Raw genomic sequence first — 144,179 nt, 5'->3', positions numbered from 1 at the left:
TCTCATTGCACAGGACCAGATCTAGGATAGCTTGCTCCCTCATAGGTTCCATTACACATTGTTCAAGGAAGCTATCACAGATACATTCTATGAACTCATCCTCAAGGCTACCTTGACCGACCTGGTTTGACCAATTGACATGTAGATTAAAATCCCCCATGATAATTGCTGGACCAGTTTTACATGCATCAGTTATTTCTTTGTTTACTTCTCGCCCCACTGTGGTGTTATTATTTGGTGGTCTATAGACCACGCCTATCAGTGACATTTTCTCCTTACTATTTCTAATTTCCACCCAAATGGATTCAACCATTTTTTCCGTAGAACCTATATCATCTCTCACTACCGCCCTGGTGTCATCCTTAAATATCAGAGCTACACCACCTCCCTTACCTTCCTGTCGGTCGCTCCGAACATTTTGACACCCCTTGATATTTAACTCCCAGTCGTGACCATCCTGCAACCATGTCTCTGTAATGGCCACCAAATCATGCTCGTTCACAATGATTTGTGCCGTCAACTCGTTTACATTGTTTCGAATGCTACGAGCATTCAGATAAAGTGCCCTTATGCTCATTGTTGTACCTTTTTGAATTCTAATACCTCCATTAATTACATCTCCTGAGTTCTCCTTACTGAGCAGGTCAATAAGGTGATGGAAGGAATCATCAACAGTGCTATCAAGCAGCACCTGAGCAATAACCTGCTCAGTGACGCCCAGTTTGGGTTTCGCCAGGGTCACTCAGCTCCTGACCTCATTACAACCTTGGTTCAAACATGGACAAAAGAGCTGAATTGCAGAGGTGAGGTGAGAATAACAGCCCTTGACATCAAGGCCACATTCCACTGAGTGTGGCATCAAGGAACCTTGGCGAAACTGGAGTGAATGGGAATCAGGGGGCAACCTCTCCGCTGGTTGGAGTCATACCTGGTACATAGGATGATGGTTATAAAAGTATAAAAGCTGGAGTCTGATGATGCAGCTGTATAGAACGCTGGTTAGGCCACATTTGGAGTACTGCGTCCAGTTCTGGTCGCCGCACTACCAGAAGGACGTGGAGGCATTGGAGAGAGTGCAGAGAAGGTTTACCAGGATGTTGCCTGGTATGGAGGGTCTTAGCTATGAGGAGAGATTGGGTAGACTGGGGTTGTTCTCCTTGGAAAGACGGAGAATGAGGGGAGATCTAATAGAGGTATACAAGATTATGAAGGGTATAGATAGGGTGAACAGTGGGAAGCTTTTTCCCAGGTCGGAGGTGACGATCACGAGGGGTCACGGGCTCAAGCTGAGAGGGGCGAAGTATAACTCAGACATCAGAGGGACGTTTTATACACAGAGGGTGGTGGGGGCCTGGAATGCGCTGCCAAGTAGGGTGGTGGAGGCAGGCACGCTGACATCGTTTAAGACTTCCCTGGATAGTCACATGAGCAGTCTGGGAATGGAGGGATACAAACGATTGGTCTCGTTGGACCAAGGAGCGGCACAGGCTTAGAGGGCCGAAGGGCCTGTTTCCTGTGCTGTACTGTTCTTTGTTCTTTGTTCTTTGTTGTGGTTGTGCAGGGTCAGTCACCTCAACTCCAGGACATCTCTGCAGGAGTCCCACAGGGTAGTGTCCTAGGCCCAACAATCTTCAGCTGCTTCATCAATGACCTTCCCTCCATCCTAAGGTCAGAAGTGGGGATGTTCGCCGATGATTACGCAATGCTAAGCATCATTTGTCACTCCTGAGAAACTGAAGCAGTCCATGTTCAAATGCAATAAGATCTGGACAATATCCAGGCTTGGGCTGACAAGTGGCAAGTAACATTCCACACAAATGCCAGTCAATGACCATCACCAATGCCAGGCAATGACCATCACCAATACGAGACACTCTAACCACCGTCCTTTGACATTCAGTGGTGTTCACTGAATTCCCCATTGTCAACATCTTTGCCCAGAAACTCAACTGGACTCAGCACATAAACACAGTGGCTACAAGAGCAGGACAGAGGTGAGGAATACTGCAGTGAGGAACTCACCTCCTGACTCCCCAAAGCCTGTCCACCATCTACAAGGCACAAGCCAGGGGTTTGTGAGGGAATACTCCCCACTTGCTTGGATGGGTGCAGCTGCAATAACATTCAAGAAGTTTGACACCATCCAGGACAAAGCAACCCACTTGATTGGCACCACATCTACAAACATTCAATCCCTCCACACTGACACTCAGTAGCAGCAGTACGTACTGTCTACAAGACGCACTGCAGCAATTCACCAAAGATCCTTTGACAGCACCTTCCAAACTCACTACCACTTCCATCTAGATGAACAAAGCCAGCAGATAAATGAAAACACCACCAGATGCAAGTTCCCCTCCAAGCCACTCACCATCCTGACTTGGAAATATATCGCCTTTCCTTCACTGTTGCTGCATCAAAATCCTGGAATTCCCTCCCTCACAGCATTGTGGGTCAACCCACAGAATATGGACTGCAGCGATTCAAGAAGGCAGCTCATCACCACAGTCTCAAGGGCAACTCGGGATGGGCAGAAAATGCTGGCCAGCCAGCAATGACCATGTCCCACGAATGAATAAAGAAAAATGTTGAACTCTTTTCAACTGGGGAAGAGGGTGAGGGAAAGCGGGCAGGAGAGAAATGAAATAGTGAAGGTATAATTTAACAAAGACATAGGTGAAGGATTATCCAGCAGCGGGACTGGAGCAGAGGTGGTGATGTGTGTGTGTGATATGATGGAGGGCGCAGTAAACATGGTTGGGGATGGAGAGGATGTGGAGTGGGAAATCAAGTCAGGGTCAAAGGGAGGTTGGAGAGTGTGAAGAGTCCGGTTCAGCTTCAGACAATCACCAGGGTGGGGAATGGGGGGGATGGATAGGGAATGGAGTTTGTGACCACAATGGCATCATTTTTCCTAAATGTAAATGACAAAAAGAGTTAAAACATGCTTTGTAGGATTATTTGCTGGATGGAGACACTTACTCGGGACACCAACAAGAGCCAAGAGGGGATAGTAAATTCCTTGGATAATTAGAAGTATGTAATAGATGCGATCAGCAAGCGTCAATCTTATCGAATCTTGAAAAAGCCAGAAAATTGCCCCGGTTATACCCCTGTCCATTGTTGTAACATTCCAATCGATTGTTCTCAGATTCTGATCCATTGTTGTAACATTCCAATCCATTGTTCTCAGATTCTGATCCATTGTTATACCATTCCAAACGATTGACACATTGTTGGAACTTTCTAATCCATTGTTCTCAGATTCTGATCTCTCTTCCCCCTCTCTCTGGAGCTGCTGAACCCTGTTATTGTTGGAGGCGACGCTCCCGCTGCCATTATGGGATAATTCATTGAAAGGTGTTCCTTATTAATAGGAGAGGGAAACCCTCCAGTGGCACAATGAGGATCCGTGGAGACTGACATTAATTACAGTCACTAAACAAACAGGTTCGGTTAACCCCTTTCAATCCAACACTTTTTATATCACCATGTTACCACTGCAGATGACATTAATGCTGAACAAGTCGGAGCTCAGATTGAAATCTGTCTAATCTGCTGGTACCCTGTTTTCTTTGTATCAGAGAAACGAGGAGGTAAAGCTACTGAACATAAAAGCACAGAACGTCATTGGTAATTGTTCGCATTTTAAGAATTAAAAAGGTTATAAAAACAAAAGATGAAACTTAAACATGCAAAATAAAAGACACACAGAAAAAAATCCGACAAAACAACAGCTAAAATATTCTATCAAAGAAACACAATAAAACTGTTCGGAGCAGATGACTGGTTTGCCTCACTGACCTTCAGATAGGTGGAGGCCTGAAGCTTCAGCCTCAATTTATTCTGTCCCTCACCAAGTTGCCCCCACACAGGTCTGTCGCCTGTCCCACTCCCGGCTGCCATGGATTTATTAGTCCAATGATATTGCCACTGCACCATCACTACGGTCAGAGGAAGAAGGAGAGATTGAAAAAAGTTGCATTATAAAAGGGAATTGAAGAAATACTTTGAAGTGTGGCAATTTGTGGGATTATGGGCAATGGACAGTGAAAGTGACTATTTTACATTTCTCTGAGGTTTTAGACACCATACAGGCAGTGGCAGAGTTAACAGTACAGAGTTAGAGTAAGAATCCTCACAACACCTGGTTAAATTTCAACAGGTTTATTTGGAATCATGAACTTTTGGAGCGCTGCTCCTTCCTCAGGTAAATGAGTCGATATGCACGATCCTCTTGGAGATCCTCTCCACTTTGTGCTGGCGGCTTTTGGTGTCGATGGTAGCCATGATGTGGAGATGTCTGTGTTCGACTGGAGTGGGCACAGTAAAAGGTTCACAGAAACCAGGTTAAAGTCCAACAGGTTTATTTGGAATCACGGCCTTGACGAAGGAGCTGCGCTCCGAAAGCTCGTGATTCCAAATAAACCTGTTGGACTTTAACCTGGTGTTGTGAGACTCCTTACTGTGCCCACCCCAATCCAACACCGCATCTCCACCTCACAGTAAATAAATAAATGATAACTTACAGGCATGTAGATGCAGCAAGAGAATTAAACAAGTAACGATGATTTTAAGACATATAAGCCAATATTCTAAATGTATTTCAAGTATTTTACTGTGATTGTTGACTTTGGCCTTTGCAAGTTACTGAAAGGCATGTTGGGAAAGGTAAATTCTACAGCCGTTTTGAGCAAGAGATTCGCGAGAGCATGCCCTCCACCCTGGAAGCCCTGGATGAACCTATATCTGGGTTCTCCATTGCAGATGTCTGAGCAGCTTTCTTGAAGGTCAACCCTTGGAAAGCTACTGGGCCAGATGGGGTACCCAGACGTGCGCTCAGATGCTGTACGGATCAGCTGGCGGAGGTATTCACAGACATCTTCAACCTCTTTTTACAACAATCTGAGATCCTTCAAGAAGACGACCATCATCCCGGTACCTAAGAAAAACCAAGCAGCGTGCCTTAGTGACTATCGGCTTGTGGCTCTGACATCCATCATTATGAAGTGCTTTGAAAGGTTAGTCACGGCACGAATCAATTCCAGCCTCACGGACTGCCTGAATCCACTACAGTTTGCCTACTGCCACAACAAGTCCACAGCAGATGCCATTTCCCTGGCCCTGCACGCAACCCTGGAACACCTAGATAACAAGGACACCTATGTCAGACTCCTATTTATTGACTACAGCTCAGCCTTCAACATTCTTATTCCCATGAAACACATCTCCAAACTCCGTGGCCTGGGCCTCGGCACCTCCCTCTGCAACTGGATCCTGAACTTCCTAACTCACAGACCACAATCAGTAAGGATAGACAACACCTCCTCCACAATCATCCTCAACACCGGTGCCCCACAAGGCTATGTTCTCATCCCCCTACTATACTCCTTATACACCTATGACTGTGTGGCCAAATTCTCCTCCAATTTGATTTTCAAGTTTGCTGACAACACCACCGTAGTGGGTTGGATCTCAAACAATGATGAGACAGAGTGCAGGAATGAGATAGAGAATCTGGTGAACTGGTGCGGCAACAATAATCTCTCCCTCAATGTCAACAAAATGAAAGAAATTGTCATTGGCTTCAGGAAGCGTAAAGCAGAACATGTCCTTCTCTACATCAATGGTGATGAAGTAGAGAGGGTCGAGAGCTTCAAGTTTTTAGAAATCCAGATCACCAACAACCTTCCTGGTCCCGCCATGCCGACACTATAGTTAAAAAAGCCCACCAACGCCTCTACTTTCTCAGAAGACTAAGGAAATTTGGCATGTCAGCTGCAACCTTCACCAACTTTTACGGATGCACCATAGAAAGCATTCTTCCTGGTCGTATCACAGCTTGGTATGGCTCCTGCTCTGCTCAAGATGGCAAGGAACTACAAAAGGTGGTGGATATAGCCCAATCCATCACACAAACCAACCTCCCATCCATTGACTCTGTCTACACTTCCCACTGCTTTGGCAAAGCAGCCTGCATTATTAAGGACCCCACAAGCCCTGGACATTCTCTCTTCCACCTCCTTCCTTCGGGAAAAAGATACAAAAGTTTGAGGCCACGTACCAACTGACTCAAGAACAGCTTCTTCCCTGCTGCTGTGAGACTTTTGAATTGACATACCTCGCATTAACTTGATCTTTCTCTATACCCTAGCTATGACTGTAACACTACATTCTTCACTCTCTCCTTTCCTTCTCATTGTACGGTATGTTTTATCTGCCTAGCGCACAAGAAATAATACTTTTCACTGTATGTTAATACATGTGACAATAATAAATCAAATCAAATCAAATCAAAATCAAATTAACCTTTAGAGCCAAAGGCCTGGGAACCCATTAGCTGGCAGATCTCATATCTGGAAGATTCTTATGAGGGAACATGTTTCGCAACATAATGAATCAGTTCAGTCACTGCCCAGACACAGAATAGATATGTCCCTGGACACAGGAACGCATGTCTATTCAGCTTGGCAGTGAGCTGGTGGGAAGCTCCACTTTGACCCCCACGGCCGCATCTACAGTAACCAGGCAACAGGAAAGTAACTTTACCCAAGAAGGGAGTTAGCGTCTGAGTTTGATGGACGAATGAGAAATCATCATGCTGGAAAGTACAATGTAGCTGGCTGAGGAACTTGACAGAGATTTGTATTGACATGTGTATACTAAATGAAATTAGTTTTAAACTAATGAAGAGCGGGAAATCTGATAAAGAAAATGTGTCACCATTCTGTTCTTACTGATAACTTCAGAACTTGTCCGAGAGGTCTGGGTATTCTGTATCTGTGACCATCGAGATAACTGCTCCCATTAATCACTGGTTTTTACTCAATGTTTTACCTTTTGTACTGTGACATTGGCCTCCTGAGTCTAATTGCCACCTTGTTAAAAATCCCCGCAAACAGACAACCCTTGCCGATTCTGAAACTTGCAGTTCTACAAATATTACCAATAGTGAAAAATTGCTTTAGTTTTAAACAGAGGTATAATCCGCGCCTTCTCAGAATAAATCTGCGCTGGTGTCGTTTTTCTAAGCGAGATTCAAGACCAACTTTTTAACAAATTCCACCGAAAACCTGATAAATTGCTGGTTAGTCCTCAGCTGGGGTATTTGGTCTAATTCTGGACACCACATTCTGGGAGGATGTCAGAGCCTTGGAGGAGGTACAGAGGAGATTTATTAGAATGGGAACAGGGATGAGGGACTTCAATCAGGTGGAGAGACTGGAGAAGCTGGGATTGTTTCCCTGGGAGCAGAGCAGGTAAAGGGAAGACTTAACAGGGACAGTTAAAATTGAGGTTGGCTTTGATGGAGTAAACGAGGAGAAACAGGCTCCACTGGAACCCAGGTCAGTAACCAGTAGAAACAGCTTGAAGGGGATTGATAAAGAACCAGAGAGAAGTTGAAGAGATTGTTTGTTTACACAGCAAATTGTTAGAATCTGCAATGTTTTGTCCAAAAGACTGGTGCGCTGGATTTCTACTGCCTCTCCCACCATGGAATCGAAGTTGGCGGGGGGCGTAAAACAGAAATGCCCATTGACGTCGAGCAGGAATTTCTGGTCTTGCTTGAGCGAGGTCGGATTCAATAGTAGCTTTCAAAATTAATTGGATCAATACCGGCAGGGGGGGATTTACAGAGTTAATGGGAAGATTAGAGAGGAACTAATTCGTAAGATCCTTCCAGAGCCAAACCAGTTATGATGGGCCAAATGGCCTCCTTCTGCAATCCGAGTCTATGATTCTCTGATAACAGAAACCATTGAATCTGTATCTCATGTAGACAATTGACGTTCAGCAGGTTTTCCACCCAGAGGCTGATTTAATCGTTCTCTGATAAACGCGAGAGTGGAAAAGCAAACACAGGACACTGGTGAGACAAAGAGTGTCTTTATCAGTGCATTGGGCCTTGTTGTGATCACAAAGCAGACTTGGTTTGAATCAATGAATGATAATATTATGGATTATATTCCGATTTCACGCATTTTTGCTCTCGGAGATGTGGATAACACTGAGAAGGCTGGCGTGACTGGTTCATCCCTAGTTACCAAAAGAAAATGGTGGACAATACAGTTACAGCATTTTGACCCCATGATGATGAAGGAATGGCGAGATATGTCCAAGGCTGGATGGCGTGTGGCTTAGAAGAGGGGAACGTTGAGGTGATAATGTTTTGTACTGGAGACAAAGTTGAATTCTACTCCCTCTCCTGTGTCCCTGGACAACTTGGTGCCAATTGTAGGAATCCAACTGTCAATGTTGATGTGAAGAGCAATGATCGAAAACACAAACAAACTGAGGTTTGGCATTTTGAGGATGAGGTTTCTTTATTGGGCACCAGTGAATGAGTTGGGTCTGAATATGAGGAAGAGAGTTTTCAGGTTGAGGTGTTGCCACGGTGGGAGCCAACATTGGTGAGTGAGCACAGGGGCGATGGGTGGAGAGGACTTAGTGTGAGTTTGGACACAGGCAGCAGAGTTTTGGGTGATCACAAGGTTACAGATGGTGGAGGGTCACAGACATAGAAACATGGAAACTAGAAGCAGGAGGAGGCCATTCTACCTTTCGAGCTTGCCCCGCCATTCATAATGCTCATGGCTGATCATCCAACTCAATAATCTGATCGCACGTTTCCCCTATCCGTTTAGCTGCAAGAGCCAGATCGAACTCTTCTTGAAAACATTTTGCCCGCAACTGCTTTCTGTGGTAGGGAATTCCACAGCTCAACACTCTCTGGGAGAAGAACTTTCTCCTGATCTCAGTACTGTGTGATTTACCCTGAATCTTCAGAGTGTGGCCCCTGGTTCTGGACTCATCACCAATGGGAACATCATTCCTGCTCTACCCTCTCTAGTCCTGTTTGTCTTGATCTCATTCGTCTGAAATCCAGTGAAAGAGGTAGGAGAGCACAGTGGCAAAGTGGTTAGCACTGCTCCCTTACAGCGCCAGGGACCCGGGTTCGATTCCCAACTTGGGTCACTGTCTGTGTTCTCTACGTGTCTGCGTGGGTTTCCTCTGGGTTCTCTGGTTTCCTCCCACAGTCCAAAGGACGTGCTGGTTAGGTGCATTGGCCGTGCTAAATTCTCCCTCAATGTACCCGATCAGGCGCTGGAGTGCGGCAGCTAGTGCATTTTGACAGTAACTTGATTGCAGTGTTAATGTGACATTAATAAATAAACTAAACTAAAGCAGGTGATCCATCCCCATTGTACAATAATCACAAAAATGCTGAATTATACCTCAATTAGTTTTGAGAATCATTGAATCCCTACCCTGCAGAAGGAGGCCATTCAGCCCATCAAGTCAGCACTAATAACAATCCTACCCAGACCCTATCCATGTAATCCCACATATATACCCTGCTAATCCCCCTGACACTAAGTGACAATTACCAGGATGTTGCCTGGCATGGAGGGTATTATCTATGAGGAGAGATTGAATAAACTGGGATTGTTCTCCCTGGAAAGACGGTGGTTGAGGGTTGACTGGATAGAAGTTTATAAAATTACGATGGGCATAGATAAGGCAAACAGTTGGAGGCGCTTTCCCAGGGAAGAAATGAAAATCACAAGGGGGCAGACGTTCAAGGTAAGGGGGGAAAGGTTCGGTAGAAATGTGCAGGGAAATTCTTTACACAGAGGATGGTGGTGGCCTGGAATGCATTGCCAATTGAGGTGGTTGAGGCAGATACATGAACGACATTTAAGACTTATCTGGATAGGCACATAAATAAGCAGGGTATAGAGGGATAAAGGCAGTTGGTCTCAGGAGGACAATGTGACCAGCACTGGCTTTGAATGCTGAATGGTCTGTTCTTGTGCTGTAATCTTCTTTGTTCCTTGCAATTTAGCATTGCCAATCAAACTAACCCTTCACATCTTTGGACATCAGTTCCCTCATCTCAGAACCTGGCCTGGTGAACCTTCATTACACTCTCTCTAAATCATTTATATTAAAAGGAGACACAAACTATACATAATATACCCTGATCCACTATGCCTCTTGATGTTATCTCAACATGGCTCGACATAATTGCAATCAGACTTCTTTACTCTTGGATTCCAATCCCTTTGCTCTCTGCACTTAGTCTGGCTAATGGCGTAAATAGCAGTGTTTGTGAAGCAACTCAGGAGCTGCAGCATGAAGGACGTTTCTTGAACAATATCAAGAAAAACAGAATCATACCCGAACTCACACATCTGGCACCATTTAGAATACATAGTGAATGTTGACCATAATGGTATGAAATTCATTACCAAATAGAACAATTATGGATTTCTCGAGGCTCTCGATCTCTGGATCTCTCCCCACTGACGGTGAAAACATTGAGCAGCAGAATCAGGATGAATGGGGCACAGGGGGTCCGAATGTGAGGGATGAGCTTGATTGATATCCAGAGTGGAGATGGCCAAACATCGCGTATCAGAAAGTAAACCTTGGGGTCATAGGATGACGGGCATATAAAATACCAGATAATGTTCTTTCAACAAGCTCAGCGCAGTCACTGTTCCCAGAACCGCAGCCGCTGTTTTCTCGCTACAATATTTACTTTTCAGCCTCTGGCAACAAATGGCCACAAGTTGGTCAAAGGACTTGTGAACTGGACACAACAGTCAGTGGCTGTATAAAACAGGTCGGCCTGGAGATTACACACAAACATGTGTTTAAAATGTGTTTATTAGTGACAGACGTAGGCTCACATTTACACTGCAATGAAGTTACTGTGAAAATCCCCTCGTGACCTCACTTCGGCGCCTGTTCGGGTACACTGAGGGAGAATTTAGCACGGCCAATGTACCGAACCAGCGCATCTTTTTGACTATGGGAGGAAACTGGGGCACCTGGAGGAAACCCACACAGAAACAGGGAGAACATGCAGACTCCTCACGTTCAGTGACCCAACCTGGGAATCGATCCCAAGTTCCTGCTGCTGTGAGGCAGCAGTGCCAACCAATGAAGTTACTGTGAAGATCCTCTCACCGCTACACTCCGGCGCCTGTTTGAGCACACTGAGGGAGAATTTAGAATGGCCAATGCATCTAATCAGCACGTCTTTTGGACTGGAGGATGAAGCTGATGCACCAGGATAAAGCCAATGCAGACACGGCGGGGGTGCGGGGGGGGGGGGGGGGAAGGGGGAGGTGCAGCCTCCGCACAGACAGTGGCCCAAGCCTGGTAAGGAACCAGGTCCCTTGCACGTGAGGCAGCAGTGCTAACCACTGCATGTAATCCACAACATGAAACTTCTCCTGATAAACAATTGAATTGTGTATCAATATCTGGTCAAAGTTAACAACTAGTAGATCCTCCACTTTAAACCCCCCTCTGCATGATGTCTATTGACCCACAACTACTTAACCCCTGCATCCAAACAATGGGCGGGTGCTGAGGGACTCTACCTGCACTGTGACCTCACTCTCTCTCTCTGACCGCACCACATGTGCACTCTGGCAATTGTAGGCTGGGTTTACAGTGTGAGGAACAATGAAGGTGGACAGGTGAGCAAGCCATTCAGAGAGGAGAGATGTCAAATTAATTCTATCCCCTCAGTGACAAGCCCCTCCCGCCCACCAGAAATGTTCAATTCAATGAGAAAATTGTGGAAATTCTCAGTGATTCAGCTCTTCTCATCTTTTAATGAATTGAAGAATTGTAGTAAAGGGATATTTGAGCACCTTCCTGAGCTGCTCTCTGAACTTGGTCTGAGTAATGGCATAAATAGCAGTGTTTGTGCAGCAGCTCAGGGGTTGCAGCATGAAGGCAATTTCCTGAACAATGTCATCTAGAAATATAGATTCATACCCCAACTCATACATTCGTTTCCATATCGAAAACAGCATTAATAGTGACCACAACAGGATGAAATTGGCTGAGATAATAAACAGTAAAATGATGGATTTCTTTCGATTCTCCATCTCCGGGTCTTTGGGACTCTCCCCACTGCTGTTACCACGGAGTCGCCTGCGGGCCCTGCTGCTCACTAAAATGTGTTGAACGGTGATAGCATTGAGCAGCAGAATGAGGACAAATGGGACACATGGGGTTAGAATGTAATGGAGGAACTCGATCGATACCCAGACCAGTGATTGAAAAGCATAGTGGTCGAGAATGCAAAATGCAGGTTGGTTCATCATCCAGTAATCAGGTGTGAATATAAAATACCAGATAATGTTCTTTAAACAGCTGAGCGCAGTCACTGTTCCCAGAACCTCACGCGCGGTTTTCTCGGTGCAGTATTTGGTTTTCTGCTTTGCTCCACAAATGGCCACAAATCGATCAAAGGTGAAGGTGACAGTGAACCAGACGGAACAGTCAGTGGCTGCATAAAGCAGGATGGCGTGGATATTACACACGGGGATTGAGTACAGGAAATAAAACTGCTCCTGATAAACAATTGGAATGTGTCTCAATATCAGATCGAGGATAATGACGAGTAGATCTGCCGTTGCCATGGACACCAGGTAAGTTGTGACACATTTTGAGAGACCACATTGTCTGCGAGCCAGGATGACGATTGTGACCAAGTTCACTGTAAGGATAGGAATTAAACTATGAAAAGACACATCAGACTGACAGAAAAATACAGGTCTCACTCCTTGATTGAGAATGAGAAGCAGTTGCGATTTCTAGCATGTTGCAGTGTAGAGAGATGTATTCTAACAAATTCACCTGAAAGAACTGATGGGAAGGGCTATGAACAATTTTTAAAATTATTCAATCATGAGCCATGGGCGTCGCTGGCTGGCCACCATTTACTGGCCATCCCTCGTTACCGTTGGAGTGTTGAGAGTCCACCACGTGGATATTCAGAAGCTTTTTCCCAGGGTGGAAGAGTCAATTACTAGGGGGCATAGGTTGAAGGCACAAAGTGCAAGGTTTAAAGGAGATGTACGAGGCAAATGTTTTATGCAGTGGAAGCAGATATCACTGACTTTTCAGGGCGATCTGGACAAATATATTTAGAGAATGGGGATAGAGAGATATGGTCCCCAGAAGTGGATGGGATTTTAGTTTAGACAGGCAGCATGATCGGTGCATGCTTGGAGGGCCGAAGGGCCTATTCCTGTGCTGTGATTTTCTTTTATCTCTTTGTTCTTTGCTGTGGTTCTGGAGTCACATGTAGACCCGACCAGATGAGGACGGCAAATATCCTTCCCAAAAGTGCATCAGTGGACCAGATGGGTTTTTCTGATATTTGCCAATGGTTTCATAATCATCAGTAGATTCTTATTATCAGATATATTTTATTGAATTCAGATTCCACCAGCTGCTGTGGCGGGATTCGAACCTGTGTCCCCCAGAAGGTTAGCTGAGTTTCTGGATTAATCGTCTAGAGACAATACCACAAGGCCAATCGCCTCCCCTTATGGAGGGCAGGTTAGATTAAATAACAACTGAAGGCAAGAACATAAGAACATAAGAACATAAGAAATAGGAGCAGGAGTAGGCCATCTAGCCCCTCGAGCCTGCCCCGCCATTCAATAAGATCATGGCTGATCTGACGTGGATCAGTACCACTTACCCGCCTGATCCCCATAACCCTTAATTCCCTTACCGATCAGGAATCCATCCATCCGCGCTTTACACATATTCAGCGAGGTAGCCTCCACCACCTCAGTGGGCAGAGAATTCCAGAGATTCACCACCCTCTGGGAGAAGAAGTTCCTCCTCAACTCTGTCTTAAACCGACCCCCCTTTATTTTGAGGCTGTGTCCTCTAGTTTTAACTTCCTTACTAAGTGGAAAGAATCTCTCCGCCTCCACCCTATCCAGCCCCCGCATTATCTTATAAGTCTCCATAAGATCCCCCCTCATCCTTCTAAACTCCAACGAGTACAAACCCAATCTCCTCAGCCTCTCCTCATAATCCAAACCCCTCATCTCCGGTATCAACCTGGTGAACCTTCTCTGCACTCCCTCCAATGCCAATATATCCTTCCTCATATAAGGGGACCAATACTGCACACAGTATTCCAGCTGCGGCCTCACCAATGCCCTGTACAGGTGCATCAAGACATCCCTGCTTTTATATTCTATCCCCTTCGCAATATAGGCCAACATCCCATTTGCCTTCTTGATCACCTGTTGTACCTGCAGACTGGGCTTTTGCGTCTCATGCACAAGGACCCCCAGGTCCCTTTGCACGGTAGCATGTTTTAATTTGTTTCCATTGAGATAGTAATCCCATTTGTTATTATTTCCTCCAAAGTGTATAACCTCGCATTTATCAACGTTATACTCCATTTGCCATATCCTCGCCCACTCACTCAGCCTGTCCAAATCTCTCTGCAGATCTTCTCCGTCCTCCACACGATTCACTTTTCCACTTATCTTTGTGTCGTCTGCAAACTTCGTTACCCTACACTCCGTCCCCTCCTCCAGATCATCTATATAAATGGTAAATAGTTGCGGCCCGAGTACCGATCCCTGCGGCACGCCACTAGTTACCTTCCTCCAACCGGAAAAACACCCATTTATTCCGACTCTTTGCTTCCTGTCGGATAGCCAGTCCCCAATCCACTTTAACACACTACCCCCAACTCCGTTGCAAGGAGGGAATGGACACAGAGTTGACCGAGTGGATTCCAGAGATAAGATGAAGTGATGAATTTTGGTCACTCCAGAGATGAAGTGATGCATTTTGGTAGAAATAATGTAGGGAGGAGCTATACGATAAATGGCAGAACCATAAAGGGTGTAGATAAGCAGAGGGACCTGGGTGTACAAGTCCACAGATCCTTGAAGGTGACGTCACAGGTGGAGAAGGTGGTGAAGAAGGCATATGGCATGCTTGCCTTTATAGGACAGGGCATAGAGTATAAAAGTTGGGGTCTGATGTTGCAGATGTATAGAACGTTGGTTCGGCCGCATTTGGAATACTGCGTCCAGTTCTGGTCGCCACACTACCAGAAGGACGTGGAGGCTTTGGAGAGAGTACAGAGGAGTTTACCAGGTTGTTGCCTGGTATGGAGGGGCTTAGTTATGAGGAGAGATTGGGTAAACTGGGGTTGTTCTCCCTGGAAAGACGGAGGATGAGGGGAGACTTAATAGAGGTGTATAAAATTATGAAAGGCATAGATCGGGTGAACGGTGGGAAGCTTTTCCCCAGGTCGGTGGTGACGTTCACGAGGGGTCATAGGTTGAAGGTGAAGGGGGGGAGGTTTAACACAGATATCAGGAGGACATATTTTACACAGAGGGTGGTGGGGGCCTGGAATGCGCTGCCAGGCAAGGTGGTGGAGGCGGACACACTGGGAACGTTTAAAACTTATTTAGATAGCCATATGAACGGAGTGGGAATGGAGGGATACAAAAGAATGGTCGAGTTTGGACCAGGGAGCGGCACAGGCTTGGAGGGCAGAAGGGCCTGTAACTGTGCTGTACTGTTCTTTGTTCTTTTGTTTTGTTAATGAGAGTCTTATAGACAGGGGAGAGATTCTGAGATAGGTTTTCCTTTTCCCACTTCTCTCCTGACTTCAAGAATGCGTATTCTGGAGATGGAGTGTTTTAACCCCTCCACTGCTGTGAGTTGTATTGAAATGAAAGGATAAATATTTATTCATTCCAAAACCCATAATGTAAATCACAACAAACATTCACTCCTCGAATATACATATAAGAAAAGATGATTTCCAGACAATCGACTTGCACCTAGATTATTAGAGGTTAAAAGCTATAGAGGTCACTTCCTTACAGTCCATAGGATGGTGGCTGAAAACATTGGAAACCTGAAGGATTCTCCCCATGTTTCTTGCTGCGATGACAATAATGTCTCCCTTAATGTCAGTAAAATGAAGGAAATAGCCATGAACTTCAGGAAGCATAGTGGAGGACAAGCCCCGTCTACATCAACGGGGATGAAGTGGAAATTGTTGAAAGCTTCCAGTTTCCAGATGTCCAGATCACCAACAACCTGTCCTGGGTCCTCTATACCGATGTTATAGTTAAGAAAACCCACTAACACCTCTCCTTTCTCAGAAAGCTACAGAAATTCGGCATGTCCACTACAACTATGAGCCATGTTTACAGATGCACCACAGAAAGCATCCTTTCTGGATGCATTACAGCTTGGTATGACTCCTGCTCTATCCAAGCCCGCAAGAAACTACAATGGGCTGTGAATATAGTCCAGTTCATGATGCATATCAACCTTCCATCCATTGACTCTTTCTATGCATATTAGCATTTTGAACGAGGCCTCATTAATTTAATTAAGTTTTTTGAGGAGGTGACAAAAATGATTGATGAGGGAAGGACTGTGGATGTTGTCTACATGGACTTTAGTAAAACAATGGACAAGGCCCTTCATGGCTGGCTGGTGCAAAAGATCAAATCACACGGGATCAGGGGTGAAATAGCTGGATGGATTCAGAACTGGCTTAGCCATAGAATCCAGAGGATAGCGGTGGAAGGTTGCTTTTCTGAATGGAGGTCTGTAACTAGTGGTGTTCCGCAGGGATCATTGCTGGGACCTCTGCTGTTTGTAATATATATAAATGACTTCGAAGAAAATGTAGCTGGTCTGATTAGCAAGTTTGTGGATGATACTGAGATTACTGGTTTTGCGGATGGTGATGAAGATTGTCAGAGAATACAGCAGGATATCGATAGGCTGGAAAATTGGGTGGAGAAATAGCAGATGGAATTTAATCCGGACAAATTACCGTGCTGGGCGGCACAGTAGCACAGTGGTTAGCACTGCTGCTTCACAGCTCCAGGGACCTGGGTTCGATTCCCGGCTTGGGTCACTGTCTGTGTGGAGTTTGCACATTCTCCTCGTGTCTGCATGGGTTTCCTCCGGGTGCTCCGGTTTCCTCCCACAGTCCAAAGATGTGCGGGTTAGGTTGATTGGCCGTGCTAAAATTGCCCCTTAATGTCCTGAGATGTGTGGGTTAGCGGGTAGATATGGGGGTAGGACCTGGGTGGGATTGTGGTCGGTGCAGACTCGATGGGCCAAATGGCCTCTTTCTGCACTGTAGGGTTTCTATGATCTTCTATGATCTATGAAATGTGAGGTGATGCATTTTGGTCGGTCCAATTCAGGTGGGAGCTGTAAAATAAATGACAGAACCATCAGGAGCATAGACACACAGAGAGATCTGGGAGAACAGGTCTACAGACCCTTAAAGTGGCAGCATAGACGGAAAAGGTGGTGAAGAAAGTATATGGCATGCTTGTCTTCATCAGACGGGGCATCGAGTATAAAAATAGGCAAATTATATTAGTTATAAAAAACATTTGTTAGGCCACATTTGGAATACTGTGTACAGTTCTGGTCACCACACTACCAGAAGGACGTGGACGCTTTGGAGAGAGTGCAGAAACGGTTTACCAGGATGTTGCCTGATATGGAGGGTATTAGCCATGAGGAGAGATTGGATAAACTGGGATTGTTCTCCCTGGAAAGACAGAGGCTGAGTGCTGACCAGATAGATGTTTATAAAATTATGAGGGGTATTGATAGGGTGACCAGTTGGAAGATTCTTTGGCAGGGCAGCAATGACAATTACAAGGGAGAACAAGATCAAGATAAGAGGGGGGGGCGGTGGGGGGGGGGGGGGGGGGAGGTTCAGTGGAGATGTGCGGGGGAAGGTTTTTACACAGAGGGTAGTGGGGGCCTGGAATGCACTGCCAGAGTGAGGTGGATGAGGCAGACACGTTAGCATCATTTAAAACCTATCTGGAGAGACATATGAACAGGCAGAGCATGGAGGGATTGAGGCGGTTGGTCTCGATAGGACAACGTGATTGGCACAGGTTTGGAGGGCCGAAGGGCCTGTTCCAGTGCTGTACTGTTCTTTGTTCTTTGTACACTTCCCGTTTCCTTGGGAAAAGCAGCCAGCATTATCAAGGACCACACGCACCCCAGGCATTCTCTCTTCCACCTTTCTCTATCATGAAAAAGATACAAAATCTGGGGTCACGTACCAACCGACTCAAGAACAGCTTCTTCCCTGCTGCTATCAGACTTTTGAATGGTCTTACCATATGTTAAGCTAATCTTTCCCTTCAGGCTATCTGGAAACTGCAACACTGCATTCTGCACTCCCTCCTCTCCTTCTCCCCTCTGTACTCTATGAACGGTATGCTTTGTCTGTATAGCGCGCAAGAAACAATGCTTTTCACTGTATGCTAATACACGTGACAATAATAAATCAAATCAATGAAGACAAGTGAAAGTTGGAAATTTCTGGGTTTGAGTCTAAATCTGCTTCAACTGCTGCCATGAAGAAATATAATAGCTGACAAAATGTCTGAGCTTCTCTTCCTGCCTGAGATAACTTCTAAACAGGGTTCCTGCGTTAACTGTGACCCAGGAATTCTTCCCTCAGGGTCCTCTTCTTGTCTACATTTGATTGACTTCCATCATTTCAATGACAGTCAGTAAGAGAACGGTTCAAAACATGCCAGGGATAGTCAGTCAGTTCCACAGTATTTTTCATCATAAACTATCTCCCAGTCAGAATGAGACAAAGTCATGTTGAAAAAGGCAATCGAGTAAATAGCTGAAGGGATGCACTTTGTCGGGGTTTGGGAACAGGCTATGGGAGTGGGATGAATTGGGAGGGTGAAGCATTGGAGGGATCCATTCACAACAGCAAGAATCACCATGATAAGGTACAGCCAGACTGGGAATGACTGGACGTCAGTGTGCAGAGCGGAGATGTGTGAGCGGGAGTCGGTGGGAGTTAGGGTACGGGTACCAGAGTTGTGGATGGACAGTAGTTGCTGAAGGTTTTGTATCTGGGAGAAAATAAAAAATAAAAACAGAAAATGATAACCCCACTCAACACATCTGGCAGCATCTGTAGAGAGGGAAACAGAGTGAATGTTTCATGTTGAACTCTTTGCAACTGGGGAAGAGAGTGAGATGAGGGGGAAAAGAGAGAATTGAAATATAGTCGAGTTTGATTTTAACAACGACACAGATGAGGGTTATCTTGCAGTGGGGCTGAAGCAGGGGTGGTGATATGTGTGTGCGTGTGATATGATGGAGGGAGCAGTTGGCAGGGTAGGGGATGGAGAGGATGCGGAGTGGGAAATCAGCACAGGGTAAAAGTGAGCGTGGAGGGTGTGAACAGTCCGGTTCAGCTTCAGATATTCACCAGGGTGGGGAATGGGGTGGATGGATAGGGAATGGAGTTTGTGACTGGGAACTGAACACAATGGTTTCATTCTTCTTAAAACTTAAATGACAAAAGAGTAATGCAATTAAAACATGGTTTATTGGATTATTTGCTGGACAGAGCGACTTACCAGGGACATCAACGAGAGCCAAGAGGGGATAATAAACACCTTGGATTATTTGAAGTATGTAATAGATGCGATCCGCAAACGTCAATGTTATCGAATCTTGATCAAGCCAGTAAATTGCCCCGGTTATACCCCTGTCCATTGTTGTAACATTCCAATCCATTGTTCTCAGATTCTGATCCATTGTTGTGATATACCAATCTATTGACCCATTGTTGGAACTCTGTAATCCATTGTTCTCAGATTCTGATCTCTCCTCCCATTCTCTCTGGTTCCACTGATCCCTGTTAATGTTGGTGGTGATACTCCCACTGACATTATGGGTAACACATTGAAAGGAGTCCATTATTAATAGGAACGGGAAACCCACCAGTGGCACAATGAAGATCCGTAGAGACTGACATTAATTACAGTCACGAAACAAATAGGTTCAGTTAACTCCTTTCAATCCAACACTTTTTATATCACAATGTTATGCCCGCAGATGACATGAATGCTGAACAAGTCGAATGTCGGATTGAAATCTGTCTCATCCGCTGGTACCCTGTTTTCTTTGTATCAGAGAAACGAGGAGGTCAAGCTACTGAACATAAAAGCACAGAACACCATTGGTAATTGTTAACATTTTAAGAATTAAAAAGGTTATCAAAAGAAAAGGTGAAACTTAAACATGCAAAATAAAAGACACACAGTTAGAAAAATCCGGCAAAACAATCTGCTAAAATATTCTATCAAAGAAACACAATAAAACTGTTCGGAGCAGCTCACTGGTTTGCCTCTCTGGCTTTCAGATACGTGCAGGCCTCAAGCCTCAGCCTCAATTTATTCTGACCCTCACCAAGTTGCCCCCACACAGGTCTGTCACCTCCCCCACTCCCTGCTGCCATGGTAGGATTTGAACCGATATTTCCAGAGGATTATCCAGGGCCCATTGGATTTAGTAGTCCAGTGATATTGCCACTGCACCACCACTATTGTCAGGGGAGGAAGGAGAGATTGAAAAAAGTCACATTATGAAGACAATTGAAGAATTACTTTGAAGTGTGGCAATTTGTAGGATGATGGGAAATGGACAGTGAAAGTGATTATTTTGCATTTCTCTGAGGTTTTAGGCAGCATACAGGCAGTGGCAGAGCTAACAGTACAGAGTTAGAGTAAGAAGCCTCACAACACCATGTGAATGTCCAGTAGGTTTATTTAGAGTGATGAGCTTTCGGAACGCTGCTCCTCAGGGATCCGTGGCCTATCCTCCTGGGAGCAGGCAGATCAGAAGCAGCACTGTGAGTATACATCTAATTCCCCGGAAAAAAATCCTGAAAAAGGACGCTTTAACCTGGTTGGCTGTTGGGAAATCTGTGCTAAATTTCAAAAAGAACAATGCAAAACTAAAAGGAACAAAACGAATTAAATTAATTGACTAAGCAGAGATGGCTGAGCAGGTGATGTGCTGTACTGTATGATGTGGGAGCCGGCAGCTCGCATTGCAAACTGCAGTGCTCACCTCTGCAGCAAGTGTTGGTTGATCAAAGAACTTGGGCTCAGAATTGATGAGTTGGAGCCCGAACTTCAGATGCTGCGACACATCCAGGAGGGGAGAGAGTTACCTGGACACTTTCTTTGAGGAGGTGGTCACACCGGTAGATTAGGTACCTCTAATTTGGTCAGTGGTCAGGGAATGCAGGGTGTGACTGCAAGTGAGGCAGGTGGAGGGATCCTGAACTCAGGAATGGAGGAGCATCAGCTCTTGACTTTGTCCAACAGGTATGGGGTACTTACTCCCTTTGTGGATGAGGAAAAGGGCTTTAGGGAGGATGAGCTAGCCGACCACTGCACCGTGGTACAGGGGGCCCTTCAAGAGGGAGTAGCAAAAAGAAAGGTGGTAGTTGTAGGGGATTCTACAATTCGGAGAATTTATAGCCTCCTTTGTAAGTCAGATCATGAGCCCCTCATGATATGTTGGCTGCTCGAGGCTGGGGTGAAGGACACCTCTGACCGGCTTGAAAGGATATTGGAGTGGGAGGGAAAGGATCCAGTTGTTGTCGTCCAATTTGGGACAAACAACATTGACATGACTAGGGAAGAGGACCTGTTTGGGGACTACAAAGCACTAGGAACTAAATTAAAGAACAGGTCCTCAAGCGTTATAATCTCTGGATTACCGCCCGAGTCACATGCAAATTGGCATTGCGTTGAGAGAATTAGGGAAGTTAACACATGGCTAAAGGAATGGTGTGGGAAAGAGGGGTTTATTTCATGGGACATTGGCATCAGTATTGGAACAGGAGGGATCTGTACAGTTGGGACAGTCTTCACCTGAACCGATCTGGGGTCAGTGTTCGAGTGAAAAGGATAAATAGGGTGGTCACAAGGACTTTAAACTAGCAAGCTGGGGGAAAGGGAAGAGTAAAAGTATGGGAAGTATAACAGTTAATAGAAAGCAAAGAAGCAGGTTAGCATGTGGGGAGAAGGTTCCAACTGCATCAAAATTCAGGAAAAACGTTGAAAGGAAGAAGAACTCAGGAGATGTTATTAAGGGAGGTGTTAGAATTCAAAAAGAAGGTACAAAAACTAGCATAAGGGCATTTTATGTGAATGCTCGTAGCATTTGAAACAAGGTCAGCGAATTGACGGCACAGATCATTGTGAATGAGCATGATTTGGTGGCCATTACAGAGACATGGTTGCCGGATGGTCACGACTGGGAGTTAAATATCCAGGGATATCAGACTATTCGGAAGGGCAGACAGGAAGGTAAGGGAGGTGGTGTAGCTCTGTGTAATAACTCATGGAGGCGTAAGTCCCATCACCAAATTCCTTTATTTACACCATACATCTGTATACAGCCAGCTCTCCAGTTGCTCCCTGCTGAGTGCAGTCTGGGAGTCTGACACACCTGCTTTAAATAGGCAGTATGAGGCTCCCTGATTTAACTATTAATTTGGACTCATCAGATAGTTCACACTCTAGCAAACCAGTCTCATTAGCCTGGCTGAAGTCATCACACTCTGATATTTAAGGATGACATCAGGGTGGCAGTGAGAGATGATGTATGTCCTGTGGAAAAAAAGGTTGAATCTATTTGGATGGAAATTTGAAATAGTAAGGAGAAAATATCACTGATAGGTGTAGTCCACAGTCCACCAAATAATAACATCACAGTGGGGCGAGAAATAAACAAAGAAATAACTGATGCATGTAGAACTGGTACAGCAATTATCATGGGGAACTTTAATCTACATGTCAATTGGTCAAACCAGGTCGGTCAAGGCAGCCTTGAGAAGGGGTCTGTAGAATGTATCTGTGATAACTTCCTTGAGCAGTATGTAATGGAACCTACAAAGGAGCAAGCTATCCAAGATCTAGTCGTGTGTAATCAGACAGGAATAATTAATGATCTCACAGTTAGGTATCTCCTCAGAAGAAGCGATCACAGTATGGTTGAATTTAAAATACAGATGGAGCGTGAGGAGGTAAAATCCAATACCAGTGTCTTGTGCTTAAACAAAGGAGACTACAATGGGATGAGGGAGGTGTTGGCTAAGGTAGACTGGGAGCAAAAACGTTATGGTGGGACAATTGAACAGTGGAGGACTTTCAGAGCAATGTTTCACAGTGCTCAGCAAAGGTATATACCAGTGATAAGGAATGATTGTAGAAAAGGAGATAATCAGCCATGGATTTTGAAGGAAATAAATGAGGGTATCAAACTGAAAGAAAATGCATACAAAGTGGCAAAGATTAGTGGGAAACTAGAGGATTGGGAAATCTTTAAAGGTCAACAGAAAGCCACAAAAAAGCTATAAAGAAAAGTAAGATGGATTACGAGAGTAAATGATCTCAGAATATAAAAACGGATGGCAAAAGTTTCTACAAGAACATAAAACGAAAAAGAGTGGCTAAAGTAAACATTGTTCCTTTAGCAGATGAGAAGGGAGATGTAATAACTGGAAATGAAGCATTGAACAGGTATTTTGTGTCGGTCTTCACAGTGGAAGAGACAAATAACATGCCAAAAATTGATGACAGGAAGACTATGGCAGGTGATGACCTGGAAACTATCATTATCACGAAAGAGGTAGTGTTGGGCAATTTAATGGGGCTAAAGGTAGACAAGTCTCCTGGTCCTGATGGAATGCATCCCAGGGTGCTAAAAGAGAAGGCGGGGGAAATAGCAAATGCACCAGTGGTAATTTACCAAAATTTACTTGCCTCTAGGGTAGTTTCCACAAATTGGAAAACAGGAAATGTGACGCCACTGTTTAAAAAAGGAGATAGACAAAAAGTGGATAAGAGGCCGGTTAGCTTAACTTCTGTAATAGGGGAAATGCTTGAATCTATCATCAAGGAAGAAATAGCGAGACATCTGGATATAAATTGTCCCATTGGAAAGATGCAGCATGGGTTCATGAAGGGCACGTCATGTCTGACTAACTTGGTGGAATTCTTTGAGAACATTACATGTGCAGTGGACAATGGGGAATCTGTGGATGTGGTGTATCTGGATTTCCAGAAGGCATTTGACAAGGTGCCGCACCAAAGACTGCTACATAAGATAAAAGTGCATCGTGTTATGTGTAAAGTGTTAGTATGGATAGAGAATTGGTTAATTCACAGAAAGGAAAGAGTGGGGACAAACGGGTGTTTTTCTGATTGGCGATCAGTGACTAGTTGTGTGACTCAGGGATCAGTGTTGGCGTCGCGATTGTTTAAGATTTACACAGAGGATTCGGAGTTGGGGACCAAGTATAGTGTGTCAAAATTCGTAGATGACACTAAGATGAGTGGCAGAGCAAATTGTGCCGAGGATGCTGAAAGTTTGCAAAAGGAATATAGATAGTCTAAGTGAGTGGGTGAGGGTCTGGCAGATGGAGTACAATGTTGGTAAATGTGAGGTCATCCATTTTGGTAGGAATGACAGCAAAATGGACTATTAATTAAATGGTAAAAAATTGCAGCATGCTGCTGTGCAGAGGGACCTGGGTGTCCTTGTGCAGGAATCTCAAGGAGTTGGTTTGCAGGTGCCACACGTAATTAAGAAGGCAAATGGAATTTTGTCCTTCATTGCTAGAGGGATGGAGTTTAAAAACAGCGAGGTTATGTTGCAGCTGTATAAGGTGCTGGTGAGGCCACACCTAGAGTACTGTGTACAGTTTTGGTCTCCTTATTTGAGAAGGGATATACAGGCACTGGTTGGGGTACAGACGAGATTCACTAGGTTGATTCCAGAGTTGAGAGGTTTGGCTTGTGAGGAGAGACTGAGTAGACTGGGGCTATACTCATTGGAATTCAGAAGAATGAGGGGAGATCTTATAGAAACATATAAGATTATGAAGGGAATAGATAAGATAGAAGCAGGGAAGTTGTTTCCACTGGCGAGTGAAACTAGAAGTAGGGGGCACGGCCTCAAAATAAGGGGAAGCAGATTTAGGACTGAGTTGAGGAGGAACTTCTTCACACAAAGGGTTGTGAATCTGTGGAATTCCCTGCCCAGTGAAGCAGTTGAGGCTACCTCATTGAATGTCTTTAAAGCAAGGATAGATACATTTTTGAACAGTAAAGAAATTAAGGGTTATTGTGAGTGGGCGAGAAAGTGGAGCTGAGTCCACGAAACGATCAGCCATGGTCTTATTGAATGGTGGAGCAGGCTTGAGGGGCCAGATGGCCTACTCCTGCTCCTAGTTCTTATGTTCTTATGTTCATCAGGTGAGTGAGTCGATATGCGCGATCTTCTTGGTGGTCCTCTCCACTTTCAGCCGATGGATTGCAGTGTCGATGGTAGCCATGATGCGGAATCATGAGCTTGATGAAGGATCAGCGTTCCGAAAGGTCGTGATTCCAAATATACCTGTTGGACTTTAACCTGATGCTGTGAGACTTCTTTCTGTGCCTACCGCAGTCCAATGCCGACATCTTCACCTCACAGTAAAGAGTTAAATGATAACTTACACACATGTAGATGCAGCAAGAGAATTAAACAAGTAACTATGATTTTAAGACATATAAGCCAGTATTCTAAATGTATTTCAAGTATTTTGCTGTGATTGTTGACTTTTGCCAATGCAAGTTGCCGAAAGGCATGATGGGAAAGGTAATAAGTTTAGAGCCAAAGGCCTGGGAATCCATTGGCTGGCAGAACTCATATCTGGAAGATTCTTATGAGGGAACATATTTTGTAACATAATGAATAGATTCAGTCACTGCCCAGACACAGAATAGATGTGTCCCTGGATGCATGAACGCATGTATATTCAGCTTGGGAACTTCCGCTTTGATCCTTACAGTAGCGTCTACAGTAACCAGGCAACAGGAAAGTAACTTTAGCCAAGAAGGGAGTTAGTGTCTGAGTTTAATGGACAAATGAGAAGTCATCATGCTGGAATGTACAATGCAGTTGGCTGAGGAACTTGACAGAGATTTGTATTGACGCGTGTATACTAAATGAAATTAATTTTAAACTAACGAAGGATGGGAAATCTGATGAAGAAAATGTGTAACCATTCTGTTTTCACTGATAAATTCAGAACTTGTCCGAGAGGTCTGGGTATTCGGTATCTGTGACCATCGAGATAACTTCTCCCATTGATCACTGGTTTTTACCAAAAGTTTTACCTTTTGTACTGTGACATTGGCTTCCTGAGTCTAATTGTCTCCTTGTTGAAAAACCCTGCAAACAGACAGCCTTTATCGATCCTGAACCTTAAAATTCAGCGAACATTACCAATAGTGAAAAATTGCTTTTGTTTTAAACAGAGGTATAATCCACGCCTTCCCAGAATAAATCCGCACTGGTGTGATTTTCCTTAGCGAGACTCAAGACCAACTTTTAACAAATTCCAACTAAATTCTGATAAATTGCTGGTTAGTCCACAGCTGGGGTATTTGGTCTAATTCTGGACACAACATTCCCGGGAGGATGTCAGAGCCTGGGAGGAGATACAGAGGAGATTTATTAGAATGGGAACAGGGATGAGGGACTTCAATCAGGTGGAGAGACTGGAGAAGCTGGGATTGTTTTCCTTGGAGCAGATCAGGTAAAGGGAACACTTAACAAAGACAGTTAAAATTGAGGTTGGTTTTGATGAAGTAAATGAGGAGATACAGGCTCCACTGGAATCCAGGTCAGTAACCAGTAGAAACAGTTTGAAGGGGATTGACAAAGAACCAGAGAGAAGATGAGTTGATTGTTTGTTTACACAGCAAGTTGTTAGATTCTGCAATGCACTGCTCAAAAGGTTGGTGTGCTGGAATTCTACCGCCACGCCTACCAGTGCAGGCTAGGGATGGACAGCGTAAATCTCCATTGCCCTCATGTGGGAATTTCCAGTGTCGCTTGAGCAAAGTCGGATTCAATAGTGACTTTCATCATTGAATTGCAGCAATACCGGCAGGGGGTATTCGCTGAGTTAATAGGAAGAGGAGAGAGGGACTAATTGTAAAGCTCCTTCAAAGAGCCAACACAGTTACGAAGGGCCAAATGGCTTCTATTCTGCAACCTGATGCTCTGATTCTCTGATAACAGAAACTATTGAATCTGTATTTCATGTAGATAATTGACATTCAGCAGGTTTTCAATCAGAGACTGATTTAATCGTTCTCTGATAAAGGTGAGAGTGGAAAAGCAAACACAGGACACTGGTGAGACAATGAATGACTTTATCGGAGCATTAGGCATTGCTCCAATTACAGAGTGGACCTGGTTTCAATCAATGAATGATAAAACTATGGATTATATCCCTATTTCACATCAATTTGCCTTCGGGATATGGATAACACTGAGAAAGTTGATGTTACTGGTTCACCTCTAGTTACCAAGAGAAAATGGTGGACAAGACAGTTACAATCATTTGACCCCATGATGATGAAGGAATGTCGAGATATATCCAAATCTGGATGGCGTGTGGCTTAGTGGAGGGGAACATTGAGGTGATGATGTTTTGTACTGGAGTCAAAGTTGAATTCTACCCCCTGCCCTGTGTCCCGAGACAACTTGGTGCCAATTGTAGGTATCCAACTGTCGATGTCCACGTAAAGAGCAATGATCAAAAACACAAACAAACTAAGGTTTGGCAATTTGGGGATGAGGTTTCTTTATTGGACGCCAGTGAATGAGTTGGGTTTGAATATGAGGAAGAGAGTTTTCAGATTGAGCCGGTGGGGCCCAACGTTGGTGAGTGAGCACAGGAGCGATGGGTGGAGAGGACTTAGTGTGAGTTAGGACACAGGCAGCAGAGTTTTGGATGATCACAAGGTTACAGATGGTGGAAGAGAAGAGACATAGAGACATAGAAACTAGCAGCAGGAGGAGGCCATTCTGCCTTTCGAGCTTGCTCCGCCATTCATTGTAATCATGGCTGATTATTCAACTCAGCAGCCTAATCCGACCTTCCCCCTATACACTTTGATCCGTTTAGCTCCAAGAGTTACATCCGACTCCTTCTTGAAAATCTTTTGGCCTCAACTGCTTTCTGTGGTAGCGAATTCCACAGGCTCACCACTCTCTGGGAGAAGAAATTTCTCCTGATCTCAGTCCTAAATGATTTATCCTGAATCCTCAGAGTGTGGCCCCTGGTTCTGGACTCCGTCAGCATTGGGAACATCATTCTGCTCTACCCTGTCTAGTCCTGGGTTGTCTTGACCTAATTCGTCTGAAGTCCAGTGAAAGAGGTAGGGCAGCACAGTGGTTAGCACTGCTGCCTCACAGTGCCAGGGACCCGGGTTCGATCCCCAGCTTGGATCAATGTCTGTGCAGAGTTTGCACATTCTCTACATGTCTGTGTGGGTTTCTTCCGGGGATTCCGGTTTCATCCTACAGTTGAAAAGACATGCTGGCCACGCTAAATTCCCCCATGGTGTACCCGATCAGGCACCAGAGTGTGGTGACTAGCAGATTTTCACAGTAACTTCATTGCAGTGTTAATGTGACACAAATGAATCAAAAAGGTGACCCATCCCCAATGCACAATAATCACAAAAAGGCTGAATTACTCCTCAATTAGTTTTGAGAATCATGGAATCATAGAATCCCTACCCTGCAGAAGGAGGCCATTCGGCCTATCAATCCTATACTGACAACAATCCCACCCAGGCTCTAACCGTGTAATCCAACATATTTACCCTGCTAATCCCCCTGACACTAAGTGACAATTACCAGGATGTTGCCTGGTAACATCCTATGAGGAGAGATTGAATAAACTGGGATTGTTCTCCCCGGAAAGACGGAGGCTGAGGGGGCGACCTGTTAGAAGTTTATAAAATTATGTGGGGCATAGATAAGGTGACAGAGGGCACACATTCAAGGTAAGAGGGGAAAAGTTCAGTTGAGATGTGCAGGAAAGTTTTTTTACATGAGGATGGTGGGGGCCTAGAATGCATTGCCAAGTGAGGTGGTTGAGGCAGATACATTAACGACATTTAAGACTTATCTGGATCGGCACATGAACAAGCAGGGTATAGAGGGATAAAGGCAGTTGGTCTAGGTAGGACAATGTGATCAGCACGGGCTTGATGGGCTGAATGGCCTGTTCTTGTGCTGTAATGTTCTTTGTTCCTTGCAAGTTAGCATGGCCAATCAAACTAACCTGCACATCTTTGGACATCAGTTCCCTCATCTCAGAACCCAGCCTGGTGAACCTTCATTACACTCCCTCTAAATCATTTATATTAAAAAGGAGACACAAACTATACATAATATACTCTGATTCTTGATACCTCTTGATGTTATCTCAACATGGCCCTACATAATTGCAATCAGACTTCTTTACTCTTGTATTCCAATCCCTTTGCTCTCTGAAGATAGCCTGGCTAATGGCGTAAATAGCAGTGTTTGTGCAGCAAATCAGGAGCTGCAGCATGAAGGACACTTCTTAAACAATATCAAGAAAAACAGAATCATACCCCAACTCACACATCTGGCTCCATACAAAATGCATTAATGTTAATCATAACAGTATGAAATGCATTACCAAACAGTAGAATTATGGATTTCTCTTGACTCTCCATCTCTGGGTCTCTCCCCACTGATGGTGAAAACATTGAGCAGCAGAGTCACGATGAATGGGGCACAGGGGGTTAGAATGTGAGGGAAGAGCTTGATTGATACCTAGAGTGGGGGTGGCCAAACATCGAGTATCAGAAAGTAAACCTTGGGGTCATAAAATGACGGGCATATAAAATACCAGATAATGTTCTTTCAACAAGCTCAGCACAGCCACTGTTCCCAGAACAGCAGCCGCTGTTTCTCGCTGCAATATTTACATTTCAGCCTCTGGCAACAAATGGCCACAAGTCAATCAAAGGACTTGTGAACCAGACACAACAGTCAGAGACTGCATAAAGCAGGTCGGCCTGGCTATTACACACAAACATGTGTTTAAAATGTATTTATTAGTGACAAGTCGGCTTACATTTACATTGCAATGAAGTTACTGTGAAAATCCCATAGTGGCCACAGTTCATAATCTGTTCGGGTACACTGAGGGAGAATTTAGCATGGCCAATGCACCTAACCAGCACGTCTTTGGACTGTGGGAGGAAACCGGAGCACCCGGAGGAAATCCACTCGGAAATGGGGAGAACATGCAGACTCCGCAGATTCAGTGACCCAAGCCGGGAATCGAACCCAGGTCCCCTGTGGTGTGAGGCAGCAGTGCCAACCAATGAAGGTTCGGTGAAAATCCTCTAACTGCTACACTCCGGCACTGTTTGGGTAACACTGAGGGAGAATTTAGCACAGCCAATGCAACTAACCAGCACGTCTTTCGGACTGTGGGAGGAAACCGGAGCACCCGGAGGGAACCCACACAGACATGGGGCAGAACGTGCAGCCTCCGCCCAGATAGTGACCCAAGCCGGGAAAGGAACCCAGGTCTCTGGTGCTGTGAGGCAGTGATGCTAACCAGTGCGTGTAATGCACAAAATGAAACTTCTCCTGATAAACAATTGAATTGTGTGTCAACATCTGGTCAAAGTTAACAACTAGCAGATCCACCACTTTAAACCCCCCTCTGCTTGATGTCTATTGACCCACAACTAGTTAACCCCTGCATCCAAACAACGGGCGGGTGCTGAGGGACTCTACCTGCACTGTGACCTCACTCCCTCTCTAACCACACCACATGTGCACTCTGGCAATTGTAGGCTGGGTTTCCAGTGCGAGGAACAATGAAGGTGGACAGGTGAACAATCCATCCAGAGGGGAGAGATGTCAAATTAATTATATTCCCTCAGTGACAAGCCCCTCCCGCCCACCGGAAATGTTCAATTCAATGAGAAAATTGTGGACATTCTCAGTGATTCAGCTCTTCTCATCTTATAATGAATTGAAGAATTGTAGTAAAGGGATATTTGAGCATCTTCTTGAGCTGCTCTCTGAACTTAGTCTGGGTAACGGCATAAATAGCAGTGTTTGTGCAGCAGCTCAGGAGCTGTAGCATGAAGGCAATTTCCTGAACAATATCGTCTAGAAATATAGACTCATACCCCAACTCATACATTCGGCTCCATATAGAAAACAGCATTAACAGTGACCATAACAGGATGAAATTGGCTGAGATAATAAACAGTAAAATTATGGATTTCTTTCGACTCTCCATCTCGGGGTCTTTGGGACTCTCCCCACTGCTCTGAGCCCGGAGACGCCTGCGGGCTCTGCTGCTCACTAAAATGTGTTGGATGGTGAGAGCATTGAGCAGCAGAATGAGGACAAATGGGACACATGGGGTTAGAATGTAATGGAGGAACTCGATCGATACCCAGACTGGAGATTGCCAAGCATCGAAGGCTAGAAAACAAAATGCAGGTTCATTTGCCATCCAGTACAGAGGTCCGAATATAAAATACCAGATAATGTTCTTTAAGCAGCTGAGCGCAGTCACTGTTCCCAGAACCACACGTGCCGTTTCCTCGGTGCAGTATTTGCTTTTCAGCTTTGCTCCACAAATGGCCACAAATCGATCAAACATGAAGGTGACGGTGAACCAGACAGAACAGTCAGTGGCTGCATAAAGCAGGATGGCGTGGATATTACACACGGGGAATGACCGCAGGAAATAAAACTGCTCCCGATAAACAATTGGAATGTGTCGCAATATTAGGTCGAGGATAATGACGAGTAGATCTGCCGTTGCCATGGACACCAGATAAGTTGTGACACATTTGGAGAGACCACACTGTCGGCGAGCCAGGATGATGATTGTGACTAAGTTCACTGTAAGGATAGGAATTAAACTATGAAAAGACACATCAGACTGACAGAAAGATACAAGTCCCATTCTTTGATTGAGAATGAAAAGCAGTTGTGATTTCTAACATGTTGCAGTGTAGAGAGATGTATTCAAACAAATTCACCTGAAAGAACTGATGGGAAGGGCTATGATACAATTTTTAAAATTGTTCATTCATGGGACATGGGCATTGCTGGCTGACCAGCATTTAAAGTAAAGTTTATTTATTAGTCACAAGTGGGCTTACATTAACACTGCAATTAAATTACTCTGGAAAACCCCTGGTCATCACACCCTGGCGCCTGTTTGGGTATACTGCGGGAAAATTTAGCATGGCCAATGCACCTAACCCGCACGTCTTTTGAAATGTGGGAGGAAACCGGAGTACCCAGAGGAAACCCACGCAGTCACGGGGAGAGAGTGCAGACTCCACACAGACAGTGACCCGAGCTAGAAATCAAACCGGGACCCTTGTGCTGTGAGGCAGCCGTGCTAACTACTGTGCCACTGTTCCGCCCCATGGCCATCCCTAGTTATCCTTGGAGGGCAATTGTAAGTCAACCACATGGCTCTGCAGCCAATAATGAATCCACCTTTTCAGATCGCCCTGTATCCCATGTGCTTTAGCCTTCTTAATAAGCCTCCTATGTGAGACTGTGTCAAAGGCTTCGCTGAAATCCATGTAAATTGCATCAGCTGCACTACCCTGAGAATCATAGAAACCCTACAGTCCAGAAAGAGGCCATTTGGCCCATCGAGACTGTACCGACCACAATCCCACCCAGGCCCTACCCCCATACCCCTACATATTTACCCACTAATTCCTCTAAGCTGCACATCGCAGGACACTAAGGGGCAACTTTACCATGGCCAATCAATCTAACCCGCACATCTTTGGACTAATCCACACACTTGGCTCCACGCTCAAAAAATTCAATCAAATTTATTCGGCATGACCTCCCTCTGACAAAACCATGCAGATTATCCCTGGTCAAACTTTGCCTCTCCAAATGGAGATATATTCTCTCTCCAGTAGTTTCCCAACCACAAACATGAGACTCCCTGGTCTGTAATGTCCTGGCTTGTCTCTAGAACCTTTCTTAAAATGGTGGGACCACATTAGTTGTTCTCCAATCCTCTGGCACCTCGCCGTTGCCCAGGGAGGAATTAAAAATTTTGGTCAGAGCCCCTGCCATTTCCTCCCTTGCCTCCCACCACAGCCTGGGACACAATTCATCTGGACCTGGAGACTTGTCCACTTTTAAGCCTGCCAATACCTTGTCACTCCCTATAATAATTTTCTCTGGAGCTTCACCTTGAGTTCCATAACTACCTCCTCATTCTCATGGGTGAAGACAGATATGAAATATTCGTTTAACAGCCAATCAATGTTATTGCCTCCACCCATAGGTTTCCCCCATAGTCGCTGTGGGTCTTACTATTTCCGTGGTTATCTTCTTCCCATTGATACAGTTCCAGAATATCTTCAGATCTACCCTACTTTTGCCAGCCAAAGCTTTCTCATATCCCCTCTTTGCTCTCCTAATTGATTTCTTAAGCTCCATCCTGCACTTTCTGCACTCCACTAATGCCTCCACAGACCTACTCCCCTTATAATTGTTCGAAGCCTCTCTTTTCCTTCTCATTGTAGAACATAGAACATAGAACAGTACAGCACAGAACAGGCCCTTCGGCCCACGATGTTGTGCCGAGCTTTATCTGAAACCAAGATCAAGCTATCCCACTCCCTATCATCCTGGTGTGCTCCATGTGCCTATCCAATAACCGCTTAAATGTTCCTAAAGTGTCTGACTCCACTATCACTGCAGGCAGTCCATTCCACACCCCAACCACTCTCTGCGCAAAGAACCTACCTCTGATATTCTTCCTATATCTCCCATCATGAACCCTATAGTTATGCCCCCTTGTAATAGCTCCATCCACCCGAGGAAATAGTCTTTGAACGTTCACTCTATCTATCCCCTTCATCATTTTATAAACCTCTATTAAGTCTCCCCTCAGCCTCCTCCACTCCAGAGAGAACAGCCCTAGCTCCCTCAACCTTTCCTCATAAGACCTACCCTCCAAACCAGGCAGCATCCTGGTAAATCTCCTCTGCACTCTTTCCAGCGCTTCCACATCCTTCTTATAGTGAGGTGACCAGAACTGCACACAATATTCCAAATGTGGTCTCACCAAGGTCCTGTACAGTTGCAGCATAACCCCACGGCTCTTAAACTCCAACCCCCTGTTAATAAAAGCTAACACACTATAGGCCTTCTTCACAGCTCTATCCACTTGAGTGGCAACCTTTAGAGATCTGTGGATATGGACCCCAAGATCTCTCTGTTCCTCCACAGTCTTCAGAAACCTACCTTTGACCCTGTAATCCACATTTAAATTAGTCCTACCAAAATGAATCACCTCACATTTATCAGGGTTAAACTCCATTTGCCATTTTTCAGCCCAGCTTTGCATCCTATCTATGTCTCTTTGCAGCCTACTACAGCCCTCCACCTCATCCACTCCTCCATCAATCTTGGTGTCATCAGCAAATTTACTGATCCACCCTTCAGCCCCCTCCTCTAAGTCATTAATAAAAATCACAAAGAGCAGAGGACCAAGCACTGATCCCTGTGGCACTCCGCTAGCAACCTGCCTCCAGTCCGAAAATTTTCCATCCACCACCACCCTCTGTCTTCGATCAGATAGCCAGTTACCTATCCAATCGGCCAACTTTCCCTCTATCCCACACCCCCTTACTTTCATCATAAGCCGACCATGGGGGACCTTATCAAACGCCTTACCAAAATCCATGTATGTGACATCAACTGCCCTACCTTCATCAACACACTTAGTTACCTCCTCAAAAAATTCAATCAAATTTGTGAGGCATGACTTGCCCTTCACGAATCCATGCTGACTATCCCAGATTAATCCGCATCTTTCTAAATGGTCGTAAATCCCATCCCTCAGGACCTTTTCCATCAATTTACCAACCACCAATGGGCTGAATGTCTCTGGTCATCCGTGTTCTCTGGGTTTGTTACACCTTCCTATTACCCTGGAGGGAACATGTTGGGCCTGTACCCTCCCCATTTCATCTTTGATCACCGTCCCCCCCCACTGCTCTTCTGTAGATTTCCCCACAAGTAACTCATTCCAGTCTACCCTGGCCAGATCCTGCCTAATTTTGTTAAAAGCTACTATCCCTCAATCCAAAACCCTTTTCTGCAACTTGTCAATTTCTTTGTCCATAACAAATTGGAATTGAACCATGTAGTGGTCGCTATCACCAAAATACTCCCCCACCAACACACCAACCTCCTTTGAGTGGAAAATCATGTCTCACAAATTTGGTTGAGTTTTTTGAAGGGGCAACCAAGAAGGTAGATGAGGGCAGTGCAGTTGATGGTGTCTACATGGACTTTAGCAAGGCCTTTGAGAAGGTTCCACATGATAGATTGTTGCATGAGGTTAAATCTCATGGGATCCAGGGTAAGGTAGCCAAATGGATACAAAATTGGCTTGATGGCAGAAGACAGAGGGTGGTTGTTGAGGGTTGTTTTTCAAACTGGGGGCCTGTGACCAGCGGTGTGCCTCAGGGAATAGTGCTGGGACCACTGTTATTTGTCATTTATATTAATGATTTGGATGAGAATATAGGAGGCATAGTTAGTACGTTTGCAGATGATACCAAGATTGGTGGCATAGTGCACAATGAAGAAAGTTATCTCCGATTGCAACAGGATCTTCATCAATTGGGCCAGTGGGCTGACGAATGGCAGATGGAGTTTAATTTAGATAAATATGAGGTGACGCATTTTAGTAGATTGAACCAGAGCAGGACTTACTCAGTTAATGGTAGGGCGTTGGGGAGAGTTACAGAACAAAGAGATCTAGGGGTACATGTTCATAGCTCCTTGAAAGTGGAGTCACAGATGGACAGAGTGGTGAAGAAGGCATTCAGCATGCTTGGTGTCCTCGGTCAGAACATTGAATACAGGAGTTGGGACGTCTTCTTGAAGTTGTACAAGACATTGGTAAGGCCACACTTGGAACACTGTGTACAGTTCTGGTCACCCTATTATAGAAAGGATATTATTAAGCTAGAAAGAGTGCAGAAAAGATTTACTAGGAAGCTACCTGGACTTGATGGTTTGAGTTATAAGGAGAGGCTGGATAGACTGGAACTTTTTTCTCTGGAGCGTAGAAGACTGAGGGGTGATCTTATAGAGGTCTATAAAATAATGAGGGGCACAGATCAGCTTGATAGTCAATACCTTTTCCCAAAGGTAGGGGAGTCTAAAACGAGAGGGCATAGGTTTAAGGTGAGAGGGGAGAGATACGAAGGGGTCCAGAGGGGCAACTGTTTCACACAGAGGGTGGTGAGTGTCTGGGACAAGCTGCCAGAAGTAGTCATAGAGGCGGGTACAATTTTGTCTTTTAAAAAGCATTTAGACAGTTACATGGGTACGATAGGTATCGAGGGATATGGCCCAAACGCGGCAATTGGGACTAGATTAGGGGTTAAAAAAGGGGTGGCATGGACAAGTTAGGCTGAAGAGCCTGTTTCCCTGCTGTAAACCTCTGACTCTATGAACTGTCTGGCCACATTCCCCAGAATTAGGTCCAGCACAGCTCCTTCCCTTGTTGGATCCTCTGCATATTGACCTAAGGAGTTTTCCTGTACAAATTTTAAGAACTCTACTCCATCCAAGCCCTTAACATGATGGCTATTGCAATTAATGTTGGGAACGTTGAAATCACCTAATATAATTACCCTCATTATTTTTACACCCCTCTGCGAATTGCGCACATATTTGCTCTTCAGTTTCCCGCTGACTATCTGGGGGTCTATAATAAACACCTAGCAACGTAGCCGTCCCTTTTTTATTCCTAAGCTCTACCCACAAAGCTTCATTTGATGCCCCTCTCCAAGACATCATCTCTCCTTACTACAGTAATTGCCTCCTTAACTAATCATGCAATAATCCTCTTTACCCCTTCCTCTGCCTCGCCTGAGGATTCTCTATCCCGGGACGTTGACCTGCCAATCCTGCTCCTCACTGAACCACATCTCTTTGATAGCTATTATATCATAATTACACGTGTCAATCCTCACCCTTAACTCATCTGTTTTATCTTTAATACTTCTGGCATTAAAGTAGAGGCCCTCCAACCTTGTCTGACTCCCTTGTCGAGCGCCATATCCTGTTCTTATGAGGGCATCTTTCAGCGTCTTGTCCAAGAATGCAACCAATTCTGGAGAGTAGTCCATGGTGAGTCTGATGATGGGATGGAACTTGTTGGAGTGTCATCTCAGCACCTCACTGTACCGCAAGCCCACGGATAACCTCACGATGCTCCACTTCTCCAGCTTTCACCCTAAACTCATTAAAGAAGCCATCCCCTACGGACAAACCCTCCGCATACACAGGATCTACTCAGATGAGGAGGATCACAACAGACACCTCCAGACGCTGAAAGATGCCCTCATTAAAACAGGATATGGCGCTCGACTCTTCGATCGACAGTTCCGACGCGCCACAGCGAAAAACCGCACCAACCTCCTCAGAAGACAAACACGGGACACGGTGGACAGAGTACCCTTCATCATCCAGTACTTCCCCGGAGCGGAGAAGCTACGACATCTTCTCCGGAGCCTTCAACTTGTCATTGATGAAGACGAACATCTCGCCAAGGCTTTCCCCACACCCCCACTTCTTGCCTTCAAACAACCGCACAATCTCAAACAGACCATTGTCCGCAGCAATCTACCCAGCCTTCAGGAGAACAGTGACCACGACACCACACAACCCTGCCACACAACCCTGCCACAGCAACCTCTGCAAGACGTGCCAGGTCATCGACACGGATGCCATCATCTCACGTGAGAACACCATCCACCAGCTACACGGTACATACACTTGCAGCTTGGCCAACATTGTCTACCTGATACGCTGCAGGAAAGGATGTCCTGAGGCATGGTACATTGGGGAAACCATGCCGACACTACAACAATGGATGAATGAACACCGCTCGACAATCACCAGGCAAGAGTGTTCTCTTCCTGTTGGGGAACACTTCAGCGGTCACGGGCATTCGGCCTCTGATCTTCAGGTAAGCGTCCTCCAAGGCGGCCTTCACGACACACAACAGCGCAGAGTCGCTGAGCAGAGACTGATAGCCAAGTTCTGCACACATGAGGACGGTCTCAACCGGGATCTTGAGTTCATGTCACATTATCTGTAACCCCCACGACTTGCCTGGGCTTGCAAAATCTCACAAACAGTCCTGGCTGGAGATAATACACATCTCTTTAACCTGTGCTTAACCCTCTCTCCACTCACATTGTCTGTACCTTTAAGACTTGATTACCTGTAAAGACTCGCATTCCAACCATTATTTTGTAAATTGAGTTTGTGTCTTTATATGCCCTGTTTGGGAACTGAAATCCCACTCACCTGATGAAGGAGCAGCGCTCCGAAAGCTTGTGTGGCTTTTGCTACCAAATAAACCGGTTGGACTTTAACCTGGTGTTGTAAAGCTTGTGATTCCAAACAAACCTGCCGCCACTCAGTGACATCCCAGACCCTAGCATCAGAGAGGCAACACACCATCCTGGAGTCTCTTTCACGACCTCAGGAGCGCTTATCTGCGCCCCTGGCTATGGAGCCCCCCATGACTATTGCTCTTCTGTGCTTTGACCCTCCCTGCTGAACAACAGAGCCAGCCATCTTGCCACAGCACTGGCCACTGCTGTTGCTTTCCCCTGATAGAACATCCCCCCAACAGTATCCAAAGCGGTATACATTTTAGACAGGGGGACAGCCGTGGGGAATTCCTGCACTGACTGCCTGCCCTTTGTGGCGGTCGCCCATCTATCTGCCTGCACCTTGGGTCTGACCACATCCCTGTAACTCCTGTCTATGACGCTTTCCGCCACCTGCATGCTCCTAAGTGCATCCAACTGTTGCTCCAACCAAACCACGTGGTCTGTGAGGAACTGCCATTGGAAGCACTTCCTGCAGATGTAGCCATCCGGAACGCTGAAAGCACTACGGACCTCACAAATCCCACAGAGAGAGCACTGCGCCCCACTGACTGACATTGCTAATGTTAATTATTCAACCACTTCAAAAAAATGGTTATTAAATTTAGAACCAATTATGCCATTCGTTCCTTGTCCTCGTCCAACCAATTCCAGCCCTTGCTGATTAAGAACCACAATACGTAATTTCAAACTATAAAAAGTGATAAAATTTTTAAAGACTTACCGACCTGACCCACTGCTTACCAATCAGCACTCTCCCTTGTAGCCTCTGTTGCCTGTTTCACCTAACTCCCTGTTTCCACCCAAAAGCACTCTCACTCAGCCAGTCAGCACTCACAGTGCGGACAGAGCAGCACTTACTGACCTCTGTTTTTTAGGTTTCCACTTAGTGTGCTTGAACTAGTTGTACAATTCATGTGTGTGACATGATGGAGGGAGCAGCAAACAGGACTGAGGATGGAGAGGATGTGGAGCGGGAAATCAGATCCGGGTCAAAGGGAGTGTGGAGGGTGTGGACAGTCTGGTTCGGCTTCAGATAGTCACCAGGTGTGGGGAATGGGGTGGATGGATAGGGAATGGAGTTTGTGACTGGAACTGAACACAATGGTTTCATTCTTCCTCAAACTTAACTGACTAAAAGAGTAATGCAGTTAAAACATGGTTTGTAGGATTATTTGCTGGATGGAGAGACTTACCAGGGACACCAATGAGAGCCAAGAGGGGATAGTAAACACCTTGGATAATTTGAAGTATGTAATAGATGCGATCAGCAAACGTCAATGTTATCGAATCTTGATCAAGCCAGTAAATTGCCCCGGTTATACCCCTGTCCATTGTTGTAACATTCCAATCCATTGTTCTGAGATTCTGATTCATTGTTGTATCATTCCAATCAGTTGTTCTGAGGTTCTGATTCATTGTTGTAACATTCCAATCAGTTGTTCTGAGGTTCTGATTCATTGTTGTAACATTCCAATCGATTGACACATTGTTGGAACATTCTAATCCATTGTTCTGAGATTCTGATTGCTCCTCTCCCTCTCTCTGGTTCCACTGATCCCTGTTATTGTCGGTGGCGACGCTCCCACTGACACTATGGGATAACACATTGAAAGGAGTCCCTTATTAATAGGAGAGGGAAACCCTCCAGTGGCACAATGAGGATCCGTGGAGACTGACATTAATTACAGTCACTAAACAAACAGGTTTGGTTACCCTTTCAATCCAACACTTTTTATATCACAATGTTATGACTATAGATGACATTAATGCTGAACAAGCCGAATCTCAGACTGAAATCTGTCTCGTCCGCTGGTACCCTGTTTTCTTTGTATCAGAGAAACGAGGAGGTAAAGCCACTGAACATAAAAGCACAGGACCCCAAATTTTTCCCAGGGCCCGAGTACGGTGGCATGATGGTTAGCATTGCTGCCTCACAGCGCCAGGGACCCAATTCGATTCCCGGCTTGGGTGGCTGTCTGTGTGGAGTCTGCGTGTTCTCCCCGTGTCTGTGTGGGTTTCCTCCGATTTCCTCCCACAACCAAAAATGTGCAGATTAGGTGCATTGGCCATGCTAATTTCTCCCTAAATGTACCCAAACAGGTGCCAGATAGTGGCAACGAGGGGATTTTCACAGTAACTTCATTGCAGTGTTAATGTTAATTTATTTAATTTATTGTTAGGGTCACAAGTAGGCTCACATTAACATTGCAATTAAGTTACTGTGAAAATCCCCTACTCACCATATTCCAGCGCCTGTTAGGGTACACTGAGTGAGAATTCAGGATGGCCAATGCGCCTAATTCAGACTGTGGGAGGAAACTGGGGAGAATGTGCATACTCCGCACAGTGATCCAAGCCGAGAATTGAACCTGGGTCCCTGGCACTGTGAGGCATTTAACACTTTCAGCACTTATCCCCAAATGCAAATTTCTGGCCACTTCTCTAACCAAAAGAGAAAATGCTGGAAAATCTCAGCAGGTCTGGCAGCATCTGTAAGGAGAGAAAAAAGAGCTGACGTTTCAAGTCCAGATGACCCTTTGTCAAAGGGTTACCCCGACACAAGTTTACCTACACAAAATAGATACATAAACATAGAAATATAAAAATATACACATAGAATATGTGGCATAGAATGAGGACATTCTATAGAATGAGGGCACTTGGCCCATCAACTCTGCAGCAACAACAATTCCACAGCCCCATGTATTTACCCTGTTAATCTGTCTGACACGAAGGGGCAATTTAGCATGGCCAATCCACCTAATCCACACATCTTTGGACACTAAGGGGCAATTTAGCATGGCCAATCCACCTAATCCACACATCTTTGGACACTAAGGGGCAATTTAGCATGGCCAATCCACCTAACCTACACATCTTTGGGTCATTAAGGGACAATTGAGCATGGCAAATTAATGTTTATTTATTTAATTGTGTGTGTCACAAGTAGGTTTACATTAACACTGCAATGAAGTTACTGTGAAAATCTCCTAGTCGCCACACTCCGGCACCTGTCTGGGTAACACTGAGGGAGAATTTAGCATGATCAATACACCTAACCAGCACATCTTTCAGACTGTGGGAGGAAATCGGAGCACCCGGAGGAAACCCATGCAGACACGGGGAGAATGTGCAGACTCCACACAGACAATGACCCAAACCGGAAATCGAACCCGGGCCCCTGGCACTATGAGGCAGTCGTGCTAACCACTGTTCCACTTGTGACACTAATAAATAAAATTTTAAAAGCCTGAGTGATTTTTCTTCAATTAAAGGACTTTCACAGTTTTTTTTAATCAAACGCTAAACACACAGGACGTGGGTTTCAGTGTGGCTTCCCTGCAATGCAACCCAACTACAGCTGAAACCATCTTAGCATCAATAATCTTTTCACCCTGTTCATCTTAGCTCTTCATTGTCATCAAATATCACTTCAAAACCCTGGGTTCCCAAATATTAAACCCTCTCACGTTCCTATTTCATTTCCATCTTGGAATCACCGTCCTTCATTTAACACTTTCAGCACTTATCCCCAAATGCAAATTTCTGGCCTACTCTGAATAAGGCCTGTTTATAAAATGACAAGCGATGACATCTATAGCCTTTCGCCCCTTGGACTCTACTGACAATCTGACCCCAACACCCACTCCTTTGAGCAACCCTGGATACTCAGACAGACACATCTCTAACCAAAAGAGAAAATGCTGGAAAATCTCAGCAGGTCTGGCAGCATCTGTAAGGAGAGTAAAAAGAGCTGACGTTTCAAGTCCAGATGACAATTTGTCAAAGTGTTATCCAGACACAGCTCTACCTTTAGCTACACAAAATAGATACATAAACATAAAAATATAAAAATATGCACATAGAATCCCTACAGTGCAGAATGAGGGCACTTGGCCCATCGAGTCCGTAGTAACAACAATCTCACAGTCCCACGTATTTTACCCTGCTACTCCCTCTGACACTAAGGGGCAATTTAGCATGGCCAATCCCACCTAACCTGCACATCTTTGGACACTAAGGGGCAATTTAGCATGGCCAATTCACCTAACCCACACATCTTTGGACACTAAGGGGCAATTTAGCATGGCCAATCCACCTAACCTACACATCTTTGGACACTAAGGGGCAATTTAGCATGGCCAATCCACCTAACCAGCACATCTTTGGACACTAAGGGGCAATTTAGCATGGCCAATCCATCCAACCTGCACATCTTTGGACACTAAGGGGCAATTTAGCATGGCCAATCCCACCTAACGTGCACATCTTTGGACACTAAGGAGCAATTTAGCATGGCCAATCCACCTAACCTGCACATCTTTGGACAGTGGGAGTAAACCAGAGCACCCCGGGGAAACCCAGTTGAATAACCTCAGCTGGGACAGGAATTGAACCCCACGCTGTTGGTGTTGCTCTTCCAACACTAACCAGCTGTCCAGCCAACTGAGCTAAACCAACCCGCCCCCAATAATGTAATAGCAAGAAGAAATTAGAATGTTTACCTGGTCTGGATACGATGTGGAAGTGTCACTGAGGGTAGGTATGGTGGAAATGCTGGAGGGACCATAACCTTTGAAATACAAAACAAAAACAGGAAATGCTGGAAAGTCTCAGCAGGTCTGGCAGCAGCTGTGGAGAGAGAAACAGAGTCATGGATTCAAGTCTGACTGACTCTTCTGCAGAGTCTAAAGAGAGGGAGAAATGTGGTGGGTTTTATTCTGTAGAAAAGTGGGCATAGCAATATTGAAGGTCAGTGATAGGTGGGAGCTAGGAGAGATTGCAGCAAAGATGTGTAAGGCACAAGACGGAGAAAGTACTAATGGCGTTGTGAAGCACTAATCTTGGATATGGGAGTGGTGCCAGAAGACTGGAAGCTTGTAAAATGTTTCACTCTGTTTATAAGTGGAGGGAAGAATGAACCTTGGAGTGAGAGAGCGCATCAGCTTAATGTCAGCATTGAGAACATTTCTAAAGGACAGAATCGAAGGTAAAGGGGCAGCACAGTGGCACAGTGGTTAGCACAGCTGCCTCATAGTGCCAGGGACCTGGGTTCGATTCCTGGCTTGGGTCACTGTCTGTTGGAGTTTGCACATTCTCCCCGTGTCTGTGTGGGTTTCCTCCGGGTGCTCCGGTTTTCTCCCGCACTCCAAAGATGTTGCGGTTAGGTGGATTGGCCATGCTACATTGTCCCTTAGTGTCCAAAGATGTGCAGGTTAGGTGGATTGGCCATGCTAAATTTCCCCTTAGTGTCAGGGGGTTAGTAGGGTTATGGGGATAGGGCCTGGGTGGGATTGGGGTTGATGTAGTTTTGATGGGCTGAATGGCCTCCTTCTGCACTGTGGGGATTCTATGATAAAAAGAAAATAAATAGTTTCTTGGAAAACCACGTGTTTGTAAATGATAAGCAGCAGAGATATGTTAATGGAATTAATTTCTGAGTAAGCTGATGGAACCCTGTGATGAATTAGTTGGGAATGTCGATGAGGAGAGTGCGGTTGATGTTCTGCATATGGGTCTGAGATTGTGTCATTTAATGGAGTGGTTATGGAAACTGAAATCTATTGGTTAACAGGACTGTGACAGTGTGGCTATGACATTGACGAAGTCTCACAAAGCACGGAGATGTGGTCAGTGCTGGTTATTCAGACGGGAAATGTGCTTATGATGACATTGCCCAGGGATCAGTATGAGGGCCACATCTCCTTTTGATCTAAATAGCTTGACTGATATATGAACATGGAAACTGTTGATGATGTGCAAATAGTCCTGAGCATAGTGCTGTGTAAAAATGTAAAGAATATAAGAATGCACGAGGGAAAAAACATTACACGATCTATTTAAAAGCTGGTTTTGGTTTCAGTGCTTGGAGGCTTAAAATGCAAAGTACAAACTGAACCCAAGCTGTTTCCAAGGCCAGACAACAGGGCTGCTTTGGTAACAGGCTTCAGGTGTTTGAACGTTGCCTAATCAATTTAAAGCAGGCACTCAGTTACCAAGAACCTATAAGATTTGAATTGGATGGTATTGAAAAGAAAATCAGATCAATCCTGTTGTCGAAAAAATGATAGGTCATCACAGGTATAAAAGAGAGTGCCGGAGGGAAAAACAGGAGTTAGCATCTGCCACCTCTCAAGACTGGAGGGAGAGAGAGAGAGAGAGAGCAGCTCTCCACCTGCCAGCTTTATATAGCCCTTAAGAGAATGCACCGTCTCACCAGCGAGAGAACTCTCAGACAGAGAAATCAACCAAGAAACTCCAGAAGGCTCCGAAAGACACAAAACCTGGTTGTATATTTTTTGAGAGTGTCTAAATTCTATTATTATTTTTTGTTAATGAATGGATATTGTACTTATTTGAACAGCATTCCAGTATAAGCTTATTTTATTCGGTATGTTACTTGTTTAGTTAAAGTTCCTGGTTAGTTAAGTAAATAAATTAAGTGTTCATCTTAATGTGAGTGACGGGTATTTCTGTTAGTTAACCGCTAAACTGAAGGACAGTTCACCCTCCCACACACTTTTAACAGATTATGAGGTGAGGTATTCCTCTTTGAGGGATTCGGCGTTACGTCGAAAAAGGGGAACAGCCTCCACGTGGTAACAATGGCAGCAGGATTTGGGAGGACACAGACAGATTGGTGAAGTGAGCAGACACGTGGAAGGTGGAATTGCTCCCAAAGAATAGAGAGAGTTGGGGATAATTTTAAGTCTGTTTCAGGAAAAGAGGTTGTGCACCTGTGGGAGTCCTTGAAGGTGACAGAGTAAACTTATCAGATTCTCAAGGAAATACAAGATATTTCCCTTCATAAACAGAGCCAGTGAATTGCAAAGTGATGTGACGTCCCTGTAAGAAATGCATTTCAGCCACGTTTCTTGTGCAGGATCTGTTCGATGCCATTTTCTCTGGATTGTTACTGCAACAGAATAGTCGATCTTAATTGATGCAAGTTTTGCTTTGATTTGTTGTTTTGTGTTTTCCCCTGATATTCGGAGTAGGGCTTGATTAGGCTGATTGACAGGTAAGATCATATGACAGGGTGGGGCTAGGCTTTCACAGAGAACTCAAGGCAGCCCACTTTTTTGTGACCTCGAGAGAGAGGTTGCATTCTGTGTATCTCTTGCTCTGTCTGAAGTGCATCCCAGGACATTGTGGGAGGCTAGGGAGGAAATTGCGGGTCCCCTAGCAGAGATAATTGAATCATCGACAGCCACAGGTCAGGTGCCTGAAGATTGGAGGGTGTCAAATGTTGTGCCCTTTGTTCAAAAAAGGGCTGCAGGGAAAAGCCTGGGAACTACAGGCCAGTGAGCCTCAAATCCGTACTGGGTAAGTTGTTAGAAGATATTCTGAGAGACAGGATCCACAGGCATTTAGAGATGCAAGGACTGATTAGGGACAGTCAGCATGGCTTTGTGAGTGAAAAACCATGTCTCACAAATTTGATTGAGTTTTTTGAAGGGGTAACTAAGAAGGTAGATGAGGGCAGTGCAGTTGATGTTGTCTACATGGACTTTACCAAGGCCTTTGACAAGGTACCGCATGGTAGGTTGCTGCATAACATTAAATCTCACGGGATCCAGGGTGAGGTATCTAAATGGATACAAAATTGGCGCCTTGACAGAAGCCAGAGGGTGGTTGTAGAGAGTTGTTTTTCAAACTGGAGGCCTGTGACCAGCGGTGTGCCTCAGGGATCAGTGCTGGGCCCACTGTTATTTGTCATTTATATGAATGATTTGGATGAGAATTTAGGAGGCATGGTCAGTAAGTTTGCAGATGACACTAAGATTGGTGGCATAGTGGACAGTGAAGAAAGTTATCTCCAATTGCAACGGGATCTTGATCAATTGGGCCAGTGGGCTGATGAATGTCAGATGGAGTTTAATTTAGATAAATACGAGGTGATGCATTTTGGTAGATTGAACCAGGGCAGGACTTACTCAGTTAATGGTAGGGCGTTGGGGAGAGCTATAGAACTTGGAGATCTAGTGGTACAGGTTCATAGCTCATTGAAAGTGGAGTCACAGGTGGACAGAGTGGTGAAGAAGGCATTCGGCATGCTTGGTTTCATTGGTCAGAACATTGAATACAGGAGTTGGGACGTCTTGTTGAAGTTGTACAAGACATTGGTAAGGCCACACTTGGAATACTGTGTGCAATTCTGGTCACCCTATTATAGAAAGGATATTATTAAACTAGAAAGAGTGCAGAAAAGATTTACCAGGATGCTACCAGGACTTGATGGTTTGAGTTATAAGGAGAGGCTGAATAGACTGGGACTTGTTTCTCTGGAGCGGAGGAGGCTGAGGGGTGATCTTATGGAGGTCTATAAAATAATGAGGGGCACAGATCAGCTAGATAGTCAACATCATTTTCCAAAGGCAGGGGAGTCTAAAACTAGAGAGCATAGGTTTAAGGTGAGAGGGGAGATACAGGAAAGGGTCCAGAGGGGAATTTTATCACACAGAGGGTGATGAGTGTCTGGAACAAGCTGCCAGAGGTAGTAGTAGAGGCGGGTACAATTTTGTCTTTTAAAAAGCATTTAGATAGTTACATGGGTACGATGGGTATAGAGGGATATGGGCCAAATGCAGGCAATTGGGTTTAGCTTAGGGGTTTAAAAAAAAAAGGGCGGCATGGACAAGTTGGGCTGAAGGGCCTGTTTCCATGCTGTAAACCTCGATGACTCTCTGTGACTCCAGAGCAATGTGGCTGACTCTAAACTGCCCCCTCGGGCAACCAGTGATGGGCAATAAATGTTGGCCAGGCAGCGACGCCCATGTCCCAGGAATGAATACAAAATGGGGAATGAGAGCGGGAGTGTGATGAATTGGTTAACTCTACCAAAGGGACAGCACTGGATAACAGGCCGAGTGGTCTGCTGTGCTTTGTTCTATGATCCGATGAGTAGGGTAATTCCGGGGATAATTCAGGCTGATTCCGGGGATGGTGGGACTGATGGATGAGGAGAGATTGACCAGGTTAAGATTGTTTTTGCTGGAGTTCGGACGAATGACGGGGGAATCTCATAGAGACTTATAAAATTCTAACAGGACTAGACAGGGTAGATGCTGAGGATGGTGGGGGGAGTCCAGAACCAGGGGGTCACAGTCTGAGGATTTGGGGTGGACCATTTAGGACGGAGGTGAGGAGTTAGGCTTACACAGAGAACTCAAGTTCTGTCTGCTTTGGGATTTTTAGAGAGAGGTTGCTTTCTTTGTATCTCTTGCTCTGTTTGAAGTGAAGACTGGAATATGCCAAGAAATAAGCCTTTTTCTCTGAGATTCTACTGTTTATGCGTGGAGCTTTCTCTGGAAGTTTCTACATGAGAATGGATCACTCTCCAGAAGTGTCAAAATGTTGCAAATTATGTGTACACAAGCATCTTCGGCTCCTGTGCTAACTGGTTCTAAAGAAGCGATTCAGGTCTGTGGGGATACTGTTACGTTGGAACAACAAATAGCTCTAGCTGTTAAGAATTATACTTTGTCACGTGTAAGTACTTGTTCGGTGGCATGGTGGTACAGTGGTTAGCACTGCTTCCTCACAGCGCCAGGGACCTGAGTTTGATTCCCAGCTTGGGTCACTGTCTGTGTGGAGTCTGCACGTTCTGTGCTCAGTTCTGGTCGCCTCATTACAGGAAGGATGTAGAAATGATTGAAAGGGTGCAGAGAAGATTTACAAGGATGTTGCCTGGATTGGGTGGCATGCCTTATGAGGATAGGTTGAGGGAGCTCGGTCTTTTCTCCTTGGAGAGACGAAGGATGAGAGGTGACCTGATAGAGGTGTACAAGATGTTGAGAGGTATAGATCGGGTGGATTCTCAGAGGCTTTTTCCCAGGGTGGAAATGGCTGCTACGAGAGGACACAGGTTTAAGGTGCTGGGGGGTAGGTACAGGGGAGATGTCAGGGGTACGTTTTTCACTCAGAGGGTGGTGGGTGAGTGGAATCGGCTGCCGTCAGTGGTGGTGGAGGCAAACTTGATAGGGTCTTTTAAGAGACTCCTGGATGAGTACATGGGACTTAATAGGATTGAGGGTTATAGGTAAGCCTATATATAGGCCTACGTAGGTAGGGACATGACCGGCGCAACTTGTGGGCCGAAGGGCCTGTTTGTGCTGTAGTTTTTCTATGTTCTATGTTCTCCCTGTGTCTGTGTGGTTTTCCTCCAGGTGCTCCGGTTTCATCCCACAGACTGAAAGACGTGCTGGTTAAACATAGAACATAGAACATAGAAGATTACAGCGCAGAACAGGCCCTTCGGCCCACGATGTTGCACCGACCAGTTAAAAAAAAAAACTGTGACCCTCCAACCTAAACCAATTTCTTTTCGTCCATGAACCTATCTACGGATCTCTTAAACGCCCCCAAACTAGGCGCATTTACTACTGATGCTGGCAGGGCATTCCAATCCCTCACCACCCTCTGGGTAAAGAACCTACCCCTGACATCGGTTCTATAACTACCCCCCCTCAATTTAAAGCCATGCCCCCTCGTGCTGGATTTCTCCATCAGAGGAAAAAGGCTATCACTATCCACCCTATCTAAACCTCTAATCATCTTATATGTTTCAATAAGATCCCCTCTTAGCCGCCGCCTTTCCAGCGAAAACAATCCCAAATCCCTCAGCCTCTCCTCATAGGATCTCCCCTCCATACCAGGCAACATCCTGGTAAACCTCCTCTGCACCCTCTCCAAAGCCTCCACATCCTTCCTGTAATGTGGGGACCAGAACTGCACACAGTACTCCAAGTGCGGCCGCACCAGAGTTGTGTACAGTTGCAACATAACGCTACGACTCCTAAATTCAATCCCCCTACCAATAAACGCCAAGACACCATATGCCTTCTTAACAACCTTATCTACTTGATTCCCAACTTTCAGGGATCTATGCACACATACACCTAGATCCCTCTGCTCCTCCACACTATTCAAAGTCCTCCCGTTAGCCCTATACTCAACACATCTGTTATTCCTACCAAAGTGAATTACCTCACACTTCTCCGCATTAAACTCCATCCGCCACCTCTCGGCCCAACTTTGCAACCTGTCTAAGTCTTCCTGCAAACTACGACACCCTTCCTCACTGTCTACCACACCACCGACTTTGGTGTCATCAGCAAATTTGCTAATCCACCCAACTATACCCTCATCCAGATCATTAATAAATATTACAAACAGCAGTGGCCCCAAAACAGATCCCTGAGGTACACCACTTGTAACCGCACTCCATGATGAATATTTACTATCAACCACCACCCTCTGTTTCCTATCCGCTAGCCAATTCCTGATCCAATTTCCTAGATCACCCCCAATCCCATACATCTGCATTTTCTGCAGAAGCCTACCATGGTGAACCTTATCAAACGCCTTACTAAAATCCATATATACCACGTCCACTGCCTTGCCCCCATCCACCTCCTTGGTCACTTTCTCAAAAAACTCAATAAGGTTAGTAAGGCACGACCTACCTGCCACAAAACCATGCTGACTATCACCTATCAATTCATTACTCTCCAAATAACTATAAATCCTATCCCTTATAATTTTTTCCAACATCTTGCCGACAACAGAAGTGAGACTCACCGGTCTATAATTCCCGGGGAAGTCTCTGTTCCCCTTCTTAAACAATGGGACAACATTCGCTAACCTCCAATCTTCTGGTACTATACCAGAGGCCAACGACGACCTGAAGATCAGAGCCAGAGGCTCTGCAATCACTTCTCTTGCCTCCCAGAGAATCCTTGGATAAATCCCATCCGGACCAGGGGATTTATCTATTTTCAGACCCTCCAGAATATCCTGCACATCCTCCTTATCAACTGTAATACTGTCTATTCTACTCCCTTGCAACCCAGTGTCCTCCTCAGCTATATTCATGTCCCCTTGCGTGAACACCGAAGAGAAATATTGGTTCAATGCTTCACCAATCTCCTCCGGTTCCACACATAACTTCCCTCTGCCATCTATAACTGGCCCTAAACTTGCCCTAACCAACCTTCTGTTCTTGACATACCTATAGAACGCCTTAGGATTCTCTTTAACCCTATCCGCCAAAGTCTTCTCATGTCCCCTTTTAGCCCTTCTAAGCTCGCTCTTCAACTCCCTCTTAGCCAATCTAAAGCTTTCTAGTGCACTACCCGAGTGCTCACGTCTCATCCGAACATAAGCCTCCTTTTTCTTTTTAACCAACAAAGAAACTTTTTTGGTGCACCACGGTTCCCTAGCCCTACCAATTCCTCCTTGCCTGACAGGGACATACCTATCACAGACTCGCAGTAGCTGCTCCTTGAAAAAACTCCACATGTCGGACGTTCCCAGTCCCTGTAATCTCCTAGTCCAACCTATGTTTCCTAATTCTCTCCTAATAGCCTCATAATTACCCTTCCCCCAGCTAAAACCATTGGCCCGAGGTTCATGCCTATCCCTTTCCATCACTAAGGTGAACGTAACCGAATTGTGGTCACTATCACCAAAATGCACACCAACTTCCAAGTCTAGCACCTGGTCTGGCTCATTTCCCAGCACCAGATCCAATATAGCCTCACCTCTAGTTGGCCTGTCTACATACTGAGTCAAAAAACCTTCCTGCACGCTTTGAACAAAAACTGACCCCTCTAACGAGCTAGAGCTATAACAATTCCAGTCAATATTAGTCAAGTTAAAATCCCCCATAGCAATTGCCCTATTACTTTCACTCCTAAGCAGGATTGACTCCGCAATCCTTTCCTCAACCTCTCTAGAACTTTTAGGAGGTCTATAAAAGACTCCCAACAGGGTGACCTCTCCTCTCCTATTTCTAATCTCCGCCCATACTACCTCAACAGATAAGTCCTCATCAAACCTCCTCTCTGACACTGTGATACAATCTCTGACCAATAATGCTACCCCTCCCCCTCTTCTACCTCCTTCCCTACTTCGACTAAAACATTTGAACCCCGGGACCTGCAGCATCCATTCCTGCCCCTGCTCTATCCATGTCTCTGAAATAGCCACAACATCGAAGTCCCAGGTACTGATCCACGCTGCAAGTTCACCCACTTTATTGCGAATACTCCTGGCATTGAAGTATACACATTTCAAACCCTGCTCCACCCCACCTCTGCAATGCCGTGCATTGCAGTCCCCATCCATGCATCCCTCACTTTCAGCCCCACTACTCAGGATCCCTCCCCCCCCCCGAATCAGTTTAAACCTCCCTGCATGGCCTTAGCAAATTTACCCCCCAGGATATTGGTCCCCTTCTGATTAAGGTGTAGACCATCCTTCTCATAGAGGTCACACCTTCCCCAGTACGAGCCCCAATTGCTTAAGTACCTGAACCCCTCCCTCCTGCACCATCCCCTCAGCCATGAATTCAAACCTTCCCTCTCCCTATTCCTCTCTAAACTATCCCGTGGTACAGGCAAGAGTCCAGAGATAACCACTCTGTCAGTCTTGGCCTTTAGTTTCCACCCCAACTCCATAAATCCCTGCCTAATATCCCCTTCCCCTATCCTCCCTATGTCGTGTGTCCCCACATGTACAATAACTTGTGGTTTATCTCCCTCCCCCCTAAGAGTCCTGAATACCCTGTCAGACACATCCCGGACCCCAGCCCCTGGTAGGCAACACACCAACCCTGAGTCCCTACCTTTAGTTCCGACCCTCCTATCTGTCTCCTTAATTGTGGAGTCCCCAATCACAAGGCCCAGTCTTTTACAGCCCCTAACCACCTGAGCTTTCTCACTCGGCTCACCCCCAGAGATCTGCTCTCTATGCTCAGTTGATTCCTCCTCAACTGTAGCCTCCAGCACCGAAAACCTATTATGGAGGGGAACCGCCCCAGGGGATTGTCTTCCCGATTGCTTCTTACCCCTCCTCCTGGCATTGACCCAAGCCTCATTTCTAGGAGTTACTATTTCTCTATAACTCCTATCAACTTCCACCTCCGCCTCCCGAATTATGCGGAGTTCCTCTACCTCCCCCTCCAGCTCCTTTACACGCTCCTCCAGAAGCTGCAATCTAATGCACTTCTTACAACTAAAATCTCCTGAAACACTACTGGATTTCCTCACCACATACATCCCACAGGAGATGCAGCATACTGCCTGAACTGCCATCCCTGAAGCCATTACCAGCAAGAAAAAAAGAAAACAAAAAAACTTCCCCACACTTCCCCAACTGTCACTCTCCACTGCAGCCCGAGCAGCACTCCCTCACTGAGACACCAACTGTCACACTCTACTGCAGCCCGAGCAGCACTCCCTCACTGAGACACCAACTGTCACACTCTACTGCAGCCCGAGCAGCACTCCCTCACTGAGACACCAACTGTCACACTCTACTGCAGCCCGAGCAGCACTCCCACACTGAGACACCAACTGTCACACTCTACTGCAGCCCGAGCAGCACTCCCACACTGAGACACCAACTGTCACACTCTACTGCAGCCCGAGCAGCACTCCCACACTGAGACACCAACTGTCACACTCTACTGCAGCCCGAGCAGCACTCCCTCACTGAGACACCAACTGTCACACTCTACTGCAGCCCGAGCAGCACTCCCTCACTGAGACACCAACTGTCACTCTCTACTGCAGCCCGAGCAGCACTCCCACAGTGAGACACCAACTGTCACTCTCCACTGCAGCCCGAGCAGCACTCCCACACTGAGACACCAACTGTCACACTCTACTGCAGCCCGAGCAGCACTCCCACAGTGAGACACCAACTGTCACTCTCCACTGCAGCCCGAGCAACACTCCCTCACTGAGACACCAACTGTCACACTCTACTGCAGCCCGAGCAGCACTCCCACAGTGAGACACCAACTGTCACTCTCCACTGCAGCCCGAGCAGCACTCCCACACTGAGACACCAACTGTCACACTCTACTGCAGCCCGAGCAGCACTCCCTCACTGAGACACCAACTGTCACACTCTACTGCAGCCCGAGCAGCACTCCCTCACTGAGACACCAACTGTCACTCTCCACTGCAGCCCGAGCAACACTCCCTCACTGAGACACCAACTGTCACACTCTACTGCAGCCCGAGCAACACTCCCTCACTGAGACACCAACTGTCACACTCTACTGCAGCCCGAGCAGCACTCCCTCACTGAGACACCAACTGTCACACTCTACTGCAGCCCGAGCAGCACTCCCACAGTGAGACACCAACTGTCACTCTCCACTGCAGCCCGAGCAGCACTCCCACACTGAGACACCAACTGTCACACTCTACTGCAGCCCGAGCAGCACTCCCTCACTGAGACACCAACTGTCACACTCTACTGCAGCCCGAGCAGCACTCCCTCACTGAGACACCAACTGTCACTCTCCACTGCAGCCCGAGCAACACTCCCTCACTGAGACACCAACTGTCACACTCTACTGCAGCCCGAGCAACACTCCCTCACTGAGACACCAACTGTCACTCTCTACTGCAGCCCGAGCAGCACTCCCTCACTGAGACACCAACTGTCACTCTCTACTGCAGCCCGAGCAGCACTCCCACAGTGAGACACCAACTGTCACTCTCCACTGCAGCCCGAGCAGCACTCCCACAGTGAGACACCAACTGTCACTCTCCACTGCAGCCCGAGCAACACTCCCTCACTGAGACACCAACTGTCACTCTCCACTGCAGCCCGAGCAGCACTCCCACAGTGAGACACCAACTGTCACTCTCCACTGCAGCCCGAGCAGCACTCCCACAGTGCTGTTAGGTGCATTGACCCGAACAGGCGCCAGAGTGGCGACTAGGGGAATTTCACAGTAACTTCATTGCAGTGTTAATGTAAGCCTTACTCGTGACTAATAAATAAACTTTAACTTTAACTGGAGAAGATTCTTAGAGATAGGATGTATGCGCATTTAGAAAGGAATAAACTCATTAACGATAGTCAGCATGGTTTTGAGAGAGGGAGGTCATGCCTCACTAACCTGGTGGTGTTTTTTGAAGAAGTGACCAGAATGGTTGACGAAGGAAGGGCCGTGGATGTTGTCTATATGGACTTTAGTAAAGCGTTTGATAAAGTCCCTCATGGTAGGCTAGTGAAAAAGGTTGGATCTCATGGGATAAAGGGGGAGGTGGCTAGATGGGTGGAGAACTGGCTTGGTCATAGAAGTCAGAGGGTGGTAGTGGAAGGGTCTTTTTCCGGCTGGAGGCCTGTGACTAGTGGTGTTCCGCAGGGCTCTGTATTGGGACCTCTGCTTTTTGTGATTTATATAAATGATCTGGAAGAAGGAGTAACTGGGGTGATCAGTAAGTTTGCGGACGACACAAAACTGGCAGGACTTGCAGATAGTGAGGAACATTGTCAGAGGCTACAGAAGGATATAGATAGGCTGGAAATTTGGGCAGAGACTGCGGATAGTTGGGAACCTGTCTCGGGGGCAGGGAATTCAGATGGTGTTCGTAAAGCAGAAGTGGAAATGAATAGGGTTGGGAAGCATTTTCTGATCAGGGCCAGTGTGATCTCCTGGACTCGTTTCGATCGCCTCAGGGGGTCGGAGAGGAATTTCCCAGATTTTTTTTCCCCATATTGGCCCTGGGGTTTTCACTCTGGGTTTTCGCCTCTCCCTGGAGATCACATGGTCTGGAATGGGGGGGTGGGGGTGAGTTAATAGGTTGTGATGAACAAAGCATCGTAGCTGTGAGGGACAGCTCGGAGGATAGGATATTAGGATGTAGATAGGCTGGAAAATTGGGCGGTGATCCTGGATTCAGGATTCAATCCTGGAGCGGGGAGCGGCGCGGGCTTGGAGGGCCGAAGGGCCTGTTCCTGTGCTGTATTGTTCTTTGTTCTTTTTTGTTGTTATTTCAATTGGTAAAAGTTATGCTAATTCATTTTGTTATTTTCTAACTGTTCTTAAACATAGCTTGTTTTGATAAAAGCTTCCTAGTGGGTCACTTGAATCATACCTGGAGTGAAACACCTTCTGCTCACCCTAATGCCCAAAATCAAATATAAAAGTTTGAGTCTAGTCTAACTTCATAAAATACCTTGGAGTTTCTCACCTCGTCCTTAACAAATCAGGGGCTCGTCCTGGATTAAAATCTGTATTCCTTGTTTGGTTTGGGATTACTGGGCTCAGAGTCAGTGAGTGATGAGTATATATGTGTTTTCTTTTCAGGTGTTGTATTTGGTCTGTTTAAATAGGGAGTGTCTCATGGAATAATGGCTCTTTCTGTGGTTAAAAGTTTCCTGGGAGTGGAAGAAGTTATTCAGGGCGACTTACAAAAGGTGGTTAAAGTAAAGCTTTTGGAATTGGCAAAAATGCTGCGGTTTGCTGTACCTGAAGGGACGAGGAAGGCGGAGATAATTGCGGTGCTCACTCAGCATTTAAAATTGCCAGAAACACGGTCAGAATAATTGGAAATGGCGAGAATTCAATTACAGATAAAACAGCTTGAATTAAAAGAAAGTAAAGAAACAGGAGCAAACACTAGAGAGAGAGAGAGAAAGAGAGAGGAACAAAGAGGGAAAGAATTAAAACAGCTTGAACATGAAAAGGACATGGAACAGTTTGAATTGTGAAGAAAAGGAGAAAGAAAGGATAGTGCGAGCAAAGGCAAGAGGGAAAGAGGGACAATTGAAATAATTGAAGAGGGAGAGAGAGGGGGAAGGGGGAGAGAGAGGGGGGAAGGGTGAAAGAGGGGGAGGGGAGGGAGAGGGAGGGAGAGGGAGGGAGGGAGGGAGAGGGGGAAGGGAGAGAGAGGGAGAGGGAGGGGGAGAGAGGGAGGGGGGAGAGGGAGGGGGAGGGAGGGGGACGGAGGGAGAGAGGGGGAGGGAGAGGGGGGGAGAGAGGGAGAGGGGGGGAGAGAGGGAGAGAGGGGGAGGGGGAGAGAGAGGGGGAGGGGGAGAGAGAGGGGGAGGGACAGAGAGAGGGTGGAGAGAGGGGGGAGGGGGGAGAGAGAGGGGGAGGGAGAGAGAGGGAGGGAGGGAGGGAGAGAGAAGGAGGGAGGGAGACAGAGAGAGGGAGGGTGGGAGAGGGAGGGATGGAGTGAGGGAGGGAGGGAGTGAGGGGGGAGGGAGGGAGTGAGGGGGGAGGGAGGGAGAGGGAGGGAGGGAGGGAGGGAGGGGGAGGGGGGAGAGGGAAGGAGAGGGAGGGAGAGGGAGGGTGGGAGGGAGAGCGAGGGAGGGTGGGAGGGAGAGGGAGGGAGGGAGAGGGAGGGACGGAGTGAGGGAGCGACGGAGTGAGGGAGGGAGGGAGTGATGGGGGGAGGGAGGGAGGGAGGGAGGGAGAGGGAGGGAGGGAGAGGGAGGGAGGGGGGGAGGGGGGAGAGGGAGGGAGAGGGAGGGAGGGAGAGGGAGGGAGGGAGAGGGAGGGAGAGAGAGGGAGGGAGGGAGAGGGAGGGAGAGAGAGGGAGGGAGAGGGAGGGAGGGAGGGGGAGGGAGGGAGGGAGGGAGGGAGGGAGGGAGGGGGAGGGAGGGAGGGAGTGGGAGGTAGGGAGGGAGGGAGGGAGTGGGAGGGAGAGGTAGAGGGAGGGAGAGGGAGAGGGAGGGAGAGGGAGAGGGAGGGAGAGGGAGGGAGAGGGAGGGAGAGGGAGGGAGGGCGGAAGAGGGAGGGAGAGGGAGGGAGGGACAGAGCGAGGGAGAGGGAGGGAGGGAGAGGGACGGGGAGGGAGGGTGAGGGAGGGAGGGGGAGGGAGGGGGAGGGAGGGGGAGGGACAGGGAGGGAGGGAGAGGGAGGGGGAGGGGAGGAAGGGGGAGGGGAGGAAGGGGGTGGGAGGGGGAGGGAGGGGGGAAGAGGGAGGGAGAGAGAGGGAGGGAGGGACGGAGCGAGAGAGAGGGAGGGAGGGACGTAGCGAGGGAGAGGGAGAGGGAGGGAGGGAGAGGGAGGGAGGGAGAGAGAGGGAGGGGGAGGGGGGGAGGGAGAGGGACGGGGAGGGACGGGGAGAGAGGGAGGGAGGGGGAGGGAGAGGGAGGGAGGGGGAGGGAGGGGGAGGGAGGGGAGGGAGGGAGAGGGTGGGGGTGGGAGAGAGAGGGAGGGGGAGAGAGGGAGGGGAGGGAGAGAGGGAGAGGGAGAGGGAGAGAGGGGGAGAGAGCAGGGGAGAGTGACAGACAGAGAGAGAGGGAGTGGGTTGGGGGGTGAGGTGTTCAATGAACTCTGGAAGAACTTGTATAAAGTTTGAAGCCATTCCAGCAATCTGGAGCCCAGTGCGGTCTGTAAAACACTGAGAAAAGAATACACTTTTCAAAAGGACACGTCTTATCTCAGTTCAGGCACAGCGTCCGGCGAGAATTTCCGCGAGAAACTTCAACCCCTGATGATATTGTTCAATATTCTCACTTTAATCAAACTGTCCCCAATCACTGAACCTCTCTGAGAGTCAGAGAGCAGCACCTGTCATAGCGGCACCCCTCCAGCAGAGGGTGGCAGTGTTTCACTTTCCTCACAAAGACAGGGAAAGAGCTCTGAAGATGAGAGAGAGAGATTCCACTCTTCTACATCATCCATTCACCCAGAGGCCAAACCGTCACCCACTGCAGCCCCTGGCGGGTTCGGGAAGGCAGCTCACATTCTAACAGTGCAGCACAGCCTCAGTACTGTTAGTCTGGGTGATGTGCCCAAGTCACTTGAACCCAGATCCTTGTGAGTCAGAGATGAGAGAGTGAGTCTCTGGGTCTGAGCAGGATAGAGGCGAGATCCTGCACCCCCTCCTTGTATCATTAAACACAGAAACATAGAGACTCTGAGCAGCAGGAGGCCATTCGGCCCTTCCAGACTGCTCCGCCATTCATTATGGTCATGGCTGATCATCAAATTCAATATCCTGATTCCCCCTTCCCCCCCATATCCCTCTATCCCTTTAGCCCCAAGAGCGATATATGATTCAGACAATGTTTTGGCCTCAGCTACTTTCTGTGGGAGTGAATTCCACACATTCACCACCCTCTGGGTGAAGAAATTTCTCCTCACCTCAATCCTAACAGGTTTACCCCCTTATCCTCAAACTATGACCCCTCGTTCGGGATTCCCCCACCATTGGGAACATCCTTTCTGAATCTACCCTGTCTAATCCTGTTAGAATTTTATACGTTTCTATGAGATCCCCTCTCACTCTTCTCAACTCCAGTGAATATAATCCTAACCCACTTAGTCTCTCCTCATCTGACAGACCTGCCATCCCAGGAATCAGCCTGGGGTAAACCTTCGCTGCGCTCCCTCTATAGCAAGGACATCCTTCCTCAGATAAGGACACCAAAACTGCACACAATACTCCGGGTGTGGCCTCACCAACGTCCTATACAATTGCAGCAAAACATCCCTATTTCTAGATATAGAAGTTTCCACAACTAGCTGGTGAATAGTGAGTGGCAGGGGTTGGTTTGGGGGAGAGCAGAATACAGAGAATGAAAGGGGATAGTGAGGGATGATCCCAGGCTGAATATGGATCATGCTGGCTGCCACTCAGAGTGAGTACTGTGTCCCTGGCTGGTGTCACTCCCGTCCTGAGACAGGTACAGGTTAAAAAAATACTAATCCCCTCATCCAACCTTGAGTGTCATGCTGTGGGGATGCCGGCGTTGGACTGGGGTGGGTACAGTAAGAAGTCTCACAACACCAGGTTAAAGTCCAACAGATTTATTTGGTAGCACGAGCTTTCGGAGCGCTGCCCCTTCATCAGGTGAGTGGAGAGTTGGGTTCACAGACAGGGCATGTATAGATAGAGATACGATTACAAGATAATGGTTGGAATGCGAGACTTAACAGGTAATCAAGTCTTTACAGGTACAAACAGTGCGAGTGGAGAGAGAGATAATCACAGGTTAAAGAGGTTAATCACTGGGCGGCACGGTAGCACAGTGGTTAGCACTGCTGCTTCACAGCTCCAAGGACCTGGGTTCGATTCCCGGCTTGGGTCACTGTCTGTGTGGAGTCTGCACCTTCTCCCCCTGTCTGCGTGGGTCTCCTCCGGGTGCTCCGGTTTCCTCCCACAGTCCAAAGATGTACGGGTTAGGTGGATTGGCCATGCTAAAAATTGCCCCTTAGTGTCCTGAGACGCGTAGGTTAGAGGGATTAGTGGGTAAATATGTCGGGATATGCGGGTATGGCCTGGGTGGGATTGTGGTCGGTGCAGACTCGATGGGCCGAATGGCCTCTTTCTGTACTGTAGGCTTTCTATGATTCTATGAGGTGTGAATTGTCTCAAGCCAGGATGGTTAGTGAGATTTTGCTAGCCCAGGCCGAATGGTGGGGGTTACAGATAGTGTGACATGAACCCAAGATCCCGGTTGAGGCCATCCCCATGTGTGCAGAACTTGGCTATCAGTCTCTGCTCAGCGACCCTGTGGTATCATGTGTCTTGAAGGCCGCCTTGGAGAACGCTTACCCGAAGATCAGAGGCTGAATGCCCGTGACTGCTGAAGTGCTCCCCCACAGGAAGAGAACACTCCTGCCTGGTGATTGTCGAGCGGTGTCCATTCATCCGTTGTCGAGGCGTCTGCCTGGTCTCACCGATGTACCATGCCTCGGGACATCCTTTCCTGCAGCGTATCAGGTAGACAATATTGGACGAGTTGCATGAGTGTGTATATTGGCCTATACACACAGGGTTTGCGAACCCACCTTTCCACACACCTGACGAAGGAGCAGTGCTCCGAAAGCTCGTGATTCCAAATAAACCTGTTGGACTTTGATTCGATTTGATTTATTATTGTCACATGTATTGGGATACAGTGAAAAATATTGTTTCTTGCTCGCTATACAGACAAAGCATACCGTTCATAGAGAAGGAAATGAGAGAGCGCAGAATGTAATGTTACAGCCATAGCTAGGGTGTAGAGAAAGATCAACTTAATGCGAGGTAGGTCCGTTCAAAAGTCTGACAGCAGCAGGGAAGAAGCTGTTCTTGAGTCGGTTGGTACGTGACCTCAGACTTTTGTATCTTTTTCCCAACGGAAGAAGGTGGAAGAGAGAATGTCCACGGTATGTGGAGCCCTTAATTTCTCTGGCTGCTTTGCCGAGGCAGCGGGAAGTGTAGACAGAGTCAATGGATGGGAGGCTGGTTTGCGTGATGGATTGGGCTACATTCATGACCTTTTGTAGTTCCTTGCGGTCTTGGGCAGAGCAGGAGCCCAGACCAAGCTGTGATACAACCAGAAAGAATGCTTTCTATGGTGCATCTGTAAAAGTTGGAGAGAGTCGTAGCGGACATGCCAAATTTCCTTAGTCTTCTGAGAAAGTAGAGGCGTTGGTGGGGCTTTCTTTACTATAGTGTTGACCAGGACAGGTTGATGGTGATCTGGACACCTAAAAACCTGAAGCTGTAAGGTTGTGAGACTTCTTACTGTGATGTTGAGTGTGAAATGGGGAGATTCGGCAGGAGGGGGAAGTGGATTGAATCAGTGAATAAAAGGCCTGGATGATGTGCCGGATCTGACCAGCTCAGCCAGTGTGAGGTGAGAGTGGATCAGGCTCCAGCCCGGAGGTTCCCGCTGGGAATGATTCCTCGCTGCTGCAAGCACAGTGTCTGATCCTGCTCCTCCCATTGGGAATGATTCCTCGCTGTTTAACCCACAGTGTCTACTCCTGCAGTGTAGTCTTCTCCCTCACTGTACCCGAACAGGCGCCGGAGTGTGGCGACTAGGGGAATTTCACAGTAACTTCATTGCAGTGTTAATGTAAGCCTTATGTGTGACTAATGAATAAACTTTAACTTTAAACACTAGAGGCAATTTAACACGGCCAATCCACCTAACCAGCACGTCTTTCGGACTGTGGGAGGAAACCGGAGCAGCCGGAGGAAACCCACACAGACACGGGGAGAACATACAGACTCCGCACAGACAGTGACCCGAGCTGGGAATTGAACCCAGGTCCCTGGCGCTGTGGGGCAGCAGCGCTAACCACTGTGCCACCGCACCGCCCGAACGGGCCACCAGATATTATAAGAGTCCAACCAATGGAGATGGAAAGCGAAGCGACCCAAATTGAAATGAGTAAAGTTTATTTATTAGTCACAAGTTAACACTGCAATGAAGTTACTGTGAAAATCCCCTGGTCGGGCTGGAAACGGAAGTGGAATCAGAGATTCATAGATTCCCTACGGTGCAGAAGGAGGCCATTCGGCCCATCGAGTCTGCACCGATAACAATCCCACCCAGGCCCTATCCGCGTAATCCCATATATTTATCCTGCTAATTCTCCTGATACAAAGGGGCAATTTAGCACGGCCAATCCACCTAACCTACACATCTTTGGACACTAAGGGGCAATTTAGCACGGCCAATCCACCTAACCTACACATCTTTGGACACTAAGGGGCAATTTAGCATGGCCAATCCACCTAACCTGCACATCTTTAGATACTAAAGGGCAACTTAGCATAACCAATGCACCTAACCTGCACATTTTTGGACATTAAACGTGAATTTAGCATGGCCAATCCACCTAACCTACACATCTTTGGACACTAAGGGGCAATTTAGCATGGCCATCCCACCCAACCTGCACATCTTTGGACGCTAAGGGACAATTTAGCATGGCCAATCCACCTAACCTACACATCTTTGGACACTAAGGGGCCATTTAGCATGGCCAATCCACCTTACCTGCACACCTTTGGACACTAAGGGGCAATTTAGCACGGCCAATCCACCTAACCTAACAGAACTTTCTCCTTCCCCACCGGAAAGTCTCTTGTGTCATTGCTGGGCAGGTTGGTTTTTGGAAAGTTGGAGCTGAGTGCGCGGTCCCTTGCTAAGTTTACCGAGAAAATTATCGCCAGCTTTCTCCCAGAACCTACTGCTCCAGTGTTCATTTTGTTCAAGTATTGCTGATTTGTTAAAGTATCTTTGGAGCTTGGGAGGAAACCGGAGAACCCGGAGGAAACCCACGCAGACACGGGGAGAATGTGCAAACTCCACACAGACAGTGACCCGAGGCCGGAATCAGACCGGGCCCCTGGCATTGTGAGGCAGCAGTGCTAACCCACTGTGCCCTCCTGTGGCACTGAGGCCAACGATACTTTAACAGGTCAGCGATACTCAAACAAAATGAATGCCAGTGCAATAGGTTCTGGGAGAAAGCTGGCGATAATTTTCTCGGTAAACTTAGCAAGGGAGCGCGCACTCAGCTCCAACTTTCCAAAAACCGACCTGCCCAGCAATGACACAAGAGACTTTCAGATGGGGAAGGAGAAAGTTTTGAGCTGCGTTGAGGGAAATGATTCTTCCACAAGTCTGCCAATTCCTCTCTTCATGTACAATAATGTCTACGTCTGTTTTTGAAGGGCCCACACGACCCTCGACTGTAACATTTCTCCTCATATGTAATTGTTCAAATCCTGTCGGACCTGACAAACCTTCCAACTTCCTTTTCAAATTCCTTTTGGTCGCTCCTGCTACCTTTGCTTTTCTTTCAGACTCTCCCACTCCTCAGGGTCACGCAGTTTCTCTGCTGTTGTACCCGACCACGGATTTAAATAGTGAGATCGTTTGCAAGTGACAGAATTATTCAGAGGACACAAAGTTCAGGCCCTTGGGGAAGAACGCGAGGCGGCAGGGGAAAATATATGTACTTTTTTGAAGCATTAAATTGTTTGCGAGCGGGAAGGCATCGCCAGAGAGGCTGACGGGGAACAGATTGAATTGTAACTTTCCGAAAGGAATTGGAGAAATACTTGAGGGGGAAAGAAAATTATACAGGGAGGCAATTGGCCAAGCGGTATGATCGCCGGACTATTAATCCAGAAACTCAGCTCATGTTCTGGGGACCAGGGTTTGAATCCCGCCCGACAGATGGCGGAATTTGAATTCAATTTAAAAATCTGGAATTAAGAATTTACTGATGACCGATTGTCGGGAAAACTCCTTCTGGCTCCTTTAGGGAAGGAAATCTGCCGTCCTTACCCAGTCTGGCCTACCTGTCCCCGAGCCGAGATATGTGAATCATCGATAGTCGCGGGTGAGGTGCCCGAAGATTGGAGGGTGGCAAATGTTGTGCCTTTGTTTAAAAAGGGCTGCAGGGAAAAGCCTGGGAACTACAGGCCAGTGAGCCTCACATCTGTGGTGGGTAAATTGTTGGAAGGTATTTTGAGAGACAGGATCTACAGGCATTTAGAGACGCAAGGACTGATTAGGGACAGTCAGCATGGCTTTGTGAGTGGAAAATCATGTCTCACAAATTTGATTGAGTTTTTTGAAGGGGTAACCAGGAAGGTAGATGAGGGCAGTGCAGTTGATGTTGTCTACATGGACTTTAGCAAGGCCTTTGACAAGGTACCATATGGTAGGTTGTTGCATAAAGTTAAATCTCACGGGATCCAGGGTGAGGTATCTAAATGGATACAAAATTGGCTTCTTGACAGAAACCAGAGGGTGATTGTAGAGAGTTGTTTTTCAAGTTGGAAGCCTGTGACCAGCAGTGTGCTTCAGGGATCAGTGCTGGGCCCACTGTTATTTGTCATTTATATTAATGATTTGGATGAGAATATAGGAGGCATGGTCAGTAAGTTTGCAGATGACACCAAGATTGGTGGCATAGTGGACAGTGAAGAAAGTTATCTCCGATTGCAACGGGATCTTGATCAATTGGGCCAGTGGGCTGATGAATGGCAGATGGAGTTTAATTTAGATAAATGCGAGGTGATGCATTTTGGTAGATTGAACCAGGGCAGGACCTACTCAGTTAATGGTAGGGCGTTGGGGAGAGTTACAGAACAAAGAGATCTCGGGGTACATGTTCATAGCTCCTTGAAAGTGGAGTCACAAGTGGACAGAGTGGTGAAGAAGGCATTTGGCATGCTTGGTTTCATTGGTCAGAACATTGAATACAGGAGTTGGGACATCTTGTTGAAGTTGTACAAGACATTGGTAAGGCCACACTTGGAATACTGTAGTTCTGGTCACCCTATTATAGAAAGGATATTATTAAACTGGAAAGAGTGCAGAAAAGATTTACTAGGATGCTACCGGGACTTGATGGTTTACATAGAACATAGAACATAGAACAGTACAGCACAGAACAGGCCCTTCGGCCCACGATGTTGTGCCGAGCTTTATCTGAAACCAAGATCAAGCTATCCCACTCCCTATCATCCTGGTGTGCTCCATGTGCCTATCCAATAACCGCTTAAATGTTCCTAAAGTGTCTGACTCCACTATCACTGCAGGCAGTCTATTCCACACCCCAACCACTCTCTGCGCAAAGAACCTACCTCTGATATCCTTCCTATATCTCCCACCACGAACCCTATAGTTATGCCCCCTTGTAATAACTCCATCCACCCGAGGAAATAGTCTTTGAACGTTCACTCTATCTATCCCCTTCATCATTTTATAAACCTCTATTAAGTCTCCCCTCAGCCTCCTCCGCTCCAGAGAGAACAGCCCTAGCTCCCTCAACCTTTCCTCATAAGACCTACCCTCCAAACCAGGCAGCATCCTGGTAAATCTCCTCTGCACTCTTTCCAGTGCTTCCACATCCTCCTTATAGTGAGGTGACCAGAACTGCACACAATATTCCAAATGTGGTCTCACCAAGCTCCTGTACAGTTGCAGCATAACCCCACGGCTCTTAAACTCCAACCCCTTGTTAATAAAAGCTAACACACTGTAGGCCTTCTTCACAGCTCTATCCACTTGAGTGGCAACCTTTAGAGATCTGTGGATATGGACCCCAAGATCTCTCTGTTCCTCCACAGTCTTCAGAACCCTACCTTTGACCCTGTAATCCACATTTAAATTAGTTCTACCAAAATGAATCACCTCACATTTATCAGTATTAAACTCCATTTGCCATTTTTCAGCCCAGCTTTTGCATCCTATCTATGTCTCTTTGCAGCCTACAACAGCCCTCTACCTCATCCACTACTCCACCAATCTTGGTGTCATCAGCAAATTTATTGATCCACCCTTCAGCCCCCTCCTCTAAGTCATTAATAAAAATCACAAAGAGCAGAGGACCAAGCACTGATCCCTGTGGCACTCTGCTAGCCACCTGCCTCCAGTCTGAAAATTTTCCATCCACCACCACCCTCTGTCTTTGATCAGATGGCCAGTTACCTATCCAATCTGCCAACTTTCCCTCTATCCCACACCTCCTCACTTTCATCATAAGCCGACCATGGGGGACCTTATCAAACGCCTTACCAAAATCCATGTATATGACATCAACCGCCCTACCTTCATCAACACACCTAGTTACCTCCTCAAAAAATTCTATCAAATTTGTGAGGCACTTGCCCTTCACGAATCCGTGCTGACTATCCCGGATTAATCCGCATCTTTCTAAATGGTCGTAAATCCCATCCCTAAGGACCTTTTCCATCAATTTACCAACCACCGAAGTAAGACTAACCGGTCTATAATTACCAGGGTCATTTCTATTCCCTTCCTTAAACAGAGGAACAACATTCGCCACTCTCCAGTCCTCTGGCACCATCCCCGTGGACAGTGAGGACCCAAAGATCAAAGCCAAAGGCTCTGCAATCTCATCCCTTGCCTCCCAAAGAATCCTAGGATACATTTCATCAGGCCCAGGGGACTTATCGACCTTCAGTTTATTCAAAACTGCCAGGACATCCTCCCTCCGAACATCTATTTCCTCCAGCCTATTAGCCTGTAACACCTTCTCTTCCTCAAAAACATGGCCCCTCTCCTTGGTGAACACTGAAGAAAAGTATTCATTCATCACCTCGTCTATCTCTACTGACTCCATACACAAGTTCCCACTACTGTCCTTGACCGGCCCTAACCTCACCCTGGTCATTCTTTTATTCCTCACATAAAAGAGTTCACATTTGAGTTATAAGGAAAGGTGGATAGACTGGGACTTTTTTCTCTGGAGTGTAGGAGGCTGAGGGGTGATCTTATAGAGGTCTATAAAATAATGAGGGGCACAGATCGGCTAGATAGTCAATATCTTTTCCCAAAGGTAGGGGAGTCTAAAACTAGAGGGCATAGGTTTAAGATGAGAGGGGAGAGATACAAAAGTGTCCAGAGGGGCAATTTTTTCACACAGAGGGTGGTGAGTGTCTGGAACAAGCTGCCAGAGGCAGTAGTAGAGGCGGGTACAATTTTGTCTTTTAAAAAGCATTTAGATAGTTGCATGGGTACGATGGGTATAGAGGGATATGGGCCAAATGTGGGCAATTGGGTTTAGCTTAGGGGTTTAAAAAAAAGGGCGGCATGGACAAGTTGGGCCGAAGGGCCTGTTTCCATGCTGTAAACCTCGATGACTCTCTGTGACTCCAGAACAATGTGGCTGACTCTCAACTGCCCCCTCGGGCAACCAGTGATGGGCAATAAATGTTGGCCAGGCAGCGACGCCCATGTCCCAGAAATGAATACAAAATGGGGAATGAGAGCGGGAGTGTGATGAATTGGATAACTCTACCAAAGGGACAGCACTGGATAATGGGCCGAGTGGCCTGCTGTGCTTTGTTCTATGATCCGATGAGTAGGGTAATTCCGGGGATAATTCAGGCTGATTCCGGGGATGGCGGGACTGATGGATGAGGAGAGGTTGCCGAGGTTAGGATTGTTTTTGCTGGAGTTCGGACGAATGAGGGGGGATCTCACAGAGACTTATAAAATTCTAACGGGACTGGACAGGGTAGATACAGGGAGGATGTCCCCGATGGTGGGGGGAGTCCAGAACCAGGGGGTCACAGTCTGAGGATTCAGGGTAGACCATTTGGGACTGAGGTGAGGAGACATTTCTTCACCCAGAGAGTGGTGAGCCTGTGGAATTCATTACAGGAAGTAGTTGATGCCAAAACATTGAATGTATTGAAGAGGCGGCTGGATATAGCACTTGGGGCGAATGGGGTCAAAGGTTATCGGGAGAAAGCAGGATTAGGCTATTGAGTTGGATGATCAGCCATGATGGTGATGAATGGCGGAGCAGGTTCGAAGGGCCGAATGGCCTCCTCCTGCTCCTATCCTCTATGTTTCTATGAATCCCAGTCAGTACTGTCGCTGTTCCGGATGCACTGAGTTGAGTGTGTGGATGACACCTCAGCTGAGGGATATCGAGAGGAGTCGCCATTCTAAACGTTTGTCTCCAAATTCTCGGGCAGGGGGAAGGACAGACTCTTCCATGCAAGGCCAGGGGACATTGGCTCCTCTTTCCTGGGAGCTGGGCGCTCCTCATTCAGGTCGATCCTGCTGCTGCTGGGAGGACTGGCGATGTCCTCATCATCAGGTAGGACCTTGGAGCCGCCAAAAAATCCCGGAGTAAATAGAAGGACGAGACATCCTGCCAGAATAAAGCCAGCCGCAGTCATGAAGGAAATGGTGAAATTTCCTGTCCGGTCTCGCAGAAACCCTGGGTGGAGAGAGAGCGAGAGAGAGAGAGGGAGAGATAAAGCGGCTGTTTCCACACAACTTATGTCACTCCTATTTTAATAAATGTCTTGTGAAAATGATTACCGCAAATACTGAGGGTCACTAATGAAAATGAACACTTTACATTTCTGTCTCCGTGTCCGCATCAAACACTCCCAGGATAGGTACAGCACGGGGTTAGATACAGAGTAAAGCTCCCTCTACACTGTCCCCCATCAAACACTCCCAGGACAGGTACAGCACGGGATTAGATACAGAGTAAAGCTCCCTCGACACTGTCCCCATCAAACACTCCCAGGACAGGTACAGCACGGGGTTAGATACAGAGTAAAGCTCCCTCTACACTGTCCCCATCAAACTCTCCCAGGACAGGTACAGCACGGGGTTAGATACAGAGTAAAGCTCCCTCTACACTGTCCCCATCAAACACTCCCAGGACAGGTACAGCACGGGGTTAGATACAGAGTAAAGCACCCTCTACACTGTCCCCATCAAACACTCCCAGGACAGGTACAGCACGGGGTTAGATACAGAGTAAAGCTCCCTCTACACTGTCCCCCATCAAACACTCCCAGGACAGGTACAGCATGGGTTTAATACAGAGTAAAGCTCCCTCTACAGTGTCCCCCATCAAAGACTCCCAGGAAAGGTACAGCACGGGGTTAGATACAGAATAAAACTCCCTCTACACTGTCCCACCAAACACTCCCAGGACAGGTATAGCACGGGGTTAGATACAGAGTAAAGCTCCCTCGACACTGCCCCCATCAATCACTCCCAGGACAGGTACAGCACGGGGTTAGATACAGAATAAAACTCCCTCTACACTGTCCCATCAAACACTCCCAGGACAGGTACAGCACGGGGTTAGATACAGAGTAAAGATCCCTCTACACTATCCCCCATCAAACACTCCCAGGACAGGTACAGCACGGGGTTAGATACAGAATAAAACTCCCTCTACACTGTCCCATCAAACACTCCCAGGACAGGTACAGCACGGGGTTAGATACAGAGTAAAGCTCCCTCTACACTGTCCCCCATCAAACACTCCCAGGACAGGTACAGCACGGGGTTAGATACAGAGTAAAGCTCCCTCTACACTGATCCCTTTCAAACACTCCCAGGACGGGGACAGCACGGGGTTAGATACAGCGTAAAGCTCCCTCTACAGTGTCCCCATCAAACACTCCCAGGACAGGTACAACACGGGGTTAGATACAGAGTAAAGCTCCCTCTACACTGTCCCCCATCAAACACTCCCAGGACAGGTACAGACAGGGTTAGATACAGAGTAAAGCTCCCTCTACACTGCCCCCATCAAACACTCCCAGGACAGGTACAGCACAGGGTTAGATACAGAGTAAAGCTCCCTCTACACTGTCATCATCAAACACTCCCAGGACAGGTACAGCATGGGGTTAGATACAGAATAAAACAACCTCTACACAGTCGACAGAGGAAAGCTCCCTCTGCACTGTCCACCATCAAACATTCCCAGGAAAGGAACAGCACGGGGTTAGATACACAGTAAAGCTCCCTCCACACCATCCCCATCAAACACTCCCAGGACAGGTACAGCACCAGGTTAGAAACAGAGTAAAGCTCCCTCTCCACTGTCCGCATCAAACACTCCCAGGACAGGTACTGATGGGGTTAGATACAGAGTAAAGCTCCATCAACCCTATCCCCATCAAACACTCCCAGGACAAGTACAGCATGGGGTTAGATACAGAGTAAAGCTCACTCTACACTGTCCGCATCAAATACTCCCAGGATTGGTATCGCACGGAGTTAGACACAGTGTAAAGCTCCCTCTACACTGTCCCACATCAAACACTCCCAGAACAGGTACAGCATGGGGTTAGATACAGAGTAAAGCTCCCTCTACACTGTCCCCCATCAAACACTCCCAGGACAGGTACAGCATGGGGTTAGATACTGAGTAAAGCTCCCTCTACACTGTCCCCATCAAACACTCCCAGGACAGGTACAGCATGGGTTAAATACAGAGTAAAGCTCCCTCTATAGTGTCCCCCATCAAAGACTCCCAGGACAGGTACAGCACGGGGTTAGATACAGAATAAAACTCCCTCTACACTGTCCCACCAAACACTCCCAGGACAGGTATAGCACGGGGTTAGATACAGAGTAAAGCTCCCTCTACACTGCCCCCATCAATCACTCCCAGGACAGGTACAGAACAGGGTTAGATACAGTGTAAAGCTCCCTCTACAGTGCCCCCATCAAACACTCCCAGGACAGGTACAGCATGGGGTTAGAGACAGAATAAAACTCCCTCTACACTGTCCCATCAAACACTCCCAGGACAGGTATAGCACGGGGTTAGATACAGAGTAAAGCTCCCTCTACCCTGTTGCCCATCAAACACTCCCAGGACAGGTACAGCACGGGGTTAGATACAGAATAAAACTCCCTCTACACTGTCTACAGAGGAAAGCTCCCTCTACACTGTCCCCATCAAACACTCCCAGGACAGGTACAGCACGGGGTTAGATACAGAATAAAACTCCCTCTACACTGTCTACAGAGGAAAGCTCCCTCTACACTGTCCCCATCAAACACTCCCAGGACAGGTACAGCATGGGGTTAGATACAGAATAAAACTCCCTCTACACTGTCTACAGAGGAAAGCTCCCTCTACACTGTCCACCAACAAACATTCCCAGGAAAGGTACAGCACGGGGTTAGATACAGAGTAAAGCTCCCTCCACACCATCCCCATCAAACACTCCCAGGACAGGTACAGCACCAGGTTAGAAATAGAGTAAAGCTCCCTCTCCACTGTCCCCATCAAACACTCCCAGGACAGGTACTGATGGGGTGAGATACAGAGTAAAGCTCCATCCACCCTATCCCCATCAAACACTCCCAGGACAGGTGCAGCATGGGGTTAGATACAGTGTAAAGCTCCCTCTACAGTGTCCTCCATCAAACACTCCCAGGACAGGTACGGCACAGGGTTAGATACAGAGTAAAGCTCCCTCTACACTGTCCGCATCAAATACTCCCAGGACTGGTACAACACGGGGTTAGATACAGTGTAAAGTTCCCTCTACACAGTCCCCATCAAACACTCCCAGGACAGGTACATCATGGGGTTAGATACAGAGTAAAGCTCTCTCTACACTGTCCGCATCAAATAATCCCAGGACTGGTACAGCACGGGATAGATACATTGTAAAGCTCCCTCTCCATGGTCCCCATCAAACACTCCCAGGACAGGTACAGCACGGGGTTAGATACAGAGTAAAACTCCCTCTCCACTGTCTACAGAGTAAAGCTCCCTCCACACTGTTCCCCATCAAACATTCCCAGGAAAGGTACAGCACGCGGTTAGATACAGAGTAAAGCTCCCTCGACACTGTCCCACATCAAACACTCCCAGGACAGGTACAGCACGCGTTAGATGCAGCGTAAAGCTCCCTCTACACTGTACCCATCAAACACTCCCAGGACATGTTCATCATGGGGTTAGAATCAGAGTAAAGCTCCCTCTACACTGTCCCCATCAAACACTCCCAGGACTGGTACAGCACAGGGTTAGATACAGAGTAAAGCTCCCTCTACACTGTCCACATCAAATACTCCCAGGAATGGTACAGCACGGGGTTAGATACAGAGTAAAGCTGCCTCTGCACTGTCCTCCATCAAACACTCCCAGGACAGGTACAGCACGGGGTTAGATACAGGGTAAAGCTCCCTATACACTGTCCCCATCAAACATTCCCAGGACATGTACAGCACGGGGTTAGATACAGAGTAAAGCTCCCTCTACACTGTCCACATCAAATACTCCCAGGAATGGTACAGCACGGGGTTAGATACAGAGTAAAGCTGCCTCTGCACTGTCCTCCATCAAACACTCCCAGGACAGGTACAGCACGGGGTTCGATACAGAGTAAAACTCCCTCTGCACTATCAAGCACTCCCAGGACAGTGACTGCTTGGGGCTCGATGCAGATTTAATCTCCCTCTACACTGTCCCCATCAAACACTCCCAGGACATGTACAGCACGGGGTTAGATACAGAGTAAAACTCCCTCTGCACTATCAAGCACTCCCAGGACAGTGACTGCTTGGGGCTCGATGCAGATTTAATCTCCCTCTACACTGTCCCAACCAAATATTCCCAGGATAGGTACAGCATGGGCTTACGTACAGAGTAAAGCTCCCTCTACACTGTCCACATCAAATACTCCCAGGAATGGTACAGCACGGGGTTAGATACAGAGTAAAGCTGCCTCTGCACTGTCCTCCATCAAACACTCCCAGGACAGGTACAGCACGGGGTTAGATACAGGGTAAAGCTCCCTATACACTGTCCCCATCAAACATTCCCAGGACATGTACAGCACGGGGTTAGATACAGAGTAAAGCTCCCTCTACACTGTCCACATCAAATACTCCCAGGAATGGTACAGCACGGGGTTAGATACAGAGTAAAGCTGCCTCTGCACTGTCCTCCATCAAACACTCCCAGGACAGGTACAGCACGGGGTTCGATACAGAGTAAAACTCCCTCTGCACTATCAAGCACTCCCAGGACAGTGACTGCTTGGGGCTCGATGCAGATTTAATCTCCCTCTACACTGTCCCCATCAAACACTCCCAGGACATGTACAGCACGGGGTTAGATACAGAGTAAAACTCCCTCTGCACTATCAAGCACTCCCAGGACAGTGACTGCTTGGGGCTCGATGCAGATTTAATCTCCCTCTACACTGTCCCAACCAAATATTCCCAGGATAGGTACAGCATGGGCTTACGTACAGAGTAAAGCTCCCTCTGCACTGTCTACAGAGTAAAGCTTCCTCCACCCTGTCCCCCATCAAACATTCCCAGGAAAGGTACAGACGGGGTTAGATACAGAGTAAAGCTCCCTCTGCACTGCTCCCATCAAACACTCCCAGGACAGGTACAGCACGGGGTTAGATACAGAGTAAAGCTCCCTCAACACTGTCCCCCATCAAACACTCCCAGGACAGGTACAGCACGGGGTTAGATACAGAGTAAAGCTCCCTCAACACTGTCCCCCATCAAACACTCCCAGGACAGGTACAGCACGGGGTTAGATACAGAGTAAAGCTCCCTCTGCACTGTCCCCATCAAACACTCCCAGGACAGGTACAGCACGGGGTTAGATACAGAGTAAAGCTCCCTCAACACTGTCCCCCATCAAACACTCCCAGGACAGGTACAGCACGGGGTTAGATACAGAGTAAAGCTCCCTCAACACTGTCCCCCATCAAACACTCCCAGGACAGGTACAGCACGGGGTTAGATACAGAGTAAAGCTCCCTCAACACTGTCCCCCATCAAACACTCCCAGGACAGGTACAGCACGGGGTTAGATACAGAGTAAAGCTCCCTCAACACTGTCCCCCATCAAACACTCCCAGGACAGGTACAGCACGGGGTTAGATACAGAGTAAAGCTCCCTCTGCACTGTCCCCCATCAAACTGGGGTGGTTGTGGGGGCGTATGTGTCACATGCAACAACACATGCCTTCAGCATGGAGCCCGATACTGAGTCCAAACACTTTGTACTGGGACCATTGCTCACTTATCAGTAGTGGGAACCATAGCTGATGTCCCCTTCTCTCTTTTGGAAAGGATCTGTTCTATCTTCACTCCAGCATTCCCACCTTTCCGCGACTGTGGCCCTTTTGTTCTGCCTACATATTCGGATGTATAATTCTACCATCCACTGCCACAATTTACCACACTGTTCCGATCGCAGTTTCTGCAACACTTTAGCCACCGCAATCATATTGAACCCAGAGGGTGTGCGTGAGCCCGCATTACCTGACAGGGGAGGGCCAAGTAGACTTCCAAAACTCATTAACATCAAGAAAAGTCCTGTGGCGTGGAGAATCCGCTCGATTCCTACGATGTCCGAGAGGGTAGCGAAGAGGAGGGCGGGGAGGCCGCCTGCACAAAAGCCATAGAAAAGCGTGAGTGCAATCAGACCGGTGTAGGAGTTCCCCGCAGGGATGAGCAAGATGCTAATTCCAGACAGGACGCTCCAGAGGAACAACAGGTGGATTTTCCTAATCTGCCGGAGGTCCCCGATCCAGCCGGAAAACAGGCGCGCCACGATGTCCGAGATGGCGTTGATGGAGATGACGAAGGCCGCCTCGTAGTCGCTCAGTCCGAGGCTCTTCCCGTGGGCCACCAGATGGACGTAAGGGACAAAATAGCCCACGGTCACCAAAAGCAAGGCGCAACTGTACACCATGAAGCCACGGTGCAGGAAGAGAGTCAAGTCAAAGGCTGAGGCCACTTTTCCCCAACATCCGTCACCGGCATTTCCAGCCGAGGCGACGGGCAGGTCCTCGATGAGCCTGATTGGTCTGAGCAGGGCGGCACAGACGCAGAGGTTCAGCATCATGGCGGACACGACCTGGAGGGCCCCCCGCCAACCGTAGCCATCGATCAGGAACTGGAAGAGCGGGGGGAAGAAGAAAGAGGCAATTCCCACTCCGGTAAAGGCCAAACCCGTCGCCAGGGTTCTCCGCCTCCTGAAGTACCTGGCGATGGTGGCGATGGTAGGGGTGAAGACCAAAGCCCAACCGAAACCTGGAGGGAGCAAAACAGGAGACAGTGAGGGCCAGCTTCTCCAAACGTTGTGGCTTTTATAGCTGGTGGGTGGGACTGTGTCATCAATACCCTACAGTGCAGAAGGAGGCCATTCGGCCCATTGAACCTGCACCAACAACAATCCCACCCAGTCCTATCCCTGCAATCCCATATATTTACCCTCCTAATCTCCCTGACACTAAGGAGCAATTTACCATGGCCAATCCACCTAACCTGCACATCTTTGGATACTGAGGGACAATTTAGCATGGCCAATCCCCCAACATGCACATCTTTGGACATTAAGGGGCAATTTAGCATGGCCAATCCACCTAACCTGCACATCTTTGGATACGAAGGGGCAATTTAGCATGGCCAATTCCCCAACCTGCACATCTTTGGATCCTAAGAAACAATTTAGCATGGCCAATCCACCTAACCTGCACATCTTTGGACATTAAGGGGCAATTTAGCATGGCCAATCCACCCAACCTGCACATCTTTGAAAATTAAGGGGCAATTTAGCATGGCCAATTCCCCAACCTGCACATCTTTGGATCCTAAGAAACAATTTAGCATGGCCAAGCCACCTAACCTGCACATCTATAGACACTAAGGGGCAATTTAGCATGGTCAATCCACCTAACGCACACACCTTTGGACACTAAGGGGCAATTTAGCATGGCCTGTCCACCTAACTGCGTATCTTTCGACACTAAGGGACAATTTAGCATGGCCAATCCCCTTAACCCCCTAATAATTCATCATAATTGAGTCTGATCTGAATGACATCTTAGATTAAATCATAGAATCATAGAAACCCTACAGTGCCGATGGAGGCCATTTGGCCCATCGAATTTACAATGACCACAGTCACACCCAGCCCCTATCCCCGCAACCCCACGTATTTACCCTGCTAGTCCCCCTGACACTAAGGGGCAATTTAGCATGGCCAACCCACCTAACCTACACATCTTTGGAGTGTGAAACCGGAGCACCCGGAGGAAACCCACGCAGACACGGGGAGAATGTGCAGACTCCACACAGACAGTGACCCAAGCTGGGAATCGAACCCGGGTCCCTGGCGCTGTGGGGTAGCAGTGCTAACCCACTGTGCCACCGTGCTGCACCGTGTCGGTGCTGTTGTGTAGCTTAAGGCAGGTGTTAGCAAAGATCTAACTGCCCCTGACCTGCTGGGTGTTGGGAGGCGTGGGGACAGCGGGAGAGGGGGGGGGAGGGGAAGCTTCCCTGGTTTACATCGGAAAAAAGCATGTAAGATATGGAGACAAGAAAAGAACGGATGGTCTATCCAGCTGGTCCGCACTACGCTGGGATTAAACCATCTCCACCCCGCCCTCTAATCCCTCCCTCAGTCATATCACCATCTGGGAACTATGATCAAACCCCCCCCGGACCAATAATTCCCTCTCTGACCCTCCCCCCGCAAGAGGTGAATTAAACTGGACAAGGAGGTCACATGGAGCCAGGGTTCATTATGAAGCCAGTTCACTCCCATGTGTTCACAGCCCCAGTTAAACCCAGTCCAGCTCCCTCTTGAAGACAGTGCAGAATGTCAGCACCCAGTGTCCCAGCTACCACCCATTCCAGCTCCTCCTCAGCGCTGAGAGGGCGGGGGGGCTCTGGGAAGGCCATTGGCTAATCCCTGGAAGGACCAACGCAATGGGCGCCATTGAATGATCTCTCAAATCCCCCTGACGCCACTTTCCCAAAGAAATTTGGCATGTCCGTTACGACTCTCACCAATTTTTACAGATGCACCATGGAAGGCATCCTGTCCAGATGTATCATAGCTGGGTACGCCTCCTGCTCTGACCAAGACCGCAAGAAACTATAAAGGGTCCTAAACGTAGCCCAGTCCCATCACGCAAACCAGGGGGTGGTGGTGGGGTGCGGAGGGGGAGGGGGAGGGGGAGGAGGGGGAGGAGGGGGAGGAGGGGGGGAGGGGGAGGGAATGAACCAGGGTTCTGCTGCAGAATGAATTGTGACCCTCAAACCGTTGACATTGCAGAGATCGGCCAAGTCCAGTCCGGTGCGGGGGATCCGTCCCGGAACTTTGTGCTATCTTTCTCTCAGTGACTCCCTGGGTGAACTCACTGGATTCCAGTTCAGCAGCACGGAGAGGTACAAGTTTGACAAAGAGCCCGTTACTGTCGGTGGATCTTGGAACACGGAGCTGGGCGCCCAAAGAATCAGATGGTGTGGGGGGGGGGAGGGGGGAAGAGGGTGGAAGGGTGGAAGGGGGGGGGGGGGGGGGGGAATGAGTGTCCTTCCTCATCACTATCTCACACTTTCAGTTCCACCTCTTGTTATCTAACGGTGAGTTAAACATTGACCCCCTCCCCCCACCCCCCACCACCTTCCCGAGACATCGACCCACTTTGTAACGAAGGGAACCTTACTATCAACGCATTGGGCTGACCTGTCAGGAGTCCAATGGAGAGGTACAAATGCAGGAGGCTCTGTCCGAACGAGGCTGTGAGCAACCCCAAGCAGGCTAAAACCCCACCCACCATCACCACAGGCCGGGCTCCAAACTGTGTCCCAAATAAACTCCCGAACGGACCTGTAAAAACACAAAATAAGCGGATCGGTGAGATTCCCGATGGCTCAGCGTGGGAATGAGGAGAGGATTGGCTGTGTCCCAACCTCCTGTTAACCGGAGCATATCCAGGCCTGTATCCCAGGCCTCAGCAAAGCCTTTCCTTGCAGAGCAAAAGTGGCTCCAATCTCTCCTTATCCTTGTATCCCAATCCGTCACTCCTGTCAGGAATGGGTTAACAGGCCTTCCAATTCAGCCCTAATTTGATGTCAATTATCCAATAGAACTCACTGATATATGAAGGGGATTCAGGTGGCACAGAGTGTTGGGGAGAATTGTATGCAGAGTTGATTCAAAGAAATAAAGGTAGTTTTAAAGAAACCAAACTTGTGTCTGCTTTACTGAACTGCATGAAGTCTCACAACTCCAGGTTAAAGTCCAACAGGTGTATTTGGTAGCACAAGCTTTCGGAGCGCTGCTCCTTCATCAGGTGAGTGCTCCGAATGCTTGTGATACCAAATAAACCTGTTGGACTTTAACCTGGTGTTGTGAGACTTCTTACTGTACCCACCCCAGTCCAGCGCCGACATCTCCACATCATTACTGAACTGCAACCGAGAGGCTCAGACACTCAATGAACATCAAGCAGCCCCCTTTAAACTTCCTGATCCTTGCACTGCGGCTACTTTATCATCCCCTCCTTCTCCACCACTCCATTAATGTTCAGCTCTTTCGGTAGCTGGGATTCATGGTCTAGAATCCCTGACCTCCCCTTTCTCCAACTTCCAAAGAACATCCTTTTTTACCGGGCTTTTTTTCACCTCCGTTAATCTCTCTCCCTTTGCCTCCACCAGCTATCTTCACCATTCCTCTCTGAACTTTGCTTCGACAGTAGGGGTGCTTTGGAACCATACTTTGTTGTTCCTGACCCAGCTCCAATCTCCTTTCATTTTATTCCTTTAGGGGACGTGAGCATTCCAGGTTGGACCAACATTTATTGCCCATCCCTAATAGTCGGCCACATTGTTGTGGGTCTGGAGTTGCACAGTACTCTAGCTGTGGCCTAACCAGCGTTTTATACACCTCCATCATAACCTCCCTGTTCTTGCATTCTTTGCCTCAGCCACTCGCACTGTCTGTACCTGTAAAGACTTGATTAACCTGTAAAGACTCGCATTCCAACCATTATCTTGCAATTGTGTCTGTCTATAAATGCCCTGTTTGTGAACCCACCTCTCCACTCGCCTGTGAAGTGGCAGTGTTCCAAAGGCTCGTGTTTCCAAATAAACCTGTTGGATTTTAACCTGGTGTTGTGAGACTTCTTACTGTGTCCACCTCAGTTCAACACTGGCATCGCCACGTCTCAGCTAATAAAGGCAAGTATCCCATATGCCTTCTGAACTACCTTAACTCCCTGTCCTGCTGCCTTCAGGGATCTATGGACAAGATGTGGAAAGATGTGGAAGTGTCGGGAAGGGTGCAGAGGAGATTTACCAGGATGTTGCCTGGTATGGTGGGAAAATCGTATGAGGAAAGGCTGAGGGGCTTGAGGTTGTTTTCGTTAGAGAGAAGGTTAAGAGGTGACTTAATAGAGGCATACAAGATGATTAGATAGGGTGGATAGTGAGAGCCTTTTTCCTCGGATGGTGTTGGCTAGCATGAGGGGACATAGCTTTAAATTGAGGGGTGAGAGATATAGGACAGATGTTAGAGGTAGGTTCTTTACTCAGAGAGTAGTAAGGGCGTGGAATGCCCTGCCTGCAGCAGTGGTGGACTCGTCAACATTAAGAGCATTCAAATGGTTATTGGATAAACATATGGATGATATTGGAATATTATAGATTAGAGGGGCTTTAGATTGGTTCCACTGGTCGGCGCAACATCGAGGGCCGAAGGGTCTGTACTGCGCTGTAATGTTCTGTGTTCTATGACATGCACCCCAAGATCTCTCTGGTCCTCTGTATTTTCCAGTGTCCTGTTGTTCATTGTGTATTCCCTTGTCTTGTTAGTCCTCCCGAAATGAATCACCTCACACTTTTCCTTTTCCACTGTTCTGTCTATCTGACTAGCCCATCTATATCCTCCTGTAATCTAAAGCTTTCCTCCTCACAATTCACCTCACCACTTATTTTCATGTCATAGAATCATAGAATCCCTCCGGTGCAGAAGGAGACCATCGAGTCTGCACCGACCACAATCCCACCCAGGCCCTACCCCCATATCCCTACATATTTACCCACTAATCCCTCTAACCTACGCATCTCAGGACACTAAGGGCAATTTTTTCTTTTAGCATGGCCAATCAACCTAACCCGCACATCTTTGGACTGTGGGAGGAAACCGGACCACCCGGAGGAAACCCACGCAAACACGAGGAGAATGTGCAAACTCCACACATATTTACCCTGCTAATCTCCCTGACACAAGTGGCAATTTAGCACAGCCAATGCACCTAACCAGCACGTCTTTTGGACTGTGGGAGGAAACAGGTGAACCCGGATAAACGCACGCTGACACGGGGAGAACGTGCAGACTCCGCACAGACAGTGACCCGAGGCCGGGAGTCGAACCTGGGCGAGTGAGTCCCACTCACCTGATGAAGGAGCAGCGGGATACCAAATAAACCTGTTGGACTTGAATCTGGTGTGGCGAGACTTCTTACTGTGCCCACACCAGTCCAACGGTGGCATCTCCACATCTTAAATTGGAACAACAGAGATGGGCTGGCTGTCAAGAAATATATTGCCATGTTTAAGTGTTTTAATTGGTAAATGTTACGCTGATTTTTAAAAAATATTCTGACTGTGTTCCGAAATAAAGTTTGTTTTGATGAAAGCTCCCTAGTGGGTCATTTGGATCATACTTGGAATGAAACATCTTATGCTTATCCTAATGGCAAAATCAAATGTAAAACTTAGGGTCCAGGCTAACTTGGTAAAACACCTTGGAGTTTCCATCATTGTCTGAGCAGTAGGAACAGTAGCCCCACAATGGGAGATCTGTTGGTTCAGGAGACAGCTTCAAAACAAGCAGATAATCAAGAAAGCAAATGGAATATTGGCATTTATAGCTAAAGGAATAGAATATAAAGGTGAGGAAGTATTGTTGCAACTATACCAGGTATTGGTGAGGCTGCACCTGGAGTGTTGTGCACAGTTTTCGTCCCCTTATTTGAGGAAAGATGTAGTGACATTGGAGGCAGTTCAGAAGAGGTTCACTAGATTGATTCCAGAGATGAGGGGTTTGTCGTATGAAGAGAGATTGAACAGTTTAGGCCGATACTCTCTGGAATTTAGAAGAATGAGGGGAGATCAAATTGAGGTATTCAAGATGATGAAAGGTGTGGATAAAGTAGACGTGGAGCGGATGCTTCCTCTTGTGGGACATTCTAGGACGAGAGGTCATAGTCTTCGGATAAGGGGCAGCAAATTTAAAACAGAGTTGAGGGGAAACTACTTCTCCCAAAGGGTTTATGAATCTGTGGAATTCGCTGCCCCAAAGTGCGGTGGATGCTGGGACAGTGAGTGAGTTTAAGGAGGAGTTGGACAGGTTTTTAATTGGAAATGGGGGTTGAAGGGTTATGGGGGAGAAGGCAGGAAACTGGAGATGAGGAACATATCAGCCATGATCGAAGGGCGGAGTGGCCTCGATGGGCCGAATGGCCTCATTCTGCTCCTATATCTTCTGAACTTATGAAAGGAAGTGGCAAAGAGAGGCTTACTCGCAAACTGGTGCATGGCCAGCAAGAGGGAACCGATCCAGGAGACACGGCTGGATGACTCCTCAAAGTGGACAGTGAACTGGACGAAGAACACGCCGAAGGAACGGATGAGTCCAAACATCAGACAGTTTTTCAGGAATCCCGCCAGGACCACCATCCATCCCCAGCCCCCGTCCAGTGGCTCCCGGCGGGTGATCTTCGCCATTCCGGGTCGGAGCGGGATCTGAGATGGGAAACAAGGTGACGAGAGAGTTGACGTGGGGCCACAAAGAAAGAAAGACTTTTCCCCCACCCTCAGGATGTCCCAAACTGCTTCATGCCCAATGACGTTGGCTCGAAGTATCCTCATAAAGTTTTGAAGTTTATTTATCAGTGTCAAAAGTAGGCTTACATTAACACTGCAATGAAGTTACTGTGAGAATCCCCCACACTCTGGTCCCTGTTCGGGTAACACTGAGGGAGAATTTAGCACCTAAGTAGCATGTCTTTTGTACTGTGGGAGGAAACCGGAGCACCCGGAGGAAACCCACGCAGACACAGGGAGAATGTGCAGACTCCGCACAGACAGTGACCCAAGCCGGGAATCGAACCCGGGTCCCTGGCGCTGTGAGGCAGCAGTGCTAACCCACTGTGCCGCCCCATGAATCTCCTGTGTTTGTGAAGATGATGGAAACTGTGGATGTCAATCAAGCGGGGCTGTTTTGTCCTGGATGGTGTTGAGCTTCTCGAGTGTTGTTGGAGCCGCACCCATCCAGGCGAGTGGGGAGTATTCCATCACACTCCTGACTTGTGCCTTGTAGATGGTGGACAGGCTTTGGGGAGTCAGGAGGTGAGTTACTCGCCGCAGGATTCCCAGCCTCTGACCTGCTCTGGTAGTCACAGTATTCATATGGCTGGGTCCAGGTCAGTTTCTGATCAATGGTAACCCCCAGGATGTTGATAGGTGTGCGTTTGTTGTGTTCTGTCTCATCCTGTGCAGGAATAACACTGTCCACTGGATGGGGCAAGGGTACCTCCCCTGGGTGGGGGACAGAGGAGTGGTACCTCCCCTGGAGGGAGATGGAGCATAATACCATAAGATATAGGAGCAGAAATCGGCTATTCGGCCCATCCAGTCTGCTCCACCATTCAATCATAGCTGATATGTCTCTCAACCCCATTCTCCCACCTTTTCCCCATAGCCTTTGATCCCCCCCTTACCAATCAAGAACCTATCTATCTCTGTCTTAAATACACTCAATGGCCCGGCCTCCTCTGTGGCAATGAATTCCACAGATTCACCACCCTCCGGCTGAAGAAATTTCTCCCCATCTCTGTTCTAAAGGGTCGTCTCTTTACTCTGAGGCTGTGCCCTCGGATCCGAGTCCCCCCCCGGGTGGGGGAAACATCTTCCCCACGTCCACTCTATCCAGGCCTTTCAGTATTCTGTAAGTTTCAATGAGATCCCCTCCCTCATCCTTCTAAACTCCATCGAGTACAGACCCAGAGTCCTCAAACCCTCCTCATGCATCATGCTTTTCATTCCCGGAATCATTCCTGTGAACCTCCTCTGGACCCTCTCCAGGGCCAGCACATCCTTCCTTAGATATGAGGCCCAAAACTGCTCACAATACTCCAAATGGGATCTGACCAGAGCCTTATACACCCTCAGAAGTACATCCCTGCTTTTGTGTTCTAGTCTTCTCGAAATGGATGCTAACATTGCATTTGCCTTCCTGACTGCCAACTGAACCTGCATGTTAACCTTAAGGGAATCCTAAACTAAGACTCCCAAGTCCCTTTGCACTTCCAATTTCTGAATTCTCTCCCTATTTATAAAATAGTCTACGTCTCTATTCTTCCGACCAAAGTGCATAACCTCACACTTTCCCACAATGTATTCCATTTACAGCGCAGTGATACTTCCCCTGATTTGACTTGATTTGATTTATTATTGTCACATGTATTAGTACACAGTGAAAAGCATTGTTTCTTGTGCGCTATACAGCCAAAGCATACCGTTCATAGAGAAGGAAAAGAGAGGGTGCAGAATGTAGTGTTACAGCCATAGCTAGGGTGTAGAGAAAGATCAACTTAGTGCAAGGTAGGTCCATTCAAAAGTCTGAGGGCAGCAGGGAAGAAGCTGTTCTTAGAACATAGAACATAGAAAAACTACAGCACAAACAGACCCTTTGGCCCACAAGTTGCGCCGGTCGTGTCCCTACCTACCTAGGCTTATAAATAGACTTACCTATAACCCTCAATCCTATTAAGTCCCATGTAATCATCCAGAAGTCTCTTAAAAGATCCCATCGAGTTTGCCTCCACAGCCACTGACGGCAGCCGATTCCACTCACCCACCACCCTCTGAGTGGAAAACTTACCCCTGACATCTCCTCTGTACCTACCCCCCAGCACCTTAAACCTGTGTCCTCTCGTAGCAGCCATTTCAGTCCTGGGAAAAAGCCTCTGAGAATCCACCCGATCTATACCCCTCAACATCTTGTAAACCTCTATCAGGTCACCTCTCATCCTTCGTCTCTCCAAGGAGAAAAGACCGAGCTCCCTCAACCTATCCTCATAAGGCATGCCACCCAATCCAGGCAACATCCTTGTAAATCTCCTCTGCACCCTTTCTATGGCTTCCACATCCTTTCTGTAATGAGGCGACCAGAACTGGGCACAGTACTCCAGGTAGAGTCTGACAAGGGTCATATAAAGCTGCATCATTATCCCCCGACTCCTAAACTCAATCCCTCGATTGATGAAGGCCAGCACACCATACGCCTTCTTAACCACCTCCTCCACCAGCGAGGCCAATTTAAGAGTCCTATGGATCCAGACGCCAAGGTCCTTCTGATCCTCTACACTGCTAAGAGTCTTACCCCTGATATTATACTCCTTCATCCCATTTGACCTGCCAAAATGGACCACTACACATTTATCCGGGTTGAAGTCCATCTGCCACTTCTCCGCCCAGTCTTGCATCCTATAGATGTCACTCTGCAGCTTCTGACATCCCTCCAAACTTTCCACAACACCACCAACCTTCGTGTCATCGGCAAACTTACCAACCCATCCCTCCACTTCCTCATCCAGGTCATTTATGAAAATGACAAACAGCAAGGGTCCCAGAACAGATCCCTGGGGCACACCACTGGTGACCGACCTCCATTCAGAAAAAGACCCATCTACAACCACTCTCTGCCTTCTGCAGGCAAGCCAGTTCTGGATCCACAAGGCAACAGCCCCTTGGATCCCATGCCCTCTCACTGAGTGATAACTCCCCTGGGGCGGGGATTGGAGGAGTGATATCTCTTATTTGTCTTGAGTCGGTTGGTACGTGACCTCAGACTTTAGTATCTTTTTCCCGACGGAAGAAGGTGGGAGAGAGAATGTCCGCGGTGAGTGGGGTCCTTGGTTATGCTGGCTGCTTTTCGGAGGCAGCGGGAAGTGTAGATGGAGTCGATGGATGGGTGGGGGAAGGAGCTAAGCTCCACTGAGTACAGACGGAGCAATGGTATCTCCCCTGGGTGGGGGACAGAGCAGTGATACCTCCCCTGGGTGGGGAACAGAGCAGTGATACCTCCCCTGGGGTGGGGACTGGAGGAGTGATAGCTCCCCTGGGGTGGGGACTGGAGGAGTGATAGCTCCCCTGGGGTGGGGACTGGAGGAGTGATAGCTCCCCTGGGGTGGGGACTGGAGGAGTGGTACCTCCCTGGGGGTGGACTGTAGGAGTGGTACCTCCCCGGGGGTGGACTGGAGGAGTGGTACCTCCCCGGGGGTGGGGACTGGAGGAGTGGTACCTCCCCGGGGGTGGGGAACAGAGCAGTGATACCTCCCCTGGGTGGGGGAACAGAGCAGTGATACCTCCCCTGGGGTGGGGACTAGAGGAGTGGTACCTCCCCGGGGGTGGGGACTGGAGGAGTGGTACCTCCCCGGGGGTGGGGACTGGAGGAGTGGTACCTCCCCGGGGGTGGGGAACAGAGCAGTGATACCTCCCCGGGGGTGGGGACTGGAGGAGGGATAACTCTTATTTGTCTTTTATTATTAACCTCAATCCAAAATCGGCTAGAGTCCATTGTCTGTTTCTAACGCCCCCTTGACAAAAGCTTTCAGGCATCTTGACATTTCCAGAGCCAAGCTAAAGGAACAAACCTCTCGGTAACTTGGTCATCCGAGAGTTCTTTATAAACCCCAGAGAACCAGCTGGAGGTTAGGAACAGCTGGACTGAGAGTTTTACATTTTGAATTTGGTTCACAGTACAGGCTCGAGGGGCTGAATGGCCTACTCCTGGTGCTATCTCTTAGGGTCTTATTCTTACAGATTGCACAAGGGGTTGTTTAATTGTTTAAATACGAAGGTTATGGCTGGACCAATTGGACTATCCTCGCAATGGGAATGAAAATGTTCAGAGCCAACACAGATTTGGACAGGATAGACCGGGAAAAACTCTTACCTTCCGTCAACCAGGGGACATTGATTCAAGGCGGAAGACAAATTTATAGACGGCAGGTGGCACGGTGGTTAGCCCTGCTAACTCACAGTGCCAGGGACCTGGGTTCGATTCCCGGCTTGGGTCACTGTGCAGAGTCTGCACGTTCTCCCCATGGGTTTCCTTCGGGTGTTCCAGTTTCCTCCTTTTCACTGGCTACAGGGGAGGTCCCAGAGGACTGGAGAATAGCCAATGTTGTTCCTTTGTTTAAGAAGGGTAGCAAGAATAATCCAGGTAACTACAGGCCGGTGAGCCTTACATCAGTGGTAGGGAAATTATTGGAGAGGATTCTTCGAGACAGGATTTATTCCCACTTGGAAATAAGTGGACGTATTAGCGAGAGGCAACATGGTTTTGTGAAGGGGAGGTCGTGTCCCATGAATTTGATCGAGTTTTTTGAGGAAGTGACGAAGATGATTGATGAGGGTAGGGCAGTGGATGTTGTCTACATGGACTTCAGTAAGGCCTTTGACAAGGTCCCCCTTGGCAGACTGGTGCAGAAGGTGAAGTTGCATGGGATCAGAGGTGAGCTGGCAAGGTGGATACAAAAGTGGCTCGGCCAAAGAAGACAGAGGGTAGCAGTGGAAGGGTGTGTTTCTGAATGGAGGGCTGTGACAAGTGGCGTTCCTCAGGGATCAGTGCTGGGACCTTTGCTGTTGTAATATCTATAAATGATTTGGAGGAAAATGTAACTGGATTGATTCGTAAGTTTGCGGACGACACAAAGGTTGGTGGATTTGCGGATAGCGATGAGGACCATCAGAGGATACAGCAGGATACAGATCAGTTGGAGACCTGGGCGGAGAGATGGCAGATGGAGTTTAATCCGGATAAATGTGAGGTAATGCATTTTGGAAGGTCTAATACAGATAGGAAATATACAGTAAATGGCAGAATCCTTAAGAGTATTGATAGGCAAAGGGATCTGGGTGTACAGGTACACAGGTCACTGAAAGTGGCAACGCAGGTGGAGAAGGTAGTCAAGAAGGCATCCGGCATGCTTGCCTTCATCGGCCGGGGCATTGAGTTTAAAAATTGGCAAGTCATGTTGCAGCTTTATAGAACCTTAGTTAGGCCGCACTTGGAATATAGAGTTCAACTCTGGTCGCCACACTACCAGAAGGATGCTGAGGCTTTGGAGAGGGTACAGAAAAGATTTACCAGGATGTTGCCTGGTCTGGAGGGCATTAGCTATGAGGGGAGGTTGGAGAAACTTGGTTTGTTCTCACTGGAACGACGGAGGTTGAGGGGAGACCTGATAGAAGTCTACAAGATTATGAGAGGCATGGACAGAGTGGATAGTCAGAAGCTTTTTCCCAGGGTGGAAGAGTCAATTACTAGGGGGCATGGGTTTAAGGTGCGAGGGGCTAGGTTTAAAGGAGACGTACGAGGCGGATCTTTTACACAGGGGGTGGTGGGTGCCTGGAACCTGTTGCCGGGGGAGGTAGTGGAAGTGGACACGGTAGTGACTTTTAAGGGGCATCTTGACAAATACCTGAATAGGATGGGAATAGAGGGATATGGTCCCCGGAAGGGTAGGGGGTTTTAGTTCAGTCGGGCAGCATGGTCGGTGCAGGCTTGGAGGGCCGAAGGGCCTGTTCCTGTGCTGTAATTTTCTTTGTTTTTTGTTCTTTGTTCACAGTCTGAAAGACGAGCTGGTTAGGGTGTATTGGCCGTGCTAAATTCTCCCTCAGTGTTACCCGAACAGGTGCCGGAGTGTGACGACTGGGGGATTTTCACAGTAACCTCATTGCAGTGTTAATGTAAGCCTACTTGTGACACTAATAAAATAAACTTTAAATGAACCAGTGGCGGTTTGAGACCATAAGACAGGAGCAGAAGGAGACCATTCGGCCCATCGAGTCTGCACCGACCACAATCCCGCCCAGACCCTATTCCCGTAGCCCCACATATTTACCCTGCTAATCCCCCTGACATGGCCAATCAACCTAACCCTCACATCTTTGGACTGTGGGAGGAAACCAGAGCACCCGGAGGAAACCCACGCAGACATGGGGAGAATGTGCAAGCTCCGCACAGACTGTGATCCGAGGCCGGAATTGAACCCGGGTCCCTGGCGCTGTGAGGCAGCGGTGTGCCACTGTGCCGTCCTGATGACTGATCTGATGTGATAATCCTCAACTCCACTTTCCCGTTCTATCCCCATAACCCTCGATTCCTTTACTGATTAAAAATCTGTCTGTCGCAGCCTTGAACATTCTTAATGACCCAGCCTCTCCAGCAGGAAAGAATTCCACAGATTCACTCCCCTCTGGGAGAAGAAATTCCTCCTCATCTCTGTCTGACATGGGCGATCCCCTTACTCTGGAATGACGCCCTCTGGTCCTAGACTCTCCCACAAAGGGGAAACAACCTCCGAGCATCCGAGGACAAATGTTTTCCCACAGCGAGTGGATGGGGTCTGGAACTGCCTGAGTAGGAGCCGGAAACAGATTCAATTGTAGTTTTCAAGTGAGAATTAGCAAAAGAAAGAATTGCAGGATTGAGGAAGGAGGGAAGGGGAATCGGGCCTAGCTGAATCACTCTTGGGGAGAGCCTGCATCGTCACAGTGGGCCAAATGGCCTCCCTCTGTGCTGCAAACAGTCTACAAAACTGATAAACCGATGTGACAATACTTGATCTGTCGTAGCACGTTGTCGGGACAGTACAACATGGCCCAGGGCGTGTTGGAGTGAAGCATGTTGGAACTTGTCATGTTAACCAGGCCTTAAATCCCTGTCTTCGACATCAGTCGCAGTGTAAATACGATAAAGGACATTGGAACATAGAAATCATAGAAACCCTACAGTGCAGAAGGAGGCCATTCGGCCCATCGAGTCCGCACCGACCACAATCCCACCCAGGCCCTACCCGCTAATCCCTTTTTTTTACCCGCTAATCCCTCTAACCTACGCATCCCAGGACTCTAAGGGGCAATTTTTAACCTGGCCAATCAACCTAACCCACACATCTTTGGACTGTGGGAGGAAACCGGAGCACCCGGAGGAAACCCACGCAGACACGAGGAGAATGCGCAAACTCCACACAGACAGTGACCCGAGCCGGGAATCGAACCCAGGACCCTGGAGCTGTGAAGCAGCAGTGCTAACCACTGTGCTACCGTGCCGCCCATCTCTGACTCAGGTGGGTGACGCCGTGAGTTAACTGTTTTACCCATGACTTGAGGAGAAAAAAACACCAAACAGAGAAATGAAGGCTGGAAAAAACGGTTAACTTGAGTTCGGAGCGAGAGAGAGAGAGAGAGAGGAAGATTGATTAAGGGCTAGGGTGTGGAAACAGATAGTAAGGGAAAGTAGGGAGAAAAAAAATCATCGAAAATTTTACATTAAAAAATATCTCTAAGTACAATTTACCCCCAAAAGGAATGAAGCAGTTTTGGTCGCTCCGGTTCTGGTCTAGGAAGGTTGAATTCAGTTGTTATGTACCACAATAAGGACATGGTTCACGTACCAGATTTAGGACATGTACCTGATTTAGGACATGTACCAGATGTTGCAGAGAGGAACAGACACTGCGCTGTGTGTTTGGACCTGTGAAGATGTCCTGACCGCTCAGCTCTGCTCTGAATCTGCTCCACTCTCCACGCCAGTTAACTTGCTGTCTACGACATACCTCTTACTGAACCTCCTCTATTCCGGCCTTGTGTGGCCCTGTTGTCTGCTCAGGCCCTGTATTCATCGAGATTTACCTGTGGATTTCCAGTGCAGTGCTGTGAAAACAAGTTTGACAGGACCTTTGTGGTGAATCACATCATCCAGCGAGGGCTGGGATGCCTGCAGGCGTGAATCAGCTTGTGAAGAGCTGCTCCTGGATTTGACTTGGTACATTCCTAGAGGTGCTGTCACATGACGTTGAATCTACCTCAGGTGAAGAGGTCATAGAACAAAGAACAATACAGCACAGGAACAGGCCCTTCGGCCCTCCAAGCCTGCGCCGCTCATGTGCCCAACTAGACCATTCTTTTGTATCCCTCTATTCCCAGTCTGTTCACGTGGCTATCTAGATAAGTCTTAAACGATCCCAGCATGTCCGCCTCAACCACCTTGCTTGGTAGTGCATTCCAGGCCCCCACCACCCTCTGTGTAAAATACATCCCCCTGACCTCTGTGTTGAACCTTGCCCCCCTCACCTTGAACCCGTGACCCCTTGTGTTCGTCACCTCCGACCTGGGGAAAAGCTTCCCACTGTTCACCCTACCTATGCCCTTCATAATTTTATACACCTCTATTAGGTCGCCCCTCATCCTCCGTCTTTCCAGGGAGAAATTATGAAATCATGAAATTATCCCCCCCGCCACCCTGCCCCCCCGCCACCACCCGCCATCCCCCAACCCCCGCCCCGCCGCCCCCCTCCCCCCCAATGCCAATGCTACTCTTCAACAGACATGTCCAACTTGTCCGACTCTCCCCACTCTCGCTCCAGAACTCCGGAAACCATTCCCAGCACATTTGTGGTCATAAAAACCTGTTGCTTCAAGAATTCTCTCATCCCCGTCCTTTGTGCCCGTTTAATAATTTCCCCAACCACAGGAAACATTAACTTCATCAAAGCCCCTGATCTTTTGTATCCTGAGATATCTGAGGAAGGATCATAGAATCTCACAATCCGACATTCCCGTGCTGTACCTGTCCTGGGAGTGTTTGATGGGGGCAGTGCAGAGGGAGTTTTACTCTGTATTTAACCCCGTGCTGTACCTGTCCTGGGAGTGTTTGATGGGGACAGTGTAGTGGAAGCTTTACTCTGTATCTAACCCCGTGCTGTACCTGCCCTGGGAGTGTTTGATGGGGGACAGTGTAGAGGGAGCTTTACTCTGTATCTAACCCCGTGCTGTCCCTGCCCTGGGAGTGTTTGATGGGGGACAGTGTAGAGGGAGCTTTACTCTGTATTTAACCCCGTGCTGTCCCTGTCCTGGGAGTGTTTGATGGGGTAAGAATTCCCACAACACCAAGTTAAAGTCCAACAGGTGTATTTGATAGCACAAGCCACTAGCTTTCAGAGCGCTGGCCCTTCATCAGGTGAGTGGAAGTTCTGTTCACAAACAGGGCATACAAAGACACAAACCCAATTTACGAAATAATGGTTGGAATGCGAGTCTTTACAGGTCATCAAGTCTTAAAGGTACAGACAATGTGAGTGGAGAGAGCGTTAAGCACAGGTTAAAGAGATGTGTATTGTCTCCAGACAGGACAGTTAGTGAGATTTTGCAAGCCCAGGCAAGTTGTTTGATGAGGACAGTGTAGAGGGAGCTTTACTCTGTCTTTAACCCTGTGCTGTACCTGTCCTGGGAGTGTTTGATAGGGGACAGTGTAGAGGGAGCTTTACTCTGTATCTAACCCCATGCTGTACCTGTCCTGGGAGTGTTTGATGGGGTAAACACAGTAAGAGTTTTAACAACACCAGGTTAAAGTCCAACAGGTTTATTTGGCAGCAAATTCCATTCGCTTTCGGAGCACTGCTCCTTCGTCAGATGGAGTGGATATCTGCTCTCAAACAGGGCATACAGAGACTCAAAATCAAGTTACAGAATACTGATTAGAATACTGATTAGAATGTTGGACTTTAACGTGGTGTTGTTAAAACTCTTACTGTGTTTACCCCAGTCCAACGCCGGCATCTCCACATCAGTGTTTGATGGGGACAGTGTAGAGGGAGCTTTACTCTGTACCTAACCCCGCGCTGTACCTGTCCTGGGAGTGTTTGATGGGGGACAGTGTAGAGGGAGCTTTACTCTGTACCTAACCCCGTGCTGTATCTATCCTGGGAGTGTTTGATGGGGAAAGTGTCGAGGGAGCTTTACTCTGTATCTAACCCCGTGCTGTACCTGTCCTGGGAGTGTTTGATGGGAGACAGTGTAGAGGGTGTTTTACTCTGTATCTAACCCCGTGCTGTAACTGTCCTGGGCGTGTTTAATGTGGACAGTGTAGAGGGAGCTTTACTCTGTAGCTAACCCCGTGCTGTTCCTGTCCAAGGAGTGTTTGATGGGGGCAGTGTACAGGGAGCTTTCCTCTGTATCTAGCCCCGTGCTGTACCTGTCCTGGGAGTGTTTGATGGGGACAGTGTAGAGGGAGCTTTACTCTGTATCTAACCCCGTGCTATACCTGTCCTGGGAGTGTTTGATGGGGACAGTGTAGAGGGAGCTTTAGTCTGTATCTAACCCCGTGCTGTACCTGTCCTGGGAGTGTTTGATGGGGACAGTGTAGAGGGAGCTTTACTCTGTATCTAGCCCCATGCTGTTCCTGTCCAAGGAGTGTTTGATGGGGGCAGTGTAGTGGGAGCTTTACTCTGTATCTAACCCCGTGCTGTACCTGTCCTGGGAGTGTTTGATGGGGACAGTGTAGAGGGAGCGTTACTCTGTATCTAACCCTGTGCTGTACCTGTCCTGGGAGTGTTTGATGGGGACAGTGTAGAGGGAGCTTTACTCTGTATCTAGCCCCATGCTGTTCCTGTCCAAGGAGTGTTTGATGGGGGCAGTGTAGTGGGAGCTTTACTCTGTATCTAACCCCGTGCTGTACCTGTCCTGGGAGTGTTTGATGGGGACAGTGTAGAGGGAGCGTTACTCTGTATCTAACCCCATGCTGTTCCTGTCCAAGGAGTGTTTGATGGGGGCAGTGCAGAGGGAGCTTTACTCTGTATCTAACCCCGTGCTGTCCCTGTCCTGGGAGTGGTTGATGGGGACAGTGTAGAGGGGCCTAAACGATACATGTTGTGTTAAGTGCAGTGGAAAATCACTGGGTAGTGATCAGGAGCAGGGCTGATGTAATTCTCCCTCTCACTGAGGGACTCTCAGGCCAGGGATTGTTGAAGATTCAACATATTTGGTGTGGAAATTGCAGATCCCAGAATCCCAGCAAAACTGTGAATGATATCAAACCAGAGGTGTTAAAGGCTCCAGATCCCGACTCGTTCTGTGGTTGCCTCGGCAACATCTCAATAAAGTGACCACACATTCGTCTTAAAAAAAAATTTATTCTTTTGTTCGAAACCTCAGGCAAAGCTCTGCTTTATATAAATATACCATTACAAACCAACGTATCATAAATTTTTTAAAACCCTTTCGAAGGGAACTGTATCGTAATTTAAAATTTTGTAGCCAAGGTGGCTCGGTGGCACAGTGGTTAGCACTGCTGCCTCACAGCGCCAGGGACCCGGGTTCGATTCCCGGCTCGGGTCACTGCCTGTGTGGAGTTTGCACATTCTCCCCGTGTCTGCGTGGATTTCCTCCGGGTGCTCCGGTTTCCTCCCACAGTCCGAAAGGCGTGCTGGTTAGGTGGATTGGCTGTGCTAAATTGCCCCTTAGTGTCAGGGGGATTAGCCAGGATAAATACATGGGGTTATCGGGATAGGGCCTGGGTAGGATTGTGGTTGGTGCGGACTCTGTGGGCCAAATCGCCTCCTTCTGCACTGTAGGGATTCTATGATTCCTGATAGATTTCTTTGCGATCCTGATGCCCAGTTTTAGAATCTGGCAGTATCTGACACGGACCGAATGAGTTCTGAACCTCAGAAATTGTGCACAGGTTTAAAAAACAGGTGGAAAAAAATTAAATTGCCCCCTCATTTTATTCTGAATCTGATCCTTGTGACCTGTCGGGTATTTTAACTTTGTTATTTTAGCAGCGGGTGGGAGGACTTGAGCGACTACGATGGTAGCACAGTGGTGAGCACTGCTGCTTCAGTACCAGGAACCTGGGTTCGATTCCCGGCTTGGGTCATTGTCTGCATGTTCTTCCCGTGTCTGCGTGGGTTTCCTCCGGGTGCTCCGGTTTCCTCCCACAGTCCGAAAGACTGCAAGAAACTACAAAGGGTCGTGAACGAAGCCCGGTCCATCACGCAAACCGGCCTGCCATCCATTGAGTCCGTCTACACTTCCCGCTGCCTCGGAAAAGCAGCCAGCATAATTAAAGACCCCACGCACCCCCCGGACGTTCCCTCTTCCACCTTGAGTTTTGACAAAGGGTCATCTGGACTCGAAACGTCAGCTCTTTTCTCTCCTTACAGATGCTGCCAGACCTGCTGAGATTTTCCAGCATTTCCTCTTTTACTCTCTTCCACCTTCTTCCGTCGGGAAAAAGACACAAAAGTCTGAGGTCACGTACCAACCGACTCAAGAACAGCTTCTCCCCTGCTGCCGTCAGACTTTTGAATGGACCGACCTCACATTAAGTTGACCTTTCTCTACTTATGACTGTAACACTAGCTATGACTGTAACACTACATTCTGCATGCTCTCGTTTCCTTCTCTATGAACAGTATGCTTTGCCTGTATAGCGCGCAAGAAACAATACTTTTCACTGTATTCCAATACATGTGATAATAATAGATCAAATCAAGATGTGTGGGTTGGTTGGATTGGCCGTGCTAAATTGCTCTTTAGTGTCAGGGGGCTAGTAGGGTAAATAACTGGGGTTACGGGGAACAGGGCCTGGGTGGGATTGTTGTCGGTGCAGGCTCGATGGGCCGAATGGCCTCCTTCTGTGCTATCGGGATTCTATCCTGAGGCCCTCCAGCGCTGTGTCGGAATGTCGGAAGACAGGGAATGGGAGTCTGAAATTCCAGACTTCGGGAAGACAGTGTGGTGAGACTTGGCAAGTGAAGGGAGTCTTCCCCCTTCACCACCACCCCCGGTGCTGGGGTTGACAACTGGGATCCTCATTGTGCTGTTTAAATTAATTCACCTTACTACAGACGGATAACTCGACTTTGCTTTCAGATTTAGTTTGGAGGGGTTGTGGGGGGAGGGATGTGTATGTGTGTCGGTGTGGGGGGTGGGGCAGGGGTTGGCGATTAGGGCATCGTACAGCCGACCCAGGCCGCTGCCAGGCTGTAACATTTAAAGCGTCGAGGTTCTGAGCTCGTGGCTCTTGCGTTTTAACTTCTCCGGGTTGTTTGAGGCCATTTGCGAGAAATCCCGGAAGATGTCGTTGTACGTCTCGTCCCCTGAAAGGCCAAGCGAGAGAGGGAGAGAAATTTTTAAAAAACACACACACAAGGTCAGAAAGGGGACAGTCTGAAACCCTACCAGCCCTCAGCGTAGTCACAAACACATAGGAGACAGCCACAAAGGTTCGGGGAGTGAAGTCCCCTGCTGTGATAGGTGGAGGTGAAGCAAGCTTTGAATCTTTGCTCCCAATCCAATTACTTTCCATCCCCTGTCTGCTGCACACCAGGTCCGGGCCAGGACACAAATGATGTCCACATGTGGAACACTGAACAACCTCTCCACCACCACTCCCTTTCCCCCATCCCCACCCACCCCCCAGCAACCCCCCTCACCTCCCACAAGCTCTCCACCAGCAACCACCCCACAAGCTCTTCACAGCAGTTTATTAACATCCCACTTGGCTGAAGTAAACTTTGGTCGAGGGCACAGGGACACACAGGGCACAGGGATACCGGGGCACAGGGATACCGGGGAACAGGGATACCGGGGCACAGGGATACCGGGGCACAGGGATACCGGGGCACAGGGATACCGGGGCACAGGGATACCGAGGCACAGGGATACAGGGACACAGGGACACAGGGATACAGGGATACAGGGACACAGGGATACAGGGACACAGGGATACAGGGACACAGGGATACAGGGACACAGGGACACAGGGATACAGGGATACCCAGACACAGTGTTACTCGGATACAGGGATACTCGGGCACAGGGATACAGGGACACAGGGATACCCAGACACAGTGTTACTCGGATACAGGGATACTCGGGCACAGGGATACAGGGACACAGGGATACCCAGACACAGTGTTACCCGGATACAGGGATACTCGAGCACAGGGACACTCACCCGTCGGTCCAAAGACTCCCTCTGTCTCTCGCATCTCCTCATTCATCCGAGCCAATCGGAGCCTGAAAATGCAACGTGTAAAATCAACGGGATTGAGCTGAGCGAGTCCGTCTCACGTAGAGTCGGAAAATCACACAACAACACGCCAGGTTATTCGGCCCATCACGCCTGTACCAGCCCTCTGGTGGAGCTGTCCAATTAGACCCCACTCACTCCCTTATCGACATAACCTTGAGTTATGTCCTTCATGTTAAAGAAAAACAAACTCTATTTATATATAGCGTCGTTCCGTGCCTCTGGATTTTAACCGTGCTGGTTGAGGAATAAGTATTGTTCCAGATAGCAGGGCGAATGGTCCAGTGGCTGTGGGATCTTTTATATCCACCAAGGGCCAGACTGGGCATTGGGAGACTGTAAGGTGGCCACAGTCTCAATCCCAAAGCCCAAAACTTCAGGACGGAAAGGTTTCCCACACAAAGGATTTTGCAAGTTTGGAACTCTCTTCAAAGGGCGACAGAGGGAATTTGAGGAGGAATGTTTTCACTCAGAGTGGGGGGGGGGGTGGGAGTCTGGGACTCACTGTCTGAACGGGTAGGAGAGGCGGGAACCCTCACAACATCGAAGAAGCTTTTAGATAAGCACTTGAAAGGCCGGAGCATCCAAGACTACGGAGCGAGTGCTGGAAAATGGGATTAGAATAGAGTTATAGAGGTTTACAGCATGGAAACAGGCCCTTCAGCCCAACTTGTCCATGCCGCCCCTTTTTTTAACTACTAAGCGAGTCCCAAGTTTGGCCCATATCCCTCGATACCCATCATACCCATGTAACTGTCTAAATGCTTTTTAAAAGACAAAATTGTATCCACCTCTACTACTGCCTCTGGCAGCTCGTTCCAGACACTCACCACCCTCTTGTGAAACAATTGTCCCTCTGGACCCTTTTGTATCTCTCCCCTCAAATCTAAGTCCTCTAGTTTTTAGACTCCCCTACCTTTGGGAAACGATATTGACTATCTAGCTGATCTGTGCCCCTCATTATTTTATAGACCTCTGTAAGATCACCCCTCAGCCTTCTATGCTCCAGAGAAAAAAGTCCCAGTCTATCCAGCCTCTCCTTATAACTCAAACCATCAAGTCCCGGTAGCATCCTAGTAAATCTTTTCTGCGCTCTTTCTAGTTTAATAATATCCTTTCTATAATAGGGTGACCAGAATTGCACACAGTATTCCAAGTTTGGCCTTACCAATATCTTGTACAACTTCAACAAGACATCCCAACTCCTGTATTCAATGTTCTGACCGATGAAACCAAGCATGCCGAATGCCTTCTTCACCACTCTGTCCACCTGTGACTCCACTTTCAAGGAACTATGAACCTGTATCGCCAAATCACAGAATCCTACAGTGCAGAAGAGGCCATTCAGCCCATCGAGTCTGCGCCGATGGGTGTAAGGCCCTGACCTGCCCACCTAATCCCACTTGCCAGCACTTGGCCCATCGCCTTGAGTGTGCCAAGTACGCATCCGGGTAGTTTTGAAAGGATGTGAGGCATCCCGCCTCCACCACCCTCCCAGGCAGCGCATTCCAGACCCTCACCACCCTCTGGGTAAAAACATTTTTCCTCAAATCCCCCCTAAACCTCCCACCCCTCACTTTTAACCTGTGTCCCCTCCTAACTGACCCTTCAACTGAGGGGAACAGCTGCTCCCTATCCACCCTGTCCATGCCCCTCATAATCTTGAACACCTCAATCAGGTCGCCCCCTCAGTCTTCTCTGCTCCAGAGAAAACAACCCAAGCCTATCCAACCGCTTTTCGTAACTTAAATGTTCCATCCCAGGCAGCATCCTGGTGAATCTCCTCTGAATCCCCTCCATTGCGTTCACATCCTTCCTATAATGTGGCGACCAGAACTGCACACAGTACTCCAGCTGTGGCCTCACCAAAGTTCTATACAACTCCAACATGACCTCTTTGCCTTTGTAATCTATACCCTGATTGATAAAGGCCTGATGCCTTTTTCACCACTCTATTAACCTGCCTTTCCACCTTCAGAGATCTGTAGACAAACACACCAAGGTCCCTTTGTGCTTCAGAAGTTCCCAGTCAGATCTTTCATAGTATACTTCCTTGTCTCTTTAGATAGATAGGTGCTGGATGGCTGGCACAGACACAACGGGCCGAAGGGCCTCTTTCTTACTGTGATACTCCATGACTCCTGTTCCCCTGCTACCTCCCGCATACCAATGTACCTACTGACTTCTTCCCTGCTTGGAGATGGTGAGTTCCAGGTGGTTGCTTTCTGGGACTGTCTCTGACTGTAACTGGAAAGGACAGTTGGCTGGGATTGGGGAAGGAGGATAGGGTAGGTGGTCCCTGCTCAATAATTGACAATTAGCCCCACTTTTCAGTCGATCCACTCAACAGCGCCCCGGAGAATTAGGGCAGTTGAGTGTCAACCACATTGGCTGTGGCTCTGGAGTCACATGTAGGCCAGACCGGGTAAGGACAGCAGATTTCCTTCCCGAAAGGAGATTAGTGAACCAGATGGGTTTTTCCGACAATCACCAATGGTTTCGTGGTCATCAGTAGATTCTTAATTCCAGAATTCTTTTATTGAATTGAAATTCCGCCATCTGCCTTGGCGGGATTTGAACCTGAGTCCCCAGAATCTTAGCGGAGTTTGTGGATTAATAGTCAAGCGATAATACCACTGGGCCATCACCTCGTGGGAATATCTCACACTCGACCTCCGGTCTGTGCTGGATCCAGGTGGCTTTGGCCAGAGCGATAAATCAGGTGTTGCGAGTGACCATAGGTGGATTGGCCATGCTAAATTATCCCTTACTGTCCAAAGATGTGCAGGTTGGGTGGATTGGCCATGCTAAATTATCCCTTCGTGTCCAAAGATGTGCGGGTTAGGTGGATTGGCCATGCTAAATTATCCCTTCGTGTCCAAAGATGTGCGGGTTAGGTGGATTGGCCATGCTAAATTGTCCCTTAGTGCCCAAAGATGAGCAGTTTAGGGGGATTAGCCATGCTAAATTGCCCCTTAGTGTCCAAAGATGTGTAGGTTAGGTGGATTGGCCATCCTAAATTATCCCTTCGTGTCCAAAGATGTGTGGGTTAGGTGGATTGGCCATGCTAAATTGTCCCTTAGTGTCCAAAGATGAGCAGTTTAGGGGGATTAGCCATGCTAAATTGCCCCTTAGTGTCCAAAGATGTGTAGGTTAGGTGGATTGGCCATGCTAAATTATCCCTTCGTGTCCAAAGATGTGTGGGTTAGGTGGATTGGCCATGCTAAATTGTCCCTTAGTGTCCAAAGATGAGCAGTTTAGGGGGATTAGCCATGCTAAATTGCCCCATAGTGTCCAAAGATGTGTAGGTTAGGTGGATTGGCCATGCTAAATTATCCCTTCGTGTCCAAAGATGTGCGGGTTAGGTGGATTGGCCATGCTAACTTGTCCCTTAGTGTCCAAAGATGAGCAGTTTAGGGGGATTAGCCATGCTAAATTGCCCCTTAGTGTCCAAAGATGTGCGGGTTGGTGGATTGGCCATGCTAAATTATCCTTTCGTGTCCAAAGATGTGCAGGTTAGGTGGATTGGCCATGCTAAATTGTCCCTTAGGTGTCCAAAGATGAGCAGGTTAGGGGGATCAGCAGGGCAAATGCATGGGGTTAGCACCATGCCAGCACCCACCCAGGTTACAGGAGAGAAAGTCAAGCCAGGGTTTCTATCATTAACTCACGTCAGGATGTTAACTCTTCACTAACAAATTACCCAGTCACCGCCATTCACTACCTCCCTGCACACACGAAGGGTGAGGCAATGGCGAACTGTTCAGCTACAAAGCAGCAAATCTTTGGGAGATTGGGGAGGGGGAAGGGAGTTGGTGGAAGAGACCGGGAGAGAGAGAGAGAGGTGGGAAATAAAAAGCTGAGGGAGACTCACAGTGTGACAATGTCGGCATTCGCAGCATCGATCGCAATGGTGATGGGATTCTTTCCGTTTTCATCCACTGCAGTCTGACTGGCTCCTCGTTTCAGGAACAGACAGACCAAGCTGTAGTAAAGCACACACCACAATAAACACAGCATCTCACAGACACAACCAGCAGCGGTGACATCGAAGAATTAGCTCGTGATACATCGGGCCCGAGTTTACCATTGCATCGCACCCATGTTCGGGCGTGAAAACCTCGTAAGGTCAGGCGTGAGGCGATTAGCGCGATCCGCGCCCGCATCCACACTGATTCCCACTTTACGAAGGCCCGAAAATGGCCACAAACCGAAACGGGGGTGACGTCAATTTAAATGCATTTGCATGCATTTAAATTGACTTAATGAGCTGGACGCCCAATCTTACCAGCGTTTCCCCCTTTACCATCGCGTTCGCCCATCCAGATTCGGCGCGAAACGGACATGCTGTTTGGCAAAACATGTTTCGCGCGCTCCAGCTGCTGAAGAGGTAAGTTCAGAGCTTCCAATGGCTCTCTGACTCAGATCGGTGGTGGTGGGGGGGCGGGGGTGTTAGGGGGGTGGGGAAGGAGGAGGCCAGATCATTCTCTGGTGTGGGGGGGGGGGGGGGGGGGGAGGAGGGAGGCCCGACCATTCGCTGGTGGGGGGGAGGGAGGGGAGGAGGCCAGATCATTAGATGGATTGGCCATGCTAAATTGCCCCTTAGTGTCCAAAGATGTGCAGGTTAGGTGGATTGGCCATGTTAAATTGCCCCTTAGTGTCCAAAGATGTGCAGGTTAGGTGGATTGGCCATGCTAAATTGCCCCTTAGTGTCCAAAGATGTGCAGGTTAGGTGGATTGGCCATGCTAAATTGCCCCTTAGTGTCCAAAGATGTGCAGGTTAGGTGGATTGGCCATGCTAAATTGCCCCTTAGTGTCCAAAGATGTGCAGGTTAGGTGGATTGGCCATGCTAAATTGCCCCTTAGTGTCCAAAGATGTGCAGGTTAGGTGGATTGGCCATGCTAAATTGCCCCTTAGTGTCCCACGATTTGCAGGTTGGGGGACTAGCAGGGTAAATGCATGGGGTTATGGGGATAGGGCAGGGGGTGGACCTGGGTAAGACGCTTTGTCGGGGGAATCAGTGGGGACTCAATGGGCCGAATGGCCTCCTTCTGCACTGTAGGGATTCTCGGCTGTCGCTGCGATTGAATATCGGTCACATTCTATGAGGGTGATTGTGCGCTGGGTACATGGGGCAGTCGGACAGACGGTTAACGCCTACCCAATGCCGATGCAACGTGACATTGAACCTGCAGTTAAGTAGCACTGTCGAGAGCTTCAAGTTTTTAGGTGTCCAGATCACCAACAACCTGTCCTGGTCCCCCCATGCTGACACTATAGTTAAGAAAGCCCCACCAACACCTCTACTTTCTCAGGAGACTAAGGAAATTTGGCACGTCCGCTACGACTCTCACCAACTTTTACAGATGCTCCATAGAAAGCATTCTTTCTGGTTGTATCACAGCTTGGTCTGGGCTCCTGCTCTGCCCAAGACCGCAAGAAACTACAAAGGGTCATGAATGTAGCCCAATCCATCACGCAAACCAGCCTCCCATCCATTAACTCTGTCCACACTTCCCGCTGCCTCGGGAAAAGCAGCCAGCATAATTAAGGACCCCACCTACCCCGGACATTCTCTCTTCCACCTTCTTCTTCCCATCGGGAAAAAGATACAAAAGTCTGAGGTCACGTACCAACCGACGCCAGAACAGCTTCTGCCATCAGACTTTTGAATGGACCTACCTCGCATTAAGTTGATCTTTCTCTACACCCTAGCTATGACTGTAACACTACATTCTGCACCCTCTCCTTTCCTTCTCTATGAGCGGTATGCTTTGTCTGTATCGTGCGCAAGAAATAATACTTTTCACTGTATGCACATGTGACAATAATAAATCAAATCAAATCGCTTTTAATGTGGTAAACCTTTCCAAGGCACGGCACTGGAGCTCAGGGTTGGTGCCAGAGGATTAGGGCTCCCTCGAGAATCATTAACTTAGCACATCCCAATATCCCCCTTCCAATTAACTTTCCAAAATGAATAATGTGCATTTGCTTGAATAAAAAATCCTGCATTAACGAAGACAGATTGATTGTGCTGGAGCAGGGGGAAGAATATTATAACGCACATTGTACATTCTCTTGTCCCACACTATTCACAGGATAAGTACGGAACACATCTTGATGCCTAATATGGTTCATGTGACGTGAAACTGTGGCTGAAATCTTCTGGTTCCGCCCGTCACGGGGATCATCTGCTGAAGGTCCGTTGACTTTTGAGTGGGAATTCCTGTTCCCAAGACAGGCAGAATTCCACCCCGTGAATTCCCACAACGATTAACTCGATGGTTTGGTGCACAATTGATGCAATCAATACTCATTATCATAGACATAGGCTGGGTGGAATTATCTGCCGATTTGCAGATTTGGAATAGTCATTTAGATGTATGAATTTGCATAACGGGCATGTAAACAGAATGAGAAATATAAAATGAAATATTGGGAAAGATTGCAATATAATTACATGGAAATACGTGTGTGTAAAGCAGTATATCGTAGAATAGAATCCCTACAGTGCAGGAGTAGACCATTTGCCCCATTGAGTCTGCAACGACTCTCTCCGACAGAGCATCCTACCCAGGCCCTATCCACGTAACTCCAAGTATTTACACCACTAATCCCCCTAATCTACACACCTTAAGACACAAAGGGACAATTTAGCATGGCCAATCCCCCTAACCCGCACATCTCTGGACACGAAGGGGCAATTTAGCGTGGCCAATCCACCTAACATACACGTCTTTGGACACCAAGGGACAATTTACTACAGCCAATCTACCTAACCCGCACATCTTTGGACACTAAGGGAAAATTTAGCATGGCCAATCCACCTAACCTACACATTTTTTTCGGACTGAGGAGGAACCGGAGCACACGGCGGAAACCCACGCAGACACGGGGAGAACGTGCAGACTCCGTACGGACAGTCAGCCGAGGCCAGAATTGAACCCGAGTCGCAGGTGCTCTGAGACAGCAATGTTAATCACCGTGATACCCCCCAAATATGGGTGTACATCTGTATGTCAGTGTATGTGGGTGTATGTCAGTAGGAGTGGGCCGATAGAGTATATGTGTGTGCCTGTCAGTAGCAGTGGGTCTATATGAGTATATGTGTGTGTGTATGTCAGTAGGAGTGGGTCTATGAATATATGTGGGTGTGTATGTCAGTACATGTGGGTGTGTATGTCAGTATATGTGGGTGTGTATATCAGTATGTGTGGGTGTATGTCAGTAGGAGTGGGTCTATGAGTATATGTGTGTGTGTATGTCAGTAGGAGTGGGTCTATGAGGATATGTGGGTGTGTATGTCAGTACATCTGGGTGTGTATGTCAGCATATGTGGGTGTGTATGTCAGTATATGTGGGTGTGTATATCAGTATGTGTGGGTGTATGTCAGTAGGAGTGGGTCTATGAGTATATGTGTGAGTGTATGTCAGTAGGAGTGGGTCTATGAGTATATGTGCGTGTGTAGGTCAGTAGGAGTGGGTCTATATGAGTATATGTGTGTGTGTATGTCAGTAGGAATGGGTCTATGAGTATATGTGTGTGTGTATGTCAGTAGCAGTGGGTCTATGAGTATATGTGCGTGTGTATGTCAGTAGGAGTGGGTCTATGAGTATATGTGTGGGTGTATGTCAGTAGGAGTGGGTCTATGAGTATATGTGCGTGTGTATGTCAGTTGGATTGGGTCTATGAGTATATGTGTGTGTGTCCGTCAGTAGCAGTGGGTCTATGAGTATATGTGCGTGTGTATGTCAGTAGGAGTGGGTGTATATGAGTATATGTGTGTGTGTATGTCAGTAGCAGTGGGTCTATGAGTATATGTGTGTGTGTATGTCAGTAGGAGTGGGTCTATGAGTATATGTGGGTGTGTATGTCAGTATATGTGGGTGTATGTCAGTATATGTGGGTGTGTATGTCAGTATATGTGGGTGTGTATGTCAGTATGTGTGGGTGTATGCCAGTAGGAGTGGGTCTATGAGTATATGTGTGTGTGTATGTCAGTAGGATTGGGTCTATGAGTATATGTGTGTGTGTATGTCAGTATGTGTGGGTGTATGCCAGTAGGAGTGGGTCTATGAGTATATGTGGGTGTGTATGTCAGTACATGTGGGTGTGTATGTCAGTACATGTGGGTGTGTATGTCAGTATATGTGGGTGTGTATGTCAGTATATGTGGGTGTGTATGTCAGTATGTGTGTGTATATGTCAGTAGGAGTGGGTCTATGAGTATATGTGTGGGTGTATGTCAGTAGGAGTGGGTCTATGAGTATATGTGCGTGTGTAGGTCAGTAGGAGTGGGTCTATGAGTATATGTGTGTGTGTATGTCAGTTGGATTGGGTCTATGAGTATATGTGCGTGTGTATATGTCAGTAGGAGTGGGTGTATATGAGTATATGTGTGTGTGTATGTCAGTTGGATTGGGTCTATGAGTATATGTGTGTGTGTATATGTCAGTAGGAGTGGGTCTATGAGTATATGTGTGTGTGTAGGTCAGTAGGAGTGGGTCTATGAGTATATGTGTGTGTGTATGTCAGTAGGAGTGGGTCTATGAGTATATGTGTGTGTGTAGGTCAGTAGGAGTGGGTCTATGAGTATATGTGTGTGTGTATGTCAGTAGGAGTGGGTCTATATGAGTATATGTGTGTGTGTATGTCAGTAGGGGTGGGTCTATATGAGTATATGTGTGTGTGTATGTCAGTAGGAGTGGGTCTATATGAGTATATGTGCGTGTGTATGTCAGTAGGAGTGGGTCTATGAGTATATGTGTGGGTGTATGTCAGTAGGAGTGGGTCTATGAGTATATGTGTGGGTGTATGTCAGTAGGAGTGGGTCTATGAGTATATGTGCGTGTGTATGTCAGTAGGAGTGGGTCTATGAGTATATGTGTGGGTGTATGTCAGTAGGAGTGGGTCTATGAGTATATGTGGGTGTGTATGTCAGTATATGTGGGTGTGTATGTCAGTATATGTGGGTGTGTATGTCAGTATATATGTGTGTATGTCAGTACGAGTGGGTGTACATGAGTATATGTGGGTGTGTATGTCAGTATATATGTGTGTATGTCAGTACGAGTGGGTGTACATGAGTATATGTGGGTGTGTATGTCAGTATATGTGTGTGTATGTCAGTATATGTGTGTGTATGTCAGTATATGTGTGTGTATGTCAGTACGAGTGGGTGTACATGAGTATATGTGGGTGTGTATGTCAGTATATGTGTGTGTATGTCAGTATATGTGGGTGTGTATGTCAGTATATGTGGGTGTGTATGTCAGTATATGTGGGTGTATGTCAGTATATGTGGGTGTATGTCAGTATATGTGGGTGTATGTCAGTAGGAATGGGTCTACCTGAGTGGGCCTGGACCTTTCAGTCGCTCTGCTGAAACCCTTTTGTTTCCTTTGTTCAGTTTTTTGCCACCGCTAAGTTTTGCTTCTCTCAGCGAATGCCTTTTTCCCCGTGGGTGCACAGCCCTGTGGGAGCGTTACCACACACAGATTCACACCCAGTCACTCTCAGAGTAACGAGGACAAGTGATAATAGGTAGGCCAAAAAGGTCAGTCTGAAGGCTTAAAGGGGGGATACAGGTGGAGAGATTTAGGGGCAGGAATTCCAGAACCTGGGGCCCAGTTGGATGAAGATATGGCCACTAAAGGGGGCCTTGATGATTCGGGCAACACAAAGATCCGGGATTGGAGGGACCGAGAGATCTGGGTGGGTGGAAGGGGTTACACAGATGGGGATGAATGAGGCAGTTGAGGGATTCGATGACACAATTAAGGCTGCAAACTGAATATCAGGCCATTATCGAATGTTTGGGACATGTGACGAAAGGGAAACTCCCTACTTTCAGAAACTGTTGCTACTTCTTTCCAGAACATTACCGAGAAATGAAAAATAAAAACACAACCGAAAAACCCCCCCAGAATTACAGGTCACCTGGAGGTCAGTGGTGAAACTCAGCCAAGACCACACCTTCCTCAAAGAGGTGGCTTCACAAAGTGCCCTCGGGTCGGGAATTCCACTCAAGTCTGCGCAATCTGAATGATAACCCGCGGTTACAAAATAAAACTTAACGTTGGGCTATGTTTAGACGGGGGCTCTCATCTGGACATCCCCGCCTTCCCCCACGTCCGTTACGTAGGGGGATTGCCCAAGGGGATCTGGTGGCCTTCAGGCAATTGGGTGGCCACCATCGACTGAGTGAGGCCCCCAATAGTGGTTAGCACTGCTACCTCACAGCACGAGGGACCCGGGTTCAATTCCAGCCTTGGGTCACTGTCTGTGTGGAGTCTGCACATTCTCCCCGTGTCTGCGTGGGTTTCCTCCGGGTGCTCCGATTTCCTCCCACAGTCCGAAAGACGTGCTGGTTAAGTGCATTGGCCGTGCTAAATTCACCCTCAGTGTACCCCAACAGGCGCCGGAATGTGGCGACTAGGGGGTTTTCACAGTAACTTCATTGCAGTGTTAATGTGAGCCGACTTGTGACTAATTAATAAATTTTTACTTTACTTTTGGCCAGCGTCAGGAAGAGTGGCGGCTGCGCTGAAGCCACCGGAGACCCTGGACTGTTTTGGGACTGCCCCCACCCCCCAGACAAAGGGGGGAGTGAGGGAGGGATGGGGTGGGGGGGGGGGAATTGTGCGAGAGTGGGGGAGGGGAATTGGAGGCAAAGGCTGGGATAGGGTGGCTAGCCCGCTTCCCAATGCCGGGGACCCACCACACCCCCAACTTCCCCCTGCCCCCACCTCAATCAGGCACAAAGCATCTGATAACGAGGGACCCCAATAAAAGCCCCTGTCCCGGGAGGACAAGGGACCCCCCCCCCCCCCCGCCCCCCCCCAACCCCGGGAGGCTACAGGAAAACCCAACAGGGTGTCACTTGGTAAATGGATGAACCTAATTGACATTCGGGCCCCTGACAGCAGAGAATCCCACGTCAGCTCCGAATTAATAGGGAGACAGACTCGGGATCTCTCCCAGGATTATGTGGTCCGGGCCAGCATGGCTCCTGCTACAACCACCTGCATTAAATCCATTGCCTCTTATGGAATTGTGTGCGGAATATAAGGTGTGATGTAACTGAGGCGTTCAAATAATTTAATAACAGTTGGACATAAACGATTTATTCGGGTGGGGGTGAGGGAGCTTAGCGGGTAAAAGTCCAGAAGAAGGGGGCAAAACTTTCATATCTGAGCTATATTATTCAGAGATATTCAGATGCAACACTGAATGCAAAGGGGAGTGGAATGATAGAATCACTACAGAGCCAAGAGGAGGCCATTCAGCCCATCGGGTACAATCCCACCCAGGCCCAATGCCCATGTTCCCATGTATTTACCCTCCTAATCCCCCTGACACTAAGGGAGAGTTTAGCACTGTGGGAGGAAACTGGAGCACCCGGAGGAAACCCACGCAGACACGGGGAGAACGTGTCAACTCCACACAGACAGTGACCCAAGGCCGGGATCAAACCCGGGACCGTGGTGCTGAGAGGCAGCCATGCGAACCATTGGGCCAACGTGCCGCCCGTTCCTGGGAGTGTTTGATGGGGACAGTGTAGCGGGAGCTTTACTCTGTATCTAACCCCGTGCTGTACCTGTCCTGGGAGTGTTTGATGGGGACAGTGTAGAGGGAGCTTTACTCTGTATCTAACCCCGTGCTGTACCTGTCCTGGGAGTGTTTGATGGGGACAGTGTAGAGGGAGATTTCCAAATCAGCATCAATGGTTAACCCTGTGGCATGAGGTGCATCTGGTGCTATGCCAGCCTTACCCGGTGTGCCCATGGACTGTGGCGTGGTGAAGGGGTCCGCGGCTGTGGATGTCCATCAGGTTCACGTTGGCCCCATTCTGTAGCAGGAATTCGCAAGCCACCAAGGAACCCTGGGAAGGTCGTGGAGAAGAGAAGCAAAAAAATAAGTCAACGTTTAGTCCAATTACCCCTGACCAGAATCCTTTGTCCCAAAGCTCTGGAGGAGCGGAGTCAGGAACTCACTCCGTCTGTTTTGTTTTTGTCTTGCTCAGAATTCTGGGCAAAGAGATCATCCTGCGGGTCAAACAGCTTGTCCAACTTTCAGTATAGGGCGGCTCGGTGGCAGTGGTTAGCACTGCTGCCTCACAGCGGCATGGTGGCACAGTGGTTAGCACTGCTGCCTCACAGCGCCAGGGACTTGGGTTCAATTCCGGCCTTGGGTAACTGTGTGGAGTTTGTACATTCTCCCCCCGTGCCTGCATGGGTTCCTTCGGGTGCTCCAGTTTCCTCCCACACTCCATGCTAAATTGTCCCTTAGTGTCCAAAGATGTGCGGGTTAAGTGGATTGGCCGTGCTAAATTGTCCCTTAGTTTCCAAAGATGTGCAGGTTAGGTGGATTGGCCATGCTAAATTGCCCCTTAGTTTCCAAAGATGTGCAGGTTAGGTGGATTGGCCATGCTAAATTGCCCCTTAGTGTCCAAAGATGTGCAGGTTAGGTGGATTGGCCATGCTAAATTGCCCCTTAGTGTCCAAAGATGTGCAGGTTAGGTGGATTGGCCATGCTAAATTGCCCCTTAGTGTCCAAAGATGTACAGGTTAGGTGGATTGGCCATGTTAAATTGCCCTTTAGTTTCCAAAGATGTGCAGGTTCGGTGGATTGGCCATGCTAAATTGCCCTTTAGTTTCCAAAGATGTGCAGGTTAGGTGGATTGGCCATGCTAAATTGCCCTTTAGTTTCCAAAGATGTGCAGGTTAGGTGGATTGGCCATGCTAAATTGCCCTTTAGTTTCCAAAGATGTGCAGGTTAGGTGGATTGGCCATGCTAAATTGCCCCTTAGTGTCCAAAGATGTGTAGTTTCGCTGGATTAGCCGTTGGAAATGTGTGGGGTGACGGGGATAGGGTGGGGAGAGGGCCTGCGTAATTGGCCCTTGGTGTCCAAAGATGTGTCGTTTAGGGGGATTAGTGGGGTAAATGTGTGGAGTTGCAGGGAAGAGGGTGTGGATAAGGTACTCTGTCAGAGGGTCGGTGCAAACTCAAAGGGCCGAATGTCCTCCTCTGCTTAGGGATGCTATGATTCTATGAAATGCTGTCAAGCCTACACACGGTAAAGGTTAGGCGATGTCCACACTTGCTCATGGCCAGGGAAAAGACGTAGTACAGAGGCATAATTTACTGAAGCCTCGTAAAAGCCACAGAAGCAGTGGAGATAACTAATCCTGTGTGTGGCTGGGTTCGGTGCCGGGTTACACTGGGTGGATTAAGCTTTTTATCTCTGGGGGGCGGAGGGTGGGATAATGTTCCCTCCACCGAATGTAATGAGTTCCCCCTTTACCGGTGTCACGGCCTGTATAAGTGGAGTTTTGTTCTCATCTGATGTGTTGACCCAGTTGACGTCAGCTCCATGTGCCAATGCATCGGCCATGACGGGGAGGTTCTGGAGTGCTGCGGCTCGATAAAGTAATGCCCCGGGGTGGAGGTCTCGCAAATCCTCGCTGCTTGCTTTATCATTCAAATCTGTAAACGGGAGAGAAAACGTGTGTTCGCGAGATCGGCCCAGGATTGGATCTCAATAATACATCCTTCACGCAATAAAAATAACCCAAGGAGTGTCCGAGGGCAGCAATTGGATCAATAAAACAGGCACGGCGGCCAGAATTCTCCGGCCTCGCCCGCGGCTGGGATTCTCCAGTCCCGCTGCAGTGAACGAAGTTTTGGCTGAGCGCCAAATTCTCACAGGCAGCGGTGGCGGGGCGAATGAGATCGCAGGTTCCCAGTGCAAATTAATAAAAGGACACAGTAGGAGGAGGTGGTGGCGCAGTGGTACTGTCACTGGATTAGTAATCCAGGGAGCCAGGGTAAGGCTCTGGGGAGCCAGGTTCCAATCCCACCATGGCAGATGGTGAATTTGTTAAAAATCTCACGAAAACCACGGAACCTTTAGTGACTGTTCTAAGAAACCAATCTAGTGCCCTTCAAGGAAGGAAATCTGCCATCCTTACCTGGTCTGGCCTACATGTGACTCCCACAGTAACACGGTTGACTGTCAAAATGCCCTCAGTTCAAGGGGCAAGTCGGGATGAGCAATAAATGCTGGCCTAGCCAGCGATGCCCACATCCCATAAAAGAACGAAAAGAAAGATGTACTTTTGGTCATTCCCGAAAATTGGTCCCAGGTCATAGTAAATTTAACCAGAAGGAACTTTCCCCTCTAACCTTGGCTTGGGGGCAAGGCTTTGCCGCGGGGCTTGAGGAAAGGTTTTGGTGGTTTTTCTGGTTTCTGGTTCTTCTCCAGCGTGTTGGTATGTTGGTTCCGCTTCAAGCTGCACCGACGCAGTCTGATCCCACTTTCCGGGAGTTTGTGGATAAATTTCTTCTCCACGTACTTGGCACGAATCCAGGCTTCCTTATCCTGCCTGAGGGAGTGGAGAAAGAGGTCGTCTTTAACTGTGCCCAAGATATTTTCAACTGGGGGGGGCGGAGGGTCAAAATAGAACAGGAGCCCGACTATACCGCAACAGATCTTACCCCCTCCCTCCCTCCCTCCCTCCCTCCCTCCGTGTCGCCGCTCTTACCGAGGAGATCCGTGTTGGGGCTTTTTCACTGTCATCTCCTCAATTCGAGCTTCATAGATTCCATTGATAGTGGAGTTTCCCAATTCACACATCAGCTGTTTGTGAGGAAGATAGTCAGAGTGAGAGGAATGGCAGTGAGAGGAAGGGAAATTACTCTGGGAGAGAGGGAGCAAGGAGACAGAGAGAGAGAGAGAGAGAGGGAGAGAGGGAAAGAGAGAGGGAGAGAGAGAGAGGGAGAGAGAGAGAGTGAGAAGGAGAGGAGAGAGAGGAGAGAGGGGGAGAGAGAGAGGGGGAGAAAGGGAGACGGAGAAGGAGAGAGAGAGAGAGAGAGCGGGAGAAGGGGGCGAGAGAGGGGGCGAGAGAGGGGGCGAGAGAGGGGGGGAGAGAGGGGGGGAGAGAGGGGGGGAGAGAGGGGGGGAGAGAGGGGGGGAGAGAGGGGGGAAGAGAGGGGGGGAGAGAGGGGGAGAGAGGGAGGAGAGAGGGGGGGAGAGAGAGGGGGGGAGAGATGGGGGAGAGAGGGGGGCGAGAGAGGGGGCGAGGAAGAGGGGAGAGGGGGGAGAGAGGGGGGAGAGAGGGGGGGAGAGAGGGGGCGAGAGAGGGGAGGAGAGGGGGGAGAGAGGGGGGAGAGAGGGGGGAGAGAGGGGGGGCGAGAGAGGGGGGGCAAAGGGGAGAGGGGGGCGAGAGAGGGGGGGCAAAGAGGGGGGGAGAGAGGGGGGAGAGAGAGGGGGGAGAGAGAGGGGGGAGAGAGAGGGGGGAGAGAGAGGGGGGAGAGAGAGGGGGGAGAGAGAGGGGGGAGAGAGAGGGGAGAGAGGGGGGGAGAGAGGGGGGGGAGAGAGGGGGGGAGAGAGGGGGGGAGAGAGGGGGGAGAGAGGGGGGAGAGAGGGGGGGAGAGAGGGGGGGAGGGGGGGGGGTGAGAGAGGGGGGCGAGAGAGGGGGCGAGAGAGGGGGCGAGAGAGGGGGCGAGAGAGGGGGCGAGAGAGGGGGCGAGAGAGGGAGAAGGAGAGTGCGGGAGGGAGAGAGAGAGGGAAGGAAGGGGGAGAGAGGAGGGAGAGGGAGGGAGGGAGGGAGAGGAGGGAGGGAGAGGAGGGAGGGAGGGAGAGGAGGGAGGGAGGGAGGGAGAAAAGAGGTGGTAAGTCGCTCTTCCCATTCCCAATGGGTGGGAATGGGAAGAGCGAGGGGGAAAGGGGCAAGACTGAGAGGAAAGCCGGGGGAAGGGGCAGTGCTAGAGGGGGAGGGACGGACGTTACCCCCGGGGAGAAGGGGCCGTGACAGAGGGGGAGGGACGGACGTTACCCCCAGGGAGAAGGGGCCGTGACAGAGGGGGAGGGATGGGCGTTACCCCGGGGGCGGGGGGGGGGGGGGGGAATGGTGAGACAGTGGGGAGAGTCGGAGTTGATGGGTGTGGAGCCTGGGGGGAAGGGGGCAGAACCGGGGTCGAAAGGGGCAGAGCCAGAGGAAGGGGCAAAGCTGGGAGGGGGTTGCAATGGGAAGTAAAGGGAGAAGCGGGGAAGGGAGAGGTGGAAATGGGAGAGCGTGACAGAGGGAGTAAGAGAGGTAAATAGTGAGAAGAAACAGGAGAGAGAGAGGCACAGACATAGAGAATGGGGGGGAAGGAGAAAGAAGGAAAGGGAGAGAGAGAGAGAGACAGAGAAGGGGGTAGACAGAGAGAGAGGGAGAAGCAATGAGGGAGAGAGAAGAGAGAGAGGTAAGAGGGAGAGGGGATTGAGAGAGAGAGAGAGACTGAGAAAGGGGAGAGAGAAGGAAGGGGAGAGTGGAAGAGGAAGAGAGAGGGAATAAGGGAAGGGGGAAAGGGGAAGGGGAGGAGAAAGGGAAAAGGGAAAGGGGAAAGAGGAGAGTGAGGTTAAGGGGGATAGAACATGGAGGAAGCCTGGGGTAAGTAACTGATCCCAGTCGCACCTTTAATAATTCAGGCTCCCAGGAATCAAGAGTCAGCGATCGGACTTTGGAAAAATGCACACCCAGACTCCTGTGAGGGATAAGAAAATGAAAGTTAGATCCCCGCCTCAGTCATTAATCAAAGCCCAGCTCCAACAGGCCAACTGGAGTCACGTCCTGATAATCCGAGTATTCCGACTCTGTCCACCTCCTGCTGCCGAAGCAATCCCTGAACAGCAGCAATCATTTACCTTCAACGTCACCGGATTCACCTGGAATCCACAGTCTCTTATGTGGAACTTTATCAAAAACCTTCTGGAATTCTGTAAAATTAATATCCGCAGACAGGTCTCTGCTTAATATCTCAGTCACCTCATCATAAAGGTTAGGGCGGCACGGTGGCACAGTGGGTTAGCACTGCTGCCTCACAGCGCCAGGGACCTGGGTTCAATTCCAGCCTCGGGTCACTGTCTGTGTGGAGTTTGCACATTCTCCCCGTGTCTGCGTGGGTTTCCTCCGGGTGCTCCGGTTTCCTCCCACACTCCAAAGATGTGCGGGTTAGGTGGTTTGGCCGTGCTAAATTGCCCCTTAGTGTCCGGGGATTAGCTGGGTAAATGTGTGGGGTTACGGGAATAGGGCCCAGGTGGGATTGTGGTCAGTACAGACTCGATGGGGTGAATGGCCTCCTTCTGTACTGTCGGGATTCTACAATTCTTTCAGGCTCCGCACCCGATGTAATTTTGGTTCGTTGACAGCGGTTACCTGTGGATTCCGGAACATTCTATGCAGAGGGTGATGCCCAGGTTGATGCTGGCCCATTCTGGAAGGGGTTCACTGCAATCACAGCACTGAGCATTCCCAGGAATGCTTTGGACCTGCTCGAGACCCTTCTCCTTTCCTGGTCTAACTTCCTCGGCAAAAGCGAAGACTCCGGTCGATACGGACGAAGTTCTTTCCAACTTCTGAAAAGACATAAATTTGAATTCCAACATGTATAGAAATCCAAGAAAAGTACAGAACTGACACAGAACAACTTGGAGAGCGTCTACCGGCTGTATACCCTGGATCAGAGCATGGAAATCAATGGAACCTGTTCCCCAGTGGGAGTCAGTGTGTGTGGAACCCGTACCCCAGTGAGAGTCAGTGTGTGTGGAACCCGTACCCCAGTGAGAGTCAGTGTGTGTGGGACCCGTACCCCAGTGAGAGTCAGTGTGTGTGGAACCCGTACCCCAGTGAGAGTCAGTGTGTGTGGAACCCGTACCCCAGTGAGAGTCAGTGTGTGGGACCCGTACCCCAGTGAGAGTCAGTGTGTGTGGAACCCGTACCCCAGTGAGAGTCAGTGTGTGTGGAACCTGTACCCCAGTGAGTGTCAGTGTGTGGGACCCGTACCCTAGTGAGAGTCAGTGTGTGTGGAACCCGTACCCCAGTGAGAGTCAGTGTGTGTGGAACCCGTAGCCCAGTGACTGTCAGTGTGTGTGGGACCCGTACCCCAGTGAGAGTCAGTGTGTGTGGAACCCATAACCCAGTGAGAGTCAGTGTGTGTGGGACCCGTACCCCAGTGAGAGTCAGTGTGTGTGGAACCTGTAGCCCAGTGACTGTCAGTGTGTGTGGAACCCGTAGCCCAGTGACTGTCAGTGTGTGTGGAACCCGTACCCCAGTGAGAGTCAGTGTGTGTGGAACCCATAACCCAGTGAGAGTCAGTGTGTGTGGAACCCGTACCCCAGTGAGAGTCAGTGTGTGTGGAACCCGTAGCCCAGTGACTGTCAGTGTGTGTGGAACCCGTACCCCAGTGACTGTCAGTGTGTGTGGAACCCGTACCCCAGTGAGAGTCAGTGTGTGTGGAACCCGTAGCCCAGTGACTGTCAGTGTGTGTGGAACCCGTACCCCAGTGAGAGTCAGTGTGTGTGGAACCCATAACCCAGTGAGAGTCAGTGTGTGTGGAACCCGTAGCCCAGTGACTGTCAGTGTGTGTGGAACCCGTACCCCAGTGAGAGTCAGTGTGTGTGGAACCCGTAGCCCAGTGACTGTCAGTGTGTGTGGAACCCGTACCCCAGTGAGAGTCAGTGTGTGTGGAACCCATACTCCCTGCCATCCAAGACCCCCTTTCCACCCCCCACCCCCACCCCCTCCAACCCTCCACCCTATCCCTGTAACTCTCTGCAATTATCATGGGCAATCCACCTGACCACACATCTCTGGAGTGTGGGAGGAAACCGGAGCACCCAGAGGAAACCATGCAGACATGGGAAGAATGTGCAGACTCCACACAGACAGACAGTGACCCGAGGCCGGAATGGAACCCGGGACCCGGGCACTGTGAGGCAGCAGTGTTAATGACCTGTCCGTACCGAGTAGTTGTCTTCCCTTCTCTCATTGAAGGCTGTTGCGATGCTTGACTGTACGGCCAGGATCCAGTTTTGCTGGTGTTTTTCAGAATCAGCCTGTAGCATACAACTCCTATCAGGAAAAAGGAACAAAAATCATTCCAATATTGACCCTGGGTCGAGGCCACACACACACCGAAACAGAACAAAGAAAATTACAGCACAGGAACAGGCCCTTCGGCCCCTCCAAGCCTGCACCGACCATGCTGTCCAACTGAACTAAAACCCCCTACCCTTCCGGGGACCATATCCCTCTATTCCCATCCTATTCGTGTATTTGTCAAGATGCCCCTTAAAAGTCACTATCGTATCTGCTTCCACTACCTCCCCCGGCATTGAGATCCAGGCACCCACCATCCTGTGTAAAAAACCTGCCTCGTACATCTCCTTTAAACCTTGCCCCTTGCACCTTAAACCTGTGCCCCCTAGTAATTGATTCTTCCACCCTGGGGAAAAGCTTCTGACTATCCACTCTGTCCGTGCCCCTCATAATCTTGTAGACTTCTATCAGGTCGCCCCTCAATCTCCGTCGTTCCAGTGAGAACAAACCAAGTTTCTCCAACCTCTCCTCACAGCTGATGATGCCCTCCATACCAGGCAACATCCTGGTAAATCTTCCGGGGACCATATCCCTCCATTCCCATCCTCTTCATGTATTTGTCAAGACGCCCCCTAAAAGTCATTTTTTGGGTTTTCTTTTTCAAAACACAAAAGGTAAAAAGGAAAAATTGTACAGAGGCTGGCCAGCAAACCCCCCCTCCCCCCCCCCCCCGCCCACCTCTGGCTGCCCCATTCCCTATATACCTTCTACATGTCTTCAGACTGTCTTCTGCCTAAGAGAGAGCTCCACCCTCTGGGGAGACTATCCACTCTCATCCTAACTGGTCCCTTAAGTGAGATGACCTTCTTCTGCTGTGTTGACCTTGAAATAACATTCACCACAATCTGTGCTCTCTCATCCTTGATCCTTTTACGCGAGGGGACAGTTCCTCCCTGTCCATCCCCCTCCTGATTTTGATTTTCTTGATCAAATCTCCTCTTCGCATTCTTCCCCTCCAAGGAGAGGAGTCCCAAGTTCTCCAATCCATCCCCATAACTGAAGCTTCTCATCCCTGGAACCAGGGGGAAGGCAATGAAAACCACTGGAATTGGCAGCCTTGGCCTGGCCTCTCTGCCAACCACATCCTCCGTCTGCCCTCGCCCAGCCCGCTGCCGGGGGCTGGTGTGCCGCTGGCTGTGAGGAACAACTCACTTTGAGGGGGACACGACTTCAAAGCAGAATCTCCTCTCGCTGTCTGCGCCGCTCTTAACCGTACACAGCCGCAGATCCTCCACGACAACCGTCAAGTTATCCTGCAACGTCAAAGAATAATCAACCGATTAGCCAATCCCAGAACCACGCACAGTCTCAAACCCCTTCCCGTTCCGAGTCCGTTCCATCTCTTTAATTCTTTGCCGGGATGCGGGCATCACTGGGCAAGGCCAGTGTTTGTTACCCCAGGCCTAATTCAACTCGGCCAATTCAGAGGAGGGTCAAGGGTCAACATGTAGGGTCACATGTAGGCCAGGCCAGGTAAGGATGGCAGATTTCCTTCCTTAAAGGGGAATTCGTGAACCAGATGTGGTTTTGTGACAATTGCTCACTATTACTAGACTAGCTTTTTTTAAAATTCCAGATGCAGTATAAAGTGGATGAATGTGAGGTTATCCAGTTTGGTAGCAATAATAGGAAGACAGATTATTATTTGAAATATCACATTAATGAAATGAAAGTGTAAATTGAGAGAGATGGATACTCATCGAGACCTTGGAGTCCTCGTGCATCAGTCGCTGAAAGTAAGCGCGCAGGTTCAGCAGGCAGTAAAGAAGGCAAATGGTTAGTTGGCCTTCGAGAGGATTTGAGTATAGGGATAGGGATGTTTTGCTGCAAATGTACAGGGCGTTGGTGAGGCCACACCTGGAGTACTGTGTGCAGTTTTGGTGTCCTTATCTGAGGAAGGATGTCCTTGCTATAGAGGGAGTGCAGCGAAGGTTTACCAGGGTGATTCCTGGGATGGCAGGTCTGTCAGATGAGGAGAGACTAAGTCGGTTAGGATTATATTCACTGGAGTATAGATGAGTGAGAGGGGATCTCACAGAAATTTTTAAAATTCTAACAGGGTTAGACAGGGTAGATTCAGAAAGAATGTTCCCAATGGTGGGGGAGGAGTCCAGAACTAGGGGTTCATAGTTTGAGGATAAGGGGTAAACCTTTTAGGACTGAGGTGGGGAGAAATTTCTTCACCCAGAAGGTGGTGAATGTGCAGAATTCACTCCCACAGAAAGTAGTTGAGGCCAAAACGTTGTGTGATTTCAAGAAGAAATTAGATATCGCTCTTGGGGCTTGTAATGTAGGCAATTGAGGTTGGCCTGTTAAAACGCCAAGTCCCTGATTAAGGGCCAAATTGATGGGCCAATCAGGGAGCCTCTTGCTTTGTACTTAACCAAGCGTGTCAGTTCCTCTGGGACTCCTCGGTGTAGACTGTAACTGAAAGCACTCTATGCTGTTGTCAGACTTGTAAATAAAGGGATTTTGGTGAAGGGACTTCTGCCTCCGAGGGCTTTTTCAGGGCTAAAGGGATTGAGGGATATGGGAGCGAGGAGGGATTAGGATATTGAATTTGATGATCAGCCATGATCAAAATGAATGGCGGGGCAGCTTCGAAGGGCTGAATGGCCTCCTCCCGCTTCTAGTTTCTATGTTTCTGTGAATTGTAGTACCGCCAGCTGGGGATTTGAACCCTTTGAGCATCAGTCGGGGCCTCTGGGTTACTATTCCATGGACGTTATGACTGCACCTCTGTCTCCACATGCACTGCTGCTGCATTGTGGCAGTAATTCTGCCCAGCGGGTGTGTCTGGAACTGGTTTCACCGTCCCCTCTGTAACTGGGGAGCACGTGGAAGCGCATGGAAGATAATTCCAGGAGCCACGAGCAGTCAACCTCACCTTCAGCTTCTTCTGGTAGACCAGCTGGTTATTCTGAATGGAGAACCATCGCCTGGGAGGACAGAGCAGAAGAGAAACGGTGTGAGAAGGACAGGGAGGGATGCGGCCAGGCTGACAGTAAGAGATGGCGGAGAATCTGAACCAAGAGGTCATCTCGGCCAGAATGAAAAGCTGACACCGTCTCAAAGCAGGAAGCGCCAGACCACATCTCTCAACATCTCACCCATTCACACCTCTGACAGCAACACCTCCCTCGCTTCTCTTGCTGATAATAAGTACAGAATCATCGCATCGACACAGGAAAGCAGAGAGGGAGACCATGCGGACGTGAGAGCCCTCAAAGAGATGTTTATTCCACACACCTCCCCGTCCCGCATTCATAGAATAGAATCCCTACAGTGCAGAACAAGGCCATTTGGCCCATCGAGTCTGCACCGACCACAATCCCACCCAGCTCCTATGCCCATAACCCCACATATTTACCCTGTTAATTCCCCTGACACTGAGGGACAATTTAGCACGGCCAATCCACCTAACCTGGGGGTGGCACAGCGGTTAGCGCTGCTGTCTCACAGCGCCAGGGATCCGGGTTCGATTCCCGGCTCGGGTCACTGTCTGTGCAGAGTCTGCACATTCTCCCCGTGTCTGCGTGGGTTTCCTCCGGGTGCTCCGGTTTCCTCCCACAGTGCAAAGATGTGCTGATTAGGTGGATTGGCCGTGCTAAATTGACCCTTAGTGTCTTGGGATGTCAGAGGGATCAGCAGGGTAAATATGTAGAGTTACGGGGATAGGATCTGGGTGGGATTGTGGTCGGCGCAGACTCGATGGGCCGAATGGCCTCCTTCTGCACTGTCGGGTTCTTTGATTCTATGATCCCGCACATCTTTCGGACTGTGGGCGGAAACAGGAGCACCCGGAGGAAACCCACGCAGACATGGGGAGAAAGTCCAGACTCCACACAGACAGTGACCCAAGGCTGGAATCGAACCTTGGTCCTTGCCGATGTAAGGCAGCAGTGCTAACCACTGTGCCACCATGCAGCCATTCCTCTGTCCAATTCTTAGTCAAATCAGTTTCTGCTTTCGATCACCCAGATGTGAATCTGTCATGGGAACCCCACCCGGGGGGCGTAAAGGTGAGTTTTGCACCCCCCCCCCCCCCGACCAAGGAGGAGAGGTACATGGTGAGGCCTTGGCCAGGCAATGTCCCTGGCACTGATTGGCCACTGCCAGCTTGCCATGCCAATCTGGCAGTGCCAACCTGTGCCAAAGGGTCGGTGCCAGGGGGCAGATCCTAGTGGGAGCCACATCAGGGGAGGGGTGGGGAGTGGGGGGCCACTGGGATTCACTTGTGGATGCCCCAGTCTTTGGGGCAGAGAGCTCCAGAGATTCACCACCCTCTGTGAGAAGAAATTCCTCCGCATCTCAGTTTTAAATGACTGGCCCGTTATCTTGTAGCTGTATCTCCTTGTGTGACACGGTGGCACAGTGGGTTAGCACTGCAGCCTCACAGCGCAAGGGTCCCGGGTTCGATTCCCGGCTTGGGGTCACTGTCCGTGCGATGTCTGCACGTTCTCCCCGTGTCTGCGTGGGTTTCCTCCGGGTGCTCCGGTTTCCTCCCACACTCCAAAAGATGTGCAGGTTAGGTTGATTGGGGCCATGCTAAATTGCCCCCTGGTGTCAGGGGGATTAGCGGGGTAAATATGTGGGCTTACGGGGATAGGGCCTGGGTGGGATTGTGGTCGCTGCTGGCTCGATGGACCAAATGGCCTCCTGCACTGTCGGGATTCTATGAGACTCTCGAGTGAAAACATCTCACCATTTACACTGTCAAGCCCTCATCAGGATCTTATATGTTCGAATAAGGTCACCCCTCATTCATCTAAACTCCAAGTAATACAGACCCAGACTGCTTAGCCTTCCTTGATAGGACAACTCTCTCTGTGCCCCCCTTATCAACGCCCTCCCTTTTTATTTGTAACAGCTTCCTCACCCAGTCATCCCCTCACCCACATCGCTACCCTGCATTGGGAAGTCCAACAGCTTACTAAATTATCCACAATCTTACTGAATCACAGAATACTACAGTGCAAAAGGGGCCCTTCGGCCCATCGAGTCTGCACCGACGCAGGCAAGGCCCTGACCTGCCCACCTAATCCCACTTGCCAGCACTTGGCCCGTAGCCTTGAATGTTATGGCGTGCCAAGTACTCATCCAGGTACTTTTTAAAGGATGTGAGGCCTCCCTCACTCTCCCAGGCAGCGCATTCCAGACCCTCACCACCCTCTGAGTAAAAACGTTTTTCCCCCCTAAACCTCCCACCCCTCACTTTTAACTTCTGTCCCCTCGTGACTGACCCTTCAACTCAGGAGAACGGCTGCTCCCTATCCACCCTGTCCATGCCCCTCATAATCTTGTACACCTCGATCAGGTCACCCCTCCGTCTTCTCTGCTCCAGAGAAAACAACCCAAGCCTATCCAACCTCTCTCCATGACTTAGATGTTCCATCCCAGGCAGCACCCTGGTGAATCTCCTCTGCACCTCCTCCATTGCGTTCATGTCCTTCCTCTAATGTGGCGACCAGAACTGCACACAGTGCTCCAGCTGTGGCCTCACCAAAGTTCTATACAACTCCAACATGACCTCTCTGCCTTTGTAATCTATACCCCGATTGATGAAGGCCTTATGCCTTTTTCAACACCCTATTAAACTGCCTTTCCACCTTCAGAGATCTGTGGACAAACACACCAAGGTCCTTTTGTTCTTTGGAATTTCTCAGTGTCAGACCTTTCATGATATAATTCCAAATTACAGCGAAACTCAACAAGAAACGTTGCAAAGCGGGGAGATTTTGCAAGTTGCTCAGGGAACGCCCAACCGAAAAACTTTTCCTTGACCCCCCCCCTGTCCAGTGGTGGGGGGAAGGGAATTGAGATTCGGACGAACTCACACAGGCCGGAGGAGAGTTGAAATGTGGCGGTGCCCACTTTAAGCTTGGAGGAAGGGAAGTTGATGATACCTGTTCCAGGTTTTGAATGCGTTACTGGCTCGTTTGTACAGGTAACCCTCCATGACGACACCGTTTGGGGCGTCCATGTTAAACTCTACCACCAAATCGTCGTAAACCGCATCCTGTGGAAGGGAGAGATCTTTAATGAGAGGGGCAACATTGTAAACAGGCACCCTCGACACCCCTCGCCCCACTCCCCCCAATCTCTCTCAAGGGGTGGGGGAAGACGTTTCACCTACTTGGGCCTGTCTCAAAATTCAATTGGATCAATGAACTGCATCTTAACTCCATCGACTCACCTTGCCTCCGTCACCTTCATCAAAGAAAAGTGAAAGATTATTCTCAATTTTGACAGTGTTCCCGCCCCATTCCCTCCACCCCCGCGCCCTCCCCGCCCCCCCCTCAACGCCCCCCCCACCCGCCCCCCCTCAACCCCCCCACCCACCCCCCCGCCCCCCCCCCAAACCACCCCCCCCTCACCCACCCCCCCCACCCCCCCCAACCCCCCCAACCCCCCCCCCCCTCACCCACCCCCCCCCACCACCCCCCACCCCCCCGCCCCCCTCCGCCCCACCCACCACACCCCCCCGGAGCCTCAACAGTATTTTGGGGGACAGAGATCTAAATTCCCACTCCCCCTCTGTGTGAGGAGATGCTTCCCGACATTCCCACACGGCCTGGCTCCAATTTGAGGCACGGTGGCACAGTGGGTTAGCACTGCTGCCTCACAGCGCCAGGGACCTGGGTTCGATTCCCGGCTTGGGTCACTGTCTGTGTGGAGTCTGCACGTTCTCCCCCGTGTCTGCGTGGGTTTCTTCCGGGTGCTCCGGTTTCCTCCCGTAGATGTGCGGGTTAGGTGAATTGGCCGTGCTAAATTGTCCCTTAGTGTCAGGGGGACTAGCTAGGTTCAATGCATGGGGTTATGGGGATAGGGCCTGGGTGGGGTTGTGGTCAGTGCAGACTCGATGGGCTGAATGGCCTCCTTCTGCACTGTAGGGATTCTAGGATTGTAGGACCTGGGTTCAATTCCCAGCCTTGGGTGACTGTCATAGAATCCTGACAGTGCAGAAGGAGGCCATTCTGCCCAATAAGTCTGTACCGGCCACAGTCCCACCCAGGCCCTATCCCCACAACCCCACATATTCACCCTGCAAATCCCCTGACACTAAGGGGCAATTTAGCATGGTCAATCTATCTAACCCACACATCTTAGGAGTGTGGGAGGAAACCGGAGCACCCGGAGGAAACCCACGCAGACACGGGGAGAACGTGCAGACTCCACACAGACAATGACCCAAGGCCGGAATTGAACCCGGGTCCCGGGCACTGTGAGGCTGCAGTGATAATCACTGTGTACGTTCAGATAAACTGGATTCTTTTCAGGTCAAAAGTCTTTGACCCATTTGCAAGCCTGCGCGGTCGACAGGTGAGCAATAATCTGATCAAGAAGCCAATTTCTTGCAGGATAGCGGTGAGGTGCTGGATTGATTCCACAATCTGCAAAATTCCAACTGCTGGGTTGTAACTCCCAGCTCCATGTGACTGATGGTTTTCCCAGTAGAAATACCCCTATATCACTGGTATAGCTCCAGTGTACCACAGACAGGCATCATGGGACAGTGTAGAGGGAGCTTTACTCTGTATCTAACCCCGTGCTGTACCTGTCCTGGGAGTGTTTGATGGGGACAGTGTAGAGGGAGCTTTACTCTGTATCTAACCCCGTGCGGTACCTGTCCTGGGAGTGTTTGATGGGGGACAGTGTAGAGGGAGCTTTACTCTGTATCTAACCCTGTGCTATACCTGTCCTGGGAGTGTTTGATGGGGACAGTGTAGAGGGAGCTTTACTCTGTATCTAACCCCGTGCTGTACCTGTCCTGGGAGTGTTTGATGGGGACAGTGTCGAGGCATCTTTACTCTGTATCTAACCCCGTGCTGTCCCTGTCCTGGGAGTGTTTGATGGGGACAGTGTAGAGGGAGCTTTACTCTGTATCTAACCCCGTGCTGTACCTGTCCTGGGAGTGTTTGATGGGGGACAGTGTAGAGGGAGCTTTACTCTGTATCTAACCCCGTGCTGTACCTGTCCTGGGAGTGTTTGATGGGGACAGTGTTGAGGCATCTTTACTCTGTATCTAACCCCGTGCTGTCCCTGTCCTGGGAGTGTTTGATGGGGACAGTGTAGAGGGAGCTTTACTCTGTATCTAACCCCGTGCTGTACCTGTCCTGGGAGTGTTTGATGGGGGACAGTGTAGAGGGAGCTTTACTCTGTATCTAATTCCGTGCTGTACCTGTCTTGGGAGTGTTTGATGGGGGACAGTGTAGAGGGAGCTTTACTCTGTATCTAACCCCGTGTTGTACCTGTCCTGGGAGTGTTTGATGGGGACAGTGTAGAGGGAGCTTTACTCTGTATCTAACCCCGCGCTGTACCTGTCCTGGGAGTGTATGATGGGGACAGTGTAGAGGGAGCTTTACTCTGTATCTAATCCTGTGCTGTACCTGTCCTGGGAGTGTTTGATGGGGGACAGTGTAGAGGGAGCTTTACTCTGTATCTAACCCCGCGCTGTACCTGTCCTGGGAGTGTTTGATGGGGGACAGTGTAGAGGGAGCTTTACTCTGTATCTAATTCCGTGCTGTACCTGTCTTGGGAGTGTTTGATGGGGGACAGTGTAGAGGGAGCTTTACTCTGTATCTAACCCCGTGTTGTACCTGTCCTGGGAGTGTTTGATGGGGACAGTGTAGAGGGAGCTTTACTCTGTATCTAACCCCGCGCTGTACCTGTCCTGGGAGTGTATGATGGGGACAGTGTAGAGGGAGCTTTACTCTGTATCTAATCCTGTGCTGTACCTGTCCTGGGAGTGTTTGATGGGGACAGTGTAGAGGGAGCTTTACTCTGTATCTAACCCCGCACTGTACCTGTCCTGGGAGTGTTTGATGGGGGACAGTGTAGAGGGAGCTTTACTCTGTATCTAACCCCGTGCTGTACCTGTCCTGGGAGTGTTTGATGGGGGACAGTGTAGAGGGAGCTTTACTCTGTATCTAACCGAACAATGGAGTGTAAATATTGCAGTATGAAAGAAGGAATCTCCAGTCGGTCTGGGAAGTGAAGTCACTGTCACTCAGTATCACAAGGGGGTCACGTACAAGATAACTTTAAACAGTGCTGCTTACTACCCAGCATGCAGCTGTGTTGTTGCTGTGGGTATGAATTCCCAGCATGCTTTTCTCCGACCTCACCTTCTGTTTGATGGCGGAGTGGCGTTGCTCCATATCTCGCTTATCTCTTGCCGAGTTGAGCACGAGCTGGTGTAACTGTGGAACAGAGAAACACATCACTGAAAACTACCACAATCTCCTTCCTTCCAAAACATATTCTCCCACTTCCCGATTGAGGATGCTCATCCGGGCTGGGATCCGGGCTGCCTCGGACAGATTCCTTTCCCAAGGATCCAATTTTCATACGTACCTGCTTACAAGATATTCATAGAATCCCTACAGTGCAGAAGGAGGCCATTCAGCCCATCGATCCTGCACCAACTCCCCGACAGAGCAATTTACTCAGGCCCTATCCATATAATCACCCCGCTAATCCCCATAACCCACATATCTTTGGACACTAAGAGGCAATTTAGCATGGCCAATCCACCTAACCTGCACACCTGCTCGCAAGTGGGGTCTAACCAGGGTTTTGTCTACCTGCAGCCTAACCTCTGTGTCCCTATACCCCAGTCATAAAAATCATAGAATCCCACAGTGCGACGGAGGCCATTTGGCCCATTCAGTCTGCACTGACCACAATCCCACCCAGGCCCTATCCCCACAATCCCATACACTTACCCTGGCTAGTCCTCCTGACATTAGGGTCAATTTAACATGGCCAATCCACCTAACCTCCACATCTTTGGAGTGTGGGAGGAAACCGGGGCACCCGGAGGAAACCCACGCAGACACGGGGAGAATGTGCAAACTCCACACAGATAGTGACCCGAGGCCGGGAATCGAACCCAGGTCCCTGGTGCTGTGAGGCAGCAGTGCCAACCCACTGTGTCACCGTGCTGCCCCTGAAGTCCAGGGATCATTCTTGTAAACCTACGCTGCATTCCCTCCAAGGCCAATGCATCCTTCTCTAGGTGTTGGGCCCAGATCCACTTACAAGTGGGGTCTAACCAGGGTTTTGTATTGCTGCAGCCTAACCTCTGTGTCCCTGTACTCCAGAGACTCGGGATATAAAGGCCAACGCTCCATTAACCGCCCTGGTTATTTTCCTATGAGAAAGGGTTGGATCCTGACGCATTCTGTCGTTTCAGGGAGACAATGAATGCGGCCCAGTGTCACGCTTCCTGTTGCAGACTGTGTGTGGGCAGATAGGAGGGTTACCCTGGGAGGACAAGTCCAGCACAGTGTGTTCCGAGACTGCAGAGAGTCAAACATTCACGAGACAGGAATGAAACAGCGTTCTCTGTCTCCTTATCTCTCTCTGCGTCAATGGGTGTGACTCTCTCTATAAGTCCGTCCTCAGCCTTTCTCTGGTCAATTCTGCCTCTACTCAGTGATGGCAAAGATTTTTTAAATCATACTCATCCATGGGGATGGTGTCGGAGTCACTGGTCGTGAATGTAGCCCAATCCATCACGCAACCAGCCTCCCATTCATTGACTCTGTCTACACTTCCCGCTGCCTCGGGGAAAAGCAGCCAGCATAATTACGGACCCCACGCACCCCAGACATTCTCTCTTCCACCTTCTTCTGTTGGGAAAAAGATACAAAAGTCTGAGGTCACGTACCAACCGACTCGAGAACAGCTTCTTCCCTGTTGCTGTCAGACTTTTGAATGGACCTACCTCGCATTAAGTTGATCTTTCTCTACTTTCCTTCTCTCTGAACAGTATGTTTTGTCTGTATAGCGTGCAAGAAACAATACTTTTCACTGTATACTAATACATGTGACAATAATAAATCAAATCAAAAATCACATTGATTGCCCATCCCTAATTGTCCCTTGAGAAGGTGGCGATGAGGTGAATTCTTGAACCCGCTCCAGTCCCTGAGGCATAGGTACATCCACAGCGCTGTTAGTGAGGGGATTTTGACCCAGTAACAGTGAAGGAACGCATTTGGAATACTGCATCCAGTTCTGATCGCCACACTACCAGAAGGACGTGGAGGCTTTAGAGAGAGTGCAGAGGTGGTTTACCGGGATGTTGCCTGGTATGGAGGGGCTTAGTTATGAGGAGAGATTGGGTAAACTGGGGTTGTTCTCACTGGAAAGACGGAGGATGCGGGGTGAACTAATAGAGGTGTATAAAATTATGAAAGGCATAGATAGGGTGAACGGTGGGAAGCTTTTTCCCAGGTCGGTGGTGACGTTCACGAGGGGTCATAGGTTCAAGGTGAGGGGGGGGAGGTTTAACACGGATATCAGAAGGACGTATTTTACACAGAGGGTGGTGGGGGCCTGGAATGCGCTGCCGGACAAGGTGGTGGAGGTGGACACACTGGGAACGTTTAAGACTTATCTAGATAGCCATATGAACGGAGTGGGAATGGAGGGATACAAAAGAATGGTCTAGTTTGGACCAGGGAGCGGCGCGGGCTTGGAGGGCCGAAGGGCCTGTTCCTGTGCTGTACTGTTCTTTGGAACGGTTGTTATATTCCCCAGTCGGGATGGTGAGTGACTCGGAGGGGAAATTGCAGGTGATGGTCCGCTGGTGAGACAGGAAGATAAGGAAATCTCTGCAGGAGACAATAATTCCCATCGCTGTGACACCAGGCTCCTTGTCCGTAGCTCAGTCAACCCTGGGACAGGTTACTGAGATAACAGTAAATGCAAAGTTGGTGTTCTCTCCTGCACACTGGCTCCCCATCCCTGTTACAAAACAGGACGCACGTCTTAAACTGAGATAAGCTACAGGGGAAGGGAATTAGGAGTCGCGGGATATATCTCTCCAATAACTGTAACGCGCTGTACCCTTCTCAATTTTAAGAGAATTCAGGCTGTTGGGGGGGTGGGGGGGGGGAGGTTGGGTGGGGGGGGAGGGGGGGGGGGCGGAGGGGGCGGGGGGCCAGCTCCACAAGCCAACCAATTACACACGGCACAGAAAGAGTCCATTCGGAATCGACACTTCAAAAAAAGTTATCCAATTATTCCCCTTCCCCCTAATGACACAGAGGCCACAGATAGAGAGAGCATCAATATAAAATACACGCAGTGACGGAGAGGCTCACACACTGAGGGTAAAGTCAGTGAGACAGAGACTGAGACTGAGGGTAAGGGCAATGAGACAGAGACAGACACAGAGGGAAAGGGCAGTGAGACAGAGACACACACTGAGGGTAAGGACAGTGAGACAGAGACACACACTGAGGGTAAGGACAGTGAGACAGAGACACACACTGAGGGTAAGGACAGTGAGACAGAGACACACACTGAGGGTAAGGACAGTGAGACAGAGACAGAGACTGAGGGTAAGGGCAGTGAGACAGAGACAGAGACTGAGGGTAAGGGCAGTGAGACAGAGAGGGACACTGAGGGTAAGGGCAGTGAGACAGAGAGGGACACACAGAGGGACAAACAGAGATGATGAAGTATCAGCGAGTGGCTGGGTGAGTGTGAGAGAATGTGAGGGAGTGATGTTAGAATTCTGTTGCTGTATCTCTGTTAAAGCACTGGGACACATCACCGCACGATCGAGGGTTCACTCCACACCCTACCTGCTCTGCCAGCTGCTTCTTGTAAGCGTCGAGATTCCGGAGGGTATCGAAGCCCTGGGTGAAGAAACTGGACTGTGCGTCCATGAAAGACACCATCTGTAACCAATCATATCAATGTTCGGATGGGTATGGGGCAATCCGAGTCAGCGCAAACCGCAGGACATACACTCAGGAGGAGGTACAGACAGAATTATCAGACACATTTACCAATGGGTGTTGGTGCTGTCCACTCAATGTGGCACTGGGTCACACTGCCCACCCCGTGCGGTCCTGAGGCAAAGGCCCACCTCAGCGTTCAATCCCAGACAGTTCTGATCTCAATTGGGGAACTTTAACAGAACTCAAAGAATCATAGAATCCCAACAGAGCACAAGAGGCCATTCGGCCCATCGGTTTTGCACCGACTCTCTGATAGAGTATCTTACACTGGCCCTTTCCCCATCACCCAACACATTGATCCGACTAATCAACAAAACTTGCACATCTTTGGACACGAAGGGGCAATTTACCATGGCCAATCCCCCTAACCTACACATCTTTGGACACTAAGGGGCAATTTAGCATGGCCAATCCACCTAACCTACACATCTTTGGACACTAAGGGGCTATTTAGCATGGCCAATCCACCCAACCTGCACATCTTTGGACACTAAGGGGCTATTTAGCATGGCCAATCCCCCTAACCTACACATCCTTGGACACTAAGGAGCAATTTAGCATGGCCAATCCCCCTCACCTGCACATCTTTGGACACTAAGGGGCAATTTAGCATGGCCAATCCACCCAACCTGCACATCTTTGGACACTAAGGGGCAATTTAGCATGGCCAATCCCCCTAACCTGCACATCCTTGGACACTAAGGGGCAATTTAGCATGACCAATCCCTCTAACCTACACATCTTTGGACACCAAGGGGCAATTTAGCATGGCCAATCCACCTAATCCGCACATCTTTGGACACGAAGGTGCAATTTACCATGGCCAATTCACCCAACCCGCACCTAGAATCATAGAATCCTACAGTGCAGAAGGAGGCCATTCGGCCCATCGAGTCTGCACCGACCACAATCCCACCCAGGCCCTATCTCCATAGCCCCATGCATCCAGCCTAGCTAGTCCCCTTGACACTAAGGGACAATTAGCACGGCCAATCCACCTAACCATCTTTAGACCGTCGGAGGAAACCGGAGCACCCGGAGGAAACGCACGCAGACACGGGGAGAACGTACAGACTGCGCATAGATGGTAACCCAAGCCGGGAATTGAACCCGGGTCCCTGGAGGTGTGAAGCAGTAGTGCTAACCACTGTGCCACCGTGTCGCTCATTGGTTAGAATCTGGAGCGGGAGGAAGTAGCTGCGTTTCCCACGGCCATTCACTGACTCCTCATTGGAGGGTGCAGTGTGGATGAGGGGAGAGTTAGCTGAGCTGTGAGTTCACTGGTGTGCACACTCCAAGCTGGTGGGTGCGGTTTGGTTGCTAGCTTGGCACCGGGGGTGTGGGGGAGTGCGGGGGCATGTGGAACAGTAAGCTACTGAGCGGTTACAAGACCAAGACACAATAAAGATCAATCAATCAAACCACCCACCCCATTCCGAGACCTCAGCCCATCAAATACTGGCCAAAAGTGGGACGTGGGAGATCAGAAGGATACTCACAAACTGTAACATCTCATTCTTCTTCTTTGCTTGAATAACATTTATCTGGAATAGAAATGGACAGGAGAGAATTTCACATAATGAACAGATGGTTAAACTCAACTCAGATATAGATCTCCCTCTACACTGTCCCCGCTTCTTACTGTGTTTACCCCAGTCCAACTCCGACATCTCCACATCATGCCCATCAAACATTCCCAGGACAGGTACAGCACGGGGTGAGATACAGAGTAAATCTCCCTCTACACTGTCCCCATCAAACACTCCCAGGACAGGTACAGCACGGGGTTAGATACAGAGTAAAGCTCCCTCTACACTGCCCCCCATCAAACACTCCCAGGACAGGTGCAGCACGGGGTTAGATACAGAGTAAATCTCCCTCTACACTGTCCCCATCAAACACTCCCAGGACAGCTACAGCACGGGGTTAGATACAGAGTAAAGCTCCCTCTACACTGTCCTCCATCAAACACTCCCAGGACAGGTACAGCACGGGGTTAGATACAGAGTAAAGCTCCCTCTACATTGTCCCCATCAAACACTCCCAGGACAGGTACAGCACGGGGTTAAATACAGAGTAAAGCTCCCTCTACATTGTCCCCATCAAACACTCCCAGGACAGGTACAGCACGGGGTTAAATACAGAGTAAAGCTCCCTCTACATTGTCCCCATCAAACACTCCCAGGACAGGTACAGCACGGGGTTAGATACAGAGTAAAGCTCCCTCTACACTGTCCCCCATCAAACACTTCCAGGACAGGTACAGCACGGGGTTAGATACAGAGTAAAGCTCCCTCTACACTGTCCCCCATCAAACATTCCCAGGACAGGTACAGCATGGGGTTAGATACAGAGTAAAGCTCCCTCTACACTGTCCCCATCAAACACTCCCAGGAAAGGTACAGCACGGGGTTAGACACAGAGTAAAGCTCCCTCTACACTGTCCCCCATCAAACACTCCCAGGACAAGTACAGCACGGGGTTAGATACAGAGTAAACCTCCCTCTACACTGTCCCCCATCAAACACTCCCAGGACAGGTACAGCACGGGGTTCGATACAGAGTAATGCTCCCTCTACACTGTCCCCCATCAAACACTCCCAGGACAGGTACAGCACGGGGTTAGATACAGAGTAAAGCTCCCTCTACACTGTCCCCATCAAACACTCCCAGGACAGGTACAGCACGGGGTTAGATACAGAGTAAAGCTCCCTCTGCACTGTCCCCCATCAAACACGCCCAGTTCCACATTGAATATTCCAGTTCTCTTGCAGTGATGATCACTTTCTGTTCTGGGATCAGGGTGCCTAGTTTTCCAACATCCGGAATCCAGTGAGGGGAGAATCAGATCCACCAGATTTTCCTGACCGTACATCCATTGGTCTTGAAGATCCAGTGAGGATCTAATTGATGTGCGGACGTTGATGAGTGGATTTGTGTGGGTTGATGGATATGATTTCCTCTGGCAGACGAGGTTGAGAAAGGACAATGAGGTGTACAGAATGATTCTCTGAGACAATCCCTCTTGGAAAGGGCTGTGGGAATCTCTGTTGAGGCCTGCAGGGTGAGGGTGGTGTTGGGCGTGGCCTGGAGGGAATCAACTGAGGTTTTCAACTGAGATTGCTGAGTTGGTATTGGGCAATATTGACGGGTTTATTTTTATTCGCTCTTGGGATGTGGGTGTCGCTGGGCTGGGTCAGCAATTATTGCCCATCCCTGAGGGCATTTAAGAGTCGACCACATTGGCTGTGGGTCTGGAGTCACATGTAGGCCAGACCGGGTAAAGACGGCAGATTTCCTTCCCTAAAGGGACATTGGTGAACCGGATGGATTTTTCCCACAATCGACAATGGCTTCATGGTCATCATTAGACTTTTAGGACGGCTCGGTGGCACAGTGGTTAGCACTGCTGCCTCACAGCGCCAGGGACCTGGGTTCAATTCCAGCCTCGGGTCACTGTCTGTATGGAGTTTGCACATTCTACCCGTGTCTGCGTGGGTTTCCTCCGGGTGCTCTGGTTTCCTCCCACACTCCAAAGATGTGCAGGTTAGGTGCATTTACCTTGCTAAATTGCCCCTTAGAGTCAGGGAGATTAGCTGGGCAATTACGTGGGGTTAAGGGGATAGGGCCTGGGTGGGATTGTGGTTGCTGTAGACCTGATGGGCCGAATGGCCTCCTGTAGAGATTCTATGAATTCCAAATTTTTACTGAATTGAAATTTCACCATCTGCCGTGGTGGGATTTGAAGTCAGGTCCCCAGGGCATTACCCGGGGTCTCTGGGATACTAGCCCAGCAACAATGCCACAATGCCACTCCCGGAACCAGGATGAGTAAATGGAGTTAACAGGAATGAACCCGCTGAATGACAGGATGGGCTGGAGGGGCCGAACAGCCTCCTCCGGTCTGGAAAAGGGCAGGTTGAAAGCGGAGCTCCACCTGGAGTACGTAGTCCAGTGAGATGTGGCGGAAAGATCTCCGCGCCGTCTGCAGGGCAGTGGTCGCCTCGTCCACCTCGTGCTGCTTCTTGGGTGGGGCCTGAGCGTTCCGATTCAGTGCGTTCTCCAGATCCTCGCTGCCGCGGTCAAAGTGTTTCTTTGTCTCCTTGAACCTCCGCACATCCCTGAGAGAGAGAAAGAACAAAATAACAAGGAAAAAGTCAACCTCCTCACCTGGCAGAGCCGTCTGGGCCCTTCATTGAGCCGTAGGTGCTATATAAATGCAGGTTATTGCTGAACTGTCTTGAAACACTTGACCTTTTATGCTCAAAGCAAAACTTTCCATCGAATCCTAGAATCCCAACAGTGCAGGAAGAGACCATTCAGCCCATCGACTCTGCACCAACAACAATCCCACCCAGATCCGATTCCCATAATCACCCTTCTAATCTACCTGACACTAGGGGGCAATTTAGCACGGCCAATCCACCTAACCCGCACATCTTTTGACACTAAGGGACAATTTAGCATGGCCAATCCCCCTAACCTCCACATCTTTGGACACTAAGGGGAAATTTAGCATGGCCAATCCACCTAACCTGCACATCTTTGGACACTAAGGGGAAATTTAGCATGGCCAATCCACCTAACCTGCACATCTTTGGACACGAAGGGGAAATTTAGCATGGCCAATCCACCTAACCTACACATCTTTGGACACTAAGGGGAAATTTAGCATGGCCGATCCACCTAACCTACACATCTTTGGACACTAAGGGACAATTTAGCATGGCCAATCCACCTAACCCGCAGATCTTTGGACACTAAGGGACGATTTAGCATGGCCAATCCACCTAACCTACACATCTTTGGACACTAAGGGGAAATTTAGCATGGCCAATCCACCTAACCTACACATCTTTGGACACTAAGGGACAATTTAGCATGGCCAATCCACCTAACCCGCAGATCTTTGGACACTAAGGGACAATTTAGCATGGCCAATCCACCTAACCTGCACATCTTTGGACACCCCCCTAATTATATAGAACCCCACCCCCCCACCCAAATATTTAGACCCCCTGCCCATCCACCCTGTCCACACCCAAGCCCCCCCACCCCAGCCCTGCTCCCCCACTCCCCATCAAGCCTGCCCACAACACCCCCACTTCCCCATCCCACTGCACAGGTAATGAGCAGGAATACAGGCCTGGCAGCGAAGCCCGAGACCGGGACCCGGCAGCGAAGCCCGAGACCGAGACCCGGCAGCGAAGCCTGAGACCGGGGCCCGGCAGCGAAGCCCGAGGCCGGGGCCCGGCAGCGAAGCCCGAGGCCGGGGCCCGGCAGCGAAGCCCGAGGCCGGGGCCCGGCAGCGAAGCCCGAGGCCGGGGCCCGGCAGCGAAGCCCGAGACCGGGGCCCGGCAGCGAAGCCCGAGACCGGGGCCCGGCAGCAAAGCCTGAGACCGGGGCCCGGCAGCAAAGCCCGAGACCGGGGCCCGGCAGCGAAGCCCGAGACCGGGGCCCGGCAGCAAAGCCCGAGACCGGGGCCCGGCAGCGAAGCCCGAGGCCGGGGCCCGGCAGCGAAGCCCGAGACCGGGGCCCGGCAGCGAAGCCCGAGACCGGGGCCCGGCAGCAAAGCCTGAGACCGGGGCCCGGCAGCAAAGCCCGAGACCGGGGCCCGGCAGCGAAGCCCGAGACCGGGGCCCGGCAGCAAAGCCCGAGACCGGGGCCCGGCAGCGAAGCCCGAGACCGGGGCCCGGCAGCAAAGCCCGAGACCGGGGCCCGGCAGCGAAGCCCGAGACCGGGGCCCGGCAGAGAAGCCTGAGGCCGGGGCCCGGCAGAGAAGCCTGAGACCGGGGCCCGGCAGCGAAGCCCGAGACCGGGGCCCGGCAGCGAAGCCCGAGACCGGGGCCCGGCAGTGAAGCCTGAGGCTGGGGCCCGGCAGCGAAGCCCGAGACCGGGGCCCGGCAGCGAAGCCTGAGGCCGGGGCCCGGCAGCGAAGCCCGAGACCGGGGCCCGGCAGCGAAGCCTGAGGCTGGGGCCCGGCAGCGAAGCCCGAGACCGGGGCCCGGCAGCGAAGCCCGAGGCCGGGGCCCGGCAGCGAAGCCCGAGACCGGGGCCCGGCAGCAAAGCCCGAGACCGGGGCCTGGCAGCAAAGCCCGAGACCGGGGCCTGGCAGCGAAGCCCGAGACCGGGGCCCGGCAGCAAAGCCCGAGACCGGGGCCTGGCAGCGAAGCCCGAGACCGGGGCCCAGCAGCGAAGCCCGAGACCGGGGCCTGGCAGCGAAGCCTGAGACCGGGGCCCGGCAGCAAAGCCCGAGACCGGGGCCCGGCAGCAAAGCCCGAGACCGGGGCCCAGCAGCGAAGCCCGAGACCGGGGCCTGGCAGCAAAGCCTGAGACCGGGGCCCGGCAGCGAAGCCCGAGGCCGGGGCCCGGCAGCGAAGCCTGAGACCGGGGCCTGGCAGCGAAGCCCGAGACCGGGGCCCGGCAGCGAAGCCCGAGACCGGGGCCCGGCAGCGAAGCCCGAGGCCGGGGCCCGGCAGCGAAGCCCGAGGCCGGGGCCCGGCAGCGAAGCCCGAGACCGGGGCCCGGCAGCAAAGCCCGAGACCGGGGCCCGGCAGCGAAGCCCGAGACCGGGGCCCGGCAGCGAAGCCCGAGACCGGGGCCCGGCAGCAAAGCCTGAGGCCGGGGCCCGGCCTGGTGTTTAACTCACTCCTTGATAAAGTTGGACAGATGCTGTTTGACTGATCTCTGCGTCACCTCGATTAGCGTCTGAAACAGACAAGAAAGATGGAACTGAACGCTGGGTGAGACTCGGAGGAGGGTGAGGAGGAGGTGGGACCTGCCCCTGCTTCCCCGACACCTCAGCAAGAATGATACCGTTTAGAAATCTCACCACACCGTAATGTTTTGGCTCCAGCAGCTCCGGTACCGACAGCGGGAATTTATTCACACAGCGAACATGCTAATTACAGAGTGACTGCGATGCTGCCAGTCCCACCAGCCCCTGGGTCAGACTGGGGCAAAAGCCCACGTTCTACTAGAGTAACCCCCCCGACCGGTACCCGACTGGACTCCTGGGTCATGTCCGGAAGTTCACCTCTTAAAGGGGCCAGTCACCACACGTACACTTCCACCTACTAACTGGCGTATTATAGAAACATCGAAACTAGAAGCAGGAGGAGGCCATTCAGCCCTTCGAGCCTACCCCGCCATTCATTTTGACCCTGGCTGATCATCAAATTCAATATCCGGGTCCATGCCCCCCTCCCCCCTCCCCATATCCCTCGATCCCTTTAGCCCCAGGAGCGATATCTAATTCCTTCTTGAAATCACACAACGTTTTGGCCTGAGCTACTTTCTGTGGGAGTGAATTCCACACATTCACCACCCTCTGGGTGAAGACATTTCTCCTCACCTCAGTTCTAAAAGGTTTACCCCCTTATCCTCAAACTGTGACCCCTAGTTCTGGACTCCCCCCACCATCGGGAACATTCTTTCTGAATCCACCCTGTCTAACCCTGTGAGAATTTTATAAGTTTTTATCAGATCCCCTTTCACTCTTCTAAACTCCAGTGAATATAATCCTAACCGACTTAGTCTCGCCTCATAGGACAGATCTGCCATCCCAGGAATCAGCCTGGTAAACCTTCGCTGCACTCCCTCTATCGCAAGGACATCCTTCCTCAGATAAGGACACCAAAACTGCGCACAATACTCCAGGTGTGGGGTCACCGACGCCCTGTAGAATTGCAGCAAAACATCCCTATTCCCATCAAATCCTCTCACTACGAAGGCTAACATGTCTTTTAAGCTCACTTTTCCTTCTCCCTCTCTGTCCCCCTCTCATTCCCCTTTGTCTCTGTCACCCTCTTCCTTTCTGTCTTGCTCTCTGTCTCCACCCCAACTTTCCCTCACTTTGTGATCAATTGCTGGCACTTTCCGCAGCCTCTGTGCCTTTGTACTCCTGATGCTGCCCACCTGCCCTCTCCACCCCCCCCCCCCCACTTCCCCTGTGAAATTTTCTAAATATGTTCGGGGTTGTGGGTTCGCGCACACTTGGATTCAAAGTAAGACTCACAAGGTTTTATTGAAGAGCTGCTCTCTCTGCACAGAATACAAAACTGAAAATAAAACAGCAGCCTCTGCCAACACCTTAATGACATCACCATCAAATCATGTGATCAGCTCTTGAAGCAACCTGCAACCCCTTTAAATATATAACGCCCTGCATCTGCCCTAACATCCTTGATCACATTTCGACTCCCTTGGGGTGGCATAGTGGCACAGTGGCACAGTGGTTAGCACTGCTGCCTCACAGTGCCAGGGACCCAGGTTCGATTCCCGGCTTGGGTCACTGTCTGTGCGAAGTCTGCATGTTTTCCCCGTGTCTGTGTGGGTTTCCTCCGGGTGTTCCGGTTTCCTCCCACAGTCTGAAAAATGTGCTGCTTCGGGGGATTGGCCGTGCTAAATTGCCCCTTAGTGTCAGGGGGATTAGCTGGGTAAGCATGGGATCACCCATGGGATAGGGCCTGGGTGGGATTGTGGTCGGTGCAGACTCGATGGGCCGAATGGCATCCTTCTGCACTGTTGGGATTCTTGTCACTGAGGGAGAGGGTCACCAGAATACTCCCGAAAGACGTGCTGGCTAGGGGGATTGGCCGTGCTAAATTCTCCCTCAGTGTTACCCCGAACAGGCGCCGGAGTGTGGCGACTAGGGGATTTTCACAGTCACTTCATTGCAGTGTTAATGTAAGCCGACTTGTGACACTAACAAATAAACTTAAATTTAAACTTAAACTTGCCCTGCAAATGTTTGCCAACTGAACCAATGAAACGAGGCGAATTTGATCCAGCAAACATTCAGCACAATTACTCACCGTGTGATGGTCGATCATGCTGTTCAAACTGTTTGAAAACTTCTCCAGGCAGCCCTGTGTGAACAAGAGAAACACTCAGAGACAGGGCCAGTTCCTCTCCGGGTAACCTGAGGTGGAGAGCTGATGATAACACAGCGTCCATTTGATAAATAACATGAAGAATCGCAGCATCCCTGCACTCCTCATAGATACCAGACCCATGGAGGGGGCAGGGTAGGGGGGGTATCTGCAGGAATTGACACCTTGCCTATGGATTTTGGGGCTTAGTGTCCCATATTCCCTTCGCCCCCAATCCCCCCAACATGGGTGGCACGGTGGTTAGTGCTGCTGCCTCAGAGACATGCCCTCTGGATGCGTTGTTACTGCAGCAACATAATTGATGCAGTGTTTGTTTTTGATCTGAATTGATACAGGGTTCTGTTCTTTTGTGTTTTCCCCTGGGGTATTGCAGAGTGGGGCTTGATTGGGTTGATTGACAGGTAGGCTCATATGATAGGGTGGCACGGTAGCACACTGATTAGCACTGCTGCCTCACAGCGCCAGGGACCCCGGGTTCGATTCCCAGCTTGGGTCACTGTCTGTGCTGAGTTTGCACATTCTCCCCGTGTCTGCTTGGGTTTCCTCCGGGTGCTCCGGTTTCCTTCCACAGTCTGAAAGACGTGCTGGTTGGAGTTCATTGATCATGCTAAATTGCCCATCCGTGTACCCAAATAGGTGCCAAAGTGTGGCGACTAGGGGATTTCACAGTAACTTCATTGCAGTGTTAATGTAGGCCTACTTGTGACACTAATGAATAAGCTTAAACACAGAGGGAGCTGAATGCAAAATTAATTTCCCTCTCTAAGCCTCTCCACCTCCCTTTCCATCACAATCCTATTTACATTCTACCTCTTTGGCCCAAAATTTAGGTCACCTGTCCCGAGTATCCCCTTCTTTGTCTCGATGGCCAATTGTTTGTGCCTGAGGATTTTTTCTCTGCTTTAGAAGCTCAGCATTATCCCCAGTTGTGTTCTGGTTAGGGAAAAACGTTGAGGGTGAGGTTGTGACACCTTCCGTGGAGAACAGCCAACCGATGTTCTCTGGGCATGGGGACGGCTGGATGGGGGATGCAGATATGGGGGAGGGGGCACATTCACAGAGCAAACAGTCAGTGTCTTCGAGAACAGGAGGGAGACAGGGTGGGGTGGATTCCCCAGAACATTGAGAGTCACCCAACAACAGACACAGAATCCTCTGGAACCCTCATTGAGTGAGAGAGTGAAGTCATGGCCTTGTTGTCATCCCCTTGTTAGTGTACAAGAGGTTTGGGGTTAGGGAGAGAGTAACAGGATAAAGGGATGAGTACATGCACACGCCTACACTCACATACAGATAAACATGAGTACACGCACACACATACACATGAGTACACACACACATACACGAGTACACACACACATACATATAAGCACAAGTACATACACTCACATACACACATATGAACATGAGTACACATACATGCCTACACACACATACATATAAATATGAGTACATGTACATGTCTACACACATACATGTAAACATGAGTACACACATATGCCTACACACAGATATAGCTAAATGTGAGTACACGCACACACACATACACACATATAAACATATGTACACACAAATGCCTACACACATACATATACACATGAGTACACACACACACATCTATACACACATGTGCACATATACACATGAATGCACAGACACACACACAGGTACACATGTATACACCCCCACACATATGTACATGTATAAACACACAAAAACACAGCTACAGACCCAACACAGGTAAAGATGTGCACACACACACACACACACACACAGGTATGCACAAAAACACACACATAGACAGACACACACATGCACACACACAGATGCACACACACACACACATACACACGCACACACACACCCATACACACACACATGCACACACACACACACACATGCAGACACACACACATGCAGACACACACACATGCAGACACACACACATGCGCACACACACACATACACACACACATGCACACACGCACACACACACACACACCCATACACACACACATGCACACACACACACACACATGCACACACACACACATGCGCACACACACACACACACACACACGCACACACACACCCATACACACACACATGCACACACACACACACACACACATGCAGACACACACACATGCAGACACACACACATGCAGACACACACACATGCGCACACACACACATGCACACACATGCACACACGCACACATGCACACACACACACACACATGCACACACACACATGCACACACACACACATGCACACACACACATGCACACACACACACATGCACACACACACACATGCACACCCGCACACACGCACACATGCACACACATGCACGCACACACGTGCACACACACACATGCACACACACACACATCATTTCAGAATGGAGAATGCTGGCGAACGCTGTCTGGAGGATTTTGTGAGTGATATTTACACACACAAGTACTTACACTCATCATCTCATCGCCCTTGCAGTGTACGGATAACTCCCGGATCCCGCTGATGAACTGTCGGGCTGTGGTACTGTATGTCCGTCCAGCCTCCAGCATGGCATTACACAACTTCACCAACTGTGGGGAAAGAGGGTCAGACACCAATCAGATCACAGGGGATTGGTTCCCAGGAGCGGTCTGGGTTTAGATACTTCCCATTGGGAATGCCGGGAAGGATTCGGGCATTTCCCAGTTGCGTGAAGATTCGGATGAAGATGGAGAAAGAGTTGATGGGGAAGAGTGTTTGAACCCTTGGCCAATTCCAGCACCCTCCTCCAGCCCAGCTGGGAACTAAAACCAATTCCATTCACAAATCCAGGCATAGAAAGTCAGGGAGCTTTTCAAAGAGATAGCCACATATTGGCACCCACTCTCCGAGCTCCAGGAAGAAGACCTTCATCCCATTCACCATCCAGGAGGATTGATTCCAAAGTAGGCGATGTTTATTCTGGGGAGCTTTACGGCCTTTATAGCGTCCCTGATTTCAATCCCTCCACCACTCGCATCCGTGCATCCGACTGCTGAGTTGAGGAATTCCCTCCCTAAACTTTTCTGCTTCTTTTTTTCCCATTAAAGTGTCGCTTAAAACTCTCTCTTTGACATCGTACATCAGTCGCTGAAGGTAAGCGTGCAGGTACAGCAGGCAGTAAAGAAGGCAAATGGTATGTTGGCCTTCGAGAGGATTTGAGTATAGGGATAGGGATGTTTTGCTGCAATTGTACAGGGCGTTGGTGAGGCCACACCTGGAGTATTGTGTGCAGTTTTGGTGTCCTTATCTGAGGAAGAATGTCCTTGCTATAGAGGGAGCGCAGCGAAGATTTATCAGGCTGATTCCTGGGATGGCAGGTCTGTCATATGAGGAGAGACTAAATCGGTTACGATTATATTCAATGAGTTTAGAAGAGTGAGAGGGGATCTCATAGAAACTTTAAAATTCTAACAGGGTTCAACAGGGTAGATTCAGAAAGAATGTTCCCGATGGTGAGGGAGTCCAGAACTAGGGGTCATAGTTTGAGGATAAGGGGGTAAACCTTTTAGGACTGAGGTGAGGAATGTGTGGAATTCACTCTCACAGAAAGTAGTTGAGGCTAAAACATTGTGTGATTTCAAGGAGGAATTAGATATCGCTCTTGGGGCTGAAGGGATCGAGGGATATGGGGCGGGGGGAAGGGGGAGCTGGATATTGAATTTGATGATCAGCCATGATCAAAATGAATGGCGGGGCAGGCTCGAAGGGCCAAATGGCCTCCTCCTGCTTCTAGTTTCTCTGTTTCCCCAAGCTTTCCGTCATCTGCCTCAGATACCTCCTCGTGTTCGCCCACGGCGAGTTCTACTAAAACGCCTTGGGAAGTTTTACTTCTTTGACAGCAATTAAACCAATTGGGGAGACTATTCAATGCCAGTTGGGAATGAAAAGGCTTGCGTTAGGAATGCAGGGGGAAGAGAGAGAGGGGGAAAGTCCTAGTTATATGGAGAAATCGCCTGGATTACTGTGTACAATTTGGGTCCCCTTAATTAAGGGTGGCACGGTGGCACAGTGGTTAGCACTGCTGCCCCACAGCGCCAGGGACCGGGGTTCGATTCCCGGCTCGGGTCACTGTCTGTGCAGAGTCTGCACGTTCTCCCTGTGTCTGCTTGGGTTTCCTCCGGGTGCTCCAGTTTCCTCCCACAGTCCAAAGATGTGCAGGTTAGGTTGATTGGCCAAGCTAAATTGCCCCTTAGTGTCAGGGGGATTAGCAGGGTAAATGCATGGGGTTACGGGGATAGGGGCTGGGTGGGATTATGGTCGGAGCAGACTCGATGGGCTAAATGGCCTCCTTCTGCACTGTGGGGATTCTATGATACTTGCCACTGAGGGAGAGTGTCACAAGACTAATCCCTGGGATGGTCGGATTGTCTGATGGGGAGAGATTGGGGAAACAGGACTCCTCTTCTCCAGGGATTCAAAATTCTCACAGGGGGTGTGATGGGGTAGATGTGGTTTGGTTGTTCCCTCCTGGCTGGTGAGGCTAGTAAAAAACCCAGCAATCACAGTCTCAGAATAAGGAGCAGGCTATTTAGGACTGAGATGAGGACGGATTTACTCACTCGCAAGGGGGTTGAATCTTTGGAATTCTCAACACCAGAGGTAACTCAGTCATTGAGCATTTGGGTTGCACAGTGATTAACACTGCTGCCTCACAGCGCCAGGGACCCGGGTTCAATTCCGAGTCTGCACGTTAGAAACATAGAAACATAGAAAACTACAGCACAAAACAGGCCCTTCGGCCCCACAAGTTGTGCCGAACACATCCCTACCTTTTAGGCCTACCTATAACCCTCCATCCTATTAAGTCCCATGTACTCATCCAGGAGTCTCTTAAAAGACCCTATTGAGTTTGCCTCCACCACCACTGACGGCAGCCGATTCCACTCGCCCACCACCCTCTGTGTGAAAAACTTCCCCCTAACATCTCCCCTGTACCTACCCCCCAGCACCTTAAACCTGTGTCCTCTCGTAGCAGACATTTCCACCCTGGGAAAAAGCCTCTGAGAGTCCACCCGATCTATGCCTCTCAACATCTTATACACCTCTATTAGGTCTCCTCTCATCCTACGTCTCTCCAAGGAGAAAAGATCGAGCTCCCTCAGCCTATCCTCATAAGGCATGCCACTCAATCCAGGCAACATCCTTGTAAATCTCGTCTGCACCCTTTCAAACTTTCTCCAATGATGTGTGGGTTAGGGGGATTGGCCATGCTAAATTGCCCCTTAGTGTGCAAAGATGTGTGGGTTGGATGGATTGGCCAGGCTAAATTGCCTCTTAGTGTCCAAAGATGTGTAAGTTAGGGATTGGCCATGCTAAATTGCCTCTTAGTGTCCAAAGATGTGTAGGTTAGGGGGATTAGCCATGCTAAATTGCCCCTTAGTGTACAAAGATGTGTAGGTTAGGGGGATTGGCCAGGCTAAATTGCCCCTTCGTGTCCAAAGATGTGCAAGTTAGGTGGATTGGCCATGCTAAATTGCCTCTTCGTGTCTAAAGATGTGCAGGTTAGGGGGATTGGCCATGCTACATTGCCCCTTAGTATCCAAAGATGTGTAGATTAGGTGGATTGGCCATGCTAAATTGCCCCTTAGTGTCTCAAGATGTGTAGGACCCTGACTGAGAGCAGACCCTCCCCTTCCATCTGGAGGCTGAGTGTACATCCTACCCGGTGGGAAGGTAGAACCACGTAAGTCCTTGGTTCCAAGCCTATCTCAGCCCTCAATGCATTGATCTTATCTGAGATTGGGTTTTGTTTCTAACCCAGTTTCCACCTCCCCCAATTCCCAACGCAGTCTGCGAGGGACACTGTGTAGAGTTTTGGTTCCCTTATTGAAGGAAAGATATATTATGATTGGAGGCGGTGCAGAGGAGGATGACCCAGAACGGCAGTGTGAGAAAAGATTCAACAGGTTGGGTCTATAACTCCTTGGAGCTCTGAAGAACGAGGGGCGGTATGATTGAAACAGAGCAGTGGCACTCACCTTCTCAAGTTTGACTTCAAGTTCTGTCACCTCAGTCTCTACCCCTTCAATCGAAGATCTGGAAAGAGAGATGGTTAGGTTAGGCATTGAACAGAATGTTACTTCTGAATCTAAACCCAGTTTGCGTAGAGTGCCATCCTGAAATCCAGACCAAGGGAGGAAAGCGTTAGGATCAAGAAGGTTGATAGCATAGAGGGAGACCATTCATCCCACCGTGTCTGTGTTGCTCTTTACTCAAATAAACCACCGCCGTGTAGCCAACAATGTCCCTGTATCTGTATTATGTGGATAAATGTGACGTTCTCCACTTTGTTAGCAAAAATAGGAAGGCAGATTAAAGTTTAAAGTTAATTTATTAGTGTCACAAGTAAGCTTACATTAACACTAGAATTAAGTTACTGTGAGAATCCCCTAGTCGCCACACTCCAACGCCTGTTCAGGTACACCGAGGGAGAATTTAGCACGGCCAATGAACTTAACCGGCACGTCTTTCGGACTGTGGGAGGAAACCGGAGCACCCGGAGGAAACCCACGCAGACACGGGGAGAATGTGCAAACTTCACACAGACAGTGACCCAAGCCAGGAATCGGTGCTGTGGGGCAGCAGTGCTAACCACTGTGCTGCCCTGTTGTTACTTGAATGGGTGTAAATTGAGAGAGGTGGATACTCAGCGAGACCTTGGAGTCCTCGTGCATCAGTCGCTGAAAGCAAGCGCGCAGGTACAGCAGGCAGTAAAGAAGGCAAATGGTATGTTGGCCTTCGAGAGGATTTGAGTATAGGGATAGGGATGTTTTTCTGCAATTGTATAGGGCGTTGGTGAGGCCATACCTGGAGTATTGTGTGCAGTTTTGGTGTCCTTATCTGAGGAAGGATGTCCTTGCTATAGAGGGAGCGCAGCGAAGGTTTATCAGGCTGGCTCCTGGGATGGCAGGTCTGTCATATGAGGAGAGACTAAGTCGGTTAGGATTATATTCATTGGAGTGTAGAAAAGTGAGAAGGGATCCGATAGAATCGTATAAAATTCTAACAGGGTTAGACAGGGTAGATTCAGAAAGAATGTTCCCGATGGTGGGGGAATCCAGAACTCGGGGGTCATAGTTTGAGGATAAGGGGTAAACCTTTTAGGACTGAGGTGAGGAGAAATTTCTTCACCCAGAGGGTGGTGAATGTGTGGAATTCACTCCCACAGAAAGTAGTTGAGGCCAAAATGTTGTGTGATTTCAAGAAGAAATTAGATATAGATATTGCCCCTTAGTGTCCAAAAATGTGTAGGTTAGGTGGATTGACCATGTTAAATTGCCCCTTGGTGTCCAAGGATGTGCAGGGTAGGTGGATTGGCCATGCTAAATTGCCCCTTGGTGTCCAAAGATATGCAGATTAGGTGGATTGGCCATGCTAAATTGCCCTTTGGTGTCCAAGGATGTGCAGGGTAGGTGGATTGGCCATGCTAAATTGCCCCTTGGTGTCCAAGGATGTGCAGGGTAGGTGGATTGGCCATGCTGAAGTGCCCCTTAATTTCAGGGGGATTAGCAGGGTAAATACGTGGGGTGACAGGGGTAGGGTCTGGGTGGAATTGTTGTCTCGATGGGCCGAATGGCCCCATGCACTGTAAGGATTCTATGATTCTAAGTTTAACTGGGTATACAGCAATGCACACAACATTCTTAATCAGGCAGGAAAACTGGGAGCATTTTGCATCGGGAGCAACCAGGGGTTACTGAGAATCGGATACAGAAAATAACAGGACTGGGAATTAAATATTACAGGAAACATGTTGGTAAAGGAAGGCAGAGCAGGGTATAAAGGAAAGGTGGAGTGACTTAAGTAAACTTAAAAGTAAAGTTTATTTATTCGTCACAAGTAGGCTGACATTAACACTGCAATGAAGTTATTATGGAAACCCCCTAGTTGTCACACTCCGCCGCCTGTTTGGGTACACTGAGGGAGAATTTAGCACAGCCAATTCACCTAACCAGCACGTCTTCCGGACTATGAGAGGAAACCGGAGCACCCGGAGGAAACCCACACAGACACGGGGAGAACGTGCAGATTTCGCACAGACAGTGACCCAAGCCAGGAATCGAACCTGGGTCCCTGGCGCTGTGAGACAGCAGTGTTAACCACTGTGTCACCATGTTGCCCTATATTGGTTAGAGATAACACTGACACAAGGATACAGCTACAAGTGAGACAAAAATAGACTCTGTCTGGTAAGAGATAAAGAGATAAAACATATCAATTGTTGTCTACAGACCAACCAATGAAAAGAAGGTGGAGGGAGAAATATTCCAACAAATGAGAGAATTGAGCCAAGATTATAGAATAATGGAGAGGTTTCAGCTACGCTGAATTTCAGCTACCCTGAAATTAATTGATGGGGATGGAGGGGAGGAGTTGGGCGGGGGGTGGTAAAGGAATGGAATTTGTACAAACCTCTTCTCTAACCCAATATCTAAAAAAAAGAACCCAATAAAGGAAGATTTGCTGTTGGATCTGGTTACGGGAGATTGAACCAGAGTGGATAAGAGGAGGGGAACATCTAGGCAATAGCGATCATAACGTGGCATGTTTAAAATTGATTAGAAAGGACACCGGTACGATGGAAATCGGATTAACTGATTGGATAGAAGCTGGTTTTTCCAGGCTCAGAATAGAACTTGGGAAGATAAATTTAGCAATGATATTGGGAAGCAGTCACGTGGAACAACAGTGGGAAACATTTAAAAACTTGGTTCAACAGACTGCAGGAAAATATATGTTTCTCTAAAAGGAAAGCACAAACTAAAAGCTGGTGGGATTCCATGGGTGTAAGAAGACAAATGGGGACATATGTTGGGAAAGAGATAGGTACGTAGAGACATGTGATAAGAGAAAATATGAAGATATTAGGAGTAAAAAAATATTAAGAAGGCAAAGGTGAATTAAGGACTTAAAGCATTAAGGACCATGAGACCAAATAGTAAAATAGTACACATTCAAATCAATTAAAAAGGAAGGCTGTGGTG

The 144,179-nt window shown here is 49.0% G+C and overlaps 2 protein-coding genes across 7 annotated transcripts; both read right to left on the bottom strand.

The window, feature by feature from the left end:
- Positions 1-66,833: 66,833 nt before the first annotated feature.
- Positions 66,834-88,462, bottom strand: LOC144481676 (monocarboxylate transporter 13-like). Of its 6 annotated transcripts, none has more exons than XM_078200805.1 (5): positions 88,163-88,462; positions 80,198-80,420; positions 76,357-76,500; positions 73,143-73,916; positions 66,834-67,293 (listed from the first exon to the last, which is right to left on the bottom strand). In XM_078200805.1, exons 2-5 carry the CDS (start codon positions 80,400-80,402, stop codon positions 67,016-67,018), a joined length of 1,401 nt encoding a protein of 466 aa, XP_078056931.1. In that variant the 5' UTR covers positions 80,403-80,420; positions 88,163-88,462; the 3' UTR covers positions 66,834-67,015. The 6 variants fall into 6 exon arrangements, with proteins under 6 accessions (XP_078056931.1, XP_078056932.1, XP_078056933.1 ...); XM_078200806.1 differs by having other exon boundaries at positions 88,307-88,462; XM_078200807.1 differs by lacking the exon at positions 88,163-88,462 and adding an exon at positions 88,145-88,157.
- A 3,185-nt stretch (positions 88,463-91,647) lies between these two features.
- On the bottom strand, positions 91,648-141,228 carry LOC144481674 (arf-GAP with coiled-coil, ANK repeat and PH domain-containing protein 2-like). The gene is made up of 21 exons (XM_078200803.1): positions 141,174-141,228; positions 137,625-137,744; positions 135,075-135,128; positions 132,908-132,966; positions 130,196-130,379; positions 127,758-127,802; positions 126,100-126,195; positions 122,626-122,700; positions 119,404-119,516; positions 116,385-116,436; positions 114,650-114,750; positions 113,362-113,470; positions 111,776-111,975; positions 111,035-111,104; positions 109,118-109,212; positions 108,759-108,958; positions 107,878-108,059; positions 106,346-106,455; positions 98,441-98,551; positions 94,492-94,553; positions 91,648-93,631 (listed from the first exon to the last, which is right to left on the bottom strand). Exons 2-21 carry the CDS (start codon positions 137,721-137,723, stop codon positions 93,525-93,527), a joined length of 2,124 nt encoding a protein of 707 aa, XP_078056929.1. The 5' UTR covers positions 137,724-137,744; positions 141,174-141,228; the 3' UTR covers positions 91,648-93,524.
- Positions 141,229-144,179: the final 2,951 nt, after the last annotated feature.

The sequence above is a fragment of the Mustelus asterias genome, chromosome 31 (genome assembly GCF_964213995.1).
Source record: "Mustelus asterias chromosome 31, sMusAst1.hap1.1, whole genome shotgun sequence".
NCBI classification, from domain to species: domain Eukaryota; kingdom Metazoa; phylum Chordata; class Chondrichthyes; order Carcharhiniformes; family Triakidae; genus Mustelus; species Mustelus asterias.
Note: the sequence above shows the minus strand (reverse complement) of the source record. Positions and strands in the feature narration are given on the sequence as shown.

Bases quoted from the DNA above. Each gene is read 5' to 3' on its own strand.
- LOC144481676 (XM_078200805.1), bottom strand. From the start codon at position 80,402: ATGGCGAAGATCACCCGCCGGGAGCCACTGGACGGGGGCTGGGGATGG. The intron at 73,917-76,356 runs GTCAGCCCAATG...TGCTCCCTCCAG, and splicing joins CTCCATTGGACTCCTGACAG to GTTTCGGTTGGGCTTTGGTC. The intron at 67,294-73,142 runs GTAATGCGGGCT...CTCTCCACCCAG, and splicing joins ACTTGGCCCTCCCCTGTCAG to GGTTTCTGCGAGACCGGACA.
- LOC144481674 (XM_078200803.1), bottom strand. From the start codon at position 137,723: ATGCTGGAGGCTGGACGGACATACAGTACCACAGCCCGACAGTTCATC. The intron at 135,129-137,624 runs GTAAGTACTTGT...TTGTTCACACAG, and splicing joins AGGGCGATGAGATGATGAGT to GGCTGCCTGGAGAAGTTTTC. The intron at 106,456-107,877 runs GTAAAGGGGGAA...CGACCTTCCCAG, and splicing joins TTATACAGGCCGTGACACCG to GGTTCCTTGGTGGCTTGCGA.